General features: G+C 47.3%; 1 protein-coding gene across 5 annotated transcripts; it reads right to left on the bottom strand.

Moving 5' to 3' along the window:
• Window positions 1-51,654: 51,654 nt before the first annotated feature.
• LOC119441730 (anillin-like) lies at window positions 51,655-126,740 on the bottom strand. Of its 5 annotated transcripts, none has more exons than XM_037706332.2 (20): window positions 126,534-126,739; window positions 125,893-126,013; window positions 125,464-125,568; window positions 120,780-121,112; window positions 115,176-115,307; window positions 112,983-113,060; window positions 102,747-102,838; window positions 101,196-101,438; window positions 97,794-98,075; window positions 96,134-96,376; window positions 81,986-82,121; window positions 77,991-78,131; window positions 76,499-76,677; window positions 74,999-75,049; window positions 74,353-74,416; window positions 73,455-73,567; window positions 65,605-65,691; window positions 63,023-63,130; window positions 55,164-55,336; window positions 51,655-52,389 (listed from the first exon to the last, which is right to left on the bottom strand). In XM_037706332.2, the coding sequence occupies exons 2-20, from the start codon at window positions 125,966-125,968 to the stop codon at window positions 52,260-52,262; spliced, it is 2,766 nt and encodes a 921-aa protein (XP_037562260.1). In that variant the 5' UTR covers window positions 125,969-126,013; window positions 126,534-126,739; the 3' UTR covers window positions 51,655-52,259. The 5 variants fall into 5 exon arrangements, with proteins under 5 accessions (XP_037562260.1, XP_037562264.1, XP_037562262.1 ...); XM_037706336.2 differs by having other exon boundaries at window positions 102,753-102,838; XM_037706334.2 differs by having other exon boundaries at window positions 115,176-115,304.
• Window positions 126,741-144,179: the final 17,439 nt, after the last annotated feature.

Below are 144,179 nucleotides of genomic sequence, written 5' to 3'. Positions count from 1 at the left end.
AGTTGTTTTCGAAGCAAGAAACGAAAAATGGCCCGAAGTCCAATTAGGACACTCGTTTGTGAAATGCTTGTCCGTGGCTTGCACCGACGATCTTTTTAAGCGAAGCTTTATAGGCTCACAAGTTTCGGCGGCGGTGGTGGCAGTGGTGTCACGCTGACAAGTGGGCCGATCCTGGTGACGGTGCAGAAAAGATCCAAGCTCAATGGCACATACCCCTGTGGGCTTGGGAACCTGTAACGCGCCCTTGAACTAGCCTTGTCACACGTGAGACCCAAAGAGACAAAATCACCAGCCCTTCCCCGGTCGAGAAAATGGGGTAAGCGAAGCTTGTCGTCCGATACTAGCATGAGGACTTCCGAAGCCCTGGCGAAACGTCAGCGAAGAGCGGCGGACGCCGAGTTGCGGGAGCGCGATGTTGAGGCCAAACGTCAGCGAAGAGCCGCAGACCCTGAGTTTAGGGCAAACGAAGCGGAACGCGTGCGAAAGTGTCGTCTTGCCACAAGCATAGCTTACCCCCATTTTCTCGACAGGGGAAGCGCTCTGAATTTTTTTGCATACAGACTTTGTGCAATTATCGCTACAGGGTCTCGAATTCTGATCCTGCACCTAAAATCCATGAGCTGCATGCAAGGCTCTGTGTTGGCACAGTTGCTTTTCATAAAAACATTGCCATCACGGCTCTCGCGTATACAGACTACATCAAATATCTGACCCGACATGTTTTATCGGCATACCCGTAAGTGACACTGTAGTCTACTTACAAAAAAGGACATGCAATTTCGGCCAGTGCAGAAACTTCTTGACGTCGTCCACGCGTACTAGAAATATCGGTGCAGATCTTCTGTGCACATGTTGCCAACAGTTGGTCTTCAACGGCGTCTTCCAGTACGAGATGTGCACACCGCTTCTTTCTGACTTAATAGTTGCCTATGTTTCAGTCTGTTAGTTTATCAGGCTCTAGTGTCAATGGGCTTAAAATTACATGCAAGACATCTGTTATGACGCTTCACTTTATTCACGAGATTCTGCCAAGAAGCAACGACAGCCGCACTTATGTACGAGCATAGTTTGTTGTCTCGTGTGCTCGTTCCTCCAGCCGCGCATCATTCACGGAACGACATTCCACCGAGTGACGGCTCTGCAGTGGGCCAGGCTTAAAGTGGCGCGCATGAGGCGACATGAGGATAATCGTGACAGTGACTTGTCTTACGCCCGCTCCAATCCTTCAGAGCGCGCACAACTTAACATTATTGCAGACCCTTGCTAATAAGTGTGAACAAGCAAGTCACGGCCCTCCATTCCTATTCCTATGAAGAGAACACCGTAGCAGCGACATTGCACGATGTTTCACTATGGTGTGATATGTCGACTGATACCATCAAGACAACGAAGCTTCGCTCACGTATTCAACCTGCTTCATCATTGTGGTCAGCTTGTACGCGGTGGTTAGCACACGAGAAGGTCGGGTAGGGCTTTTCGGAGCGCATATATCCTGGTGTTCAAGCCACTGGATCGAGCCACTGACATGCAGCAGGCATTCAATATTTGTTATTATCTTCTGCAAGCTGCACGCGATGCGACTGAAGTCGTAATCCCCTTCAACTTGCTAAAGTCAAGGTGATCGAAACTTACGACATCCTGGTTTTTTAAAGCTTCATATGTGTGAACATATTCGTAGAATTATCAAGTATTGTATCCCCATATTCTATTTATATTTTACCACTCAGGGAACAACTACAGTGCGGACCCTGCTACTAAATTGCTCGCTTTCTGTCAATTTCAACCCTAGTTATGCCCTCCCTTCCGACCACCGCTCCATCTCGTCGTCCAAAAAGATAGATCTCAGGCACACATGCCTCAATTCCCTCTCCCCCTCATGCGTCGGCTCACTTCTCAGCACTCTTTCTCAATGGGGAGAAGACTCTCACATAAGTCTTCGAGCAGGGCCGGGCTAAGCTGCCATTTCGACCTGGGTTTCGTCATCCGAACCTCATGTGTACTGCGCATGTTGAACCATTTACCGTGTGATCTAAGGACGTTACTGTCGTGAATCCCACATGTGACACTCTTAATACTACTGGTGCACACCTATTACGGATGTATTCTGGGGCCGAATTCACAAAGCTTTTAGTTCGTAAGTGCTATTTGTCATTGGCCAGCGGGCTTCGCTAATGAGTTGTCCAGCATCAAGATTGGCTGAAATTTTTTCTTACGAACAATGTAGGCGTAAGAAGTTTTAGTGAATACGCGGGCCCTGGGGCCAGATTCACCAATCTTTTCTTTCGTAAGATCGATTTTCCATTGGCTGGCCGCCTTTACTAATGATATGTGTGGCGTCCAGAACCAGATTGGCTAATTTTTTTTTTTCTTACGAACAATTCTAGCGTAAGAAGGGTTTGGGAATTCGGGCCCTGGGACTAGATTCACAAAGCTTTTTCTTTCGTAAGTGCTCTTTTCCATTGGCCGGTCGCCTTAGATAATAATATGTTTTGCATATTAAGTGTTTGTGAATTCTGGCCCTGCTTCGCAATAATTTCGAGGCAGTGAAATGAGATCTTCCAGACGAGGAAATCTTCGAGGAATTGTCGTGACCTGTCCTCGGTACGACGTCCAACGCCTCTCTCCCGACAACTTCTAAGTGGTGTGTACTCAAGAAGGGTGGCAGTTTGGGCTAGTTGGTAATCCATAGTCTGTACTCAAGCCCATTTTCTGAGTAAAAAAAAATAAATGCTGGGACCATGGCCACATCCATCACTGGTGCAAAAAAAAAAAGCTATTCGGACACTAAAACAGTTCTTGAAGTGCACCGGCTGAGTGACTGTTCGTAGTCCTGTTCATCCTCGTGCGTAGACGCAGTGTTCGCTGTCTCCTTTTCTCTACTTTCCTCTCTGTATTTCCTATTTCCCAAACCCCCAGTGTACGGTATAAAAAACCGAGCGCTAGTCTTGTTGACCTCCCTTTTTTTCCTATTCTTACTTTATCGCTGTTTCTTCAGGCGCCCTCCGGGCCCCGAGACTGCTTTCAATACTAAGCTCGAGGCTGATCAGCCGGCGTTGTGACATAAAGGAGGCGTTCGGGGATAAGAAAGGGACGCACGAGGTAGGGAAAACGTCTTGTCTGCGCACAATAACACTCCTGGATTGCTCACGCCAGCTGGGCGTTCTTCTCGAATTGCCTTTTATTGTTAAACGGAGTATGAACTAAGAAGCGTGTTGACGTGCAACCTTTAATTGAAAGAAAAATATGATTGTTGCGCCACTCCAGAAGCTAGCACTCGACTTATTTGTCTATCGGCTGTGGCCAGTGTTTGTGCAGATTCGATGTTTCTTTTGATTATCTCGTATCCCTGGAATAAATTGGAAGGCTGTACTCGAGCTTGCCTCACTGAGCAAGAAGATCCGTCCCTTTTGTGGGTCAATCTCACCGCTTTTGTTACGACCCCGACTAACCGACCTGGCCATCGTCTCTAAGCGGTACCTTAAGCGTTTGTCTTTTTACGTTTCATTTTTAAATAAAGACACTACAAACCAAATTAAATCACTTTTTAATTCGTTGTTCAGATAATTGGCTTTGCGATCGTCCGCGATTGGGCCTTGCCTCCGCCTTTTCATTAGGCTGGAGCATACAGCTCCACTTTGACCACCTTCCTGCATATGTAACCAGGTCAAAAATGTGACAGAGGACACTCAGTTTTGCATCCAAGCGCAAAAGCGACTCAACGACCCTTGTGCCGAAGCTAGCAGTGTTAAACAAGACGAGAATTCAGCGGGAAAGCTACTATACGTACGATATTTTCACATGACCGGTTCAGTTCTCCACGAGTTATGGCTCCATGAAACAAATTCTGTGCCTATTAGTACAGCGTACTATTAGCATGCTGCTAACGGATGATGTTTACGGTTCGTGTGTACTCCGTAACATGGCTAAACCACCTCGCTCAGGGTGTGCTGCTCACATTTTTGAGTTTCCAGTTTCCTCACACTGCAATGGCAGGGTACACTGTGACAACAGTTACACATTTATAGAGAAAGAAGCAAGACAACGCTCTTTCCTTTTTTTTTTCTTTTTTTCATCAACGTAACTTCCCGTCCCGGCAACTGCACCGACGACAACGAGGGGGATGGAAGATCAACACGACGTAAAGAGGAAGTAAATAACGCATTTTTTTTTTCTCTCTCTCTCGAAACGCGTGCCCTCCGGAGTCCCCGCAAACGACGACAATGCAGCACCGAGACGTGTGTCTTCCTGCTTGGCGTCGCACTTCGTGCACCCGTCGGTCGCCCCGTGCTGCCGAAGGCGAAGGAAGAGGATTGCGGCGGCCGGCGACCAACCAGTCACGGCGTGTAATTGCGACGCGACGGGCAACGAGCCGAGTGTGGACCGCCGCCGTGTCGAAGAGGAGAGAGAGAGCCCGGTCGTTGCGTCATGCGTCGAGTTGCGTCGCGCGTTGCGCAGAGCAATGTCCTCCAGGCGATGGTCCCAGACCTTGGCCGTCCAACGCAGAGCGGTCTTCGTCTCCTCTGTTTTCTTTCTCTGTTGGCCCTTCCCTGGTATTTGTTTTATGGAGCGCGGTTCTCGGAGGTCCTTTCCTGTTCCTGGCTGGCTTGCCTGCTTCCTCTCCGGGGACTTTTCCACGGCGACGACGCCGTGGATGTGGGCGAATCTTGAAGACTGACCCTGGAATGACTACCCTGCGCATGCATTCTAATCCTATAACCTGCAAGTTCTATCCCCTGAAAACGTTGAAGAGTTTGATTTTCTTCCAACGACACAACGTTCTTCTGCACACCCTATATTCAGGTGCCAAAAAAATGCATTTTAAGCGGGATTTACCCTTCATATTGGAGCGATGGAACGAAAATGCTAGGCCTAACGTTATGAGACAGGAAGAGAGCGGTGTGGATCAGAGAGCAAACGGGGATAGCCGATATTCTAATGGACATTAAGAGGGAAAAAATGGAGCTGGGCAGGCCACGTAATGCGTAGGATGCATTACCGGTGGACCATTAGAGTTACAGAATGGATACCGAGAGAAAGAAAGCGCCGTCGAGGACAGCAGGAAACTAGGTGGGGTGATGAAGTTAGGATATTTGCAGGCGCAAGTTGGAATCAGCTAGCGCAAGACAGGGGTAATTGGAGATCGCAGGGAGAGGCCTTCGTCCTGCAGTAGACATAAAATATAGGCTGATGATGACCCTTCATATTCATCCAGACACTATCGAAAAGCCCATATGCACCATAGCCTATCATTCCAAAAGAACTTATGGAGGTCACATACATATAAAAACCCGTATGTTTCAGTATATCATATGAGACACATGCCCCCATATGTCCCATATGATATATATGGGGGCATACGGGGGTTATATAGGACTAACACAATGGGTTTTATATAGGACCTTTTTTTTCCTTTATCCTTTTACGTTCCTTTTTATGTTTCTTTTTTTTTTTTACGAATACTGCGATCTTTTGTCAAGGTCGTAGCAGGGCGGCTGAACATTTTGTCCCACGGAATAAGCAAACAGGCCCACACGAAATAATTATAAGGAAGGTCATAATTACAAAAAAAAGATAATTGAAAGAATAACAGGAACAAATTCAAGTTTAAGAGGCCAGGAGAAAAATCGAGAAATAGGCCTATATACTACAAAACGGCTTATCGTGACCAGCGTTTCGAAAACAATGACGCTGGCAGCAGCGCTTGATTTCGCGACCCACTCGGTCTGCCTAGTGAGGAGGAAGAAGGCCGTCTGCAATCTTCCGCCCTAATAATTAAAGCTCGAATTCAAAGGCTGTCGGGGTTCAATGTCTCTTTGTTCAGCTCCCGACAGGTTCAGTGACCCGCATCCGCATCCGGACCTGTACGGATTATACGGACGCGGTATTTGATCACCTTCTAGCTGCGCAACCTGCCCACGTTTTGCCGGAGCCCTTTGCTGCAGCGTTCTCCGCAGCCTTCAACTTCTGATTTAGACAGGCGTCAAACGTGCGCATTCCCAAGTTCGCCCAAGAAGCGACGCCCTCGGCAAAACCGTATCATAACAAGGCCGCTGAAAACGACCTTTCTGCTTTTCGTTGGAGTTATCCTCACAGGTCATTTCCCGTTCCTGGCTGAATTACTTCCTCTCCGCCATCTGGGTCCTCTGAAACCATAACGACGAAATGGGAGCAAGCTGCATGCTCTTTTCCGTGAGCGCTTCCCGTGTCGCCACCTTCCGCTTCCACATAGTGACGAACCGATGAACGGCTTAATTCACATGTCTGTGAGTGATAGTCCGACTGAACTGTCACTTCCGAGTTAGCTCTGAGGGAACGCTTACGGATCCACGGTTTTGGTGACTGAATGGCTATCTCCACTAATGGACTTAATGAATGACTGGGTAATATGCGTTTAATTGATTTCTTGCTTGCTTGCTTGATTGATTGATTGATTGATTGATTGATTGATTGATTGATTGATTGATTGATTGATTGATTGATTGACCGATCGGCCGACCGATTGATTGATTGATTGATTGATTGATTGATTGATTGATTGATTGATTGATTGATTGATTGATTGATTGATTGATTGATTGACCGACCGACCAACTACCTGACTGACTGCGCGAGCTGTAAGCCATGCTGTTCGGTGAAGAAGGAATACTGCGCTTGCGCTATGACAAGGTTGGAGTGCTCAGCTAGCATGGACCGAACGTCAGCGTCGGTAAGTGCGATGCGTTGTGAAGCAAATGCGTTGTGCGATGCAAATGAGGACATATTTCATAACAGCAAGTAGCCAACAGATTAACTTCGTTTGACGCAAGTGCATACTTTTCAAGTCGCCCTATGTTTATTTCTTCCTCAGGTGCATTATTGTTAAGCTCCCGACTATTGCACTTTTCTCTTGAATTTCGCTGCAAGAGATAGTCACCCTGTCACCTATGGAATTGCAGGCCTACGCGCGACTTCCTGACGCAGCAGCCACCTCCAGGATGCGGAACGGCAATGAAGGCAGCGCTGACACCGACAGCATCATGATTCGCTCGGTTGGCAGTGATGAATCTTCTGGCGACAGCTTCGAAGTTGTGCTGAGCCGCAGGGCGAAAAGAAGGACGCTCAGCGTACCATCCCGGTCGAGTACGTCCACTATAAGGGCGACGCGAACCATTCACCAACCTGTTTTGCCTGCCCTCGCAACAGCAACTTGAAACACCTCAACAGTCAAAGCGCTTCTATGCATCTCGAGGTACAGTTGCTAGATGAGGTAAATGACGTCAGACTAAACACGCGTAAGAATATTCTGGCAATAGAGGTTGAACATGGGGCCGCGTTACAGACCTTGCTGCTGGTCATCGACCTGGGTCACTACTGGCGTTATCTGCGACATGGACGAGGCAGATTGACCGATGCTTATTCAGCCAGCTACACATGGAGCTGTTATAACACTCGTCTTCCACGTCACTAAGTCACGTTGTGTGAAGGTTCCATTCAACTGTGACTCCCTTCCACCCCATATCAAGGTAGGCGATTTTTGCCTGTATAGTTCGTCCCTTCATAACAGTACCCCTTCAATGCAGGAAATGCATGGAGCCTGAACACTTGAGTATTGCGTGCACAAACGCGACGGCGTGCTCCCACGGCTCTGCACATCACAGCACTGAAAGCTAGAATAACGCCGCCGCTCTGAAGTGCCCCAACTCTCTCGAACCCCATCATGTGCCTTCCAAGGGATGCCCTCTCATTAAGAATGGAATGATCATATTTAAACAGATGATGCAGGGCTGCTCGGCCCACCGAGAATCTTTCGACATTGTTAGGACACGACGCCGACGACACTCCTGCCGAAAGCGTTGATCGAGGACCTCCACAGCTTCTATTATGTGCATGTCACGTCCGTCATTGCCACGCCAAGCAGTCTTGACTCCGAGGACAATGATGCCAAGGAAGCTGCTGAGAGTGCGGCTGGTGATTCTTGGCCTACAGTCCCAGGACACCGTCCATCCTCTGATTTGCAAGGCACAGTGACAGCATGGAACTGCCCATCAGCTCCCTAGAAATTACCGAAGCAAGACCAGCAGGTCGTCTTATGTTGCAATCGCTGGTTAATGGTCTTTGCATGCTTTCTTATAGTTTTTTTTTACTAAGTTACAGACACTATAAGCTTGAGGCGCCTTACAAGTACTGAACATCCTGCAACCAGTGCCTGTATGCCTTCAGTAGGCATCACGCCTCTTCGCAAACGAAGATCCTTGAACCACGGCCGTTCACTGGAGCAGAAAGTGGCGAGAATGTTCCTGCAAAACCTGCATTCCTGCATTCTTGCTATGCATTTTTTCGTGTGCGCGCAACTAGTGCTTTTTTCTATCCCCTGTCTCTCTCTCTATATATCCCCTTCCCTTTCTCTACATCTCTTTTCTCTTTCTCACCCTATATCCTCTTCCCCCAGCGCAGGGTACCAAATCAGACGTGCATCCGGTTAAGTCTCTTGCGTTTCCTCTCCTCTATCTATCTGTACCTCTATTTTTCTTGTCATTACATAAAGACGAAACCTTGATCCCCACAGCAGTACGGTGTAGACAAGCTTAAAGGACACCTCTAGTGCTCTTTCACAAACAAGCAGTCACGAACACGCACAGAGATATGGTATATCACCCTCTGTATTTTGTTATAAGGCTTCTTCAATTGGCAGGATGTTTCTTCTGGGCGCAAATATTGAGGTGTTAATTCTTACTGCAGGCTACGAGTGATCTCGGTTTGCGAAGTCAATAGCTACACCAACGTTTGCAGGAACGACAAATAGGCAGCTCTGCACAGTAGCAACAAAGGCAATGTAAAAACATAAACTGTGGAACATTTTCCTCTGATAAAGAAGAGACGGCCCACCTCTGGCTTGTGTGTAAAGTACAACAAATACTATATATGCATGGCCGGTGCAGGTGTAATGGAAACATTGATCCTACACGCGTTTAGGATACCTTCTAAATTCCGCTCAATCGTGGCCGTCTTTCCTTTGATCGAATCCGTCATCTTAGGCAGCTGTCGCTTCATAAGCTGTCGTTAATTGGCGGACGCACTTACAAATCATATACCCTGCAAGCACTGCTTAATTAGAAATCATTGCTTATCCGAGAATTGTATTGTTTTATCCCAGAATATGATCGGACCTGACGTAAACCGCGCACTTGATAAAACTACTTGAGCAGAAGGCTGCGATTGTCACAGCTCTGCTTGTGCAGAAAATTCTATGACCTTCAGACAAGAAGGTGCGCGATCTTTACAGGTAATAAAATAGCTATACCGTTCATCATATGATGCTCAAGGAGAACTTTCACAACATGTGATTTGCCAATACTCCCAAGAGAGATCAGCGTTCATGGCTACTGAGACGCAGCATTGAAGGATAACGTTATCAATGGAGCAGTCCGATGCTGGTGAGGCACTTGCGACCACCTATAAAATAGTATAGATGTGTGAACATTCGAAACTTATGAATAAAAAAGCTTATATCTATCCGATTTAATGCGTTCGTCGAATGAAATCGTCATTTTTCGCAAACTTGAACATTTTTTAAACGGTTTTTGAATACTTCACATCGTCTGCTATGCACAATCAAGCATCAAACTGAAGCGAAAATTCGGCCATAGTCAACAATAAAGCACGATAAGTTACGATAAGCACTATGAAGGCGTCTGGCGACAATAAACACCTATCGAACAAAAAAAAAAACCATAAAGTTGAGAGTAAGTCACCATCATCATTCTTTACTGACATCTTGCGCTTAAAGGATGGACTGTTTTGAGCCGCGATCCGCTGACATTGTCCGAGAAAAAGTTACCAATAGTGATGAAGAATCCCCCTTCGAGCCTTTTCTTTATTTCTTTTGTGCTGTCATATAGTCTATGCTGAACAGGAATTGTTGACAAAATTCCGACGCCATCGCCAAAACTGTATGCTCCTCTTCTGTGTTGCTGTACGCTATTTATTTATTTATTTATTTATTTATTTATTTATTTATTTATTTATTTATTTATTTATTTATTTATTTATTTATTTATTTATTTATTTATTTCAGAATGTGCGTTGGTGCTTAGTGATATGTCGCACGCGCTTTCGTCGTGTACGAAGTCCTCTCGCGCCGAGATCACGGAACGTCGTACACGAAGCACCGTAAGCTAAGCTCTTTGGACCCACGTACACACACACACACACACACACACACACACACACACACACGCGCGCGCGCGCGCGCGCACGCCCACACACTCACACAGAGAGAGAGAGACCGTTGCTATACATTCAGCAGCCGCACCTTCCTTTGCCCGCAGTGCACCAATGCCTAAGCGTCGCTAATGCCAAGATCGCTTTTGCATATAAACGTGTGAATAGAAGGCAGGAGAGAAGCATACTTATTCGACTATTTTTTGCTATTCTTTCCCTGATGAATAGAAGGCGCCTACATATGCGAATTCGATAGACAGTGTATAAAATAAGAAACAAAACGAAAAAGGCGTGTCGACGTTTCTTGTTTTACTCTTGATTTTCTTTCGCACTGGGACTTTCGAGAAAACGTTTAAGGAACTTGATTAAAATGAAAAAAAAATGCATGAAATCAAGGATACACGACTACAGCGAAAAAAAAGAAGAAGAAAAAAGAAACAAGGTTGCCGTGGGCTCAGGGATTGAGGAGGCACCGACGCGGGTTCAGCCACAGGCGGAAATATTCGCGTTTTTCACGCACGAGCGGCTGAGGCAGAAACGGTGTCGCCGTGAACGCGGCCTCCTTACGATCCCCGCTATACGAGCAAAGTTCCCTCCGAAAGCCGCCAAAGCTGGGAAACGAAGACTGGCAAACAATTAACAAAGTCTACCGTGTAGTTATTCGAACCTAACCCGCAACGTTTTCTTTTTTTTTTTTCGCAGTAGGCCCACAGTCAATTTAGGTTACAACGAACTTCTTTTTTGCAGTACAATAGTTCGGAAGTTCGTTTTACGTGGTGTCCGAAAAGTAACCCTTTTGGCATGCCAGCGACACCGACAACATCGTGGGAACCACTTAAAAGCCGAGAACAGCAGCGCGGGCAGATCAGTGGGCTCGGTGGCACCGTCGGGAGCACGATGTTAAAGTTCGTGCTCTTCTTTGCCCAGGTTAGTAAACAACTGCCCTTTGCCAATTGCGCAAAAACTAGTTGTGTAGGTCTTATAGTGCTGCGAGCCCACAGTGTCTGTAATCTTGTCGTTGCGAGCGTTTCGTGTCGTTCACTTACTATTGCAACTCAGCGGTGATGTCGAGGAAAATCCCGGTCAGGATAAGCTAGACCAAATCCTCGAAATGGTCACTGCAATTAAAGCTTCGCAGACTTCTTTAGAAGTCTGACTACGGAGTGTACAGCACATGCTATCAGAAGCGGAAACAGCACTATCTACGCTAAGGCTGTATCACGAAAAAGTCGACTAGTGCGTAACAGCAGTCAGCGCATTACGTACAGAGATTAATCAAAGACCAATTCAAAGATGACTGATTTAGAAAAGCACAGTCGCAGAAATAATATCATTATCTGTGGTTTGAAGGAAACTGCTCGTGAAGATAACACATCACTCGAACAAAGAGTTGTAAATGACGTCATCAAGGGCATTCTGGGCATCGAAATACGTTCCGTTGAGCGTGTTCACCGAATTGGCCTAAAGAAAGACAATCGAGAGCGTCAAGTTATCTTACGCTATTACGACTTTACAGAAAAGTTGTCAGTCCTGCGCAATGCTTTCAAGTTGAAAGATACTAACCTATCTATATCGGAAGATTACTCTGCGGATGTTCGTGAAAAGCGCAAAAAGTTATGGCAGCCTGCCAAAGATAACCGTGCAAACGGCGAAAAAGTAACCTTGGTATTTGACAAACTAAAGGTAAACAATGAACTGTACGTGAGGGATGACCAAGAAAAAAAGAGAATCTCGGTAAGACATGCACAGGGAGACATTGTTACACGTAGTGATGTTACACCCCCCTGATGTACAGAAAATGTTGCACCGCTCTTGTTACTCTGTTTTAATGCCCGTAGCATTGTTAATAAAGGTGATAAATTGGAAGAAATTTTACTGCTTTACTCCCTGGATGTTGTTATAATTACTGAAACTTGGCTCCACCGAAAAAATTCATGACTCGGAAATAGTGCCACTCTCGTATACATTGATGTGCACTTATCGAAACGGTAGCGGAGGCGGAGTAGCTATCGCGATAAATAATCGCCTACTTTTCCAGCGAGAAACTGGCATAGGAAACCACGAGAGTACCTGGTGTTCAGTTAAATTTAATGACTACTCACTCTTAATAAGGGCTACCTACAGATTCCCAGGAACTCCTGAGGAATATTTGTCCGAAGTGCATGATTACTTACACAGCAAAAGGAATTCTCGTACCAAGATACTAATAACACGTGATTTTGACTTACCTGATATAAACTGGCAGCAACTCACTGTTGGTACAAAAGAAAAGCACATCTGTGAGCGACTATTATATATTATGTTCAGTTTTTTCATTATCCTAGATTGTGAAGGAACCGACACGTGTGCAGGAAAGCACTTCCTAAGTGCTGGATCTGGCTCTCGTGCCTGGACCGTTATCAATGGATATCAGCATAGAAGAAGGTATCCCAAATCACAAAATGTTAGTGTTGACAGTTGGTAGATTAGACGTAAGCACCAATCGTAACAATAAAACTTCGCGCATCCCAATAAAGACTACAACCGAGCTGCAGATGAGAGCATAATATAATATTTAGATGAGGTACTAGGTGATATATCACTTCATCCCAGCGGCACTCTTAACGAACTATGGTTAAAATTCAAAGAAACAATTAGACATGGCGAAGAAAGTTTTATACCAACAATGCTCTAAAGAATTCGACGAAGGTCCCCTTGGATAACGCGCCGGATAATTTGAAGCGAAAGAGGAAGAAGAATAACCGTGAAGGTTTAGCTGAGCTCTCTAAATCTTAAGTCAGAAAGCAAACATGCAAGGAATAACTTATTTTCCAATACATTAACGAACTTCATGAAAAATTAGTCGCAAAAGTTTTGGAGGTACTTACTGAAACCAGAGGACAGGGTTAGTATATTAGAAATTGCTGGGTCAGTAGTCACAAACGAACACGTTATAGCGAATACATTCAATAATTATTTTCAATCAGTGTTCACACCGTCATCGTCTATAAGTATACCTTTGGCTGAGGCTGATATTTTCATGTCAGAAATTATTATAACAGAGTCAGGTGTGTTGAACTTACTTTTGCAAATTGATATGAAAAAGGCATCGGGTCCCGACAACCTATCCAATACATTTCTGAGACGATACGCACAACAGTTAACTCCCTTTTTGCACATTATACTTACTGAGTCACTCAGAACTTCTACGCTTCCTGCCGACTGATTATGCGTAAAAGTGACCCCCATTCATAAAGAAGGAAAGAAAACTCTTCTAGAAAAATACCGGCCCATATCACGCACTAAAAAGTTACAGTTGTAAACTGATGGAACACATCATTAGCAAAGCAATCATGACGTATTTAGAAGAAAATAATTTGTTATATCCAATGCAACACGGCTTTAGGCTGTCGACAGTAACCCAACTTTTAGAGATAACAAAAGACTTCGCTTCAGTATTTAATTCCCGATTCCAAACTGATGCCATATTTATTGATTTCTCGAAGTCATACGATCGCGTCATACATTCCAAACTAATTGAGAAGCTCAGGTCTATTGGCATAGATTCAAAATTAATAGCATGGATTAGTGCCTATTTGTCAAATCGTACCCAATTTGTCACCATTAATAACACTAAATCAGAATTGCTTGACGTGCACTCAGGTGTATCGCAGGGGTCAGTATTAGGGTCATTATTGTTTCTTGTATATGTTAATGATGTCGCTACTTGCGCTGAGGATGGCATAAAAGTGAGGCTATTTGCCGACGATCTCCGTCGTGTACACCCGTGTGCACGGTATACAGATGACCAGAAGAAACTAAACTCGTCTCTAGATGAAATCGCTAGATGGTGCAATATGTCGAGCATGAAAATTAACATCAATAAAACAAAGTACATGAGTATAAGCCATAAGAAGTCGTTGATTGCGTTTGATTATACATTGATAGGTTCTAATGTAAATCGAACAGAAGCTATAACATATAGGTATAACCATTACACGTACGCTAAAGTTGGACGCTCATATTGAACACATATGCGCGACAGCATTCAGAAGAGTCGGGTTATTGCGAAGGAAGTTGGCTGCGGCATCTGCTCTTCTCAAGCTAACAGCCTACAAAACATTAGTGCGACCTATCCTCGAGTACAGTAGTATAGTTTGGAGCCCTCATCAGCTATACCTTGCAGATAGGTTGAAAAGTATCCAAAATAAAGCACTACGGTTCATTTATTTTAAGTACACGTGCATCTCATGCGACGCACCGAGTCTCCAGACTGTGAGTTGTGCAATGTGCATGAGACTATAGGTCATGTGCTTTGTGACTGCCCCAAGTACGTGGAAGAGCGTCAAAAGTTGAACAATGACCTTACGCGTCTCGACAGCCCACGTGCACCGTTCTCGAAGGACGTTATTTTAGGCCCTTGGCCAGACGCTTAATCGAGTTTCAAGGCCATCCAGGCGTTACTGAACTTTTAAATGCGAAGCATTTCTTGGCGAACATTTGCTACTTTAACCGTATCTATCTATCTAGCCGCCTACTACTTTGTGCTCTCATGGTCATTTCGTTAACTTGATATGTACCAAAATTGACATACTATGACAAGAGTATATGACGAACATAAATGATATGTCATGACATGAATATCATGACATGCGTGTCATGTAGGCCCTGACAGTGAGTCAGCGAAAAAATATTAACACTCAATATCCACGGAAATGGGTTCAGACGTGGGTACTAAGTAAAGGAAACACTACAGGAGGCTGGTAAAAGCCATAGTCATGAGCATGACTCAGCAAAAATGACAATGACTCAGCGAAAAAATATTAACACTCAAAAACCACTGTAATGGGATCGGACGTGGGCACTAAGTGAAGGGAGCACTAAAGGACGATGGTAGAAATCATAGTCATGAGCATGATCAGCAAAAATGACAATGACTCAGCAAAAAAGTATAGCACTCAAAAAACACTGAAATGGGTTCGGACGTGGGTACTCAGGGAAGCAAACACTAAAGGATACTGGTAGAAGTTATAGTCATGAGCATGACTCAGCAAAATGACAATGACTTAGCGAAAAAAAATCACAGCATATCCACGGGGTGAATGATGATGAGTGGGCGAAGCTCCGGAGGGAATCATCGGATCTCCCGCTTAAGGGGACGCTAGCACAAACGCGTTAGAAACGTGCAGTACTCTCTAGTAAGGGGGAGCGGCCACAGCGTCTTACGCAGCCATTTACACATGCCGGAACGTGCACCGCGTTTGCCGACGCCATCACATGACTGCTGAGAGAGTATACCCCCCGTATTCATAAACGCTCCTCGACTTGAACTTGACTTGCCACCGCCTTGGGCAGCGCGTTCGAAACGCGTTGAAGGTAAGGCGGAGAGGCCACAGCGTCTTACACCAGCTTCTTACACGGGCCGTAACGCGCTAGCACAAACGCGTTAGAAACGCGCTAGGAACGCGGCCTTTCGTTAATGTTGGGTATTTATTGCCATCGTGGTGCGTGTGTCTATGTGCGCTTCGTGGCGTTGTGGGCTAACGCCGCGGGCTCGGAAGCGAGGGGTCCCTGGTTCGATTCCGCGCTACGGACACAACTACGGAATTTTTTTTCTCATTTTTCTCAGACTGGTTACACACTACTACTACGACGGGGATGGAACGGGTGCCGCTATAAGGAGCTTCGTTCCTAAAAGAATAACACTTAAAAACCACTGAAATGGGTTCGGACGTGGGTACTAAGTGAAGGAAACACTAAAGGTTGATGGCCGAAGTCATATTCATGAGCATGACTAAGGCTTTCGCCTTAGGGTCACTTAGGTGTAGCTAAAGGGACTCCTGAGGACTCATGACATGAATGTCATGGAATTCGTGTCATGTAGGTCATGAAAGAGCCGCCTACGTCTTCGTGCTCTCATAGTCGTTTCGTTAACCTGGTAGGCTATCCGCCCTCTGCTTCGAATAACATCGATTCCCGCAGGGCGCGGGATCTTCCGGCTTTTTTCAATTGTTTATCGTTCCGCCCCGTGCATTGCCTGCGCAAGTAAATCACAGGAAAAAAAATTGGAGGACGCTTAAGTTTCGCCTTTAAGAGTAGAAGTTTGCCTACATATAACCCATAATACGCCCCCTATATCCACAAATTATAAATAACATTACTCGTTTAGCTCGTCGCGGACAGTGCGGGTGCCTCGTAAAACGCGTTAAAAGATGGTGAAAACGAAGGTTCAGTAGCTATTTACAAAGCTCATAATTAAACCAGAAACTTCAGTTTGTAAGTTTCACCACCCGTTATACATACAAAGTGCCTCATTCAGCTCACCACGCAGACCGGTATAACCAACTGCGCGCCTTGTACAAAGCATGAAAATATGGAGAAAACGAGCATTGTATAATTATTTTGAAAACTCATAATTAACCTGCGCACTTGTATGCTTATAACTGACTGTGATATGCAGAATCCCAGCGCTGTTTTTGGCCAGTTTCAACTGTCGTTGTCTACCTCTCCGGGTCAACATTCGACAACATAGAGGGGACGGGCCCAGCAAACGAGGCGCTATCTACGCCATCACTTAGTGCGGCCGAACAAGCACTAGAACTATATAATAAAAACTACCATTGTAGTCCTTGCGAGCTAAATGTCACTTTCTCTAACGGCTTCAGCGCTCCCGCGTGATAACTAGAACATATAGCATTCCCTGGAAAAGCAGGGAATGTCCAAGAAGCAGACAAGTGATGCTTCGAGCAAGTGTGTAAGTTATAAGTTATATTTATAATTCACGTTAAAGCACTTGTTATGCAAGAAGTAATCAGGGTTCCGTCAACTACGGTGTCAGTTCACCGTCAGCGGTCGCCGGCACCTGAAGGCTAAGAGAAAGTCTTCGTTGTGCATTGTCATCTCATGAACTTGGCGTCGAAGCATCAGATTGGTTGGGCCATTGTGCTCGCAGTAAAAGTGAAACACCACAAGATCATAGAACGCTTGGCTCAGTGACAGACGCCACGTGTTCCAGCGCAAGTCGAGCTCGTGCCACCGGTCTAGTCTCAGCGCGATGGCGCACGACCTCAGCGCTAGGTAAGGTCTCGAGACGAAATTAAGATAGCTCGATTTTAGGCTGGAACTATTGGAGTAGCGTTCGAGCGCAATTCGACTTGCGTTGCTCCAGGCGGTTTCAAACAGCGCCGACCAGATTCGATCGGCAAGGACGAAGCCGAACAGCGCGTTTCTCAGCAAGTGCGATTTGTAATCCAGCATGGCGGCCGTGTAAAGCTTGGAATCGACGACGATTAATCCGGGAATAGGGAAGTTCAGCAAGCTCAACAAAGATAACTTCAGGAACGGATTCAGCCCTTCCGGAGGCGTGTAGCGAAAGGCGGTGATGGCGAACTCGCGAGCGTACAGGGTGTTGAGGTAAAAGTCGTCGCTGAAGCTGGGCAATTCTAAGTCAAGAGGCACGACGTGGTAGGGCAGAACGAGGTGAAGACCTTGCAGTTGTCGCTTCGCCACTGCCGCGTCCAAGGGCTCCAGTACGCGTTCCACCTCTTCGACGATCGTGCGGACGAGGCGGTCGAAAGCGTAGAAGATGGCCTGATTGTGTTCCTCCTTGGCGGAGAAGGTCAGGAGGCCATCGAGCACCCACAGAACGATTAACTCCTTGGCCGACTTCTCGCAGAACTCGTACGTACCGTGGGTCGTGTTCTCGTACTTGTGCGTGTCGGGGATGGCCAGTGACAGCGCTGCCTCGAGAATCACCAGGGCTATCGTAACCGGTTGTCGCTGCGTGTCGAGCAGCCACAGGAACCGGTGGCGCAAAACCGAGATGGGACTGTGGACAACCCGCTCGCACATCGCTTTGCCCGTACTGCTCTCAATGAGGTCTGTCCACAGCCGTGTGGACACGCCCGAGGCGACGAATCCGAGAGAGGAGGCAGGCGATTGAGCGAAACCAAATTCGCGTGGCCCGTCTTGGAGCGCTGCCGCAGCCTCGTCAAGTTCTCTCGCGGTGACGTTGATACCGAGCTCATTTCGGAGTTCAGAGAGTGCGACTGAGATGATGTGCTTAGTTCTCGGATGTTTAAGGGCCGTTAGGTAAGGCACACCTGCAGGGGCGATCAGCAGGAGCGATTCGGCAAAGTCAAATGTTTCTCGGATGAACTTCAACGCCTTACGCGCCAGAAAGAGAGGTACCTTGCCGTAGTTGCTTCGGTAGACGATGATGTTTCCGTGCAGACCGTACGCGAGGTTCAGCTTCAGAATGGTTGAGAACAGGTGGAGCGAGGACATGGAAGAGGAAGCCTTAACGACCTGATGCACTGCCCGTACGGCCGCTCGTCCGGCGTCCTTGCTCCTCCACTGCGCGGAGAGGCAGGACCTGTAGTAGGCGAACAGCAGCCTTCCCGCCTCGTTGCGGGAAAGCCCCGCCAAGGCGGGAGAGGTCCTTTGTGCGGTGCCCATGAAGGCGCCCGGAGTTTGGATCCGATCGTACCCGAAGCACACGTAACGATGGAAATCGGCGCACGGATCGAAGGTCGCGTTGCCGGCGAGCCACAGCATCTGCAGCAGGCTCTCGTGGCCTCCGCTGCGCTCGGCTTCTTCCGTGTCGTGGTCTAGAATGACTCGCTTCGCTAGCAGCAGGTACATCGCGACACCGGCTGCGACCGCAATGGCGGACTGGGTGACAAGAGCTACCGCGACTCCGACGTGCTGGAGGTCAACGACGGGCATTTCTCTGGACATCCGCTGCTGGGAGCCCACGATGCTCTTGATCCGCGAGGCGCCTCTCTGCGAGCAGCGGAGAGAAGACTGTGGTCTTGCCGCTGTCGCGTCCGATGCCATCTTGCGCCTGCAGAGACAGCGTAGAGACTTGAGATTGAGCACCCGATACTTTCTCGTTGCGCTGCGGTCAGCGAACGCTTCTTCTTCTGCGTGCTCTCCTGTCCTCGTGCGCGGCGGCTCGTGTCTCGTGGTGAATTTTCAATTGTCGACGTCGCGATGTTGATAATGGAGAATGCCCTCAAGCTTTTATTGCGATTAGCGCTCTTAGAGTACTTCACGAAGTTTTCGGGGGCTGTCTTTTTATGTGTCTGTCGCTGTCTCTATCCATTTTCCCGCCAACTTGACATCAAATCGTCAATTATGTTAATCGCATGACGTTGACACTCATCGTGAGATGGGTTCTGCCGAATTTTTTAGCGGTATCATTCTTACTGTCTCTTTTCTTTTTGTTACTCATATTGAAAATGTAATAGCTCAATGCCTTATGTTCGTTCGGTATGTTTATTAATGCCATTATCATTCTTTGGAAACTTCACGCACATTGCGGTATGTGTGATGTATGTCCGTATCTAACCTCTTTCACGCCAATTTGGGCCATTGGATATGTGCAGCTGGGCATGTACCCCCGGGTATGTGCATGCCAGAATAGACAACCTTGGCAATTATAGTTATGTGCAACTGCATGGGCGTGGCAATTCTCCAGCCTGTCCTTCAGAATGTGCATGTGCCACTGAGTGCCCGGATAGACAAGCAGAACAAGAAGCAAGAAGTGAAGAAGTCGGCCACATAAAATATAACAAGTCAGCCACAGAGAATTACAAGAAAAAAATATTCTGGTATTTTATGCGCCGTAACCGCGACATGATTATGAAGTCTCTCTTTATTTTTTGTTTTTTGTTTTTTTTTGTTCTGTGAATGTATAACTATTGCCTGCTGTCTGTATGGTGCTCAGTGTACCTCAAATTGTCTGTGGCAACATTTAGCCTGTGGATCCCCAACTTTTGCGTTAGAGATAAAGTGGGTCTGGTTAGGAAGAAGGCCGTGGTGTGCGACTACGGATTCATTTTGACCACCTCGGGTTCTTTAACGTGGGCCTAAGTCTACGTACACGGACGCTTTTGCATTTCGCCCACATCGGAATGCGGCCGACTTCGAACCTGCGACCTCGAAATCAGCAGCGCAACGCCACAGTCAGTAAACTACTGAGGCGGGTGCTACAGAAACGTGAAAAAGTCGGCATCAAAAGCAGCCGAGTGTGGAGAAAGAAATGAAATGAACAGAATGTCTAATTTTTTATTGCGATAGCAATTATATGGACACTTCCACCGGATTTCTGCCGCCGGCGTCGCCGTCGTCGTCGCCGTAGCCGTGAGGTTCCGTATAGATAAAATCTTCGCCGCGCGCCGCATGCCCGAGCGGAAGCGTGCGGGGACGCACGCTGTCACGGAGAGCGAACGCACTCAATCTTCCACGCGCAAGCAAGGAAGCGGGAAGCGAGCGCCGGAGGGAGCGGGGGGGGGGGGGGGGGGGTGGGCGCATTTCTACTCTGCCAACAACCGCGCTCGTCGCTCGCTCGCACCGTCTCTTATCTCCACACGGCTCTGACCTTTATGCGCTGTGCATTCGCCGCTCAGTTTCCGTTGAAGCGATAGACCGCACGTACCTTCGCCCGCTGCGGCGTATATGCGCTTGCTGCCAGCGTTTTGACAGTCGTTGTCTGCAGTCATTCAGTGTGATCTATTCATGTTTGTTTGTGCGCGCTCACACCACAGTTAGTATAGTCGGGCCACATTTTCCAACGCACGCTACACATGCAATGCTGCCCGGATCGGCAGTGCAGCGCTACAGGTGTGTCCCTTCGCACGCGCTGCCCACGGGCAGCGCTTCTCATCAACACCACCGTTTCACACGTGCCTTCTCGTGGTCATCGAGTCTCTCTTCATGTCGGTCTACTTACGCCGCAGCACACCTGCTTACTTAATCAGCTCATGTTTACTACAATTCATATTGCTACCAAAGCCGCTCACCTTACTTCGTATGACATTGCTGTGTTGCTATCGCATTATTGCTTCGCCCTTAGGGCGAAACTGTGACATTTTTTCTTAAGTTAGACGATTCTTGGTCAATCCACCACAGTGGGTATGAGGCACTCTCGGAGGCAAGCAAACAAGCGAGACCACAGCGTGCATTGAGCTCGGAGCGTTGAAGTACAAAGCAGTGAAGATGTCGGTAACCTAAAATTGAAGAACTCGGCTACACAGAAGCGAAGAATTTGGCAATGTGGTGGGTCACATTAACGTCCACATTTAGGGTGAGATGGGGTCATGGCGCAATTTTTTATTCATTTATTATTTTATTATTCATATATTATTATTTAAACATTTATTTGCGAAGTTCTTTTTTTTTTCATTTCTGACCCCTACTACAGCCCGGCCGTTGACCTATCTTCCATACCGTATTGTGACGCACCTCTTTCTCTTCATAATCGCTCTATTTCTTCCCCTTGCTCTTTTTCTGGTGCAGGATAGCAGGTTCGAGCAAGTCGTACAGCTCAGGCCGACCTCGCTGCTTTTATTTAATATATTCCTCTGTGCCACGTGATATTTTACATGGAACCAACCGACCAATCTGCAAACCGAACCGATGTTTGCGTAGTGGAAGCACACAGGCTCAACGCTCGTTCAATGCGCTTTTCATCTGCCGGCCTCAAGACATGTGCCACACATTCGTGAGGATTACAATCACATGAAAAAAACCAGACAATGAAGTCATAGAAAGCATAGGAGAAATTATTTGTTGTTTTTAAATGAAATGTACAAGCAATAAGGCAAAGGAAAATGAAAGTGGACGAAACGATAACTTGTCGCTGGTGGGAGTCGAACTCATACCTTACGCTTGACGTGCTTCAAAAACTAAGCTATCGTGGCGGCCATCCTCCAGTCCACTTTCTTCGGTATTTGGTCATGTGTCCTGCATGGAATTATCCCTGCATGGGAGTGTTAGCCAGCGCCACTTACGGCCATGGCAGCGTATGTGGAACTCATTTTAACTTGAAGCATCATCTTTTTTTTTTTTTTTACTTTTTCCGGAGGCGCACCGCTCACGAGGATTCTTTCTTGTGACTATGGGCGTCGCTCGCACGCAAAATCATCGAGCGGCATCATGCAAAATTACCAGAAACAGCGACTTCACGATAAAGCGTAATATGCTTGAGTTAACGAGCACGTCCTATATATCCTTCTGCGCCTATTATACAGTGTGTTTCAACGAGCACGTTCAAAATTGTTTTGTTTCGGCGAAGACGTTCCAGATACTTTCTTAACAAAACGTCGTTTTATGCATTGAAGCACAAGAGTAACTGGAGCGCCAATGCATTTCTCCGCAAAGTTCGGCAATTAATATCTCGCAACTGCTGTCATCCCGAGAATTCGTTCCAAGTGGATCCGCCTTGCGAACGCCACGGCTAGAATTTGTAAATTGTAATATAAGGTGGTTAGTTAAAAACGTAATTAGTCACTTTCTGTTAATTAGTCAACTATGCATACCAATTTTTTGTGCAAGTAATGTCCGCCTCTTTGAGTAGACCAGCTCATGAACTAGAATTGTGCTATCTGCCACAGGCAACCTTTAAAAAAGTTTCAAAGTGTTCGCTGAAACACCCGCAGGACATTAGGCAACATGTAACCAGTCAGAGAAAACGCAACCCCTACACAGCCCCCAAAGAAACCCCGCCTCCCATACGCTTTCTAGAAACAGCTCCTATAGATAGAAGGGAGGTCACAGACATGCGCCTCTAGCAGAAAAACCGTGTCATCCACCGCCGCACAGAAGGTGATCGATGCACGTGGCGAGGGTGTGTGTGTGCGTGCGTGCGTGTGTGCGTGTGTGTGTGTGTGTGTGTGTGTGTGTGTGTGTGTGTGTGTGTGTGTGTGTGTGTGTGTGTGTGTGTGTGTGTGTGTGTGTGTGTGTGTGTGTGTGTGTGTGTGTGTGTGTGTGTGTGTGTGTGTGTGTGTGTGTGTGTGTGTGTGTGTGTGTGTGTGCGCGCGCTTACGTGCGTGCGTCATTTGTGCCCGTGTTGGGTGCTCCGGCAGGCTTCTGTCATCCTTCCCTTTGTTCTTTTTCTTCGTCCTTCGAGTCTTATTCTCTGCCCGCTACGCGCCCGCCAACTCTGGATACCGGCGAGCAGCACAATGGTGTATATAGCCGGTGGACACCACCGCTCACGCTGCGCCTCGAAACGGGATCACTGGGCTAACGCGTTTCCGACGTCGCCAAGAGCAACTCTCAGAGCCAGCGTCCAGTTCCGCGCATGCGCAGCACTCGGAGAGCGATACCCCCTCACCCCCCCCCCCTTTTTTTTTTTCTTTTAGAAGACAATAAGTAACAAATAAAAATTTTTTAAAATAACTGAGGCTAAAGGACAGAAACGAGAAGACGACCTCCCGCGATCGTCGTCAACTCGGGCGCGACTCCCTCTCTGGGTCAGTGCTACACGCACCACGGGAAGGAAGTCAGTAGCCGCACCGGCTGGGCCGCACAGAGGCTGCGAGGCCATCAAAGAAGGATGCGCGCCGCTTCCTCCCGAAGACCGCCGTTATGGCTCAATGGTCGGGGGCAGCTGTACGCTGTCTCGCTAATACGGTGCAGCATAGTGAAACCTATGGGCACTTGCCGTCAGCTTTTAATCAGTCGCTGAATGTACAGGGCTGCTTCGCGCGCGTATAGACGATTTTCAATTTTTCTCGGCTCTGTAGGATGTTGCGTTGCTGGCTGTCGTAATCAGCTATCGATCTGGGGACCGCCAAAGCTGCATTGTGTAGACGGAGCGGCGACCGTCAAAGCTGCACACGGAGCGGCGATGAGTATAAGTTAGACAGTAATTCTAGTATAGGCTAGATGTAGAGGGCGATGAGACGTATTTGTCTGCTCTTGTTCGCTGCAGCTTGATATAGCTAGTATACGCATCATATATAAGCGCCGTCGTCGTTGTTGTTGTTGTTGTTGTTGTTGTTGTTGTTGTTGTTGTTGTTGTTGTTGTTGTTGTTGTTGTTGTTGTTGTTGTTGTTGTTGCTTCCACTTTTTATGCCATATGCGCCCAAGCGCCCCTTTGTTATTAACAAGCATCCGCTGATACGCGAGCGGCACTGGGGATTCTTTAAGAGTGTGCAGCTGATACAATACAGCTTCAGTGCTGCACAGTTGTTTCCGAGAGGGAGCAAAGAGTGGCGCAGGTGCGGAGTTGCTACGGCAACTCGTACGAACTTACCCACGCTACTACCTACCCGCGCGAGCGGCCAGACCGATGGTGCCAACAAAAAGAAAAGAAAGATGGAAATACAGACAAGAAAACCACAAACAGCTGTGCTCCTCACGTGCACACTTTGATAGCCCGGTTTATTCGTTCGCCGCTGGACACGAGCAAGAGCTACGTGATGCGCGAGATCGTCCGATAGCAGCGGGTTCTCGTTCTCCCTCGAGGCATCAGGCGCGCATTTTTGGACGTTTCCGTCCGCGTGAATGCGCGTACATCTAGCGCGCGCCTTCGTGAGAATCTACACGGCACGCGCTAGGACATCCTGTGTCGGTCGTGCGCGCACCCTTGAATTCCGCTGTAGGATGCGTGGACCAGTCGCTCGTTCAAAGGGGTGCGTGCTCGGAATGAGGTGGAAGAGGCCGTGTGTATGCGGCGCTTGAGGGGTGATGTGCGGGCAAAATGGTAAAGTGCGATGGTCAGGCTTTGGAGAAATTGACTAATACGAGCGCTCGAAAGCGTTTTTACAATCGCTATACGCACGGTTTCCAGTGTTGAAAACTAAACATTCTTGGGCAGCGCACAAACGAAACACCAAGAAAAGAAAGTATTTATTGAAGAAAAGATTATATACCCAGAACCTTGAAAGTCATGTGGGTTACATGTAAAAAGTCATCATGCACTCTCGAGCGATCAATGAACGAGATCTCTTCGTTAGCCAGGGAAACTGACGGCTGACTTATACAAAGAGATACAAAGACTTATATAAAGATACAGTTGCGAACAAGTTTTTTAAGAAGCACCGTAAGCTATCAACGGACGTTTCATCAGATTCTGGAAAAGGTACAAATTTAGAGAATTCAGTGTCTATCTCATGCATCAAGTATGTCGACATCGTTAGCGCGTGAGAACACCGGAATTACGTGTTGTCTTTTAGAGGGTCTTAATCCGAAGTTTAGCTTTAATGTAAGACATACCATTCTGTGATCCGAAATTCCTTCAGATATCTCGACACTCGGATTACGGCTGAGGGCGTGGTCGTTAACAAGAAAAAGATCTAATGTGTTTTGCGCACGAGTCGGCTGTGTTACAAGTTGAGTCAGCCCATGGAAAAGAACGACGTCAGTTCAAGGTTAATGAGAGTGAGTGAATAGTGAACTTCTGGTAAATGTATTTTGCAGGATGCATTTCAAAACTTCTTTCATAATTCGCGATTCGTCTCGCAATTTGTGAGAGATGCAACATTTTTTTTTTTCCGAATTGAAGCCGGCGGCAACACTATTTTTGTGTGTGTTCTAAGTAGGTTTTTAGAATAGTGATTTTTGAGACCGAATCGGATACAAATCGAATAGTGCCGGAAGTGAATCGAATCGAATACTTTTCGAATAGGTCTCGAATAATCAATAGCCATTGTCACAATTAATATAAAACGATGTTTACATCCCAGTATTCTTAAGGTTATCAAGTTTTTGTCATTGCCTCGAGCGGCCAGTCGCGCGTCAATTTTGCGTGTATTGACAGGCTTCTTTCACGCTCGGAAAAACATTTTTATGCAGCACGTAATTGAGCAACAGAAAGCTGTATCTGGAGTTTTTCATGTTGCTCTACAATTTTCTCATTGACACTTTTCAGCGAATTATATTATTTGAGAATTTGATTAACTAATAAAGACTAATTGTGTAATTAGGCGGAGTACAAAAAATAATCTGAGTATCTCCAAACGACGGCAAACAACATTACCTTGGTTCTGTCCAGCTATAGGTGGCGTTCGCATGTTTTTAAGTCTTGGTGCATGATATTGGGACACCCTGTATATACATTCAAGGGCCAATATAGCTTTCAAAACGTATACTTGTAGATCTGTACTCCTGTGCGAATATGTTATGACACTCCCTACATGTCTCATGTGTGTATCTTATTGGGGCTTTCCGGAAATGCATTCTGTATGTGTCTCATATAGCTTTCGTCTGACAATAGTGTGAAATGTAAATAGTATTCGTAAGCTGAATGCAGGTAACCCTTTGTTAATTCTGTTTGCAGATTCTTCTACATCGCAATTAGTCATGCAATGTTGCAGCAATGACTTTTATATAACCCTTTTCGAAGATGTTAAAAGAGCTGTCATGCGCCTGTAAAATCATTCTTGGTAAAAGGCCGGTCCCCGGCCGATACGTCAACATAATTTTTTTTTTTTGTCAACGTGGACTTATATATTGTTATGGAGAGACGTCAAACAGGATTTATATACAATATTTACACAGCGACAGCAAGAGGCAGCCAGAACAACAACGACAGCGGGCCGGGGCACAGCTGCTGTTGTTGTTGCCTCGTCCTCTTTCTCGTCAGCTATACAACTTCTTCTACGTCCGCAGAATCGGTGGCTCATAACATTAACCTCCGGCTCCGAAAGCACCGACTCGGTGCAGTCGAAAAATGACGGCACGGAAAAGGTTCACTGCACACAGGGTTAATCAGTGTCTGGGACATGATAGGGCTTCAGGTGGGCGACGTGCACAATGTCGGTGCGGGGTTGAGCCGATGGGGACGAAAACAATGGAGCGATTTCGTACGTTAGGTCTGTCACTTGGCGGCACACTCGGTATGGGACGATGTAAGGGAACAGTAGCTTTTCAGAAAGCCCGACACGGCGCGCTGGGGACCAGAGGAGGCCAGACCCAGGGGCAATGTGGGTAGTCATGTCATGGCTATTGTACCGAAATCGCAGGTGGATACGGGACTCGCAAAATCGAGCGCAGGCAACTTGACGTGCGTGGTCGGCACAGGCAATAGCCTCTCGAGTATATACTCGGTAGACGGGCACGTGGCAGAAGGCACTAAAGTGTCCATTTGCAACGTAGGGTTTCGGCCGAATAAGAGAAAGAAATGCGAATAACCAGCGGTCATGTCTTGACGTGTTATACGCGAATGTTACAAAGGGAAATGCAGTGTCCCAATCCTTGTGATCGGCGGACACATACATTGCCAGCATGTCGGCTATATCATTCGGTTCAGTCGCTCCGTCAAGCCATTCGTATGTGGATGGTAGGCCATGTTCAGCTGTGTTGCGTCGAGCAACACCGTAGAAGGTCACCGATCACCTTCGAAAGAAACTGTCTGCCACGGTCGGTGAGGAGTTGCCGAGGTGCCCCCGTGCTGGAGAATGACGTTATGGAGTAAGAAGTCCGCAACGTCGGTCGCGCGGCTGGTGGAAGTGCACGGGTGATCGCAAATGTCGTTGTATAGTGTATATCTCATCGTCGTATAGCAAAGGCGACCCATCTATTTCCTGAGACACGCAGCGGAAACGGGCCAAGTAAGTCCAGGCCGACGTATACTGAAACGGCTCATATGGAACGTCTAGAGGCTGCAGATGGCCAGCAGGCGGGAGTGGCGTTTTTTTTTTTTTTTTTTTTCGGCGCTGACAAAGATTACAAGAGGCCACGTAACGACGCACCGAGTGGGACATGCATGGAGAGTATAACCGACGGCGTGCGCGATCGTAGTGTGCGTGCAACGCCGACGTGTCCCGCTGTTGGCTCATCATGAAGTTGCGCCAGAACAGTCGATCGGAGGTGTGCCGGAATCCCAAGTAATAGGTCAGGACCATCAGGAAGCCAACTTCGACGATGTAAAGTGTATTCGTGTAGCACAAAGAAGCGGAGAGGGGCATCAGGAGCCTGAGAGTTTAGACGGTCAATAATCTTGCGTAGGGTCGGATCACGGCCTTGTTCGGCAGCAGTGTTGAGGATTTCAGAGATGGCAAGCACGCAAGGACTGAAGTCACTCAGTGCAGGTTCTGGTTGGTCGACGGGGTACCGAGAAAGGCAGTCGGCATCCTGAAGCAGACGGCGAGACTTGTAGACGACTTTATATGAGTATTCTTGAAGCCGTAATGCCCAGCGTCCAAGACGACCCATGGGATGCTTTAGCGAAGATAGCCAGCAGAGAGCGTAGTGGTTAGTGACGACGGTAAAAGGTCTGCCAAACAGATAAGGGCAAAATTTTGTGACCGCCCAAGCAAGAGCAAGGCGCTCTCTCTCTCTCTCTCTCTGTGTGTGTGTGTGTGTGTGTGTGTGTGTGTGTGTGTGTGTGTGTGTGTGTGTGTGTGTGTGTGTGTGTGTGTGTGTGTGTGTGTGTGTGTGTGTGTGTGTGTGTGTGTGTGTGTGTGTGTGTGTGTGTGTGTGTGTGTGTGTGTGTGTGTGTGTGTGTGCGTGCGTGCGTGCGTGCGTGCGTGCGTGCGTGCGTGCGTGCGTGCGTGCGTGCGTGCGTGCGTGCGTGCGTGCGTGCGTGCGTGCGTGCGTGCGTGCGTGCGTGCGTGCGTGCGTGCGTGCGTGCGTGCGTGCGTGCGTGCGTGCGTGCGTGCGTGCGTGCGTGCGTGCGTGCGTGCGTGCGTGCGTGCGTGCGTGCGTGCGTGCGTGCGTGCGTGCGTGCGTGCGTGCGTGCGTGCGTGCGTGCGTGCGTGCGTGCGTGCGTGCGTGCGTGCGTGTGTGTGTGTGTGTGTGTGTGTGTGTGTGTGTGTGTGTGTGTGTGTGTGTGTGTGTGTGTGTGTGTGTGTGTGTGTGTGTGTGTGTGTGTGTGTGTGTGTGTGTGTGTGTGTGTGTGTGTGTGTGTGTGTGTGTGTGTGTGTGTGTGTGTGTGTGTGTGTGTGTGTGTGTGTGTGTGTGTGTGTGTGTGTGTGTGTGTGTGTGTGTGTGTGTGTGTGTGTGTGTGTGTGTGTGTGTGTGTGTGTGTGTGTGCAATGAGGAGGTGGCTGGCATACGCAGTAACACAGTCCTGTGCACGTTTACATTGAGCGAGAAGAGTACCGGTGCCATGGCCACTGGCGTCTGCACGGACTTCCGGGGGAGCAAAATCGTGAAAGTGAGACAACACAGGTGGCGAAGCGAGCAGTGCGATGAGCTGAAGGCAGGCGCTTTGGCGGGACCCCGAGTAAAAGGAACGTTTTTCTTTAGAAGGCATGTGAGAGGCCTTGTTATCTCTGCGAAGCCTTTCACAAAGTTACGAAAGTAAGAGCAGAGGCCAAAAAAACGAGCGGACGTCTTGCGAAGAATGGGGAGTTGGAAAGTTGGTAACAGCGAGTACTTTGGCAGGGTCAGGTCGGATACCGAACGCATCAACAAGATGACCAAGTACGGTGATCTCTCGGTGTCCCAAGCGGCAATTGGAGGAGTTCAGTTGAAGCCCGGTGTTGCAAAATAGCTGCAAAATAGCCGATAGTCATTGTATATGACTGGGGAATGCAGGCGAGAAAACGACGACGTCGTCAAGGTAGCATAGGCAAGTAGCTAGGCCACTTCAGACCGTGAAGAAAGGAGTCCGTCATCTATTCGAATATTGCTGGGGCATTACACAAACCAAGGGGCATGACTTTAAGCTGGTAGATCCCATCGGGTGTAATAAAGGCAGTCTTTTCCTGTTCGCCAACGTCAATTTGCCAATAACCGGACCGAAATCTATCGAAGAAAAGTACTTTGCGCCATGGAGTGAGTCAAGTGCGCCATCTATTCACGGCAAAGGGTAGACGTCCTTTTTTTGTAATCTTGTTAAGTTTGGAGATATGCGCCATCAAACTCGCCGTAAAAATGCACTGTTTTTCCATTTACTTCTTTACCAAAATGCTGTTTTATACATTGAAGCACAAAAGTAACTGGAACGCCCATGTATTTCGCCCTACACTTTGGGAAATAATATCTCGAGACTGGTGTCATCCTGGAAATTCAATTCAAGTGGATGCGTCTTGAAAACTCACCGGCTACAATTCGTAAATTGCAATATGTGCAGAAAAGTAATTAAGTAATAAGTTCATTAATAATTTTTTTTACTTAGTTAAACATGTATTTCGATTTCTCGTGCTATTAATGTCCGCCTCTTCGAATAACCCTGCTCAAGGATAAGAATTATGCTACCTGCCAAAGGCGATTTTTAAAAATTCCGTAAAGCTTAATTTTGAACACCCGGTATATCAGTAAATTAAGGGTATTATCGGCGATGCCTTAAGAATGTGGCTGAGTTTGTCAGCTTCGGGTATTTTGTCGTCAACACGCCGACACATAGCTAATACGTCCTGAATGTACACGACGTACGGTTCAGACGATGTTTGGGTACGTCACGAAAGTTCCTTCTTGGCTGCTTGCTGGAGCCACGCTACTACCCTTAGGTAGTAGATGTCGTTAGCCAGCATCATGGTTGGGTCCCACCGATTGTTTTTGCTGGCTCATTCGTATTTGGTTAATCAGTCTTCGACGTCCATGGCGTCACTACCGGAGAAGGTGCCAGGGTCTCGGAATTAGGCCAGGACAACCGACGTTTCGGTAGCCAAGGCTGCGCCAGCGGGCCTCTCAGTAGACATGGTCGTATGGCCCACAAGATGTCTGCTGCGAAGTTCCGTGGCGTCCTTTGATTATGCCACACGCCTCCGCAAGATATGCTAATGGGAGATGTCAAAAAGATTTATGTACAATATATACACAGCGACAGCGAGAGGCACCCCAACAACGTGGCGGGCCGGGAACCGCTCGTCGTCGTCGTTGTTGTTGCCGTTGTTGATGTTGTTGTTGTTGCGCATACCTACAGTGGAGGACTGGCCATGAATCGGGTGGTTAAATTTAAGTCTGTAAAAACAGGGGAATTAACAATTTGAATGTTGGAAGTTAGAAAGTAAAGCTTTTGTGGGGAAACAGAGCAATCAGAACAAAACCATAAATAAAGTACTAATAATAGGAAAATAAATAAATCAAGGGAAGCTATTGTGGGGACGGGGGTGTTCAGTCTAGCATGGCAATCGATTAGATTCAATCAGCTAATTTTGCATTGTCAAGCAAACGTTTCTGTGGCTGAAGCCAATAATAGAGGCTCCAAAAGATAGGATCACAGGAACCGATAATTCTAGGCCAATAATGCGAAGCGGGGTTTCCAGTAATCTTTCTTATTACAGAAAAACGCCTACAAGACAAGAAATTGTATATTGTCTCCGCTTCGCCACATGATGAGCATAATGGTGAGGGGACCAGACCAGAGCTGTGAGATAGAAGCTTAACGTAGGTATACGGCAACGCAGTCTCGTTTTACTCCGCGCCACCCGAGCGCCCGCACGCACCCGCCGGGCCGCAAGGCTCCGGGAGGCCGCGTATACCACACCTCGCGCTCCCGCCCGGGCGGCTGTATCTTGAAAGCCATCTGCGGCGGGAGCAGGGTCCTTCCTCCGTGCGCTGTGATTTCGCGGCTTACATTCATGCGAGCGGCGGGACGAAGGTCAATTCGCTCGCTTCTGCGACCGCGCTTACTCACTACAGCGTTCAGACTGAGTTTCCGCGGTCATCGAGTGAGATGCGTTCATGTTTGCTTGTGCGCGCGTGACACTATGCTTGTTAATTTGGTTAGCATGCCTATGTTTACAAGTTTATAAGGCCGATAAAGCTACTATACTTACCTCGTATTGCTGTCCACTAGTTTGCTCTCGCACTCGATGCTTCGCCTTTCGGGTGAAACTGCGACTTTTTTTTTTTTTTTTTTTTCATTTCAAGTAGGGCAGGACTCTTTATTCGCGTTTTGTTTGGTCAGAGAGTTGAAAGGTTCATCGGGATCCTTTCGTCTCTTGCCCCTCTATCTCCTATAGCTGAACAACCTCTCCTAACATCCTAACGCCCCTATACCGCCCGACTCTTGGCGTAGTATAGGGTTGTCCCATTTCACGGAGGCACAACCAACCAACCAAACAATCTTGAAGCATCGGGCAAGCGTCTGGTATAGTGAGCTTAAAGAAGCAGAGCTTTGCAGGTCTCACCTATTGTCCATTATCCGCGGTGCGTCACGACTGCAATTTAACAGTGCGGAGGCGGCAGCTGTCGTGAGCGCGCGCATTGCCGCAAGCGCGCCGCCTCAACTTTTGGCCCGGTGACCGATCGAGGTGTGGCGACGACGCACGGGCACACCGAGAAGCGCCCGCAGGGATCGACCGCTGTCGCTATCGCCATGAATCGCGTAGTGTCGCGTCAGTGTTGCTCCACAAAGAAAGAGCTACAGCTCTTGCGAATTATAGTCTTTGAAGGTAAGCCTTCGAGACGCGTATCATCACAGAAGTTCCGAGCTATTCCTTTCCACGAACATTTGTACTGGGCACAATATGATCACCACTGTATGTTGTGACTTATCAGAAATAGTAAACATGCTGAGCAGACTGAGATATGTACTATATCATTGTCCTTTAAGCGTCAGCTTCACTGCTCGTTAATCTCGCGTCAACATTACTGCATTCTAGTTTGGAGCACCGCAACGAAGAGTAATCTGAACCGTTCGTATGCCGTACAAAATAAATTTATTCTCGATTTATGGAAAACTGGTCATCCCGAGGACACACATTACCATTGTTCCTTGAACATGAACTCAGACATGGATGTACAGCGAAGTGGATGTACAGTGAAGCTATTGCCGACGTTATAGACAAGTACCACCACCCCAGTTGACGTTAGACGACGTTAGACAAGCACCACAAGCGACGTTACAGAACCACGAACAGCTGATGTAATACTTCTTTCTTTTCCCTCAGCAGTTCCTGCTCACACTGCTCTTCGGCAGACCTACGTATACGTGTCCTACCCATAGCGCAGCCTCAACGACACTGAAATCCGTTGCTAGTCTACTTCTCCTTGAAAAGACCCCCGCCATCTGCCATTGGGTTGCGCCGATTGACGTCAATCCACACACTGCCAACCGCTGGTGCACTCTGTCTAGTGGCGTCAGCCCATACGCCCCCTTTTTTTTAGCTGCCGTTTGAGGTCTGTCTTAGTCGCCGCGGCCACTAGGCGACGGTAGTGTTTTAGGGGCGAAGCTCCTTAGGGTGTGGGTCTGTCCCTCCTCTGTAGTAGTAGTAGTAGTCGTAGTAGGTAGCCACGTCTACTTTTATGAGAAAAAAAATTCCGAAAGTTGTGTCCGTAGCGGAATCGAACCAGGGACCCCTCGCTTCTGAACGCGCGGCGCTAACCACTACGCCACGAAGCGCACATGGACACACGCACCACGATGGCAATAAATACCCAACATTAACGAAAGACTGCGCGTTTCTAACGCGTTTGTGCTAGCGCGTTACGGCCCGTGTAAGAAGCTGGTCTAAGACGCTGTGGCCTCTCCGCCTTACCCCCGTATTCATAAACGCTGATGGCGTCGGCAAACGCGGTGCACGTTCCGGCATGTGTAAACGGCTGCGTAAGACGCTGTGGCTTCTCCCCCTTAGAGCACTGCACGTTTCTAACGCGTTTGTGCTAGCGTCCCCTTAAGCGGGAGATGGTGCAATTATAATGAAGGGCGCTGTTATAAAATAGGAATGACGTCACATATGGCGCGTGTCATTGGTGGAAGTCAATCGTTCGATTTAGTGCGGCGAGACTGAGCGAATTACACGGAAGATTCACGGTTTACCGATGATTCCCTCCGGAGCTTCGCCCACTCATCATCATTCACCCCGTGGATATGCGGTTTTTTTTGTTTTTGGTTTTGTTTTTTTTTTTTTTGCACAGAGTTTGCCATATGTCGATTACGATCGTAGCACACGCTGTGCGACAGATGCAACGGGTAAAGCGCCCACGCATCAAGGACAGATACATTGTGTTCACACGTACGACACGCGCGCACGCACGTGTGCGGAAGTGCAGCATACATCCTCATTCTTCTAGGCCCTCCGCCAAGCGAAAGTGCCTTATCGAACTAACAGAATTTTTTACAGTAAGTTGCGTCAGAAAATTTGTAAAGCACGACTTAGGACTTAAACACAAGCTGCACACATGATAATCAATTCGGACTGTAATTCGAATATACGAGAAAACACAATTCTGGTACGCGGAAACTAAAAGACAAAGCCCTGTTCCAGCTACCGTTTGAGGTCTGTCTGAGTGGCCGCGGCCGCTAGGTGGCGGTACTATTTTTTTAATGAGCAAGATACGGCGAAAAATCCCGACCAACTAGAGGCTGACAGCTCCGTTGTAAAGATTGGGCTCCAATTCACGCTGTGAAGGTGGTTGGCCAGCGAAGCTGTGGTATCACCCGATCCGATAGACCAATGTGACATAGCCTTGAACTGGTTCCTGCAGAGCCTGAGCACGGCGACATTGTGCATATTGAGGTTGCTGTTCCTTTCGTTGATCATCGCATTCGAGCTCCTCTTCAGGCGTCCTAAATGTGCGTGGCTTGCTTTGGCCAGGAACCGCGGCGTGCTGCCTAGCCTGAGCATATTGACGTTGCTGTTCCTGTCGCCGCTCATCGTGTTCACGCTGTTCTTCGGGAGTTCTAACTGGCTGGTTTTTGTAGCGTTAGCTACACTGGCCTAGCCAAGCCCGTTTCGCGCGGCACATCAAGAGCCGTGCTGCGCATGCGCAAGGATCAGTGATGTCACACGGCTTGCGCACCGGAGCCACCGGAGCCGGCACCTCTCGCGCACTCCGCCGCCGCCGCCGCGCGCGACTCACCGCCGCCGGTCTGCGCATTCCAGAGGAGTGACGTCGTAGCCGTGGTAGACGCACTGGCGCCGGCGCGCGCTCGCTGTGCAGTCGCCGTCTGACACTGCGCTGGAGTCGCTGCGCTTCTGACTGGCGTTTGCCAGTGTGGTATAGCCATGGAGAAGGAGAGCGCAAATGCTGCTCAACAGCGCAGCCGTCTTTGTGGCAATAGAGAAGCAACGTGACGTTGAGCAAAAATAAATATACATGTGCCACATAATACGTATACCGCGTGTGTGTCATTGGAGCAGCAGTAAGCATGACAATCAAGCTAATCCTTGACAATCTAGACAACCAGGAAAGCTAAGAATAATCAGCTGAACCTTTGCTAACGCTACGTATATCCTGGCATAGCCGAGCTAAGCCACTGCAACTTTTACATATTGTTTCCAAGCAATGCTCGAGGCAACGCTGAGGACAATACAGAAGACGACGACGCTCTCTTGATGTCGCGCGGACTGGTTTTGCATCTTGTATGCCGTGTATGCCAGTGGGTGCTTCGTAAATATTCTGTAAATATAATTTAAACCTCTTTTTCCCCGTAACATTTTGGTGGAGGTGCTGGGTATCCCAGACGCACAACGGATTTACGCAGCGGGCGCTCCTTGGCTGCATCGGCCATGCCAGCTCAAGGCGAGAATGCTTCGGGCTCGTGGCCACCCGCGCCCACTCTCATCCTGGCACAACCGCGCGACCCTGGCACCTTTCCCGGAACGGATAACATCGGCGTTGAATATCGGCTTCAGCTCCACGAACGGGTAGCGCGAGCAATCCCTGAGACCAGACCGTCATGATCGCTAACCTGCTCTTCTACGTCGCGGGAACGGCACGCGTCTTAAGAGATGGATGGATGGATGGAGAAAACTTTATTTCGTCAAAAAGCATGTGCGGACGATTCCGTGTTAGATGGCCACCAACCCATGGTTGACGGCGACCTGGGAGGCCCACTCCACGACGCTGGCCTGTACGACCGGGTCTGAGCTGGCCAACACGGCCTCCTATACTTCTCGGACGATCTAGCAAGCACCGGGACGGCGCCTTCAACGCCGGGGGTTATGTTACCAAGCAATGCTCGAGACAACGCTGAGAACAATAGAGAGGACGACGACGCTCTCTATGTCGCGCGAAAGTGTAGTGACGTCACGCCTTGCTACGTATGCTACAGATGTCGCGCTTCCCGGCAACTGCAGCTTATGGAACCGTAATCTTTACCGGAAAACGCTTGCGGCGAACGCTATGTGCGAAGAACTGGTTTTGGCACGTAAAACTGCAGAAAGCAGCAGCTATGTGCGAAGGCGAGCTTTCTGGTTTTCTTTTTTTTTTTTCCACCGCACGGCCGGCGCCGCCGCTAATGCGCGGAGGCGAGCGCTAACTAGCTGGTGGTGCTGCAAGAAACTCCGCGGCACACGCGACGTGCGCCTTGCACTGTGATTGGTTCAATTTTCTGTCGACGGAGACGAAGAATCCCGGGATCCTAGTTACAGCTTCGCGGTAAAGCATAGGTAGCTAATCTTTGCACCATTTAACGTAGATAAATTGGCCGATGTACCTGCCAATTATACCTGCCGATATACCTAGCTCAAATGTTTCTGGGTAAAGCAAAATGCTTATTACCCCTTCGTACTACAGAGAAAACATCTCTATATACGCCCGCATCCGTGCACCCAACAAGGACATCTAGTTCGGCGGCATTTCTTGAGCAGCGTACACGCTTCGTACCAGCTATACTAGAGGCTTTTTTGACAAATATTAACAATGTGTTGGTTCCAGCTGAGATTTGAAGAAAATCTGACACCTAGAATTTTATGCTCATCGACGAGAAGGACGGCGAGGAAAAGCGGCGAGGCTGCGGAGAGCGGGATTGGCGGCGTTGCGGCGACGGGGAGCGGGAGAAGCGGCGAACAGGAGCAGTGGCGTCAGACGGAAGAGGCTCGTGGGAGGACGACGAGTAGTAAGTAGGGAACCAGCGGCTGGACGTCTGAAAGGAGTAGGGTACATGGAGGTCTGGCGAGATACGTAGGTCCAACGGCGACGGCAATAACGAGCAATGTGCCCGGCCTGATGGCAGGAGAAGCAGATGGGCTGATCGTCGGGCGTTCTCCATTCCGCAGGATTGCGGAAGGAGCCGGGAGAGGTGTAGGAGCGTCGAGCGGGTCCAGAGGAATAAGGCCGAGCGTCAGAACGAGTCAGTGGGCACGCTGATGGAAGGCCAAGATTAGCAAACTCCTGCCTGACGACAGCTTGAATGAGGGACACCGATGGCTGCGATGGGTCACTGGCGTGGGTTGTAAACACGGGGGGTTGAATAGGTGCGGGACAGGCGGCTTCAATCTCGCGACGAACAATGCGAGTAACGTGGTCACAGGTGGGCGGCAGGCGAACGGCATCACACGATGAAGTTGCAGCCGTATTGGGCAGCCGGGTGAATTTCTGGGTAATACGGCGGCTCTTCGCGTGTTCAAACCGCCGGCACTCTTTGACGATTGTGTCGACGATATCAACGTTGGTATAGACGAGCAGGTTAAAAGCATCGTCGGCGATACCTTTGAGCACATGATAAACCCTCTCGGACTCAGACATGTGCTCGTCAACCTGGCGGCAAAGAGCAATAACGTCCTGAATGTACGAAGTCGTATGACTCGGAGGATGTTTGTGCACGAGTTGCAAGTTCATTCCGCGCAGCAAGCTGCCGACCAGTGCTGTCACCGAAAAGGTTGCGGATCTTCTCTTTGAAAGAGTCCCAGCTGGTAATTTCCGCCTCGTGCGTCTCGAACCACACCCGCGGTGGGCCATCGAGGTAAAAAAGCACGTTGGCGAGCATAAGGGTCGGGTCCCACCTGTAGCCGGCGCTGATCCGTTCGTAAAGGTTGAGCCATTTGTCGACGTCAACCCCATCCTGGCCGGAAAATACGCCAGGATCACGAGCAGGAGGCAGAACGATGTAGGTCGGAGCGACGGAAGGGGCAGGGGGTGAAGACGATGTGCCTGCACCGACTGACATGGTCGCAAGCGTGATGAGGCGGCCGTTGCGAAGCTCCGTGATCGAAACAGGGAACTACCCCGCACCTCTACCAAAAAGATGTTACGTAAAACGGCACAAGGCGGGACTATTTACACTGTATTTACAGTATGAGAGAGACACAGTAGCCAAGATGGTGGACAGCCACCAGCACCAGAGAGAACCGTCTTCTTCGTCGTCTGCCCCAGGATGAATGTCTCTCGCGTAGCATTATCTTCATCGGCATAGAATAATGATTGTGCTGACTGGAATTTTTTTTTTTGCCCGGAATACGATCGCTTTTGCCTTCAATGGATTAATTTTTATTAAATTTTCGGTACACCACATGAAGAGTTTATTTCTTTCATTGCTTCCTTCCTTCTTTCTTTCTTGTCCCTGGCTCATATTCGCATATCCAATGCGGGTATGCGCCACACGTAATTTTATTATAGTTAATCGTGAAGTAACTGAGGATCATGCGATGTTATTGATGGCATGACCTATAAGTCATGTTAGTCATACATTCGTACCTTTTCATTCCAATTTTGGTATATACCAAGTGAACGAGACGCCATGATTGTTGCCTACTTCCGGTGTACACGGACGCTGTCTGCTGGAACCTAGCCCTTACCAGCTTCGCTGTAAAAGGAATGGAAACTGCAGCACATCCAACGAGTTGGAATCTCCATACAGCGAAGCTTTGTTTGAGTGCATAAAGAGCGGAAATACGAGTTTGTGTTTATTGAATGTCCGCACAAAGTGACAAGGAAGGCTTTATTCGGGAATTGTAGAAATGCTAATTCAATACCGCCGCCGCTAAAGTTGCTAGAGTTGCTCGAACCTTGTCTCACATGCTTGACAAATTTATTCTCCTGAATTTTGAGAATGACCACCAACACGCAACTGACTTGAAACAGAAGACCGACAGCACACGCCTTTTATGTTAAATCCTCTCATACTGAAATATTAAAAGTGTGAAACAATAACAAAACTCTGAAAATGTAATATTTTTGGCACGGCTGTGCACTACCTCCAGGATCAGCCCACGTAAGAGGCCGCGTTTCCCGGTAAACATTACGGTTACATAAGCTGCAGTTGTCGGGAAGTGTGAGAAGCAGTCAGGAATCTGAATGCTATCGCGTTGAACTCCTAAAAGCGACCTCTTAAAAGCGTCCTCCAAATTTTAGAGCGCAGGTCTTAGGCGCCCATTCCTGCGGCGAGCGTCGGCGTTGTACCTCGTAACCGAGCGCAGCGAACGCGTTGGCGAACGCGTAGCGCATAGGGCGATGAAAGACGGCGAGAGCGAAGAGAGCGCGATGAGGAAAGCGGAGGAGGAGGGTGCAGCGGAACCATGAAGCGTGAAAAGAAAAGCGTAGTGCCGCGCAAGACGGACTATGGCGACGATGGCTACGAGATGGCGCCAGAGTAGGGCGCGTCGTTAGGGTGCCTCATTGCGCTCGCTCGCCTCCGCTCCGATCGCGGGGGCACGCGCATCGAGGCACTCTACGCGTCGTCTGTTCACTAAAGCGCTGCATGAGTGCAGGTCTGTCTGCAGCAGCTGCTGTGAATCGCGCCCACGCGTCAGCCACGCGCTGCGCCTCGCGAACTCTCGAATAACCTCAATCGCGCCCCACTTCGCTCCGTTTGGAATGTGCCGCACGAGACAGATTGTCGGCGCCAGCAATATATCGCGAAATGAAAACACATATGGAGCTGCGTTGAAATTTCACATTAGGGAGTACCGTAATCGTCGGGGAATGTTTTATTTCTTACTCGTCGTGGTGGCGTTGGTGTTGCGCTGCTATGCACGAGGTCGCGGGATCTAATCCCAGCCACGGTGGCCGCATTTCTATCTGGGCAAAATGCGAAAACGCCCATGCATTGGGCGCACGTTAAAGACCACAGGTGGTTAAGGTTAATCCGGAGTCCTCCACTACGGCGTGCCCCATAATCTTATCGTAGTTTTGCATGTAAAACAACAATATTTATTTTTCTTTCCTTTTTCTTTTAACAGCTTGGCTAACATTAGCTGGGGCACCCTATATACTCGTACATTCCTCTTATCTGTGGCATAAACGTGTCGGCAACAGCGCAATCATAGGTCATACCAATATAGTTGCAGAAATCATCGAAGATGAGTGTCAAAGTATGCGAAAGTTTTTGCGGACCGCAGAAATTAAATGCACATGCTGTAACTATACTGACGTCGATAAATGTGTTTGATGGCGGCACAAGTTATGTTTGGGTAGACGGCATGACAGCGTATAACAAGGGCGCGACGACGCTAAGTTGACGACGACGGCAGCGTGAGAACGATGGCATGGCAAGAGCAACAGACTTGCGCTTCCTTCTCCGCTCGTTTACTCCACGGAGCCTAAATGAGACCGTTCGCTCCAATATCATGCAGATCCCGCACACAGCGAGAGTCGGCGTAAGCGAAGCTGTAGTGAGCCGATCTCATGATCAGATCGTGGTTTGGCACGTAAAGCCCCAAAATTTATTTCTCTGTTTTCTTTCCTTTAACAGCAAAACGAAACCGCGCGCATCTCGACAAGAGACGCGCAGCGGACTTCAGCGACGAATGCGCCTCGCAACCGTGTCGCGTTTGGACGGAGAAACGCGACAGCTATCTAAACCAGAGCACTCTAAACCAAATCTTGAGATGCCGCAAACCTCTCGCGCGATAGCACATGCGTTAGAATTCTGCCATCAGAACTGGCGGGATGGTGAATTCGCCAATATACTGGAATTCAACAGTAGCACCGCAGTAGCTGCAGGCAGCGGCGTAGCCAGGGGGGGGGGGGGGGGGGGGGGCTGATGGGGCTCATTTCTGCATTATTCCTCTATTATTCTACCAATATGGCGCTGTCGCGATCGCCGCATGGCCCAAGTGCATATCACGATTTCTGCGATCACAGTTTTGTTCTTGCCTAGATCATCTGTCTTTCTGTGCGCAAAGTTTACTATCTGTGACTGCGCAACATGTTTATTTGTCTTGTTTGACGGATTATATACAGTGACGTTTGCTTAAATACGTAGATTTATTGGAGACTTAGATATACATTTAAATATCTTGTTGCGAGGTTTTGTGTATACAAGCAGTGAACTTTGTTTCCAGCGACTCTTTTTTGCTCTTTGGCGAGTTGTATCTTCGCATTTGTATATTTCATTCTATCTTCGCATTTCTAATGTACATTTTGCAGAACTCCTACTTTTTATTTGTACTCATTGTTGCGAGTATAATCTCGGTGTCATCACAAAGCACGACCGGTAACAGCTGCTCCTGCGCAATCTATTGCAACGAGGGACAGCGTCATTGAGGTCTTTTCCTGGCCGTTGCATATGTGCAAAAATGTAAACAAGGTTCTTCAATGACAAAGATTCATCAAAATATTTCTCCTCAACTTATTAATTTCATGGCCTTTACGTTTTTCATATCAGCTGCATGCACTGCTTTGCTGGTTTCAAACTGATATAGTTCTAAAGTTCGTGTGATATCTTCTTTACTTATTAAATAGACAACAAAAAACGCGGCAGCACTTCTATCAGTTACTTCAGCCACAATTTTTGGGAAATACGAATCTATTCTTTTATGAAAAAATACATACTTTACTTGACAGTGCGTAGCGTTCAATAATTCGTTTGCAGCATCTAATATACAATGGCATTGGCAAAGCAGTTATTATTCATGTATTTGATCCCTCGACAAATTCTATGAGGAGGAGGCCGCGCTGCAACCTGTTTTAATAGGACGGGATGCGCTCTGCCTCTGCCTCCCCAAATTCATATCCAACGCTGTGCTGTACCTGTAAGTGCGAGTACTGTCGTTAATGGCTAGGTTTCGACTACTAACAGTCCAAACCTTTCTGCGACTGCACAAATAACAGTGATGCTACTGCGGACTTCTGATTTGGAGCAAATTTTGGAGCATCAGAAATTTAATTTTGGAGCACTTTGGAGCAGGCAATGTGGCATTTGGGAGCAGCTTGGAGCAGCTGATTTTTCACATCCTGAAGTATTTCAAAAAAACGAGTGTACATGCGACACACACACACACACAAATTGATATCGTGTCATATATTGCTAGTTTTCCCAAATGTCATTCCGTATATCCATAAGCAGAAATGATGGACACATTGGCGGCATGCAGTTATTATAATCACATGTCATGCTGCGCTTCAAACAAGCGACAGTAGAACCCCGCTGTTACGTTCCCGGGCGCTGCGTCTTCCCGGCTGTTAAGCTCCCATAGTACCCAATGCATTGGTAGCACCGCTGTTGCGTCGCAAATGTGGGACCGTTCCCGCATCATGTGGCCTCTGGGCTGCTGTGCCTTTGTTCTGCGTTTTTCATGTTTGTATGGCATTCTTTACTGCTGCTCTACAAAGAGCATGGTGCCTGGGTTTCAAACCAAGTGAGGTGCAGAACTATGTGGGCATAAATATACAGTATAGTTCTAGCGTTGTACCTGCAGACTGCCTCATTGATAGCAGTCTCTAGTGCAGTCAGTGAGGCATTGTTTTTTTTTTTTTTTTGGTAGAATTGTCCATGTTACTGAATGAAGGCTCTCAGCAGCCTTCTGAATCATCTTCCATTGACATGGAGGTTAGGAGAGTCTCTGATAGATAGGCAGCAATGCAGCTGCTAGGTGCTTTCCAGCCTGTACTTTTGTATGATGCCTCACTTCTGCAGCCAGGTGTCTGTGCCAGCCCAAGTGGTCTAGTGAGAAGAGCTCATGATGAGGTTCTCTTTATGAAGGGGTGGTAGATAGGTATTGTTACGAGATATCGTGGCATTACGATAATAGAGTCGGCACACGATGCGCTAAGTCGCGGGTACGAGGTGCCGACGCGCGAAATGCCTGGTCGCGGGTCCAAATAATAGACGCTCTGTAATCGCGCAGTCGGAGGGCCCGACGCGCGAAATGCCTAGCCGCGGGCTCGAGGAGTCGACGCTCGAGTTGCCGACGCGCGAAGTGCCTAGCCGCGGGTCCGACGAGTCGACACTCGAGCGATGTACCGACGCTAGCCGCGGGCTTGAGGAGGCGACGCTCGATTAGCTTAGTCGCGCCTTCCAAGGTGCCGATGCGCGAAATGCCTAGCCGCGGGCTCGAGGAGTTTACGCTCGCAGGGCCGACGCGCGAAGTGCCTAGCCGCGGGTCCGAGGAGTCGAGACTCGCTGAGCGATGTGCCGACGCGCGAAATGCGTAGCCGCGGGCTCGAGGAGTCGACGCTCGAGGTGCTTAGTCGCGCAGTCGGAGGCGCCGATGCACGAAATGTTTAGGCAAGGATCCGAGAAGCCCGCGCGATGTGCTTGATCGCCGAGTCGGTGACGCCTACGCGCGAAAGGCTTAGCTGCGTGACCGAGGATTCCGTGCCCGAAGCGAGGTCGCGAATCCGCGTCACCGATGCTCCGAATGCTTAGCCGCGGGTGAGACGTCTACAAAAAGCGGGATCGGCCACGCTGCTGCGATGTCCACGTAGCGCCCGCTCTAATACTAGTCGAGATTACGGAAACCGCCCAGAGCTCGCGAAGAGACCGCAACAAGCGGTGCAGACGACGCCATCGCGAAGCGAGCACCGGACCAATGGCGAACCGCGCTGGAGTCACGTGGCAGGCGCGGGCAATCGGTGGCTCCGGCACGACCTTCAATCATTTGCTTTTTGTGTGCTTGTTTCTGTATGGAGGAGATAGCTGAAGCGGGAAATTTGAAGACGGAGTCCCGCGGGGAACCATTGATGACGTATAATGAAATCACTAAGCATTATTATCTGTCAAGACGGGTATTCCCCCTCCCGCACCCTGCCTTATGCAGGGCGCGGGCGGTGACCCTTCGACTTTTACAAGCTCGTGCGTATCCTAACCTTGCGGTTCTTCACGCTATATACCCTGAAAGGCATCCCAGTGCGGACTGCCCTGCCTGTGGACTAACGGCAACATTTAACCATGTGTTGTGGGAGTGTGAAGCCATCGGCTCCGCCTTCAGCGAGGATAGGTGGGCTGCGCTTTTGGGCAGCCCCGAACTCAACGACCAAACCCTGGCCGTCCAGAGTGCCCGCGATCGGGCCGTCAAGCTCGGCTTGCCGGTCCCTACGTGGGACTAGCCGGGTGGCGCGGGGTGTCCCCTGCGTCTTCTCTGGACCTCAATAAAGTTATTTCACTCACTCACTCACTCACGGAGAAATGCGCTTTCCAACGAGTCCAAGATGGCGGCGCTCGGCTGCGCCGTTCCGGAGATATCGTGGCTTGAAAAACGCCGTTTTTTCGCGATTTCCGCGAAATTTTTCGGCACCTTGGCTGATACAATTTTTTTAGAGCACTTCTACTTGGTTTTCAGCGATGATATTTCGGAATCAGATAAAATAAGAGTTACAGAAATTGAAAATGTGATTTTCAAAAAATCGATTTTTAGCCATTTTTCGCGATGCGAAAGCCGCGCCCCCCCTTAATCGGGACGCACGCGCTAGTGCTGTTTAGTCTCCTGTTCGCAACTAAGGCTAGCCTTATCATCGCGTTGCACGTTTTAATTCCCCGTTGGTGCAATTGTCGGCGATAGACGCCCCCCCCCCCCCCCCCCCCCCCCCCCCCAAATCCGAGGCTGTTTGGCGCAGTTAGGCGCAATTTTCGTCGATTGTATCAGGATGGCGCAGTAAATCCCATTTGGCGCACTTTGGCGCAGTTGGCGCAAGAGTGGAATCACTGAAATAATCTTTCAGAAGACACCAGACAGTGTTTATTAGTCAGCCCACTTTATTTTTTAATGTCCACTGGCCCGTTTTCATACGCCACAGGTGGTTTTTGCACAGGCACTACTCGAGCCATTGAATGTTAAAGTCTATACGATAACTCCTGCAAAGTCTACTACTGTCTATCAAGAAATTATTTTTGATAACCGCAATTATTTTAGATAACAGCTACCCAAATAATGCAAAACATTTATCTTCACAAATTCTCAATGCCTTGCTGGATGATCATTTGGGTCATATTCAGACCAACGCTATATATAATAGCTACAGAGGCCTCACAGAACAACGAAAAGGCAGGTGTAGAAATTTTTTTCATTTGCTAGATTAGTCCTATTCGATTAGACTTCCTGATTGTACTCCTATCTACACAGTAGAATTCTTAGCAATTGTTTTAGCACTGCAAAAATTGAACCCCTCTCCCTCATCAGTAGCTACGAGTATTATAACCAACTCTATATGTTCATCGCTTACAATGCGTAGTAACTAAAAAAAATTGCAAGTGTTATATCTTTTGGCTCCGTCTCATTTGCGTTTGCTTCACTTAATTTGGGTGCCTGGGAATAAAGGTGTGCCTTTGAATGAGTGTGCAGACTCATTAGCAAAGGCTTCCCTGGGTGGTCCTTTAGTACCTGCCGTTCCCCCAACCGACTATATCACTGCTGCTAGGTTTAGAACATCAACAATAATCAATGAGAGATATAATTCTCGTATGGCTTTGCATTCTGACTACCACCATCTACTATTCACTTGGAGTCAAATTCTGCCCAACACTCAAATTAGAAATTACACTAACGAGGTTATGCATGGCTGGTTTGGCAGCACCTCCTTTGTGTATACAGTGCAGCGAACCAGAAACTATTGATCACTTTCTCCTTGCTTGCCTACGATTCTCAGTAAGAAAAAGGGTGCTTGAGGACCCTTTAAGCAAGCTTGGCCTCAGTATGAACGCCTTCGTCTTGCTTTCGTTTGGAGCTTCCACATTCCACAGAATGTTTGCACTGCAATGCAAAACTATCATTGATTCAAATCGGCTGCCTTCCTAAAACAGTCACTTACAATAATTAGAACACCGAGCAGAATTAACCTTTTGTTTCCTTTTCCTAAATTGTTTTTTGTCCATTTATTCCAAACCACCCAATTCTTTGACGATCCCCCATGGTGGGTATGTGCCATTTGTATAGAGGATCATCATCGCGGTTGCACCGTAACATAACGTTGCGGCCTGTGCGCTCTGTCAGCTGTGCTTCCCGCTGGACGTCTTCACCCCATCTATGTGCCCTCAGAACCATTCCTTCCGGGAACGTCAGTCTCGATCTTCTCGGCCCTTTTCCAACGTCGACATCTCGTAGCAAGTGGGTCGTTCACGCGATGACTATGCGACCCACCACGCGATCACGCGAGCTTTGCCCACAAGCTGTGCAACTGAGGTGGCGGATTTCCTTTTACATGACGTCATCCTCCATCACGGCACACCCCGGCAGCTACTCATCGATCGCGGCTGCACTTACTTGACCCACAGTGTTGAAGACCTACTTCGCTCCTGTTCTGCCGCGCACGAGCTTTCCACCGCCTACCACCCGCAGACAAACGGACTCACGGAGCAGCTCAATCACATGATGACAGAAATGCTGTCTATGTACATTTCTAGTCTATGTACGCTTCTAGCAACCACAGTGATTGGGACACCACGTTACCCTTCGGGACCTTCGCAGGGGTGGAAGCAGGCTCCAACGTTTTGGAGCAGGGCTGGGAGCAGGAAATTGACCGTTTTGAAGCAGCCTTGGAGCGGCAAATATGCTGTTTTGGAACAGCAAATAACTATTTTGGAGCAGCATCGGAGCAACAAATTTGTAGTTTTGTAGCAGAGAAAATGAGTTTTGGAGCTGGTCGCCATCCTAAGAACATTTAAATTAGCAAACTTTTGCTTTCAACAAGTACAAATGCTAAGAGAGACAACTTAATGTGCAAAGGTGAAATTTCTGTGGAACATTCTATGCTCTTCCTGCCAAGCAACTTAAAGAAGAAATCTGATCAAACAGCAACTGTAACGGTAATACAAGTTGTAGTAACAATTAGGATGAAAGCACTACACAATAGCAATAAAAATCTATGAGCATAAGAGGCATGAAATTCATAGCAAAAACCAGTACTTGCACTTGAGCATAAAGAAACAAGTACAAAGCAGCTCTAAAAGTAGCAGAAGTAAACCACATGGGATGTGAAGCTAGTTTGTACCTTATCAACAAATAACTGGGAAAAAAAATTCGTAGAATCTCCTCAGTGAGTTATCTGAATAATGCGTAAGCATTTTGTAGTAGCAACATAGTGTTGCGTGCTCACCCTCCACATTGCTAGTAATCCTAGCACTGCTCAGAGGCTGCAGTCATCTTGGCACCATTACGGTAAATGCGACAGCACTGCAGCAACACAAACTGCTGTGGAAGGCAACGTAACGTGAACTGATGAGTGAAGCAAACTACTGTAGGTGGCGACGCCAGGTGTGCTGATGACGTTCCGATCCGAAGCAACGGCTGCTCTGCAGTTCTGGCTTACTACTAAAGGTGTGCCTAGTGTATGCCTGATTGCACACGTCATGCAGTCAGAGACACGCTCGTGCCACTGCTCGCGCGTTTGTGATCTTCCACAGCTGGCAAACTTGAAAGTGATCATCTTAGATGCAGGGCGAACAGACGCTCGGACAGTTTTCTCATTGGATAACCATAGAAATGCTTACACATTTAAAACGGAACACTGCCACAAAACACTAGCACAGTGTCCACAGTGCTTTGCCTGTTAAACTTCATATGTCATCTATGGGTCATTCTAAAGAACAAGTCTTACTTAAAATGTATTCTCTAAACAAGACAAATATGTCTCTGAGTGAAATATAACGCACCTGATTAACCACAGAAATATTGCAAGTTGAAAATTGTAGTTTCAGGTACAAGGCACAATCAGTAGCCAATAAATTAAAACGCGAACATAAGATATGGGCAAGCACAGCTGGCTACCGAGTCCCACGATCATTGCGACACAACTGCACCCACATTTAAAACATCAACGCTCACAACACATCACCACAACAAAAAGGCGGATAGCAATACAGTCAACGTCCAATTTTTGGGACTCCCTAGAGCCCGCGAAATCATCCGAAAAATCAGGCAGTCCGAAGCAATTAATGAATGCATTATACTGCCGCCAAGGGCTCAAATAGCCACAGGCACATCCAAAAAAGCTCTGAAGGCCTGCCTGCCAGTACATTTATGAGGCATACTGGTGCTCGTACTGTGACAGGAGATGGCGGGTGCAAGTGTGTTTAATACATACTTTATCCCGTGACAATTGCCCCTTCGCACTCTTGTTATGCTTCACCTCAATACTTCGCATATGCTTCAACGCGTAACCTTGCTGCATTGAGGCGAAGCTGACTTTCGGGAACCGACATATATGCTCTACGGCATTATGCAACGCGCCGTGCTCTCCGAGCTGTGAAGCCAATCGTGAGGATTACAAAGGCGTAGTCGGTGCATTGCTGACAGCGGCGAATTATTTCAGTGAAAAACACGGCACCGAACAGCAAGAAGCTTGGTAGCTAATGTTGAAGCAGCTAGGCCCAGTGTTGCCGCGATGGTGGCTATGGCTGCCAGATCTGCGTGCAAGAGAGCCGGTTCGAGGCGGCGAGATAATCAATAGGGCGGCAGTGGTGGCTTTGATTATTGCCGTTTCGGACCTGCGGTCACGGCACAAAGTCCAGAAAATCGGATGGCGAAGGATTCTTGCATCCGAAATTTGAGACGTTCTTGTACATTGACTCTATGGGGTACGTGGTGGTGCCGCGAAGCCGTCCGAATTATCGGGCATGTCGGACATGGAGGCACCGCTTGGGAGCAGTTTCAACGCAATAATGCGTTTTGGGGCAGGATGGCACAGAAAAAGTGAATTGGTGCAGCACTTCCACCCCTGCCTTCGCCTATAATCATCGTCTGCCGATGCCAACACGAGTGGGGCAATAGACGTTTTCATCTGAAAAAACCAGAACCTCTTCTCTGGACTGTAATGTGGGAGTATAAATGCGCGCGGGGCAGCTACTGCAATGCTTTTGCACGGGGATTCACGCGCAATTAGCATAGCCCTGAGGGCATTATGGCGATGCCCAGTTCGTTCTCGTTTAAAAGGTCTATACAAAGCTTCGTTTGAAAAAGGGACCCGACATGAATGGCAATCATGCCATGACATGGACAACATGACATATATGTCGTGACAAACACCATAAATGAGATGACATGACATGCCTTTCTTTAACTGGATATATCCTGGATAAGCGTGCCACGACATGCATGTCCTAACATGAATGCCACGAATGTATATCGTGGCATGTCTGTGTCATACCATGACATGACATGCATGACAATTTCATGATATGCATGCATGCACGGCATGACATTATTACCATGACAAGAACTTATGCTGACACGGTGAACCAAGTTGTCTGCTAACTTGGGCCGATGGCTATATGCTTCTGTTAATGATGCCGTGATGGTCATTGCATCATTCCAGCATCGTAATTCCCCTCCGATTCTGGCGCTTGAGCCAAGTGGCATGCGTAAAAAGATACCAGCATCTCGGCAGCAGCACACCAGGTGGTGGTTGAATCCAGTGATTGGAAAGTAAGTTTCCCATGAGCGTTGATTTCACAGCCCTTCTCATGGTTACCAGGACACTCAAACACTGAGGCCAGCTTTCGTGGTGCACATAGTGTCCGAGTACGACAACACTGCACCTAATTCCCCTAAAGAAGCATCATTACAGCTCGGCCAAGGTGAGCAGTGCACCACATCACTCGTCCGGATGGCTATAAAAGAACACAGGCTTCTGGATGTGCTACAGTTTCACTGTCATGTCACCCATTTGTGTCCTCCAAGTGATGCCATGTGCTGCCGTCAGTGAGCATTTGGCTTCAGTGTTTCTTGACCATCTCGCACATCCATGATGATCATTCACATGAATTCGATTGTTCATAGAAACCATGCAATCGTTGCTACCACCGTCGTCGTCCTGCTGCTATAGTCACACACACACAAAACATGTTGGTCAACCTGATGACACATTGGGGAACCCCAAACAATGGTGCATAGCCAGCTGCCTGCAAAATGCTTTGCATAACTTCGATTCCCACAGTGCGTACGATCTGCAAAATTTTTTGATGGTGTCATTGAAACTATGCCCTGAGAAAGATGTGCACCATTTGGGGCTTTCCTTGCTCCCAAACAATAAGCATCATCTTGCGTGTCTCCTTTAATGCTGGGCACCTGGTACGTGCAGGTGACGAATGCCATGCAAATATCAGCGTGACATAGCATTGTCGAAAAAAATGCAGCGAGCACAGAGGGTTAAAGAAAGGAAATGCACGCAAAATAGACCAATTATTCTTTAGGGACAAAAACCCCAAAAGGTGTAAATTTTTTCCTCCATAAACATGAAAGGTATCACACACTCGTGCCGCGCCGATGCTGCTTTAGCATTTTAGCGTCCCTGCACTTGACTGCCGCACTAGTAGCAACTAAAATTGAGTCAACCTTAGACTCACTGCTGAGCAAGTTATCGAAGCCTTCATCAATTAGAGGTGCTATCTTAGCTAAGAGAACTGTTCAAATGTGTAGAATAGTCAGATCAAGGTAATGCAATAACAAATGACAAATTTCCATGTGATACCTATTCGTAAAGTTTGCGTAAAGTTCATTGTGTACATGGTTCAAATTTTCGAGCAATCCGAACAACTGCTCTGTCACATTCATTTCGACTTATGCAAATGCATGAACCATGACCACAGGATATGTTTGAGCCACCACCAACAAAGAGAATGGCCAAACCAATTCTTTCATTGCTACCGATGCACTTGCATTGTACAACTGTGGCACTTCTCATTGATGCCTTCTTTAGCTTGCCCACACTCAAGCCAGCCTGGAAGTTTTGCATACCATTTGCCCTTTCTGCCCTTCCTTGCACGTCCATTTCAGTCTGCATTCGCACTATAAGCATCAAGTAAGCACTATGGCAAGGTAATTTATCGACTAACCTTCCAATTAATGCTTTAATCAAGACTAATTGGTTGAGGTCAGATAAGCAAAATCAGGCAAGCTTTAGCATCCCTCTTCACTTGCGCTTGCTACAGCAAGGACGGGAACTATACGAGTTTCAACATTTCAACTAAAATGATGCCAGTGGCTCTTTTAGAACTGAACATGTCCATGAGCCACCCACCACGAAAAGAAAGTCATACACAATACAATTGCCTTTTTGGGGCAACAGGCATGACTTGAGCGCAGGAACTCCCCACTGCCAGAGATCACTGAAAAACTTCTTTGCCTCCGCATCTGGATCCTCACTTGCGTTCTCAGCGAGCATGATATACTTGATATATCCACACACACAAAGTATAGCTACATGGTAATAAAGGCAACTGTGGACTCAAATAGCAAGATATGTCTTTCTGCAATGTTTACGCACCTAAATCGCCAGGTATGTTGATTATTTTAGCTTATGTAATGAAATCGACAAATCCAATGAATTTATTGAATAATCAATTAAATGTTTGATTATTCCACTTAAAATCGTTAGTCAATGCCCAGCCCTACTCAGCACCAACGTGAATAAATACACGCACGATACTACAAGGCCAGCATTGCAAACATCCGGTTGTGGAACTTCCCTGACAAACGGCAATGCATTGCAGCTGGAACATTGCACGCCATAGACATATAGGAAGAGGGCCATCGCTGATGTTGCCCCTGTAAATGCTTGGAAAAGGGCATATGCAAATTATTGCAATAGCAATCATATGAATGCTGCTGCCATGCTGTTTTGAGTCAGAGTGCAAGGAGTCCAAGTGGGGAGAGAATGGGCGACCCACACATGTTGATGGCCATGCGATCTGCTGTGGGTGCAAGAGCAAGCAAGCCGAGAAGGCTGGTGGCCTTCTTGGCTCGCAGGCTGCAAACTATCAAAGATGTCCATCCTGTTTAGGGACCCTTTAAGTAGTAATTTATTTTGAATCTGCCAGAAACAAGCCAGATGTCTTTCCCTGTGTAACACGAAGGAGTGATGACATGCACGGGTGCCTAGATGAAAAACTGTCACAAAAAACTTGTTGCTTTGCAGCTTTCTTCATGGTATAGTTACACAGACCGCCAGAGGCAGTGGAATGTCACCACATAATGACAAAACACAAATGCTTGTTTTAATTGGTCCTTCAGTTTTGGCACTTGAGCAAGGAAGTATATTTTCAGCACAGTCCTATGTTTGAGCAATGATCTTGTAATTGGTTTCAGACAGGGGCTTAGTTACCATAGCCTGTCATTAGCCACACATTGTTCTGTCTAAAATTAAAGGCAAGTGTGGAATGTATCCATTCTAGCCCACTCAGAACTTAAGTCGCCTTGCCATGCATGATGCAATAATCTTAATCAACCCACAAAATGTTGTGGTAAGCTATATTGTTGCAGCTACACTAATAGTCCTCCTGCAGGCCTACAACAGAATATGACTCAGTGATAACATGATTTAAGGAAAAGTCACTCCATTATATAAAACAGACTTATTGCTACATATCTACGAAATAGCAAGAAGAATTTGGCAAACTGTACAAGCACTAAAATGTTGCTAGCGAATAGCTTGACAAGAAAGTTACTGGGATATATACAGAAGTGCTGAATACAACACACAGAATAGAAAAAAAACTAGCTCAGTTGAGACATTATTGCATATGCGCATCCTGAGTAGTACCACGAGTTGTGTAAACTGACTGCTGCAGAATATGGAAGTCACACAAACTGCTTGACATCCATAGCTTTGTATGCTTCAGGGTCCCATTTTCGAATGCAGCTCAGCACTCGGTTGAAGGCTGTACACCAAACATTCAGATCATCTTTGCTGTCTGCAGATAGCCGATGCCTGCAAGATAAACAAGATTTTTCCTCAGCAAAACAGCGCTGATCTCTGGAACATGCAAGGAACATGCAAAGCAGGTTAGCAAAAAAAAGTACTAGATAATGTCCAAGTACAGCATGCCCACTACTGTAATTCCAACAGCAGCAGTAGTGGTGCTGTTGAAGAAACATCACTCCAACCACGCTGTCACAGCAATGCCTGACAATTCCTGCTCTCCAAACCTGGCCGTTGGACCAAAAAAATTCAGTATGTCAAGACTTTTACCTCACTGGTCACTGCAATCAGCTGGGCACTAAATTTGTTCTATCTCAAGGTTGTTTTATTATCATGAGGTGGGCCAATACCACATAGCTAAGATAATCAGATTTGCATGTCACCACTGCATCACAGATCTAGTATAGTGCTCCCGTATAATTTGCACTGTTGCCATGTGCCCAATTCAAGGAATTGAAAAGATGCTTTTTTGTCCCAAACACAAAATTCTTTTCACATGCAAGTACAAAGAAGACTACAGACACCAGGCAGTGACAAATGTGGCTTTCAATGATGTCTTCGACTTCTTTTTCTGCCAATGCACATACCCACTATTACCATGCTCAGGCACTGTGGTGCGTTGAATTGCCACATCCAAAGGAGGGGCAGGTACTGTTTGTTCGATACAAGGCATGTTATAAATATGGGGTTTTACGTGCCAAAACCACGATCTGATTATGAGGCACACCGTAGTGGGGGAATCCGGAAATTTGGACCACCTGGGGTTCTTTAACGTGCACCTAAATCTAAGTACACGGGTGTTTTCGCATTTCGCCCCCATCGAAATGCGGCCGCCGTGGCCGGGATTCGATCCCGCGACCTCGTGCTCAGCAGCCCAACACCACAGCCACTGAGCAACCACGGAGGGTCATACAAGTGATGTTCACATCTAAGAAGGATTGACCATTGAGGAAGGAAACAACAAGGAGGGAGACATTAGAGGATAAAATTAAAGCCTGTTTGTTCTAAACTCTAGGCCTGTCACTGACTACTGTTCTAGCCTGACATACGCATTACAGTTACCTTATTACACCAAATTAACGAAGACTAAGCTGAGAATAGAAGTGGTGACATCTTGCAGCAGCACATTCAACCATGGCTTGTTAGAAACATTCTTGTGTTTCATAAATCTAATTGGAATAATCAAAGAACAAGAAAAACCTTTGTGATTATTATATTGTCACGTTTAATGAAGAGGCGACTTCTAAAAGAGGCCGTTAAGGTAAGTCCGAGTCGCCAAAGGGGCAGCGCAGCACCGACCAAAAACCAAGGCGCTAGCTCGTGCACAAGACTGTCCTCGTCTTCTTCTGGGAGCAAGTGGCACAAGCGCGTGGCAATATTACCAATGAAACCTATTATAGCAACACATATGCAGCACACAGTTACTCATTGCAATAAGAACTCTGCACACTTTAGCAGAACAGAATGACTCAAGATCTTGCCACCAGCCCTTCTGTGTGTCCACCTACATCTGTCATATCCCAGTACCGTACAGTAATAGTAATTGGTACATTAAGTTAAAATGCACCACTAAACAAATAAGGCTAGACTTCACTGACATAGCGCGCTGTGGTTCACAAATGCAGGAAGTCTCAATGGGCAACTCCTTTCCACGCAACTGTGTGCAGCGTGTAAACCTGCACCTGTAAACTGCCTCGCTCTCTAGCACTTCGCTCAACTTGACCAAATATGTTGTGCAGCTAATTGCAACAGTATATGCAAAGAGGCCAGCACTGCACTAAATTCAATCGTCTGCATTGCAAGAGGCCTCTCCACTCCGAGAGACACAATGGAAAAAAAATCACATCATTCTGGAACTTTTGCTTGCTAAGCGTATGAACAACACTGTAGCAGCAGCTACCTCAAAGGTATTCTATGGCCTCAACACTATGAATAATAGTATATAATACTTAACAATCGTGAAGTGGCAGCATCAAACTCAGTCACTCTACTACAATAGCTTGCATGTGAGCAACTCGATGTTAGCAAAAAAGGCAAGAAATAGCCACGACACCGCGATATTTAGACTGTCGTGTGAGCAAAAGCTGGCCAAGCTGTTCAAATTTCTTCTGCGTTCAGAAGAGTATAGAGCAACAGCATCTGCAGTACTATCGTCGCACATCCCGAGTCCTGCCGTGTGGAAATGTACTGACGTGACGATGTTCTCATAGATATCACTGAGCAGCCCAAAGGTCATGCCTCAGAGTGGGATGAGAAGATGACAAAAACAGCTTGACTGGATACTGGGTTGAGATCCCACAAGTTTGCACAAGTCGGTCAATGTATTTTTCTTCTAAGAAAAGCTTTCTCTTGGTTTCCACTTAATCAAGCCAGGCTGTACTCTGTGTTCAATTTGGCACTTGAAGCCACTTCAAAATTTTATTCTGCACAATTGTAACCTTAACACGATTTTTTCACGTTTCTTTTTTTTAGCATAACTCAGCAATCATAGTTATGTGATTAGGTCCCTTAACTGACAATTACGAGTTAGCTTGTCATGACACAGGTTGCAGTACCTTGTAATTTTGACAAAATATTACACATGTTTCGCCATCTTTTTTTCCAACAAGGGCAGTAGCGCTATAGGCATTAATGGTATACTCTTTAGAAGAAAAAAATGTCAACATAAATGCAGGTTTTAAAAAATCTGCCCTTCATACATGTTCCAAAATTTTGCATGGCATTAAAGAGAGTAACGCAATGCAGGAAGAGTATTGCCACTAGGCAGTGGGTACTACACCTACCTTGTGACTGCCACTGTGGCATGCCGGGTGGTGGTCAGGGTGTCGCGGTGTCTGTTACCGAGGGGCTCCACAACGACCAGCTCGAAGGTGTTGGCCCGGGCACACTCAGTTCGTGGCAGGCGTGACACCTCCTTGGTGATGCACTGCCGCAGGTCTATCGAGTCAATGGGGTGCTGCCAAGGGCGTTACAGTATGAGAATCAAGACACAAATGCAAATACACACAATAAAAACAATGCACAAGAGAGATTGGCACCAGTGCATTTAGGAAACCAGGTATGATGGCAACGATTCCATTATGAATCATCTGCATCTGCGTTGGCTTCTTCCAATCGGCATTATCCTAGCCCCCCTACTCACAGACGCATCGTTTTTATCTACCAATAAGAGAAGCAATGTTAATAAATGTGAAGCTCTGTCATCAACTTTAGACGCATGCTCCACCCATGTGGTTCTACTTACTGAAACCTGGTTTTCATCAAGAATTGATAGCTCTGAGCATTTTGAATGTGAAAAAAAAATTACATGATTTATCACTGTGACAAACATGGTGGCAGCGTGCTTATTGCTGTAGCCAATTATCTTGTATCGCATATGACTGCAACCAACCAAGGTTTAGAATTTATTTGTGTTTGTATTTCTTTAAACCAAAAAGAGTTTTTTTTCCACATGCTACACCACCCACGAAGTACTGCTTTTGAATTCTGTGAAAAATTGCATGACGTGCTGAATAATCTGGTTTCACTGTTCCCACACTCACCATTATTTCAGAGAGAGAAAGAAGGACAAGAAGCTGCGTTGTAATAATTACACTACACTACGCTCTGCTCGCATAAGGCAAAACTATCGACCGACGCAGCGTTACAACACGCATTATGCATGCTCGTGTGCGTGTTGTTGTGCTTTCTCTCGGGTAACATTAATCTGCCTAAAATTAACTGGTCCAGACCTACCCCAGTTGTCTCTGAAACATTACCTAATGCTTCATCTTTCACTGCTTTGTGCTCGTTTCCCAATCTACTGAAATTGGTCCTGCAGCGGCTAACATTCTTGATCTCATTTTACCAACAGACACACATGCCTGGAATAAGTGACCACAGCTTTATAAATTTCTTTATAACAAGTTGCACCACGTGTCAGCCATCAAGAACAAAAACATTGACAAATTACAAAAAGGGAGATTATGTCAACCAATAAGAAGCTTGGATTATTCTTGGACCACTGCATTCCTACATTACTTGTTTGTACAGTGGAAGAGAATATCCCTAAAAAAATTTCAGCCAAACAACAAACACTTTGGTTTAACACCAGATTAAAGATAGGCTACTGTTAAAAAAAAGTATTTTTCACTTAGCGAAGTGTACCAACAACCTAGCGTGTTGACTTGCATATTGCATAGCGTGTTGGCTTGCATACTTTTTCTGGAGAGTGCACTCCCTTCTCTTTCCACCAATCCTCCCGAGTTATCGAACGTTGTTAAAAAAACAAATAATTATGCCATTCCTCTCGTTGACTCTGCTGGACACGTGCTACGCAGTGATGAATGTTGTACTGTTCTGAATGACGTTTTCATGAGCGTGCTTATCGAGTCAGCTACCGTTGTGACGTCAACTGAAGCTGAGTACAGTCGAGTCCCGCTACAATGAAATTCACAAGACACACGAAAAATTTTGTTGTGGCAGAACTTCGTTGACGCGAAATTGGTTTGTATATACGTACGCCAAACGGCAAAGCCGCGAACGAAACCGAAACCATCGTCCGGGAAATCTTCGCGACGGCGTGGGGGTAAAGGTTGAGACGTACCAAAGCCAGACAATAAATTGTCAATTTCACGAGAGAATGCATTTCGCGCCGCTGTTACAGCATTTTTTGTACATTGCGGCCGAAGCCTAACCCAACGCGCGTGCCCGGCCGATCGCTAAACACTCATTTTGCGGCACATGCACCATCACAACGAAGCGGTTCGAATTATCACAATTTCACTGCATATTTATGACAAAGTCGCCAAGCTTGCGCTTGCCAGAAGTTTTATTTCCAGAAGTCGGTCAGCCTGGATTTCTTACGCTTCACGGCAAGCAAAGGCGTTACGCGAGTCTCACAGTCCGTTAAAAGAGCCATCGCAATTGTCGTGGGTTCTGATAACTTTTCTGATGAGGTGAACAGGATCCATTACTTTCAAAGCATTCACCGGAGTCAGTGTGTCTAGCGTATTGTCATTTTTCCCAGACGACGAGACGTTAGCATCTTGTTGACAACAGCAGCTGCGACGCGGCCGCTCGGGCGCTATCTTGAAAGCAATCTGCGACGTGCACTAAGTGAGCGCCCGCGCGAGCCTCATGTTTAAAGCGATCTGCGACGTGGGCAAAGTGCAACTAGTGCCGGTAATGTTGTGTGCGTTGTGTTTTCGACGTTTAGTTCGTGGTGACGGAGGTCAATTCGCTCTTTGCTATTGCCGTGCCTTCTCACTCCAGCGTGTTGGCACCAAGTTTCCGCGGTCATCGAGCGAGATTGTTCATGTTTACCTGTGCACGCGTGACATCGTGCTCAGTAATTTAGTTAGCGAATGTTCACAAGTTTACACGGCCAATAAAACTACCTTTAGTTCGTATAGCTGTCTACTAATCTGCTATAGATATCGATGCTTCGCAATCGCTAATCGAACTGCGAGATTTTTTCCTTCCGCTTTCTGCCTCGGCGATCATGTGCCTTCTCCTCGAGAGAGAGAAATTATTGCTTCTTCGTTGGCGTAGCCATTTGAGACCACAGAAAACGGCAACGATTGCGGTGATCCCCTGCAGTCTCGCGCAGGCGCGTGATGACCACACGTGGCTATGGATTGCAGTGGCTTAAAGCGGTACTTTCAATTTGTTTTCGTTCGCGAGAACCTCGTTCAAGCAGACATACGATCGTCACAACTTTGGAAGGGCCTTCTAATTTGACTACTCGGCAGTTCCAATTTCAATTCAGTCCCAGTTTCATTCTCGAAAAGTTCGTTGAAGCGGAAATACCGAATAAAACGCCTTCATTATGAAGGGACTTTTTTTTTTATTGCTTTCTATGGGTAGCTGATGGGGAATTGGAAAATCTTCGTTGTGGCGGAAATTTCATTGTAGCGGCATTCGTTGTAGGGGGATTCGACTGTAATCCCGATTTCTTTCCTATGGATGCAACTGCAGTCGATACTGGGAACAGCTAAATTAATTGACGAACTAAAGCTTTTGTCTTCATGTGGTGTTGATGAAATTAACGAGAAGTTTCTGAAGAACACGAAAGTTTACTCTCCAGTTTTTCCATCATACCTCTCTCTCTCCACAGTCCACTGAATGTAGCAAGCTGCCATCAGATAGGAAGGTTAAGAAGGTGGTGCCACTCTTTAAATCCGGGAACACGCATTTTCCTCTGAATTATCAACCTATTGCTTTTAGTAGTATCCCGTGCAAACTTTAAGAACATGTAATTTACTGTGATATAGTCTCACAGGGTTCGTACACAATATTTGGCTGGAAATTCAAGGACATTTCAAGGATTTCAAGGATGCAAAAAGGCAGAATTCAAGGAGTGTTAGCGTAATTTTATTTCCTCACATGACTTAGGAAAGGAGCCCTATTTTCGCATTAATTTCTCTTTCAAGAGCTGTTATCTCCGCTTCTTTTTCTTTGGCTGTTCGACGGAAACTCCGTCGCCTTTCGCCTTTCTGGTGGCTCTTCAAGGCAGATTCCCCCATCGTTAAAATGTCGACCGTCTTCTGACATAATGCGCACATTGCTCGATAAGGATCGCTTGGTTCCGGTCTCACCCAGTGACGATAGTCCGTATGTTGCAGCCACGCAGGCTGAAACTTGCACTTCCCGCCTGGCATCTTGTCAAAGTAAACACACAACGCAAACGCGAACTTCACTGAAATGGCGCGCACGAGGCCGACAAACGGCCCGACTATAGTACCTAAAAGACACATACTAGTGTGCCGAGAGCGGGTGTCGCGGTGGCACCGAGTGTGATGCCTGCCGCCGCCGGCCGCTTGGTGCGCTGCACTTCGAGACTGTGCCGGACCATGCTGAGACATGGGCGGACTTCAGGCAAGACACGACGCGAGTCTCCCCATTTGCCCGGCGATCTGCCTCTTATGTTCTTGTCCCAATCCGCATTACGTTCGGGGTCTGCGGACGCGCTGGGTAATGAGATGAGCCGTTTCTTTCCGCGTCCCTGGGAAATCGCGGTTTCGCGACCTGTTCAAAGTTTCTTTAGACAGACGAGTGCACACATAGATGCAAAAAACCCACTCACAATAAGAAAAGACTGCAACGAAAGCGGCAGCAAGGCGAGAAATGAACTAAGCATTGCAATCGACGCGTAGCAATCAACGCATCGCAAACGAACGCGAGTCGAACACCGCAGGATTTAGCATGGTGCCGACAGGCATCGCCGTCTGGTGGCCCGCGGCGGCAGGCATCACTGCTCGCGCCACCGTCCCGCGTTGGAGACTCTCGGTGGACGGCACACTAGAGTATCTCATATCATTATTCAAATGCCTTTTTTTTTTCTCCTGCCAACATGAATTTTGAAATAACAATTCCTGCGAAACACAGCTTTGGCTATTCACTCATAACATCGCAGCAGCTCTAGATTAAGGTTCTCTTCATCCTGGCATTTTTCTGGACATTCCTAAGGCATTTGACAAGGTACCGCACCAATTACTCCTACTAAATATCAGCACCTTGAATAACCCAAACATCCTCAACTGAATTGAATGCTTTTTATCTAACCACACCCAATATGTTATCTCTAATATTTACGCTTTCTCTCCCTGGTCTGTTAAATATGGTGTCCCTCCAGGTTCCGTATTACGCCCACTACTGTTCTCAATCCACATAAATGATCTTCCGGATCACATCTATTCTAGTATAAAGCTATTTGCAGACGACAGTGTTATCCATCACAAAATAACCATAACGATACACTTGTCCTTCAATCAAACCTAAACAAAGTTTCTGAATGGCGCAGTGACTAGTTAATGACCCTAACATCCGTAAATGCAAGTATGTACATAACATTCTCACGAAAGACTAATACATCAATATCTTCAGAGTACAGAATGAATGGCATCAGACTGTAGCATGTGGCTGGAAACAAATACCTCGGTGTTTACATAGCTGATGGTTTGTTATGGTGTACATTGACTACATAAGTAATGCCAGTTGCACTCAGTTATTTCAGACGCAATTTTTCCCAAGCTCCATAGCACCTGAAATGATTGCTTTATCAAACATTAATTCGTCCACAGCCTGAATATTTGAATATGTGTGTGCAGCTAGGGATTCAGCTTACCACTCACTGACTCTAAAGGATCTCTTCAGGAACTATCTGACTGTCTTATTATGTCCAGCTACTCACTGTGTCTTGCAGTGAAATCTTGCAGCCAGTGTCTTGCAGATGAAATCTGCACTTAACCTTCAAACTCGGCAGAACATTTTGCGCCTTGATTTATTCTACGAAGTGTTACACTACAGTTAAAATATCAGCAACTGATTTTGCAGTCAGCATACAGGCTCTCCCGTATCGATCACAGCAGTAAGGTAGCTGTTCCTTGTTGTCACACTGACATGTCCCAGCATTCTTTTACACAAAAAATTTGTACAGTAAAACACCAGTGATACGATCACGACTGGTATAAATTTCAGTGTGATATGAATTTGTAACATACCCTGGCTGAAATACATCGCTTAAAATACAAAGAAACATTGCCTGTTCCATACACGTTGCCGCACCACTGCGGATCATACGAGCGCGTGAGCAACAGCGGCGGCGGTTGCCGAGCCAGCGGAGCGACCAGCACGGACAAGCCAGCATGGTGGGATCTGGGCAGCATCCATAGTTGCCAAGCAAATGGCTACGTCACGCGGCTGCGCAATCTCTCATTGGTCCCCCCATCGAGTGGACCGGACCATATCACAGCCTGATGCACCGCTACAGCAACGACGACTGCGGCAACAGCCACGATGGCCAAAACGCTCCTTGCACTTGATGTGCTGAGGCATTCAATGGCGCGCGAAAACATTCGTGAGGTCACGTGCGCGCACTTTTACGCCTTCCAGAAGGGGATCGTTGACAATTTGGGCAAGACGAAAAATTCCCAGAGAAACTCCTCTGGGAGTTGTCTAAGTATGCGTAAGCATTGTGCCACTTGCTCATCTCCATGCAGCATGGTGCCATTATCAGTGTTATGAAACTTGACCTGGACAGTACAAACGACAGCGCTGTGGCAACACCAATGGGTGCAGATGGTGGCGCAAGGTGCATTGATAATGCAAGCAAAGTACTGCAGGTGGCAGTGCCAGGGGTGCGCTGATGACGTTTTGATCATAATAAGCCATTATTGCTCTTTAGCGCCTTATCCATCCGCGTCGAACCATTATGAATCGTGACCAAACGTACTCAGCCAGCGGCTGGATACGACACGGCCGCGCAGACCTTATCTTGAAAGCGGTCGGCGATGCCGACAGAGAGTGCCGACTGCTGATAGCTTGGCACGCTGTGTTCTCGCCACTTAGTGTTGAATAGAAATTTGCAGGCCTGCATCTTAAAAGCGATCTGCGACACGGGCAGAGTGCGGGGCGTGCTGAGAGCTCCGTAAGCGCTCTGTTCTTGCCACTTTATTCGTGTTGGCGCGACATGCAGCAAGAAGGTATATTCGCTCGGTGCTGTGGGCACTATCTTGAAAGCGATCGTCTTAGATTGTGGACGGACGGTTTTCTTGTTGTGTAAGCATAGAAATGTTCACACATTTAAAATGCACACAAAATGTAGAACTCTGTTGATACATTTTTCAAGGGACCGCGAAAAAAAAAAATTTAACAGCCGGTAAAACGTAACTGTGAGGAAGGCTACCAATCACCACAGCTGTGACAGGAACAGCTCTGAATGGCTGCCAGTACAGTTATTAGACGTCTCAGCGCTCGTACTGTGACCGAGGACAGTGTGCGCGCATGTATGAGACATGTACAATGTTTTGCGACAGTGGCCCCTTTCAACAATATGCTTGACTGCAATATTTTGCTTATGCTTCACCGCATAACATGACTCCATTGCAGCAAAGCTGACCAAAATAATGCTGCACTCGGTGGATCTTGCCCAGTGTGCATGGTTCCTGGTAGGTTTTAACTGATGCACACATCGCTTCGGGTGCTTCGCCAACTGCTCTGTACACATGTACAGCGCCTGGCTTGTGCAACTTTAGTCGCTTACTGCAAACTTTGGTCGCTTACTGCAACGTGTCGGTTGCTTGTTGCAACGTACAAGCTGACTGCACCGCTAAATTTACGTCACCACCACGTCCAAATGCAACGTCAAATGCAGGAACATTACAGACTGGCGACGTATCAAGGGGAACGTAATACATGGAAGTCAATGGGATTTAGGTCGGGACCACAAAGAAATGACATAGCAGCCGGGAAACCGCTGCAGCGAGCAACTTATCAATATTAGGAATTTTTTCTGCTAGAAATTAATTCATTTTTTCTTGATTTTGTGTATGTTTTGATGATACGAATATTTCCTGAGACCCCGTGAAATTTGTATCACCGAGATTTTACTGTACCGAGTAGAACCACCTTAGTCCTGCAGGAATGCGGTGCACAAAACCAGGCAGAAGGAAAAAAAAATAATGTGCTCCCATGGTTCCTTTCCAAGCAATGATTGATGCGAAGTAAACTCAGCCACTTTATTATCGTTGGAGGCTAGGTGCCACTTTTGTGCTGAACATTTCCAGCACAGGACAAGATGGCTGGACTGAACCTAAGCAAGTGCATCCCAGCCAAAGCAGCGAGTCAAGCTGCCATAAGGGCTGCAATCTGGATTGCTCACCTTGCAGTCTTCATCCTCAGGGTACCTCCAGAGCACCAGGTGGCTTCCCTTGAGCATGCACCACAGGCGTGTCCAAGCACCAAAGCCACCCACTTCCTCAAACAAGGTCTTCGGTTTAACATGCAAAGAGGACGCAGTCAAAGCAATTACAGTCAAGCCTCGTTATAACCAAGTCATGCTCAGGAAATAAATACCTTCGGTACATCCAATATTCATTATAAGTTCATCACTTGCTAATACTGAGAAGAAGCACTTTAGATTTAATGCTTTAGATCTAATATTTGATTACATAACCATGTTCATTATGTTGACGCTCAACTGTATAGACTAAGTTCTACTAAAGTTCCATAATTTAAGCAGTTTAGATCGTGCAAAATCAACAAGGGCAGCCATTGCTGAAACACAATGTTTCATAGCTTCCTGAGCAAAGGCTAGCAGGGCATGCTGCACAGACTTCCCCATAGTCTCTTGTCTGATCCACCACTCTCAAAGTTCCTGCAGTTAAGTGGCTATCACGCTCAACACGACCATCAAAGAAATTCAAGCATAATTTGTGCCTGTATGTGCTACTCCTAACCTTTTGTGCTTTGACCTTGCCCACGTGATCTTCAAGTGGCCCATGCTGGCTTTCTACCTTATTGTCCACTCCTGGACTCCAGCTCTGCACTTCTGGTCCCACTACTGCCAACTGCAAATCCTGTTCAGTCTTTGACATCTGCACTGAGCCTCTACATTATGCCTGCACACCAGCCACCCTTTCCCTTGATATTTAAAAATTAAATTATGGAGTTTTACATGCCAAAACCACGATCTGATTGTGAGGCATGCAGTAGTGGGGGACTCCGAAATAATTTGGACTATCTGGGGTTCTTTAACGTACACCTAAATGTAAGTACATGGGTGTTTTCGCATTTCGCCCCCATCTAAATGCGGCCGCCATGGCCCGGATTCGATCCCGCAACCTCGTGCTCAGCAGCCCAACACCATAGTCACTAAGCAACCACGGTGGGTCCCTTGATATGCATGTTGGTGCCAACACATCGAGGTAGGTCAGCCACTTCACTGGAGACTCCTACCAACATGCCACTGTCAGTCTTTCACAGTCGCTGACCTCCAAGCAAATTGTGCTATGGCTATTCAATGATGTTTACCTCCAATAGGAATGCAACACCAGCCCAATAAGCTTCTTTTGAACATGACATGCTTGGTTCAAAGCCGTTCCACTAGCTCACTGCTATAACAGTGTAACTAGACCTGGAGTTTGAAGCCCCAAACTTTTGCAAGCCCACAGACCACCACTTGAATGATAGTAATCTTACCAATGCTCACACCATTTACGGCACACGTACCATACATATCTGCTGACACCAGTTGAAATAATTTCGCTAGACCAGCGACCACTGCCAGACACCTGACCTTGCCAAGACAGTTTTACTACCCGAGATTATGATAAACAGCCTTGCACTTATTCTGACGACACGTTGTAGGTGAGCCGATTACTGCCAATGCACACATGTTCCTGTACCGAATGAGTTAACTATGTTGCAGGTGCCAAATATTGCTGGATAAACGTCTCTCTCAACATCACCATTCCAAGTGGTGCCTTCATGTCAAATAATCAAGCTGCACACCACAACAATTGCTTTGGCCATGTTTCGTGCATGGCTAGCGTACGGCCATGTCTAACTACCACTCCAGGGAACCATTCACACCATGGAAGGAAGGCTACAATAAATTGTGGCCATGGCGGCTACTTTTTCACGCCACCTCCACATATCGGTGACCCAAGTTTGATTGCTCCCTGTGACTGTTCCCTCCACAACACCAACAGAGCAGTGGCCATGCCTACTATCATTCCACCACAATGCCCTTGACCTTTCCTATAGTTCCCAGCCCCTGTCACCAGAGACAGCTCGAACAACCTTCACATCCTCATGCATGCCTACCGAGACTGTTCTACAGCTACAATGGTTATAAATTGGTATTATCGGGAAAAGAAAAAAAAATTTTCACCACGAAAGACGTATCACGCAGAATCGTATCAACGAGGTTCCACTGTTTTAGTATAGTTTGCTTCTTTAACATTATACCATTGTTCAACACTCACTGGAGGAAGTACCACCGGCAGCAACCTGCAGCAGCAAGATAAAATTATGGGAAAGGACATCTACTGTGATACAGACTACTATTACAAGTTATAACATTCGACCAACTGATTTGGTCGTAGCTATTGCCACGCAAATCTTCAAGTAACGGTCACTTTATCAGCAGCCACTGCAGCATTTGTAAGCTAGACCCATTGCTATGGGCAGCTGTTTCCATCATGTTTCTTCTGCTCCATTTGTCATTTACCCATTCCACCTTTCTCAGATTCTTGTTACTAAAAACTTCTGCAAAATTGCAGTCTTTTTATGCCCACATTGTTAAATTCCCACAGAGTGAGTCGATATTTTCGCAGTGGCGATAGGCTCATAAAGCTTGGCAAAACAACAGCATGAGATAAGATGCAAAAGAAAACCTTACCACAAATTTTTTAGTGCTCTAGTGCTTTAGTATATAATGACATGGTGTAAAATACGCACCAGGAAGCCCCGATGTTCCAGTCCATGATCAGCATGCAAATGCAAATCCACAAATGCCTTGCCCTCTATGAAGAAACTGCCTGGGACCTGAAAAAAAAAAAAGCACAGTTTCACAATGTAAATTAACTGCACATATTTGCACTTGGCTATACAGGTACTAACAGCATAAATCAAAACATAAATACCGAAACTACTTGAATGTGTTGTTACATTTCGAGGTTCGCTTGCAACGGTGGCTTAATTCAGACTCCAGAATGTACACTTGGGATTTAACAGGGCTTGCTGGAGGCCTAGTTGGTATATACTTGACATAATTAATCAGCTTGACAATTAATTAAAGTTTGGTTTTAGCACTCATTAATTATGTCCAGTGCACCCTGGATTACTCCGCGCTTAGAAACTGGTTACAGAGTGATGACACACCACACTTCCTTATTACACGCAACAGGCGTTCTGATCAGTTATTTACTGTTCACATTTCAATTTATGCTGATGGTACATGGGCTGTTACCATCAACCTAGGGCATCCTAACTACAGCAGACTGCCCTAACCAAAACATACTGTACATGCATGGTGAAAAGTAGTTCCATTTTGTGGCATTTGACCACTTCTTAGAACATAAAAGGGACAGACACCAGAGATAAATATTGAGACTAATATTATCTGCAATAGAAAAGCTCTTACTGTGCGTCAGGTGAATGCACTTTTGCCATAGGAAATGATGAGCCCCTGACTGACCATCCCAATAATATAGCAACAACTGATGGCGTAGTATGCCATAAAACTGCACATTGGCTATGACTGAGACTTCAGGACCGACTTAAATTTGACCACAGAGTTCTTTAAAATGCATTTAACTCTACACACTTAGGTATTTTTTGGATTCAGGTCCATTGGAATTCTACAACCGAGCCTGGGCATTGAACCCGTGACCTGGTGCTCACTAAAAAAAAAAATTCTGGAGTCTCACGTGCCACAACCATGATCTGATTATGAGGCAAACCATAGCAGGGGGGACCTTGGATTAACTTTGACCACCTATGGTTAACATTACATTGGACTATCTTCAGTGCAGTACCTGCTGTCAGCGATTCAAATGTTACTTTGTCAGTTATGTTCCCTTGAAAAAATTGCTGCATTTGATGATATTGTTACAGGGAGATGTTTATACAATATTTACACAGTGACAGCAAGTGGCAAGACCTGTCGTCTTTGTCGTCTGCTATGCAACATCTTAGTGGGTATGCGCCAGCGTTTGGAAACGAAATGTCTTCTTCGTCCGCAGGATAGGTGGCTCTTGACATTACCCTCCGGAGGCAAAAGCAGCGACTCAGTGCAGTCGAAATACAATGGCGTGGAAAAGGTACGACGTGCAGTAGAGCGATTTCGTACGTTACGTTGGTCACTTGGCGGCACACACAATATGGGCCGGTGTACGGGAACAGCAGCTTTTCAGAAAAGCCGACACGGCACGCTGGGGACCAGAGGAGGACAAGGGACCCAGGAGCAAAGTGGGTAGTCCTGTGATAGCTATTGTACAGAGATTGCTGGTGAACCTGCGACTCACTGAAGTGAGCGCAAGCAATTTGACATGCATGTTCAGCATGGGCAATGGCCTCTTGAGCGTACTTGGAAGGTGGACACATGGAAGAAGGCACCAACATGTCCATGGGCAACGTAGGATTTCGACCGAATAAGAGAAAGAAAGGCAAATAACCAGCGGTCTCATGTCTTGACGTGTTACACGCGAATGTCACAAAAGGCAATCCAGCATCCCAAGCCTGGTGGTCGGCAGACACATCGCCAGCATGTCGGTAATTATTCGGTTCAGTTCCGTCAAGCCATTTGTCTGTGGATGGTACGCCATGGTGAGCTTGTGTTGCGTTGAGCAGGACCGTAGAATGTCCTCAATCACCTTCGAAAGAAACTGTCTGCCCCGGTCGGCTAGGATTTGCAGAGGTGCCCTGTGCTGGAGAATTACGTTGTAGAGTAAGAAGTCCGCAATGTCGGTCGCGCAGCTGGCGGGAAGAGCACGGGTGATTGCGAATCACCCGTGCGAGTCGTATAGTCTGTAGCGACAGCAACCCATATGTTTTCTCAGATAGAGGAAACGGGCCAAGTAAGTTGAGGCCTATGCGCTGAGACGGCTCATATGTAATGTCGAGAGGCAGGAGTAGCGGCTTTTTCCGGCGCTGAAAAAGGTCACAAGAGGCCACGTAACGATGCACCGAGCGGGACAGTCCTGGCCAGTAGAAACTACGGCATGCGCGATCGTATGTGTGTAAAGCACCCAGGTGCCCCGCTGTGGACACATCATGAACCTGGGCAAGAACAGTTGAGCGGAGGTGTGTCAGGATTACAAGTAAGAGGTCAGGGCCATCAAAAAGCAAACTGCGACGATATAAGTGTCATCATGGAGCACAAAGAAGCGGAGAGCGGCATCAGGAGCCTGGAATTTGAGACTCGATAATCTTGCGTCGGACTGGATCACGGCGTTGTTCAGCAGCTATGTTGAAGAGTTCAGAGATGGCAAGGACACAAGGACTGTAGTTGCTCGGTGCAGGATCCGGTTGGTGGACAGGGTACCGGGAAAGACAATCGGCATCCCGATGCAAACGGCCAGACTTGTAGATGACTGTGTATGCGTATTCTTGAAGCCATAATGCCCAGCGTCCAAAGCGACCCATAGCTAAAATAGCCAGCAGAGAGCGTGATGGTCAGTGATGACCCTAAAAGGTCTGCCAAACAGATAATGGCAAAATTTTGCAACGGTCCATAGAAGGGCGAGCCACTCTCTCTCTGAAATGGAATAGTTTCGTTCAGCGGCGGAAAGGAGGCGGCTGGCATACGCATTAACACAGTCCTGACCATGTTGACATTGAGCCAGAACAGCTCTGATGCCATGGCCACTGGCGTCTATGCAGACTTCGTGGGAGCAGAATCGTCAAAGTGAGAACACAGTTGACAAAGTGAGTAGTGCGATGAGGACCCCCAGTAAAAGGAACGTTTTTCTTGAAAAGGCATGTGAGAGGTCGTGCTATCTCTGCAAAGTCTTTCACAAAGCGGCAAAAGTAAGAGCCGAGGCAAAAAAAACGAGCGGACATCCTGCGAAGAACTGGGCGTTGGAAAGTTGGTAACAGCACGTACTTTGGCAGGGTCATGTCGGATACCGGCCGCATCAACAAGATGGCCAAGCACAGTGATCTCTTGGCGGCCGAAACGGCATTTGGAGAAGTTTAGTTGAAGCCGAGCGTTGCAAAATACAGTAGAACCCCGCTGTTACATTCCCGAGTGCTGCGTTTTCCCGGCTGTTACGTCGTTTTTGGCCAGTCCCGGCACAGCTTCCATAGAACCCAAAGCATTGGAAACCCCGCTGTTACGTCGCAACTGTGGGACCGTTCCCCCATCATATGTTGCGAACTGCCACCCCTGGCCGGCCCGAGCAGTCATTTTGACTTTTCATGTCGCTTGGCTTGGTTGCTTGACGATGGCATTGGCCGCCCAAAGTGCCGGGGGCGACACTTATGACGTATTTTCGGTTTCCGCCAGCAAGAGTATGGCCCTTGAGATCCGCATTTGCTATCTAAAGATGGTGTCTATGATGCGTTGCGGCCCTAAAATTGGTTTTGGCTCATAGATGTTCCGTATAAAGTCCAAGGGCGATAACGCCGCCGCCGCGCACCGTAATGCTGTAGGTGCGAGTGAAAGCGTGCAAGGGGAGCCAACGACCGCGTCTAAATCTCGCGCACGAAAGAAAGAAAAGCAGGGAGGAAGCACGCCTTCTTCCGTTGCGCTCGAGGCACCGGCGAGGGGGCGAGGGATAGCGGGCAGCATTGTGCTTTTAACTGCGTACTGCGCGGCGGCGCGCGGTCACACGGGCCGTATCTTGAAAGCGATCTGCATGGGGAGCAGAGTCTACGCAGTGTAGGTGCGTCGGCGGCTTGTAGCTTTGTGCGTGCTGTGTGTTCTCAGCGCTCAGTTTGCGTTGAAGCGATAGACAACAGCACGAAGGTAACTTCGCTCGCTTCTGCAGCGGCGCTTAAATTCCTCACGCCAGCGTTTGACAGCGCATGTCCGCGCTCATCGAGTGTGATCTGTTCATGTTTGCCTGTGAGCGCTGACACCATGCTTGTTAATATAGTTAATAAGCGAATGCTTACAAGTTTATACGGACGATAAAACTACTACTTTTTTACTTTGTACAGCTGTCTACTATAATTTGCTATTGCAATCGATACTCTGGCTGTTGGGCGAAACCGACATTTTTTCACACGTAAGAATTAAAATAATACTGTGTGCAGTTCAACATTACTCCCATTTCTCATTTTTCCTGTTTCCTGGCTCTTATATTTTTTTTTACGGTCCCGTGAAAAACATATCAGCGAGGTTCTACTGTAGCTGCAAAATAACTGATGGTCGTTAGAGATGACTAGGAAATGTAGGCGAAAAAACGACGTGGTCAAGATAACAAGCAAGTAGACCACTTGAAACCGCAAAGGAGGGAGTCCATCTCTCAAATTTTGCGGGAACATTACACAACCCAATGGGCATGACTTTAAACTGGTAGAGCCTATCGGGTGTAATGAAGGCGGTCTTCTCACGATCCTGTTCGACAACGGCAATTTGAAAATAGCCGAACCGAAGATCTATGGAAAAAAAGTCTTCTTTCTGGGGTTTTACGTGCCAAAACCAGCTCTGATTATGAGGCACGCCGTAGTGGAGGGCTCCGGATTAATTTTGACCACCTGAGGTTCTTTAACGTGCACTACAACGCAAGCACACGGGCGTTTTTGTATTTCGCCTCCATCGAAATGCGGCCGCCGCGGCCGGGATCTATGGAAAAAAAAGTACCTTGCGCCATGAAGAGAATCGAGTGCATCGTCTATTCGCGACAAAGGGTAGACGTCCTTTTTTTGTAATCTTGTTCAGGTGCCAATAGTCGATACAGAACCGCCGGGTGTTTTCTAACAAGCACCACAGGAGATGCCCAAGGACTCGCAGATGGCTCCAATGACGCCCTTAGCATTTTCATAACTTCTGTTTGAATGACACGGCATTTGGAAGCAGACACTGGGAAAGGGCGCCTATGGATGGGTCTGGCATCCCCAGTATTGATGCAATGGGTTAAGAGTGATGTCTGGCCAAGATGTGGCGAAGAAAAATAAAAAACATTGCGGTAAGAAGCTAATAAGTGGTGGAGATCTTCGAACAGAGAAGGGGAGAGGTCAGGGGCAATCGTACTGTCAAGAGAGTTGTCAAGCATAGTACTTGTGTCAGGGCTTCCAGGCAATAACAGTGGAGCGTCCACAGTCAGGGCCAGAGGTTCGTGTACGTCTAAAGGTGATATGCTGCCCAGCATGATGCCTTTGGAAAAACATTGTGGGGCGCATTCAAAGTTAAGAATAGGTATACATGCCCGGTTCTCCACAACAGTCAACAGACTGAGGGAGCACAACATAGCGTGTCAAAAAAGCATCTGGAGAAGACGTAATCACATAGTCACCGTCACAAACAGCGGGCTCTGAGGTCAACGTGACATACGTCGCTGTAGCTGGTCGCAGACAAACAAACTCGACAACACATAAACAAGGTAGCGACTCTTTATGGAGGACAGGCACAGACGGAAGTTCCAACAGTAGAAGGCCGGATTAACAGTCAATGAGGACAGAATGGGTGCTCAGAAAGTCATGGCCAAGGATGACACCATGGGTACACTGGTGTAGAATGGCAAATAAAACTGAGGTCTGGCGGCCAGCGAAGGTCCCACGCACAGTGCACATGCCAACGACGCAAGGTGTACCGCCGCCGTCAACATGAGCAATCGACAACATGAGCGACAGGCGATGTGGCGGGCGTAAGAACCTTGCGGAGACGACCAGAAAGGCGAGCGCTCAGGACAGATAGTTGCGCCCCAGTGTCTATCAGCGCCGAGACAGGCACACTGTCCACTTCTACACCCAAACTGTTTTTTGTCAGGTAGCCAGGGTCAACAGAGGATTTCCAGGTTGGTTAGCATCACCTCTGGGAGCTGCACTGGTCAGTTTTCCAAAGATGGACGACGAGGGTATGGCGACGGCGAGCGAAGGGGCAGCGGAGATCGAGAACGCCGGTTCTAAGGGGACGGCAAGCGGTCGTAGTGTGGAGTCGGGGCAGAAACACGAGGATGCGGTGGGTCATTGCGAGCATGAAACGAAGAGGACAGACTGTCTTCCGGGCAGTAAGTGTACGTGGGACGTTGTGACGACGGCCGGCGATAGCGACAATGGCGGGAAATATGGCCGATCACACTGCAGTTGAACATGTCACGAGTGTGCCACTGGTTTGGATCACGATAACCGGGATGGGTCGATTGTGGGCGGGGAGGTCAAAAGAAATTGCTGACCGCGGGGCGACTTACAGCACAGATTGAATGAATGCCTGCGTTCCCCAGCTCTTTGCGTACAACGGCTTGGATCAACGATACTGCCGGGCGGGGCTCGTAAGAACGGGCCTGGGGAACAGATGGAGAAGCGGCCTCAATCTCACGCTGCACAAGACTCAGCAAGCTTTCGGTACCAGGCGTCGGGATGCCCTCACACGTTGAGGTAGCGGCGGTGTTAGGTAGCCGCTCAAATTGTTGTGTGACACGACGGTTCTTCAGTTCTTCAAAAGCGTCGGTACTCTTAAGTCGTCGAAGGTCAAACAGTCCTTATATACTAGTAAATTAAAGGCATCATCCGCGATGCCCTTTAAGTATGTGGCTGACTTTGTCAGCTTCACGCATTTTGTTGTCAACCTGCCAAAACAGAGTTAGCACATCCTGAATGCACATGACGTATGGTTCAGTTGGTGTTTGGGCCCAGCACGAAAGTTCCTTCTTGGTGGCTCTCTGTCGCCCCACTGGCTTCCGAAAGAGCTCCTGTAGTTTTTGCTTGCAGGTGTCCCAACTAGTCAGTTCCTCCACATGTGTTTGGAACCACACGGGCCGTTCCCTTGAGGTAGTAGATAATGTTAGCTAGCATGATGGTTGGGTCCCACCGGTTGTTCTTGCTGGCTCGCTCATATTCAGTCAACCAGTCTTCGACATCCATGGCGTCAGTACCGGAGAAGGTACCATGGTCTCGGAGTTGGGTCAGGACAACCGATGTTGTGGTAGCCGAGGCTGAGTCAGCGGGCCTCTCATTCGACATGGTCGTATGGCCCACGAGATGTCCTCTGCGAAGTTCCGTGGTGTCCTTTGGAGATAGCCTGCACACTCCACCAAAGATGTTACGGGGAGATGTCAAAAAGGGTTTATCTACAATATTTACACAGTGACAGCGAGTGGCACCACAACAACAAAGATGGCGGGCTGGAGCACAGGTCGTCCTCTTTGTCGTCTGCTATGCAACGTCTTCGTGGGTATGCGCCTCCGTTTTTAAACGAAATGAAACGTTTTCTTCATCCGCCGGATGGGTGGCTCGTAACAATATGAACAATTTATTGTTCAGCACCAAAGGGGCCAGTTTCATTGCACGAAACTTTACACAAATGACAAGCCACACACAAGTGCATGCGAAAAATTTGTCTCTACAAAAGAAAGAGGTCATTTTCTGCCAGTTCCGATAACAGAACTATACCCGAGCTGCAGCTCCCAATGCATCATGCTTAGTCATGTAGAGCAAATAAGCCAACCCCACAAAGAGCACAAATTTATGCAAATAAACTCCACAATAATAATTTCCAACATGATAGCATGGCATGTCAATTTCTCCGTCCCTAGTCTTAGTCCTTTTTGGCTATAGCCCTCAAAATGTTGCTTCTATTTTTGACTGATCAGTCATTTTTCATGCGCTGTTTTCCAGAGCAAAACAAGTGCATGTTAGCACACCTTGGACAGTGCAAAGACGCTCTGGTGACAGTTTGACGTGCTCAGGACGAAAGAACCAAGGCACTGGAAGGAAGATGTGCGCACAGCATTGGGACCACCTGGACTGGAAATTCCTGTAGGGAGGGCAACAGTTGCAGTAAGAAAAAAAAAATAGAAAGCATACTTAATGTTTGAGCAGATGTTCCAAAAGTCGTTTACAATGCCAATTCTACAGAGAACCACTTCACAAGAATTATGAGATGCAAGCATGTTTTTTTGTTGCACAACTGTTTGTTTATTGTCAAATGGCACTGTCGCAGCAGTGGGAAAACTAAGCAAAGCATACAAAACACAGAGAAAAAAAAATTACAAGTCAAACATTAGAACGAGAAAAAAAAATAAACAGAATTTTAAGTTGCCTTCAAGAAGCACAAAATTACAATTTAAAACAGAGTGACAAGCAGATGAGGTTCAGTGTTCACAGTTGTTTTACTTCCAAACAATCTCCCTCAGACACTAAGCACAATGTCAAAGGACTGGTTGGTTATCGGGCGATCAATTCTTGCACCCGAACACTTAAAGAACTGTCATCCCACACCACTTAAGACAAATGTATATAGGTGCTGAAAATTTGATTATACTGAGTTATTCCAGCACAACTCAATTCACAATGGAAGCCGTGGTTTATACAAGAGAGTCGCAAAGGCTCTTTTATATGTAAACCATGTTTTTAGAAAGGCCCCGTCCATAACATGCCAACAAAAGAATCACTTTGCTAACAATTCAGCATGCCATCTTGTGCATACAAGCAGCTACTTTTCAAAGCGAGCACTGTCGGTAGTCATTGCAATACAGAGGACACAAATGGATGAGAAAGGAGTTACACTTATTGCAAAACAAGGTGAAGCAAAATTCTTACCTGGAGTCATAAATATGCTGTCCGTCTTTTTGCCCCGGGACGAAAGCTTCATTTTAATTGTTTCCTAGAAATTCAAAGATGCACAGGAATTAGTTTAGAGTTAAGAGTGATTGTCAGACAAGCCATTTAACTATACATTCATATTTACACACAAGATACAAATGCTCTGAAATATTAACAAATTCGGCAAGTAAGTGTGCCATTCAGAACAAAGCAGGGAACCGAAACTAAAGTAAAGGGTCTTATATAATACAGCCGATTCAAACTCACCCTGAATGCAGAACCAAAAACATAAATGGACATATTTTAGAAAGTTTAACATGATCCGTTACTGCATCGTCCACACGGAAAAAAAAAAAAAATAATGGACGAGTTTTTCTCTTTCTGCGCAAAATACTGGATCAAAGGTATGTACTACTAGCTCACGTCAGTCAAGGACACAGCCAAAATCTGCTGTCAGGGACAGAGCCTGCACTTTAAATAGCAAGACCTTCTCCCACATAATGGGGCTAAAATGTGCTATCAATGACTAATATATACCATAATAATTAAATGGTCACAATCATCCAAAGCTAATACATCAACCTTGACAGTTTTAGCACCAAGAGCAAGTTGGTAGCTTTGAGGAAAGATGTTCCAAACTCACCTTTTTAATGTGATACTTCTTATCATGAGGTACGACAGGATTGACAGTTTTCTGAAAATTAAAGGATTTATTTTTTATGCTAATTCAACCTTGCTCCACTAATTCCTAATGTGTTTTAGAAAAATAGGCCATTGCAAGCATAAAAATTTGACATTTTTGGCTTAAGTACTACACCAATCAGTTCCTTTAGCTATCTGGGTATCTTGTGCTCAATAAAACACTTCAGGCTTTCTTAAAGGGGCCCTGAACCACTTTTTATCGAAGTGGAGAAAGGCATTTGAAGTGAAAATAGGCTATTTCAGAAATACTTTGGCGTAAAAAGTACTTCAATGCGTTCAGCAGAAGCAGAGTTATTGGCAATCAAACACGCCCTCCACTGTGCTCCCGCTCCTTCAATGCTTGCACTGTGAAGGCTAGAGCAGAGTGGGGCGTGGCCACAACTCTCTGCCTCCTAAATGCCACCGTGGCATGCAGTTCAAATTTCATTTTGGATGTTAATGTAGACGCCCCGACTTCCAATTTGGTGCCTACGACAGGCTAAATGTAAGCCAAACACGGTTGTCCTCAGCGAGCCGCAGTGCGCTTAGCCAGTGGACTCATGGTGGCAACCTGCGGCGGCTGCGGTATCTATGCTGCGTAGCCAACCGCAGCTACCAATAGCAGCCGTGTATGGGAATCCGCTTTATTACGAAATAAAGTGTCCAGAAGAAAGTGAGGAGCAGGCTTCTGTTTGAAAAGAGCGTTTGAGAGAAAAGTGACTTCGCGCTCTGCTTGCGAGCTCCATGCACCGCGTACGACAACAAAACTTGGCTGAGATGTTCACAGCAGCGTACGCTCCCGTGGACTATGTTATTTCACCAAGCCCGTGGGGTGATTCAAGGCCCCATTAAGGTCTGTAATGCTTAGCAAAGGCAGCATCACACATGCTATAGTATGCATTTTAACCTGAACACAATTCCTTACACCTTTTTCTAAAGGCAAAGTTTTTTTTTTGCCCAAAGTGATTTGCACAAGTCATTAACCACAAGACACTTGTACAATTTCTTTACGATAAAGGCCTGCCATACATTTAAGCATAATATGCCATATAGCAACATGCACACACAAAAAAAAAGATTTTTTGCCTTAATGCAATTGCACAAACTTGGATGTAAACCTGATTCAGAAATGTAAATAAACCCTGAAACTGTCACAAAGCTTAATGTTAAGCAAGAAATCATGAAATCATGGCTTTTGTCTTGTCAACTCATATCACACAAAACTTAGAACATTCCAGCAAGAGCCATGGATAGATATTGTAGAAAGTTTAACAAAGAATTCCTGTATCTTCTACACGAAGATGTATTGAAATTGTTATTGTACTGGAACGTGCTAGGATCTTATATACAACAAGCTTTCAAACTACAATTGCTAGCAGTTTTTCACATGAGCAATTGCGGTCCCCATTCTTGTTAGAGTTGCTATACAACAACCCCGGGAAAAGAGAAATCCTGTACATACGAGTCCATACAAGTCGATCTGCACTTGGAAGTCCTCATCGACGTTGGAATATTCAATCACATTGTCAAACTCCAGACAGCTCTGCTCACTGCTCAGCACAGTGTCACTTGAGATGAGCTGAGATGCATGCACCTTTCCACGGCACTGAACCATGCACAGGAAGTGGTAGACAAAACCGCCTGCACAACCATATCAAACACACCGATGAAACCACAGCAACGGACTTGCACACAAACAAGCCAATGTTTGGCCCCTGAAACAATGTTTGCTAGTAAACCAATTTACTCAGTACATAACCTCAGCAGCCCTACAAAAAAAAAAAAAAATCCTCAAGGAGCACAGTCAGATATTCGGTAATCTGGAATTTGGTTGATGAATGAAAGGCGAAACGATGTTGCACAATACAAATTGTCCATTACAAAAGCAATTTAATGCATGGTGAAAGAGGTTTTTCAAACACTTACTACATTTGATTACCATACTGCCTAGTTAAAGGCCAACTGCAACGAAATTTTGGACCACAACAAAAGGCCTACTTTAAGATGATGTAGATGAGTCTCTCTGCTATATTTGATGTTTTAAATACGAGCAAGGGCGTCAGAGAAAGCCTGTAACCTAATAACAATGGAATTTTCATGGCACTTGAATACTGTTATAAGTGGGTTCGATTGTATACATTTACAAAACAGTAGAATGAATCGGGATTTGTAAACCTTACGGAAAATTCGGGAGAGTTAGCAGGTATACAAGTGTGATTGACCATACTCTGCGGTATGTCACTGTTCCTCTAATGTTCATCACCGAGCACTAAATCTTCGGCTAGATGAGTGCAGCTCAGTGTAACATTGAAATCACTGCCGCAACAATCACCGTGTTGATGCAAACCAAAGTAAAAAAACAAACACTGTTTCTGTTCCGATGGTTTTGACACACAGGTTAACAGCCAGAACATATTTTGTATTCAGTGCCTCATCATTTGATGAGGCACTGAATACAAAATTGATGAATACACGATTTGATTTAGTGACGACTTAGCAACTACGAACGATTTGATTTAGTGATGATTTAGCGATTGCTCTGAAATGTACAGTGATGCATGTATAAATAAGGGAGAAACTTGGTCTGCAGGATTAGATATGGTGACCAATGACAATGCTCACCAATACTGTCCTTTCAGTGTTACCTCCTTTTTGGGGGCACAAACGTAAATCAAATTTTCAATAAGTCCGATTCAGCTACTCGATGCCAATGCCGATTCAGTGCTCGCCCACAACATGAACAATCTCTAACCACCCAACAAGAGCTGGGCAGGCTAACAAGTTTTTGTATGGCGCCCCGCTCCAAAAAACTCCCCTGAAGGAAGACCTTAGAAAACTTTGCTGGTTCAAATGTTTCCTCCCAGTTCTCTCCTCATGCACTTCATACCAACTCGCCCAGAAGAAGAGCCCAATGCCAATGAAAGGTTCCGAGAGAGAATGGTGTGCACACTAACTGGAAGACTTTAGGGAGTCCTTGTTGATGGGAAACTGAATCTTCTTGATCACCACGGACCCCCTGGGAAGCTCGCTTGCCGGGTTGTCGCCTCCTACCTTGAGCCGCTGGATTTCGTTGATGTAGGCCAGCCGCTTCTGGGCTGTATAAATAGGCACAAACAAAGGGACCAGTCACAGGACTTTGGAACAAATCTGAATCATTGACTCTGAAGTTCACTAGCTACATCGGGCCAGGTCAACTCCATTAATTTTGGCTACCCGGCATATTTAATGCACGAGCCAAAACTATTTACCAATCAGGTTTTGGTGAAGCGAGAAGTGTCTGCTTCACGTCCAAAGTTGCACTGCCCTTGGCATACATTTTGAGCTGATCGCATTAAAAGGTAATTGTTGTGTCGTTAGTTTTGGTTTCGGTATCCCGTCTGGAAACCTTGTGAACGTCTTATGAACTGTTGTCCCTATGTATATAATTGGGTGTCATAAAATAAACGAGGATCATTCGTTGGGTTATGGCTGGTTGGATTTCTTCTTCGTCAGCCCATAGACAGCGACACCACAGTAATCTAACCAATTATTTGTTACACTCTTCAGGGATTGAGGCTCTGCAGCATACTTGGCCAAGATCTATCCAATAAAGACACATAAACAACACAAATTTTTCCTTAAATGGTAAGTATTAGAGATGTGCGAATACTTCAATTCACGAATCGAATAGCTAATATTCCATTTATCAAATATTTGGCATATTTGGTGTAGAGACCATGGCAGTACCGCATGTCCCCTGCACTGCGGAGCCCCTCGTGCTCGATGCCATGCAAGTGAGCGCTTCAATTCGCTCTTTTCATCGCAAAAGTAGCGCCAAGCGCACGCAACCGATAGCCCGCCCCGACTGGCCCAATCGCGAACTTTGGCTCTTCAGCGCAGGGAACAGCTTCTGCCTAATGCGCTCTCTGACATCAGCCCGATCCGGGGATTGCACACACAACCCCCAAACGCTGCAATCCGCAGGACAGAATCGCATCGACTGAGGCCACCTCTGTCACTGCAAGGTTTGTCCAGGTCGACAGAACCGATCGAAATGATAATGCGACGTGGGCAGAGAGAACGGCAAGAAAAGCAGTGCATATTTCATAAAGTGCAAAAGAATGTGCGAAGATCAGGCCGATTACCCGCCAGAAGGCACGCAGATCGTGTTGGATATGCGGTGACAAAATTAACGCCGTTTCAACGGAACGGCCGTCAATCTAACCTGTAGACGTGATCTTGAAACTCATCACTTATGAGCCACCAGTACAAACACAGCGGCAAGCATTCTGCGACGGCTTGCAGCCCGTTAGCACATCAGCCATCAGGCCTAATTGGCACTGCTTCGTCAGGCATCAGCGACTAAAGTTACAGTTTGGTGCCAAATCGACGAGGATTTATTCACAGTAGCCATGCAACATTCGGAAAGGCGACAAGCCGCCTCGCAAACTGAGCACGAGCGTACGGGATGGCAACAAAGTTGTTCACGGACGGCCGCCATCTTTGCAATACGCCGTACAGCAGCCTTTCGTTCCTGACATTCAGACGCACATTAGTCTTTTTGTAGCTTTGAGCACCCTGTTGCAAGACTAGCTTTGGATTACATGGCTGGCGCAAAAGTGTCATGTGACTAGTGCGCTGACTGCCCGGCTAGCCACCCTAGCCCGGTTACATACATTTGTGCGGATGGCAGACGGACAAGTGTGAAGAAGTGGGGGGGGGTGTCACATGAACTTGCCGTGACCCTTCAGTTTTAAGAATCTGACAGGTGGCAAATCACAGACCTTGACAGTGAAAAGTGCCTGCTCTTTACCATCGGTGCCGACCGCGGTCGACCCGCACAGCACTGCACAACGATGGCTACGCGCAAAACAGAGCACTGATTGAGTCACGTGATGCCCGGTGCACACTTTCGTCTGTCGCTCAGCTTGGCCTTACGATAACCCACTTGCTGTAAATGTAAGAAAGCCTTTCCGTATTTTGGAGGAAAACAATTGAGAGCTTCACTGATATTCAGTACAGCATTACGTCACCAATTCTTTAGCTTCAAGGGAAAAGGCACTTAATTCTATTTAACAGGCATCCTATTAATAAAAAAAAAATATTTTCCAGACCTTCGTATACTATAACAGCTGTAATCAGAGCTGGCATGCTAATGTGAAATTCCCTTTAATAAGAGTAGACTGTTCCGTATACAGTGTAGACCGCTTATAACGCAAGTCACCGGAGTCGCAAATATCTGCACTATAAGCGGTACCGCACTTACCAAAGCAACAATTTTCAAGGCCGGCACATATGCAAAACATGTGCGCCGAGCCGCCACGCGTATGTGACAGTCGAGGAATGCGGCTAGAACATTTGCATTCAATTTAGTCGAATCTCATTAATTCGAACCAAATCGCACGGCAGCGCCTCTGACCAGCATTGCTCTGCCACCGCCATAGAGTAAAAGCTTAGGAGAGACCCCTCAATGTTGCGCGCGAACGAAACACAAAAAAAAAGAAAGAAAGAAAACGCAGCTGAAATTTCACCCTCTCTCAAATGGCAAGGTCGCCGATTTTGCGTTGCGCCGGAACATGCGTGTACGTGCCGACATCTCAGCCACGCTACCGTAGCCACGTGTAGAAAATGGCAGTGAACCCTTCTTTCTCCTTTATGCTACCTCTACTTTCTAGTCACGTGTTGACCTTGCACGTTGTGGCTACGGCGCAGAGGGAAGCAGCGGCACTGTCCCAGGCCGGCAAATGCCCGCTTCCCGATAACGGCAGAAAACGAAACTTCGGGGAGCTGGCACGGGCCGGCTCGAACGGCGGCGCAGGCCTGCACGGCGGCGGGTGCGCACGGTGACAGTCGAAAGTGAGGGAGCTACGAGGGAGGGCGAGGGGAACCACCGAAGCGGCGGAGTTGCCAAGGCGAAATCCGCTTCCCCGCCGCCCTCCCTCACATTCCACGGTCTCCGCGTGCCCCCTTCGCCGTGATGTGCGGGCGCCGCCAGCTCCCTGAAGTTTCGTTTACTGCTGTTATCATGAAGCGGGCGTTGGCAGTTTCGTGGCGCTCGCTCGCTATGCGCGCCGTGATATTTCTCGACTCGCACTCAAGATTCTGGTTTCAGCCTCACTGGCTGTTCGTTCGCACCACGTGCCCTTCTCTCACTGGCTGTTCGTTCGCACCACGTGCCCTTCTCCTCCACTTTGTCTCTCTTTCTTCCTCGAGCACTCCTTGGGGCGCCCGTTTGAGGGAAGCATTCGCCGTCTTCGCTGACTTCCGTACTGCCAGGCAGCCGCAATGTAACCGGTATTTCGGTTCCCGCAACTGCACTATAAGCGATACGTGTATGCAAGGAATGCTATGGGAAAATTAACGGGAGCCTGAAAAGACCGCACTATATCCGGTCCTGCACTATAAGCGGTTACGTTATAAGTGGTCTATACTGTATCTTCATTTCTATGTATCTAAGTAACTGACAGCTTGCTACATTTTTGTTTTGCAATGCTAGGAGACTAACGAGCATGTGCAGCACCGTGGTTTCTTACCCAAAATTTGCAGGCGTTAACACTTGTGATAAATTTCCTGCTATTTGATATTTGGCTTTTTTTTTGTTGACTCGATTCAATATTCTATTCAAAATCTATTATTCGGTATTCACACACCCCTAGTAAATATGTCTCACTAGATTGATACATTATCTCCCCAAAAGTTCTGCACAGAGTGGTGCCTTAGCAAGGTCTGAATACAGAGCATTTCATGGAAATAACCGATTGTCTGAGGAATGGATCAAGATGTATCGTCCACACATCAGCACAAGATTCCTGCACCGTGCCAGCTTTTTTGGAAATAATGTTCAGCTGTGTACTACTGCCCTCAGAGATTCTGGAGTCCAATTTAGCTTGGCATAATGTTTTCCCTTAGTGTTGGTTAAAACAGCTGATATGCAACTAGTAATATGTGAATAGCTGGTGTCCACACATACTTGCAATCAGCAGCAGTTTCTCCCCTTCAACCTGCTCAGAAGAGCCAAGGAACTCTGCCGATGCTTGGCAGAGGTTCAGTGCCTGGGTGGCCTGGCTTATGACTGTTTGCTGGGCCAGAATACAATCCTGTAAGGCCTGCAATCACATTAGAGGTAAATGATACCAGCATCAGAATAAAGCACACAGTCTTCCACACTGTTCATGTGCCTGGCAAGCAGTAAGAAAGCTGGCATGTGTCACACACAAATGTAAAGCCTGAAGAAAAAAAATTAAGCAATTATACATAAGGAAAAAAAGGTATAAAGGCGCTAAATGTACGAACCATTGACGCTGCTAGTCATACTAGCTTTCATTATTATTTCATTCGGCACAACATTAATTTGGATGTTGATAACACAACATGGTAACAGTTTAATAGCAGATGGTACTATTCGATGGGGTGCACTAAAGTTACGTATACTAGAGTTTTGAAGTCTGGCTCCAGTGCAAGGCCAGAGTTATGTGGCAAAGTTCAGCAGTGAAGCAAACAGAATAGTAGCAGCACTGCTGAGAGTACAAACACTTGAATTCCTGCTCGTCATATTCACTCATGCCACAATGGTCTTGCCATAGAGTTCACAGTATTTTAGGTGATGTGCTGTGCAAAACTAGAACTGTCTGATCATTGTATCACCTATTAGGGGCAAATATACAAATGTTTCTTCTAGAATGATTTTCTTCCGGTGTAATTAGCACAGAGATGACTATTGCAAGCACACTTGCTTGAAATTATTTTACATATAATTGCTGTGTTTGCATGTTCTATACAGTGTATACTGAAGCACGATGACAGGGAAGCATAACCAACAAAAACGCTGTTGCAATGGGTAGTTGTCCCATCTGTTGCAAGATAAAGGACACTGCTGCTGCAGAGACATTTTTCTGTGTAGCACATGCTATATGCAGCTCAATCTTGTCGCACACTGTTTCCAAGGAAAGGAGGCAAATTTAATTTGTATGATCATTAAGTGCTGTCTGGGCCTCATAATAGCTACAGTAAAGAATAAAGCACTGAAAATTCTTTTGAAACTTGTTAGCCTGGCTCAGGCAAACATGAGAATTGGCTTTCCCACACATTTAGGGATCACAAGATGGCGTACCTTTGCAGAAAACTAGGAAATATACTAAAGTGTACAAGGTACTCAAAAACTATTGTGTAGCAACATAGAATGCTGCTACCCACGATACTAGCTGCACAGGAGCTTAATTTCAGCTGTCCCTCATATTTCATATGTGCTTCAGTTACAACAGAACAGTTTTCAATTTTGAACACCAGAAGGATATGTATGTAGCCTTAGCTGCTAATATGAGAAGCTTGAACATTGTTTCCTCGCCAAATGCATTAACACCAGTCTTTTCAACAACAGGCAAGTTCCCCTACGGTCAGAGACATTATAAAAATAAAAACAAATTGATTTTCTTTCAGTGAAGAATAATAAAAACTGGCATTGCAATCATAGGTCAAGAGATTCCAGTTTGAAAGAAACATCTGACATACACTGTGTTGCTTACTACAGTAAGAATGTGGATTCCACATGCCGTGGGAATCGGTTAAAGTGAAGCTGTCATTGGCATGAACAGAAGGCTGTTCCTGCTTAGCGACCATCTGCAAGTACAGATTACAAGCGAGTTAAATACATTTTCATTGGAAACCCCGTCACTCAACATGAACGTGTTGTGGTTCATCATGCACATGCCAAGCATGACAATGAAGCACTGACCACGATGAAATGACTGTGTGACTACAATGGCATGACGACACTGGAATCGCCATGACAAAATGACGATGCAACAACCACAATGCAATAACGACAATGGCATGATGACAGAGTGAGGACAAAGGAATCACAACAATGGAATGGTGACGATGAGAAGGCAACAACAACATGACGTCAACTGCATAACGACGACAAAATGATGACAATGGGATGACAACGCTGGTATGATTACGATTGCTTGACAACGTGATGCTCAAGATGAAATGATGCCACTGATATGACAGCGACAGTGTGACAAAGGGAATGATGGAGCTGGAATGTTGATGGAATGTCATACCAACAACGGTATGACAATGCTGGAATGACGACAATAGCGTGCACATAGCATCATGACAACACTGGAATCACTACAACATAATGGTTACAATGGAACAACCATAACTGCGGCATGACGACCATGAGATGACGCTGGACTGATCATGCCGATGGCATGACTATGACGGCATGATGACAACATTGTGACGAAGGGAATGACAGAGCAGGAATGTAGAGAGTGGCATGATAACAATGGGATGACGAAGCTGTAATGTAGACCATCTCATGACGACAATGGGATGACAAAGGTGGAATGATTTTTGAGACTCAACAAAGATGTAAAGATGATGATGCAATCAGTGCTGCCACTGATGAACTGAGATTTGGAGCAATTTTTTAAGCAGCAAAATCCTTAATTTTGGAGCAGTTTCCAGCATCCAGATACAGATTCCAAAGCACTTTGGAACTAATAAATGCCAGATGCTGGACACGTCCAAAGCTATTTCAAACACTTAAAATAGACAAGCGTTATTCCAGAAAGTATTTGCTTGCTTGTAAAACAGTGTTGCTCTGCCTCTAAATACATGAGTTTCGCTTTAATTTAAATGAAGACAACAAACCTGTTCACACAGTGTGCTGTAATTAGTTTATTTCAAGTTTAGTGAAGCTGCTCAGATGTTGCCTTTTATATCGTATGATTTTTTCATTGACAGCTGACACTTTGTTATGTTTTCAGCAAGGCTCTAGCATCAGTCAGAAACACCTGGCCAGACAATGTCATCAATTCTTTTCTGAGCTAGGCCAGCCTTGATGAGCCCCTCGTAACGCTCAGTCATTGCTTCAAACGACAGCAGGTACTTTTGAACCGTCTATTTTTCCTCGTAAAGCTGAAGCCTCTGTTCGGCAACTGGTCGATTCATAACTGGCGTCGACCGATTATTTCGAGACCAGCAATTCAAACAAGCTCAATTATTCAGACTACTTTGAGACACCATCACTGGCCCATAAATTTAAAGTATGACCGAAATTTCAGACACCTTAAGGTGCGCCATTCTATATAATTCGGACTCTGCCTGCACGACTGCGTGCTAATTTGGCCGTCTGGTAGCAGCGGCCTCGGTAAGCACTCGAGTTGAGCGGAAATAGCAATATTTTGGCGTTGATACGTCACTGGCATCGCCGCAGCATGGTGGTCAGCCATGTTGCCGACACCTGCTGGAAACCGAAACTAGCGAAGCCTAGTGAATCCAGCACCGACCGCGCCCAAACCATCGTGTAAGCGAACTCCGGCAAGCCATTCGGGAGTGCATTCGGGTTGACTCCATACGTCCACCGTTTATTCATTGACGTGTTAACTAGTGACACGGTCGCGGCGACTTATGTTGTTTAACCAGCGCCGATTACACCCTCGATGTCTCCACCGACGAGGACAGTGACTGTTTAAAAAAAAAAACGCCGTCATTCGGCTATGATAGTGTGGTCGACTCCTGCGCGGTGGTTTTGTAGCCATGCATTCCATTTAAAACCCCTATATATAAAAAGTAGCGCCAACCACTTCCCTCCTCCTCTGTTCCACTGTCGCGCAATCGAGGCGCAATCTCGACAGTGGCGCCACCTACGTCAGGCCTGCCGTGGCAGACAGCTAACGCGCTACCAGAGGAAATCCGCTGAGAACTTCGATCGCGCCCTGCGGAGAAGTTTTTGAGGCGCAATTTTGCTTCGTCAGTCAGTAAATGGCCTTAATGCCGTTTTGGAATTAGTAACGCGACAATGCGAGACGGCGCAAATACCAAGTGTGCAGCAAGTGTTTGCACTCCCCAAATGGTAAACAAAAAAAGCCTTTTGCCCTCGCCTTGTCGGTTGCGGCAACTGAAGGCGCAGCAGCATGCCATCACAACGAAGTTCTTGTCCCTAACACATTTGATCCGTTTGTGTGTACAGCAGTTTCGTCGTACAGGCCCGACAATGGTGGTCGGAGCGCGCTGGAAAGAAAAAAATATACAAAAGCGTAACGCGTGCTTCCACGTGACATGGATTGGCCAATGGGGGAGTGGAGGAGGCTGGGGCGACAGGAGGCGGCGAGGAGGAAACGCCGGGGTGAGCGCATAGGCGGCAAGATCTAAGAATGGCGCTACTTTTTAGATATAGGGGCTTTAATTCCACTCGATTCTATATGCCGCCCTTATCATCTACCATTCTCTGCCGGCTGATACCATATAACGCAGGCGGAGCGCCGCTCTTATACCAATGACGAAGCGCAAGGAGCGGCAGCGGAAAAGGTATCGCTACAAAATTGCGGTCCTGTTGCCAAAGGTTGAAGATTCGGTGCACGCATTAATTGTACTTTCATCTATTTGTGGCGACAGCATAACAATGGTAGAGATACGGACTGACCAGATCGTAGGCAAGCGTACGTGCGCGCAGGACCGCGTTGACAAACTATGGCTTTATTTTTGCACGATCCCTTTCCGGGATACTTTCACTTTCGCGACATTTCACGCGACTAGCACTAGACACGTCGACGGATGATAGCGTTCCTGGCACACTACCACCTATGCCAACGCTGATACTAGCGACGTGAAATCCTGCGAAAGTGAACGTATCCCCAAAAGTGGCCAACCGGGAATAATGTCTTTTTTTAGCCACTGGCGGAATAAATCCAGTTATTTTCTGGCGAATGCGGATATTTCCGGCTCCCAATTATTTGTACTTTTAGGCGGTCTCCATCGAGCCCGAATTATCGGTCACCGTTCGATTTATGAAGCCGCTTTAGTCATGCGCGCTACGCACGTCTGCGAGTCACTGCAGCCACACATGTAATGGTAGGCGCTAATTTTTGTGCACTTCGGCGCAAAATCATGTATTTTTATCAGGATGGCATAGGAAATCTCGTATGGCGCAATCTGGCGCATTTGGCGCAGGAGTGGGAGCACTGTGCAATGACAAAAATTGACATGAGGACGACTGACTGATGACTAGAGACCGGATTTTAGGCAAATGCCTTTTTTGTTCCTTGCACTCCTATCACCCCACTTTTATATATGAGCATGAATTAGAGGTTAAGAAGGGCCTTTATAGTGTTTTTATAGTGCCTATAAATGCCCATTTTGGCGTTTGTGCCTAAATGCCTATAAATGCCTATTTTAAATATTGGCGCCTATATGAACACAATTTAGCCTCAAGTTTCGCTTTCGAGTGCAGTTAGAGATTGTTATTCATGTTACAGGGCAACATTGTTCGGAACTCTATGGGGTTCAACCTAGTCCTCTAGTTCGACCGACTCCCGGAAAAAAAATGCTAGCAGCAGTGAAATGGGACGCACCGGCCAGTATACGCCGCCGCGCTGACATGGCGCGAGCGGTTGGCAAATGCGAAACCGCGGAGGGCCGTCAGGGGAAAGGAGAGAAGAGAAAACGAAGAAAAATGTGATGTGCATTGTTTTGTTTGTAATTTACTTTGTAAGGTGTTCACCGCCATTGAGCGTGCCTTCTCGGCGTACAAGATGCCAAGTGACAAGAGGCACAATTTTTAATTTAAAAATCTGGAGATGGTGGTAGTTTGCTATTGTTTCTACAATCTTCACAGTGATTCTTAGATTACGTTCCGCGTGCTTTCCAAATAGATTTCTTCAAACATGTGCACATCAAATGGGCGCAAGTGTATTTGGCAGTGTTGGGACGTGTTGCGTGTACAATTCGGATAATGTCATTGTACATGAGAATATTGCCAGAGTTGTACCAAAGAGTCCTACTGTAAGAACACGTTAACTTCTTAATTAATCGTAGTCTATCTTGCATCTGTAATTTGTCTGTTTTTAGTGTATCTTAATTTTATTGCATAAGGCAGACATAAAGTAGCGCTTTTTTTAACCAGTAGTCCCAGCTTTCAAGTATTCTTTTTCATGCCTGTTTTACTAAATGAGATGCTCGAGTACAGTGGCCATTGAACATGAATATGAGCAGTGTGCTTGTTGAATTAAGCCAATTGATCGTCATTAGTCCAGCAGTTTTATGGGACAATTGCACGGCTATGTTCAACTTTCGGCGCATTTGTGCCATCATAATAACATTTCTTGTTTTCCTGTCACAGATACAAGTCGCGCACGTCTTCGTTTGAAATTATATGCATTTATATAAAAATTTATTGTGCCTATATTTACGACATTGGAGGCCTAAAACATTGTTTTGCCTGCCTATTTTTGTCGCCTAAAACGCGCTTTTTTACTGCCTAAAGATCCGGCCTTTACTGATGACAGTGTGACGAAGGGAGTAACCACTAAAATGCAGACGATGGCACAACAATAGGATATGAAGCTGGAATGCAAACCATAAAATGACGACAATGGGATGACGAAGGTAGAATTACGACGCATTGCGACGGTGGAATTGTGATGACAAAGACATGATGACAATGGGAGGACGACATTGGAATCACTATGACAAAATGACAAGATGGAACGACGACGACATAACTAACTCTGTGAAGATGATGCAATAACAAAAGGGGCATGATGATGGAGGATTGATGACAATATAACGCAGTGAAGTCAGAGTGAAAATGGTGGAAAGATGATGACATTACGGCATGTTTGCATTGGAGCTCAATGTCCACGCTTACGTGCAACGCCTGCCACTGCAGGCCACCTCGATTTGCACTTTTATGCAGTGTTTCTTCACAAACGTCCGGTACCAGCCAATCGAATAACAATGGCACAATGTCGACATTACTTTCAATATGACCCACACATTCGGCAAGAGCTATTCAGCAAGACAGCAGCCAGCAGCAGCAGCAAAATCGAAGTAAAAGGCAAAGAAAGCTTCTCTTTAAAAGCTTGAGTTTGATGGGACTGTGCCCAAGGAAATAGGAACAAAAGTACACAGTGAAATGAAAAAAATATTCTAGGGTATTACGTACCAAAACCGTGATCTGATTATGAGGTACACCATAGCTGACAAATGCGAATTAATTTTGACCACCTAGGGTTCTTCAACGTGTACTTAAATCAAAGTATATACAGTACTAAAACCTCATTCATTCGACCCTTGTTAATTCAGAAAATCGGATAATTCGGACTCGTCCTTTGGTCCTGGCAGGTGTATTCCTTAATTAATGGCATCAAACTCGTTAATTCGGACATTATTGGCTTCACACCAGTTCATTCGGACAACTCTTGGAGCGGGGCAAGTGGAGAGCGCCGTGAATGTACAACGCAAGTGAGCAATAGCGGCACTAGCTCACTAGTGTCATCGATAAAGACCATCTCCATCACCATAGCCATCAGCAAAAACAGTACAAGAACGACAGGAATGCCAGAACACTTCATGCCTATTTGTGCCTTTATAGCCTTTATTCTTGTATTTACCGCTGCACATGCTACTGCGTTCTCCACGTGCCTTTGAACTTCATAGTCGCCATCCATCATGATCGCATTGAAAGGGTTGCGGCAAACAGAAGTTTCATTTTGGCTCGGAGTGCACGTTGGCTGCATGCCTTTGGAAATGCGTGGTCGCCATCCATGATCACATCGATAGCGACCATGGTTTTGTCTGCAGCGGTTGCAGCAAGTAATAGTTTCATTATGATTCAGTACAATGTGCATGCAATGTCACAAACACTGCAGAAGTTGTCAAAGATGAGCACTTCTACCGTGGCCTGCACGCTGGCATGAAACCCGCCAGCTACATAGTGATGGAGGGATGCTATGTCGCCAATCAGCTCACTGGCGAAAAAATAATCGGGATGTGCGTGTGGTGGAAAGATGATGATGACATGACGGCATGTTTGCGTTGGAGCTCAATGTCAAAAAATGAAGAAGCAAAGAACACATTGAAGTGTCCAACATGTCGTATGTCCGCTTCGCGCAAAGTGCAACGTAGCAACGACCTACCTGCAACTATCATTAAACAACTTGCTGCGATTAGTAGCAGTCTGTTAACTCTAACTGGCAAAGTGGAAGACTTGTCGAACCTAAAGGAAACTGTCGGTAACATTGAAAAGTTTGTTCAACATGTGTCAGACAAGTATGATACTCTCATACAAACTTCTGACAGACATGAGGGGCAGATTGAGAACCTTAGCAAGAGAGTTGAAGTCTTAGAGACACACCATGACAAAAATGAAGTTGCAAGGCTAACTAAAGAACTAAACGAATTGCAGCAAAACAGTAGGCGTCACAACATGGAAATTCACGGTATACCTTTCACTGAAAAAGAAAATCTTCTTGGAAAAATTAACAATCTTGCTCAGAAACTCGAACTGCCCCTGCTGAATGAGTGTGATGTGGACGGTTTGCATCGCCTGCCAGCACCAATGAACAAAGTGCAGATCATTCTGATAAGGTTTTCCCGCCAATCTATGAAAGTAAATTGGCTTGCAAAGCGTGAAGTTGTGAAGAAATTTGATAAAGACATTTCCTTTTTCGATAACCTGACGGCACTGAACAGAAAGCTTTTATGGCTTGCGAAAACAAGAGCATGCGAACAAGGCTACCACTTTTCGTGGTGTTCAAATGGAAAGGTTTTTGTAAGGAAAGAACCTGGCGCAAGGGCAATAAGGATTGCGTCTGAACAAGACCTTGAGCTAATTGCTTAAGTTGGTTTCTTTCTTTTATTGTTGCTGTTTTTTTTTAACCCTTACAATGTATTATACTAACGACTCCCTTAACACGTTCATAAATGGAAACAGCTATTGTAAATCTCTTTCCTTGTATCATTTAAATGCACGAAGCCTCAGAAATAAGATTGATGAAATTGAGGCTGATCTCGAGCTCATCAAATGTCGCTTTGACATAATTAGATTTACAGAAACATGGTACACATCGACTAGCGATGTTACACAGTTAACAGGTTATGACAACGTCTCTGTATTTAGGAAAGAAAAACGTGGTGGCGGCGTATCTTTGTATATAAAACAAGATATTGACTATGGGGTTCTTCCGGAATTCACCATAGTTTGTGATGATTTTGAAACAGTTGGTGTGACGAATCATAACACGATTATACTTCTCACATATTGACCCCCTCACGGATTAGTTAACGCTTTTCTCGCTTACGTTGAGTCCTTTCTTGAATATGCTACCTTCACTAAACGGCAGGTTATTATATTTGGTGACATGAATATTGATTTATTAATAAAAAATGCTAGCCAGGTGCACCTGCTCGAGTTGATGTTATCATATGGGTGTGAAAATATTGTAGAGAAGCCGACACGAATCAGTCAACACTCCGAAATGCTCACAGACTTATGCTTTACCAATTTACCTTCAAATAAAATAACATCCGGTGTAATTTTGACAAGCTTAAGTGATCACCTTCCTTTTTTTGCATTCTTTTTCCTTGGTGAAAAAAAAAGAATAGAACTAAATTCCTTCGACGATTGATCAATGAAAATAACATTGCGCAGTTCCATTCACTGATGGCTGACGTAGTCTGGGATGATATATATAGTGAAAGTAACCCGTCTAAGGCATATGACAATTTTTTAGAGAAAGTGCTTCACCACTTTAACAGTGCTTTTCCACTCGTGTCTATAAAAAAGCACAGGAGGATAAGAAAAGAGTGGATTACTCCAGTATTATACAGACGTATAAACAGGAAAAATTGGCAGTTTGCTCGTTTCATAAAAACGAAAGATCTGGTTCATTTCACGGAGTTTAAAAAATTCCGTAACAATTTAACTTCAGATCTTAAGAAAGCAAAATCGGCTTACTATGACAATAAATTTTCCACAGTCATGAACAGTCCTAAATTATTGTGGCAAACAGCTAACAGCATCATAAAAGGTGGCAAAGCACGCATTCTGACGGATTTTTACATCGACGGTAAAAGATTTTCAGGTGTACCACTTGCAAACAAGTTTAACGAACATTTTCTTAATGCAGGCTCGCCAAATTACTCACGAATGACCCAAGCGTTAACACCTGTCAATTCATATGTTACTTCCACTAATAGTAATTCACTGTTTCTTATACCTACATCGGAGGAAGAAGTTGTAAGTGTTGTAAAGGCAATGAAGGATGGGTGCTCACCAGGAAATGACGATATTAGTGCGCGTCCTATCAAGGCCATACTTCCATTTCTCGTAGGTCCTCTAGTACATATTTGCAATCGCATATTATAAACCGGTGTATTCCCTGATAAAATGAAAGTTGCACGCGTAACCTTAATATTCAAAGGAGGAGGAATAAATGATCTGAATAATTACAGACCTATTTCTGTTTTGCCGCTCTTTTCTAAAATACCCGAACGCATAATATGCGGTTAAACAAATTTTTAAATGCTCAAAATATAATATGCAAACAACAATATGGATTTCAGGCTGGAAAATCAACAGAGACAGCGCTGCTATTCATAAAGGACCGTATTTTAGAAAACTTTGAACAGAAACTGTACACACTAGGCATTTTTCTTGACTTTCGAAAAGCCTTCGATTCTATTAAACATGAAATTCTGATGAAAAAATTGGGAAAATATGGTATCAGAGGAATAGCACATGAGCTGGTAGACAGTTATCTGACAGGAAGAAAACAATACACTAGTATGAATCAATTTCTGTCAGACATAGGAATAATTAGGTACAGTGTGCCACAAGGATCTATTCTTGGGCCCTTGTTATTTATTTTATATATCAATGATCTCGTTAACATTCCCCGGACACCTGATATTATCCTCTACGCCAGGGGTTCTCAAGCATGTTCGTTCCAGGGAACCCTGCTAAGCTCCATGAAGCGCCAAGGAACCCCCCCCCCCCCCATTTAACCGAATTAAAATGTCCTAATTAACCGAATGTCGAATTACCCAAGGTGTCAAGAAAACAATAAATGAATGCTTACTACGTCAACAGGCTTTTATTTACTGAATGAATTAGCAAATCTTGTTTCTATTTTGCACAAGAGCAGTGCGGCACCCGCCGCGGTGGCTCAGTTAGCAAAGGCGTTTCGTGGCTGAGCACGAGGTCACGGGATCGAATCCCGGCCGCGGCGGCCGCATTTCGATGGAGGCGAAATGCAAAAACTTTTGCCCGTGTACGTGCTTGCGTTGTAGTGCATGTTAAAGAACCACAGGTGGTCAAAATTAATCCGGAGCCCTCCACTACGGCGTACCTCACAGTCAGAACTGGTTTTGGCACGTAAAACCCTAGAAAGAAGAAGAGCAGTGCGGAAGCTGAAGTTCTCGTCATCTCTTCTGAGTGTTTTATTTATTTCAATAATCAATCAATCAGTTACAGAGTACAGTGTACTGTACATTGATCATACATGTCAGATAGGGAGCAGGGTTAGCAAAAAGGCAATTTAATGCCTTTTTGCTAATCTCATGACTTATTTGAGCTAGCAGCGGCGAAGGCCTCGCGACATCCTTCGCAGCGCGGCCGCGGCGCGCGTCTTCATCTGAGACACGCTTTTCACTACCGCGCGCACATCCCGTTTATTTTTTCGCTAGTGAGCTGGTCGCCAACAAATTGCCCGCCCATCGCGATGTAGCCGGTGCTCTTCATCTTCGACAGCTTTGCACTGAGTCAAAGCGAAACTACTGCTTACCGCAACCGCTGCGGTTGCCTTACGGTTCAGCTGCCTTACGGTTCAGAAGGCAGGCGGCCGACGCACTCACCAAGTCAAAACGAAACTACCGTTTGCTGCAACAAGTGCGCACGAAACCGCGGTCGCTATCGACGCGATCACACGCAGCCGACGCGCGCACCGTCAAAACGAAACTACTATTTCCCGCAACCGCTGCTGCGGACAAAACTGTGCTGGTTATCGACGCGATCATAGATCGCGATTACGCACTTATGAAGGCACGCGGCTAGCCGCCAACGCGGTGTTACGCGCGGCGATTAACGCAAGAATAAAGGCTTTGAGGACACAATTAGGCACGAAGAGTTCCGGCGTTGCTGTCAGTCACGTATAGCATACGATTGCCGCTGAAGACCATACCAATGAGGACTGCATCGCTTGGTTTTTGGACGCTAACGGCGTTTTAGCTCTCTGGCGCGCACTTGTGGTGCTCCGCGCATCAGTTTTTTTTTTATTCCTCCGAAGTATAACATCAGTGCGCACGCTATCGGCACCTACCCTATCTACAAACGGGAGAAATGCGCACGGTGGTAAGTTAGAGCCTCCGAGATTCAAGTGCGAAAGCTTAGGCGCGCTGCCCATGGCTGCCCGTTTTCGGAGATTGGGTGGCTACAAGCTGCTTGCGGATTTATTGCGCAGTTCGCGCGTTGCCGTTTCGCACTCTTTTTGACACTCGGGCATAGGTAATTGAGGTTCTGTGGATCAAGCGCACCTCGTGTTCACCGTTTTCGACACTTGGCGAGCGCGGGACCACGGAAAAATTTATCAGTGGCTCGCGGAACCCCGAGCAGGGGCCTGCGGAACCCCCGGGTTCCGCGGAACCCACTTTGAGAACCCATGCTCTACGCGGATGACACTAATGTCTTTTCTGGTCCAAATCTAGCCTCACTTGAACAACATGCAAATCAGTGGCTGAGTCAGCTACAGATCTGGTTAAATAGCAACGAACTTGACTTAAATATAAAGAAAACACCAATATATTATTTTCCGCCCCAAAAACAAGCCCTTGAATCATCATGTCCAACTACAAATCTATAATACCAATCTATTGCCAACAAATTCTTGCCGCTTCCTGGGCGTGTGTTTCAAGTATGACTTAACATGGACGGATCACGTGGATCAGGTTCGTCTGAAAGCATCTAGATCTATTGGTTTGTTGCAACGAGTAAAATATCTTTTACCTCTGCGTTTGAGAAAGCAGACTTATTTTTCCGTCGTTCACTCCTATTTTATGTACTGTCAGCTAGTTTGGGGCACATGCAACAAATCTGATTCAGACCGCCTTTTCTTGCTTCAGTTTAGGGCGTTGAAGGCGGTATTCCGTTCCGCACCTATTGCCAAAGAATCCCTGTACGACGCAGTTGAGGTACTGCCGTACTATCAACTTTACGATTTCTCATTGGCTGTACTTATTTTTCATAACATTAAGCATGATTTTACATCCTTCTCCACTAAGTACTTAAACAGGAACCTCACCCATAACTTGCGCACTGTATCTATGGTTTGGTCGAAGTCACGCACAAATTATGGTACTCAGATAATAGACAGCCAAATAATTAAACTCTGCAACACATATCCTTTAATGATAAACTGCATACAAGATTGCAAAACCCTTCTCAATTTAAGAAAAGAATGAAATTGATGCTTTGTTCTCCTGCCTCTTTTGTTTAGAATTGTACCTTTCTTTTGTCTTGAGCAAGTGCAATTTGAATGATTTTCTACACCATTCTTTCTGTGAATTAGAATGATATAATCAATGTAGAATGATAAATCATAGGATAATTTGCCATATGTAAAACAGTATGCATTGTTGAATTTTCACTGATTGCCTTGATTTCTCAATGTAGTGCAGTATTCTGTCATGCCGATCTCCTGTCACGATGTGTGATCCCGAGGTGAAGGCCCTGTCAGGAGGCATTGTTGCCTCCTTTTGCCACGCCTCGTGGACATACTGTACGATCTATGTATGTCCAAATAAACTGAATTGAATTGAATTGAATTAAAAAGCATGTCTCAGATGAAGACGCAGGTCTTGCACCGCTGCAAGCACTAATCTGTCACAATATGATGGAATTGCAGCTTCCACACTGTGTCTATGCTAAACATAAACAGTATTTGTTTATTCATTCAGTAAGTAAATGTGTACTGAATTAATAAGCATTTGTTCATAATTCTTTTCTAAACCTTTGATAATTCGGCATTCGGTAAGTTCGGCCATTTCTTGTGGGTCCTGTGAAATCCAAATTAAAGAGCTTTCACTGTAAATGTTTTTACATTTCGCCCCCATCGAAATGTGCTCGCTACACACGGCATTGAACCGAACCCCCAACCTCAGCAGCACAGCACCACAGCCACTGGGCTACTACGGCGAGTTACACAGTAAACTCTCACGATACCATCAGACTAAGTAGGATACATAAAGGTTCTGAGAAGCTTCTTATAAACTGCCACTGGAAGATGCTGAAAGTTTGTGAAATAAGTTTTTAAAAAAGAACAAAACTTGCCTTTAGTCTGTCATCCAGGGACAGCAACTGCTCCTCCTCTCCCGACACAATGTCTTTCGAAGTCTTTGATGGTGTGAGAAAAGAGGGGCCCTGAGGTGTGGCATCACGCTGCTGTTTGCGGAAGGAGCTGATTGTGCGTGGAAGCTCGGCTGTGCGCTGGCCTGTGGAGGCCTTTGGACTAGCAGGTTTCGGTGTTGACATCAGATGACTTGGGGGCTGCTGGCACTCAGCTACGTGTGAATTCTTAAAAAGAAAGCAACAAAGCCATTTAGGCTCGTAGGCATGTAAAATGGACCACAGTGATAAGCTCTCTGCATAGAGCCAGGGATCTCACTTATTAATCATGGATGTATCAATGAAGGCTACCTGAAACAACACATGGCTGACATTTGTCATTAATATAAATACACCTTTATGAACCCCAGAGAGCTGAAGTCGAAGTCGAAACGCCAATTCATCTTCAGCTATTGTGCACTTTCAACAACATTCACAGCAACAAACTGTGCACTGATGTAAGCAATATCACCCAGTCCATTGCAATGCTTTGCAATTACCACTGCCATGGCCAGTCAGAAGAAACCCTAAGGTAGGCATATGTATTTGACAAAGAAAACCAAATACAAGACTATGTAAAGTTGGTAAACATGAAGCTTAATTTGACATGAACATGTCAGAACTGGTAAATGACACAAGAAACACTTGAGGCTCTGGAGTGATGAAATTCCCTTAATGTATCACAGTCACAAACTTGGCATGCAGTATTACTATATTAGCATTCATGATGCTTTTAGCACTACGTGCACAAGATCAGTGCCTCGACTGCACTGTCATCTTGCATTTCCATGTGCTGCCTTTATTTTTTTCGTGCATAAGATGCATGCGGAAACTTCAAAAAAGTAAAGAAAATGAAGTTCAAGGCATTCATTCATTCAAGGCTGAGTAGCCGAGCAGTCACATGCAAGCTAAGTTCCTTCAAGGGATGTGCAGCTAGCATTATGCGTGCAAAGGTGTCATACCTTAATTGCATGCTCCTCTATGCAACACAAACAATTTTTTTTCAGCAGGTAAAGTTATCACGAAAGTTGACGCATGGCTGCCATCTCACCTCTCGTCATTCAGCTGCAGCAGTGACAGGTCAAGATGACATGTTTGCGTCTTCGCACAACTCGCTCACAAAGGGTGAATTCTTAGACTGCACCACAAGTTTACGAAGCTGAACTGGATTTCGTGATCACACTCATTGCAACATACTAAATCAGAGAAACCTGTTTTTAACTTCAGTGATGTCAATCATGTTCTAAATGCCTGGTCTCATAGAAAAATAATTCCAAAGGTGCTTTAGTGCAGGTACCTGCAAACAACCTGAAAGGAGTTTTGATGACAATTTACGAACAGCAAGGTTGTGGAAATATAAACCTAAGGTAACCCATCAGGTCTGCAAACACCATCGGCTGATTGGCCCCATTTTTAGACCTTCAAACCTTGACAGGAGATGGGCCACTGCCAGCTGCCAGCCTCAATGACCAAATGAGCTGATCACTTGTTTACTGTTACATAACTAGGCACTGTTCGAGAAAGGGCTCGCATGAGTGAGTCATTGTGACAGGTAAGTGACAAATTCCTGCAAGCAGCAAAGCAATGCCAGAATATCCTCACTCACTCGAGGTGGAGTCGAAGGTGGCTGCAGCTGCACAGGCTGCACCAAGCTGTAACTTGTCTCGCTGCACTCGCTGTCCATGGCATCATTCAAGATGTCGTCGATTTCATCAAACACTGCCGCTTCCTCGGCGGTCATCAGACCGTCTCTGCTTTCACTGCAGCGCTGGGCTTCACTAACGTCCTCAATTGTGTCGCATTCGGTGTCTGGTGCGCTTGGCAAAGCTTCTGCACCACATTGTGAAGGGTGTGAAGCACCAGTCTTCTCGCCATGTGTCTCATCAAGCTGGAAGTTCAGGGCACCCATAATTATGGGTAATTTTATTTTCAACTCTCCTCAACTAACGTCCCCATGTGGAACCAATTGCACAGCTCACCAATGACAGAGGAAGCTAGCATATAATGGCAGGCAACCCATTTAAACTTGTGACTACTGTTACCACAGTTAAGTCTACATTTTTATCACTCGCAACACCTTGAGCTAGAAGAGTCTTGGAGCCAGTGAGTTGGTCTATCACGGATTAAATATCAGGTGCAAACAAAGACAAAAAATAACACAGTGAAAACAGGACCAGAACTCTTTCTTCTGTCAGTTTGTGATTGCAGAACCTTGGGTGTGCCATTACACCCCGTGAGAAGCAAGACAGTGCAGCACCACTTGCAAGTGTCCATACAAACCTCCGAAAGGAGTGAGCACAAGAGTGACGCGCATGACGTAGGATGTAGGCAATTGGCAATAGCAGCCAAGGTAAATCAGATGTCAGAGCCTCTTATACCATTTATTACATTGACTTTGTATTTGTTTGATTTAAGGGCAACATCCACTTGGACAGAGTACCCTGAAAAATGAGTTGTGTTCAGTGCTGCTATTAGCCGACAAAGAAGAGAAAGGAGCCTAGATAAAGCTGGGTTCACAGATTAGACGTGATCTTCAATGCATAGGTGACAGCGCAAATGCATTGAAATGCTGCGCATGTTCATTCGTGGCCACCGAACTAACAGCGTAAAATAAGCGTTTTTTGCACACATCTCAACTCAATGAGCAACTTGGACTGGATGGATTATGAGTGCCACCAGACCAAGGCGTTTCGCCATCAACATTTATGTACTTTTTGCCAAAACTCCAACAGTGATTTGGCTTTCAGCCACATCGCGATGCACTTCGCATGTACCGAAGGAGTACCGCAGGAGCGGGTGACGTATGATCAAGTGATACGCCATCCGCCTGCTCAAATGCTCTGTTGAACGCTCCGTTGTATGAATACACCTCAACAGGAGAGAGACAACGCAGTCTGAAGTGAGACCATGGATTTCTGAAGGAATGTGCATGGACTGCAGAGGATATTGCCAAGCAAAAATGGGGCATGCTAAAGCAGAACACTCTCATTGCTCCAGACACAGCACTGAGCGGCTGGAAAGCTGGACCACAGCACCAATAATATGCTCGGTAAGCTAATTAAAAGTCTGCTGTGTTAGGGGCCCAATATGCACCTGCACTGTATTGCAGAAGAGGTGATCGCGATGATTCAAGTTTGCGAAGCAGAGCAATCAAAGAAGTGGCATTTGCATGATAACCCAAAAATGCTACAGTGAGAACAATAAGTCAATGGAAATGCGAGGTGCCAATGTCTTGAACAGTTTGCTTAATCTGCTGGGAGCTTCAGCTGTTGCCAGTGACGCTGCACACAAAAGTGAAATGAACTGTGTACTTCTTTCGTACATGTCAATTAAAAAGGCTGTAATTGCCCTTTACACAGTACCCACAACAGCATGAAACCAGGAATTGCACATTATATTATTGTAGAATTGTCATATGGTGACATTCTACAACTTCCAGCCCAGGAAGTCACTGCAGCATGATTTAGAACACCATCGCTGCTACATGGCAAACATTTTAGGAAATTCTAAAGTAACAGCTGTTAAGACTACTACCAGAGAAAACTTGTCCAGTCCTTTCCTGTTTGGATCACCACTTTGGTGCCACATGTGGCAGCGTCACATGCTTCATTCATGCTTGTGGAGCAGGAATCTACGGACAATTTTCAAATGATTGCCACAAGTAGGTGAGAAAATGAAGCGAGGTAAAATATTGCAGTAACTGGGTACACCTTGTGTAGTAACAACTCTAAATACCTAATCTGTAGCAGAATCCTAACTACTATAATTATAAAAGATTCAATGAACCTTGGAAGAGGTGGGTACCACAGAAGCCAGAGGAGAGCCTTTTCAGTTTCCAGTGGTTGTCATCCAAATTTCTGCAAACTTGAGTAACTTACGACAACTTGAGCACGAACTAGAGATCGCATAAGTAAATTCTTGCACATGTTTAGGGTGCTCACTCTCAGCTGATGCTGTTCTTGATGCGTGCTTACTAAGTTTGCAGAGATCTGTCGCTCAGGTTTTCGACACAAAAATGCTGATTCAATATGATGCTTTACGCTCAACCACCACTCCTGTACAGAAATGGTTTATAGCAGTACCAAATTATTCCCAGCCCCTAGTTTTTCTGCATCTGTGTCAGCATCATGCACAAACAGAGTAAGTGCACATGCATACCCATTAACACTAAATGCATAACTACAGTACTAATAATAATGTTGCTCACTGGTACCAATACCATTAGCTAAGCAAGTGACCATAGAAAATCATACATGAAATGACATGCACATGTTCTTTTGAATGATCTACTCAATCAAAACGCAAGCAAGTGCATGAAATGTAGAAAGAAATAACCCGGTCCCATACATTCTAACGCATGCTGGTGTGCAATACAAAGTAGTGAAATGTTCAGCATTTATCTTACTATTTCTCATGAACTTGTGAAAAAAAAAGGATTGCTGTGCTTCACATGCATGCAATGGCTAGCACAACTGAGAAGGCCAACAAGTGTGGAAGTTCTGTCAAGTTTACAGTGGTTCAATACGGTGGCATTCACAGCAGATGAATAGCTACAGAAAATAAAAAATAGTTTGCGCTTTCACACCTTGCCCATTCTCTATTTTCTGTAGCCATTTGTGCACTTTGTATGCCATCGCAATGGCAAGGGCAGTTCTTTCAAGGTGAAAGCATTCTCATGAACAGCAATTAAGTCCGCCTGCTTGGCATGGTTTTTTAATTTACCAGAGGCACCATACCCTCTTTTTATAACTACTATCCTTCCTCATTACCTCTCAGTAAACTCTACAACAGTGCTTGTTTACAATACACGAGTGCTCCCTTCAACAGCATTATATCTGGCACCAATGCAACAACAGATATACCAAGCAAAGCGGTGCTTACACTAATCGCCAGCTGGTGCATATTGCTAGGCTGTTCCGATACACAACACAAGGCTGATGTACTAGCGAGCTTTGTCAACACATTTCAAAGCCCAACACAAAAGGACAAGAAATGAGATGGAACTTACTGCCAGGGTTGGAGACAATGTTTCAGTTTCCAATGGGGTGGCTGATAAAGGCAAAGTTTCATTTTCTAATGGCGTCACTGTATTAGCCTTTGCAGGTTTCCCAATATTTTCAACGACTTGTGACTTGCCATCATTTGCAGTAGTAGCAGCCTGAGCAGCTTGATCAATCTCAGAAGGGACCACCATGTTTTGCAAGGTGCCTTCATCAGGACCCTGCTCATGCATTTCAGCAACCTCATTTGCCTGAAACGTGTAGACAAACAACCTCAGTGCAGGAAAAGTATCAGCTTCCAGTTTCACTATTTTTTGTAAACAGTACTGCAGTGGGCCCATTTTGGCAACACCAAATGTACAAAGCTTGGCAGCAGCACGGAGCATGGAAGTTGGTCAAAACATCACCACGAAATGGTAAATCACAGCCGCAAAAGGGGGATTAATCCTACGAACACTGAAACATCTGACCACTAACTCGGTACAACATACCAAACCAAACCAAACAGGAGAGGCTCCCATAGACTTCAACTAATTCAAAGAAGTACATGTGCATTTCAGCTGTCAAGCATGTGCTAACTGAAATAAAAAGTCAGATTTACTGCTAAAGTTGTATGTGCGCCTGTTGAATGGGCTAGGACTACGCATGAATTATTGCAAATGTTGGCGCAAGTTTATTTCGCTGTAAACTGCCCTGTTAATACCCTTCACACAGACAGCAATAAAGTGACAATCGTGGCAGCAATTATCTGTCGTTGAGTGAAGCAATGTTAAGGCACCGCTCAGATTATAAGAACATTCTTGATTCAATCTTAACTAATCGTGCTTTTTTTATGTGCTCTGCTCCCTATTCACAATGTCCAAATTTCTCCACACGCATTCCTGCTTTTATAATACGCTACCCCTTGAAGCGTAAAGGAGAGGCAGCAATTAAGGACAGCACTCCTACATTGAGCCTAGTTTGCATCTTTCTGGAAGACAACTAATCTGGTTCAACATTTCGAAGCCACACAGTAGGCTAAATTAAATTATGGGGTTTTACGTGCCAAAACCAGTTCCGATTATGAGGCACGCCGTAGTGGGGGACTCCGTAAATTTGGACCACCTGGGGTTCTTTAACATGCACCTAAATCTAAGCACACGGGTGTTTTCGTATTTCGCCCCCATCGAAATGCAGCCGCCGTGGCCGGGATTCGATCCCGCGACCTCGTGCTCAGCAGCCCAACACCATAGCCACTGAGCAACCACGGCGGGTAGACAGTAGGCTATGAAAGATGTCGTAGTGGGGAACTTCAGACTGATATTGGCCCCCAAAAAAGAGGGGAGGGGGGGTGTATTTAGAATTGTTTTAACTTGCATCTAAATACAAGTTCTTGTGCATTTTTGCATTCTTCCCCCAACAGACTTGCAACTGCAGCTGGGATGCGATTCCGTGACCTCGTGCCCAGCACAACATAGCTGGTGAGTCACTGCAGCATTCTCTTTCTAGCAGATATCAAAGCACAAAGATGCAAATAGCTATCTGCAGTTTAGAAAGAATAAATAAAACAACAAGCTCACCAATACCTCGGGTGCGATGTCAGCTTCCTTGTGCGAAAGGGAAAGTGAGCCATTTTCAAAAACTGAATCATCTGCATCCTCACAGTCACCACCTACAACACCAGGAAGCACACAAGACAGAGCTAGTGAAAAAAGCACAATGCCACTCTTAGATAACTGCCAAGCATTCAAATAAAAAAAAAGCCTCATTAATTCAAATTCGCCGCCAGCAAGTGTTGCGGAATAATAAAAAGCAGAGTAGCTAGGTAAATGAAAAAAGTTGTCGCAGTTTCACCTGAAAGGCGAAGCATCAATTGCGATAGCAAATTTGTAGAGAGCTATACGGAGTAATGATAGTAGCTTTATCAGCTGTATAAACTTGGGCATGCAGCAGCACCGGCAACACGCAGAACTGCTGTCGACGCCGTCGGCGTTTTGCCCGCGTTCGCACAAAATGCGTGCGGCGTTGGTGAGTGTTGTCAGAGCCTCTGATATAAATAGGCACTTGGTGCCGCAGCTAAACGTCGCCTCCCTTCCCTCCCCCTCCCCCCATGGCCTTTCGTGCGTCAGAAGAAGGCGCGTTTGCTCTACAGATATGGTGATTGTAAAGGAGGAAAGAGACGCCTACTTCTGCAGCCCTTAAGGGAGCACGGCACAGAACGCCCGTTTGTTCTCCGCCATGCGTTCACTTCCCGTGAAAGCGCGCGTCCCTCGCGCCCTTTCACTCACACATACAGTGTTCGGCGGCGCGCGGCGACGATTTCATCTCCATTGACGTCATACGGAACCTCACGGCGACGGCGAGGGCGCCGACGACGCCGACGGCAGAAATCTGCTTTGGAGTGTCCATATAATTGCTATCTCAATAATACAGTCGAACTCGGGTATATCGAACTAGCCAAAAAACATTCATTAGTTCGATATATGGCATAATTCGATATAGGCCCGCTATAGATTTGATGACGCAAAGACACATACCAATAAGTACTTTATTAATATGGTGGCTTACTTGCGTGCCCTACTTTGGAACAAAATAGTCCAGGATTTTCTTCTGTTTCAACGACTTCGCGACTTGCGACAGCACGCACGCCTCCACGTTGTCCAACGAGTCGGAGCAGCTGAGGCCGCAAGCTTATATATTCACGCAATAGCGCCGGACCAACGCAAGTGCACTAATCACTTCGGAGGATGTAGGCAACGGGCCATCATCAATTTCCATATTGCTGTCGCTTTGGCTCGTGGTCGGCACGATGTCTGCAACGTAGTCCTCATCTTGTAGCTGGCCCATGATGGCGACATCATGCACAGACCACGCTGAATGAGGACTCGAGGAAAAGAGGCAGCAGCAGGCACACAAGCATAAAGAAAGAAAAAATGGCGCTCACTTGTACCGCTTCCGCGCCTCGGAGAAAGCACGACGACCTCTGATTGGCTGTAAGCGCTGCGAGCAGGCCAGGATCATTTTTTGCAGGGGGTGTTCGCCCGTGCACAGCCGGGTCTAAACCACTTTTTCTAGAGTGGCGCCGGCAGTTTTCCCCGCCACCGCGAGGGAAAGCCAACTGGCTGGGGCACTTTTGAGGCATATGGAGTTTGATATATCGGTTGTCGTTGCTATTTTCGTTCGATGTAACAGTAACTTTTGCTATATATTCTCAATGTAAATTTACCGTGCTTAGAAATTGTTCGATATACGGGATAATTTGATATAAACGGGTTCGATATAGTCGGGCTCGACTGTATAGAAGCATTCCTGACACGAATATTGCTACATGCTCCTAGAAGATGATGTTGACACTTCAATATAGTGGGATGTACCCATAAGTGGCCTCTGGCTGATCCGAAGATGACGACGTGCCTTGTTTGACGTCGGCTGGCTTCCATGTTGGCCAGTGCTTGCTACCCTTTGTAAATACACCTTGCAAATAGTTTCCCTGCTCTGCTTCCATGTAACATTTATTTGGTGGAGGTACCTTATATCAGCGTAACGTGTACCCTGACGGTACTGCCCTTCTCCTAGTTATGCCATCACACCTGCGCTCCACAGTTCTTCGTGAGCTTCACGACGCCCCAACCACTGGCAACCTTGGTGTTACTCGCACACATGACCGCATGCGCCATTGCTTCTATTGGCCTGGCCCGTTCCGTGCGGCGTTATGTCGGCGCCTGGGAGCTATGTCAACGCTGAACAAAACTCAGCGCTTTCTGCTGGGTATCTTCAAACCATCTACGTCCCACTTGAGCCCTTCTTCGTGTCGATTTGGGCCTTCTCGGACCCTTTGTCTGCTTCGGGAAATAAATGGGTTGCCGTCGCTACTGATTACACGACGCGCTACGCGATGACACGAGCGCTGGCGACGAGCAGTGCTACAGACGCAGCGAACTTTCTCCTTAGTGATACAATTTTAGTACACGGTGCCCCACATCAAATGCTGACTGACCGAGGCCGTACCTACCCATCGAAAGTCATCAACAATATCCTGCGCTGCTGCTACACACAGAACAAGATCACGACGTCCTACCATCCCCAGATAAACAGGCTCACCGAGCGCTTGAATTGAACCTTAACAGATATGCTTTCCAAGTACATGTCGGCTGACCACCATGATTGGGACCTTGCACTGCCATACGTGACATTCCAATATAATTCTTTCCAGCCAACACTGCTGGATACTCTCTATTTTACGTTTTGTTCGGACGTGAACCAACTTTACCGTTGGACACATTTCTTCTTCCCCCTGCAACTTCAACTAGCAAATATGCAGGCGACGCCCTTGCCCGGGCTGATTACGTGCAGCAGATAACCCATAGTAGACTTGCTGCTTCCTAAGAAAATCAGAAGTGCCTTTACGACCAGCGACACCATGACGAACCTTTTGCTACAGGTACCCTCGTGTTACTTTGGACCCCTCCTGATATGTGGGCCTTTCTGAAAAGCTCCTTCCTCGCTACACGGGCCCATACCGTACGAGATTGTGTCCGCCAGTTCGGCTACATCTTCTGTTCCGTTGTCCAGCGACGTCGTCCAGGTTCGAGACTCAAGCATTACCACCCTTCCTCTGCTGTGGGTCCTTAGTGGCGCCAGGCCAGCACTTCTGCCACCGGGGGTCCTGCTACGTGCTCTTCAAAGATGTTGTTGACACTTCAATGTAGTTGGACATACCCATAGGGGGCCTCTGGCTGATCTGAAGACGACGACGTGCCTTGTTTGATGTCGGTTGGCGTCCATGTTGGCCAGTGCTTGCTACCCCTTGTAAATACACCTTGTAAATAGTTTCCCTAGTGTGCTTCCCCGTAAAAATATGATGCCCCCATATTTTTGCAGATTTGCATTAAGCTAATCTATTCAAACACAGCTGTACACTGTTTGACTTAAATGAAGTGCCAGAATGCCAACAAGAAAGCAAAACAGAACAAGTGGGCGAGAGGCAGCAGTATTGTACAAATTATCCCCTAATGAATAACAAAGGCATTAGGCCAAAAACTGCATTTTCTTCCATTATTAGAGGGTCCTTCAAACAGTTTGGATAAATTTTGTAAACCCCTAAGGTACAGCTACAGTAAAACATTCGCACCACAGATCAAGTGAAGCGTTTCATTGTAAGAAAGCTACGAAAGATTACAAGTTACCCTCCTCCCTAGCCATGCTTTTTTTTCCTCAACTCATTCGCCGAGCAATCGGGGCTAAGCTCCATCTTCACTAGCTGTGCATCATGATGTGGCACCGTGTCGTCTACTTCCGTTGTCTAGGAGCCACCGCGCAAAACCTCTCCACTAGCCGCTTGGCATCGATGCCAAGCTAGAGCTATCGAAGCAGCGTGTGCTGTGAGCAGTGTGTAGGAACGGAACAAAAACAAAAACGGAAAACGATAAAAAGCAATATTTTTCACCAGAATGAAAACGTAACCGAAACATTATTACGGTATAGACCACTTATAACGTAACCTCTTATAGTGCAAGACCGGATATAGTGCGGTCTTTTCAGACTCCCGTTAATTTTCCCATAGCACTCCATGTATACACTTATCGCTTATAGTGAGTTGCGAGAAACGAAATACCGCTTATAGTGCAGCTGCCTGGGAGTACGAAAGTCAGCAGAGACGGTGAACGCTCCCCTCAAACGGGCGCCCCAAAGAGTGCTCGAGGAAGAAAGAGACGAAGTGGAGCAGAAGGGCACGTGGTGCGAACGAACAGCCAGTGAGGCTGAAACCAGAATTTTGAGTGCGAGTCGTGAAATATCACGGCGCGCATAGCGAGCGTGGGCCGCGAAACTGCCAACGCCATCCAACGCTCGCTTCACGATAACGGCAATAAACGAAACTTCAGGGAGCGGGCGGCGCCGGCACATCACGGCGAAGGGCGCACGCGGAGACCGTGGAATGTGAGGGAGGAGGGCAGCAGGGAAGCGGATTTCGCCTTGGCAACTCCGCCGCTTCGGTGGCTCCCCACGCCCTCCCTCGTAGCTCTCTCACTTTCGACTGTCACCGTGCGCGCTCGCCACCGTGCAGGCGCCGCCGCTCCAGCCGGCCCAGCGCCAGCTCCCCGAAGTTTCGTTTTCTGCCGTTATCGGGAAGCAGTCGTTTGCCGGCGTGGGCAGTTTCGTTGGCCGGCCTGGGACAGCGCCGCTGCTTCCCTCTGCGCCGTAGCCGCAGCGTGCAAGGTCAATATGTTACTAGAAAGTAGAGGAAGCATAAAGGAGAAAGAAGGGTTCACTGCCATTTTCTATGCGTGGCTACGGTAGCGTGGCTGAGACGTCGGCACGTACACGCATGTTCCGGCGCAACGCAGAATCGGCGACCTTGCCATTTGAGAGAAGGTGAAATTTCCGCCGGTTTTTTTTTTTCTTTCTTTTTCTTTTTTTGTTTTGTTCACGCGCGACATTGAGGGGTCTCTCCTAAGCTTTTACTCTATGGCGGTGCCGGAGCAATGCCGGTCAGAGGCGCCGCCGCGTGATTTGGTTCGAATTAACGAAATTCAACTGTAAATTGAATGCAAACGTTCTAGCCGCATTCCTCGACTGTCGCATACGCGTGGTGTCTCGATGCACATGTTTTGCATATGTGTGGGCCTTGAAAATTGTTGCTTTGGTTATAGTGCGGTACCGCTTATAGTGCGGATATTCCCGACTCCGGCGACTTACGTTATAAGCGGTCTACACTGTATTTTGTTTCGGAGTGAAAAAGAAATATTTTTCATCAGTTTTCGGTTCAAAGGAAAGTCTGCAATCCTCAACAACCGACATCAGGTAATGTCATATTCAGCGCATATCTCAGGGTCCGCACAAGCGTGTATCTCGGGCACGAATCTAAGCGCACCGCTCGGTGCACTAGCAGATCGGTATCATAGCAAAAGCCAGAGCTAGTGCGCTCAAGAGCTTATCGATTCATTTTCTATGAGTAAACGTTTTGTTACCGAAACTTTATTGTTCGTTTATGTTCTTTTAAGTTTGTTTTATGAGAACAGCGGTCTCGCATTTCGGTGAGTACACTCAATGACATGCTGCTTCTGAGATCATGCTGAGTGCCTTGACTCAAGGCACTGAGCATGACCTCAGAATTCATAATAGCCCGAATAGCGCGAAGCACCGACGGCCTCACCGAGGACGAGACGACTAGTGCAAGCTCTGGTCATCAGCCGCATCACTATCGCCCTACTGTATCAAGCCACGCGCAATACGGTTACCGCGCCCATAGACAAATTGAGAAAAATATTCGAGAAATATATTGAGAAACAAATATTAAGAAAGTTATTCTGAAATTATTGAAAAATATAAATACTATGTTTTTATCATTGCTTTGCTTCGAAAATGTTTGCATGCGAACCAGAACCGTTTATGAACCGTTATGGATCACTTTTTTTTTTCTTGTTCCGGAGCAGAACCGGAACAGAACTCTTCACTGGAACAAAACTAAAACCGGAAAACATTTCGTTCCTTACACCCTGGTTGTGACCCTTCTGTCACAGCGCAGTGCATGTCCGGTATTCTGATAAACGCGGGTCGAGCTGAACGCTTTGACGGATGGGCGGAGGCGTAATCCAATGATCCTCAATACTACTACCGCTGTGATGAAGGAGCTTTAGCGTAAATGTAAGCAGACTAAGCAGCCTGCATGGTGCCAGCCACCTGGTGGCACAGAGCTGAACCAGCCAAACACAGAGCTAATACTGTTGTAACCATGTGTAAAACTTTTTAAACATCTAAAAAGACAACACATTCCTGATTACACTGCTGCCAAAAATTTACACCAGTGTCAAATTAGAATACACTTGGTTACTTCTATATCATCTGTGTTTTTTTGGTTGAGCTCTGTGCCACCAGGTAGTTGGCAACCTGCAAGCCGCTCACGTTTGTGCCTCCACCCATCTGGCAAAGCGCCCAGTCCACCTGCATTTACCGAAATACCGGACACGCTTAAACTCTCTATTGTGGTAGTAATTCTCCAGATGGAGTGAAGTGACTGCCGCAAATTCGTAGATCCTGGCGAAGATCCTCGCACCGATCAGATACCAACAGCCTGATGCACTGTAGCCACTCCACTCGCATGTTGCCTTGCAGAGGGGCACGGTGTCGCAGCTGGACATGTCGCAAATCACTAGATTTGCAGCCCACAGTGTAACAAGGGTGATCCATAGTGCTCACGAAAAGAAAGCTAGAGACCAACACTGACCACACAGCTCGCGTCAACACAGAGCATGTTGTAACACAAGCAGACGACACTTGCTGTGTGCCTGAAGTACTTGAGTGTAGTGATACACTGTCGTGTATTCTCTAGTTTATTTTTCTTTTATAAAGACAAGTTAGCCAACATTCCAACTACTATGAATGACATTTGTTCACCATAAAGTTGCAAAAATTACCAATGACGCAACATGGGTAGCTAATCAGATAGCTCGTCCAAATGACGTCAATTATGCTAAGTACATATGTCAATCCGCCTTTTTCATTTTCTTGTGCTGCCCTCTGCCGCATGCTGCCGGAAACGTTTTGGAAGGGTGCCGGGGCTTTTGCCAGTTTTGTGAACCTGTGCCCTTGCTGAGTGCGCATCGGTTGTGCATTTCGTGGATCCGAATAATTACTAATGGCTTATGCGGGGCAGCATGTCGTTCCTGGAAGCCACGTAGCACTCACCAACTATATATATAGGGTGAGCAGGTGTTATAGCGCTGTTTTGTTTATAGTGTGGCCTATAAAGATACACTGAGTTCCCTCTGCCGGCGCGGCTGCTTTGGACTTCTTTGTCGCTGACTCCTGCACTTGCACCTCGTTTTTTTTTTATTCTTTTTGCACATTCTTTAGACATTTTGCATAAATAAGTTTTCGAGCACGCAGCCTTCCACGTCGGATTTAGCAAAGCATTGCACTTGTTTACATCAACATCTATAGCCACAGATCGTTGTTAGCGTCAAAATTGGGGAAAAGGTGCATCGCTGATATGAAAAAAAAAAAATGTCAAAACATCGAATAATTACACACATTCCTGCTCACATGAGCCGCGTTATTCCCCCATGAGACGAGTCAGTATGAGCGCATGAGCTACTCAACAGCGACTGTGATCCAGTTACAAATATCGGGCTGATAATTTATTACTGATTCTCGCTTTTCTTTAACATCATCATACTTAGTTTTCGCGTGTCATAAAGCATTATTAGAGAAAATTGTGCTCACATAAGCGCTCATTTAATGGCCGTGTTGCTCTACCGCAAAAACGCAGATGCCATCGCTGACACTGTTGCTATATAACTGAGCCGAAGCAGTTTTTTATGCTGCTGTGCCGAATGTACCATCTCTTGTTTCGCGTTTGACGCAGAGATAAACAGTACATCTCGGGAATTAAGAAATGTGTCAGCATGACAACACGTACAAACCTACCCATCTACGTTGCGAATATGAGCGACAGCATACGGGAATGGTGACGTACAGATGTTGGCACAGCCGTTGGGCACAGCGCTGTGTCGCCGCTTGCAGCTTATTGTGTACGCGCCATGCGAAGCGAAGAGTAGTTTATTTCAAATCGCTAAGGCCAGAACTGAACTATAAAAGCAGTTTCCTTCGTCCTAACTTGCTTACTTTTCAGTACAGGTCCGCCGGTATAGCGGGTGCAAGAACTCGACGGCGCCAGGCCTAACCTTCGCTCAACAGGATCAACATTGGCTCAAACTTCATGTGCACGGCTTGAAAGGGTCGAAGCTTGCGCATTTCAACCTTTCAACTTCGTAGGCATGTTTTAGGTCACTTTGAGCACGATTATTTATATACACCAACGAAGGCGTTGCGGCTATCGTGTTATTGGTTCGACGGCCTATCGCGCAGGGTTCGGACGAACGATGGACGCACAGTGATTTTATCGGTGCCGTCGACAAGAAAGCCCGTCGAAGTACCAAAGCCAGTCTTACGCTACGCACGCTTTTAGTACCGCACCGACGTCGAACTACCAGCGGAGTTTCAACGCTGTACACTTCACGAGTTGGCAGTAGCGTGCGTCCTAGTGCTTTTTTTTTCGGGGCGCACAGCCGCACGCGCGACCCTTCCAGAACGTTTCGTGACTAATCCACCAGGGCCGGGCGCATGCGCCGTCGGGCCATGAAAAAGGCGGATTGTAAGGGGGCAGCTCAAACTCGGAGGAGCAGTGCCGCTGCAGTCAGTGGTAATGCACGTTTTTAAAAACTTATAACAAATTAAATGCTTTATGTGGAGCGCTTAAATGTGTCACACATAATGATCAGAAGGACCTACCATAACAACTCAGTACCTTTGTACAACATCATCAAAATCGTTTAAGGGTCCCTTTAATTAACATTTCACACAGTGTAATTGTCTTAGAGATTCATTTTCCACTGCTACGGGAGCTTGCAGTAGTCAAGCATATACAGTAAAATTCAATGATACGAATATCCCAGTTAGCGCCACAATTCGTATCACCCAATAACATAAAAAAAAATTGGGGAAATTAGGAGATGCAGCCATAAAATGGACGATTTGATCAGAATTTGTAACTCCCGAGTAATTTTTCTTTTACCCAATCCTAGGACATTCCTTTATCTCATGCTGAAATATTTGAAAGGAATACGCAGCAGAATTTAAGATTGAACATTCTTAGTGTGTTGTCCTTGAAATCAGGAAGAAAATCGGGTTTTGGGAGAAGCTATCACACGAGCGCAGCTTTCCGTTGACACCACGCCATCATATCGATATTGCCGTAAACACGAAATCAGAGAGCCAATGCACTGTATTTCGCCATGCAGAAATACACCACTGCCAAAAAAAGTGAGCACGAAAAGGGAAAACTAGCGTCATAATTCCTTACTGCAGTCACATGGCACGCAGGGAGCACTCCTGTTGTCTTATGTGAATTTGAATCACTGATGTGAATTTGAATCACTGGGGTGCTTGTTCTGCACATTTGGCAGCAGCAAGCTGCACACTTCACGTGTCCCGTAAGCTGACATTTCAAGATCTGCCTGGTTATTTCTATTTCTTTTTTTTTTCAGTGATACATCCTAGCTGCTGCCCGATGGTGATAAGGACATGACTTGACTAGATAAGGGAATCTGTTTACTCTTCTTTGCGGCAGCGAAGCGACTTCGTATCGTGGGATGTGATGGGTGCAAAGGTAGAAAAGTTGTGGATCGCCATCGGGCGCCGAAGACGACAAAAGGTGTGGAATACAGAGAGCTACCCATAGAAGCGAATGCCGCCGATCTTGCTGACCAGGCAAGGTTGGGTCATGTGCGACTGCCAGCTCCTGATAAAGCTGCAAGGCATTTGAAAACAGGCGACAAGTCGCAAGATAGTGTACAAATCAAAAAAACAATTTTTTTAGACGGGGGAGGCACGGGGATGGAGTCTGTTGAGTCAAGGAGGAGGGACAAAGAAGGGCATCCCGGCAAGAAGAATGTGTTCGGCACATCAGTGTGGCAACTTTGCCGGCCTGACAATAGCCAGTCATCTGGTGCTACTGGCGCGCCGGGGATCACGCAGTGGCTCGATTTTTCGTACCATCCGCTGTGGCACAAAAAGTGGTTCAAAACATTTGAAATTTAGCACGTTGTAAGCTAATAGATTTGGGACGGGACTTTTGCAAAATTCGTATCGTACTGAAATTCGTACCAGGTTGGATCGTATCACCAAGATTCTGCTGCATATATTCTAGTTACTGAATGGCTGTCTTATACCTTGCTGCAACATATCACTGGGCCAGGAACTGGTCCATGTTAAGGCTCGAAATTCATTAACGCAGCCTCAACAAGGATCTAACTTACCAGATGGGAGTCCCACTGAAGCATCAGGAAGTGTTTCAGCATTGTCAGTATTCGCAGCCCCGCCACTTTCTTTTGTGTCTGCAGGAAAGCACAACAAACCATGATGATAAAGGCGCTCTCAATTAAAGCGCGACACCAAATTCATCAAGCTTTCAGTATGTGTGCACGACGACATGCTGATGCCTATATGCATGCCACTGATGGCAATGCTCTACAAGTAAAGCATGCCTATAAGACAAAGTGCTGAAGCTGCATTTCTCTTTCTGCAACTTTCCCTTTTGAGCTGAATCCTTTATTATGTTCCCCAAAACAGCATGCAAAAGCCTTCTAATTTGGTGCACAATAAAGAGAAAGACAAAAAGTTATCATCATAAACAAAATACATATAACAAAATAGACACAACATGCACAAAGTACATATAACTTGGAAAAATAATTCAATAGTATTTTTTTAAATATGCAGATATTATTTATGAAAATGTCAGCATTGTCACTGTTATACACACTGTTAATTAAACATTGCAGATGAATTATGCGACTCAGGTTACTAATTTTATTTCCTCCACACAAATGTTTCCACCTAGCCTTTCCGGGAAACAAAAACAAATAGATTGAAGCAAAAATGTACATTCAGTAATGCGCGCCTCTGCAAAAATACGAAGTCACGAACTTTTCATCGCCAATTCAATGTTTTCAGGTTGTACCTATCAAGAACTCCAATGTAACTGTAATAATATGAACGACCTATGAAACTATCAAAAAGTATACTAATAACTCTGCATTGCACTTATTACATTTTTTTCCCTGAAGAACACCACCAATGCTATTCCATACTATTGAACAATATTCAAAATTTACAAACAACCAAAGATTGAAACAACTGAATAAAACAATGAGGATCACTAAAACCACCCATGAGTTATTCGGGATACAAAACCAAGAACACTAAAAGAAGTACTTACAATGTGGTTAACATTTTCAACAAAATTTTAGGTTACTATCAAAATGAAAACACCTAAATCCTTAGTTACATCTTTTTTGTGCAACAGTGTGCCATTCAAAGTGTATGCAAAATGGTAAGGGCAGTTTTTCTAGTAAAAGACATTAAAAACTGCATTTATAGGCATTGTCCAGGCATTGCAAGCATATTAAACGGCACAGAGGCTGGACTGTGCAGCACGTGCATTGCTTACCATGCTCAACCAATTCAGCATAATCACATCGTGCCTAAGGTTTCAAACGCTCCTCTCAAAGCTACACAAAGCCCTTATAACCCACATAATAAGGGTCACTGCTCATACTGGTCACTAAGCTAGAAAAGACTGAGCTGATGTCAGTAGGCAGAAATTGCGCAGGTACAAAGCTTTCTACCCAGAGAAAAACAAAAATGCACAATTTTTTTTACTTTTCCTGCAACACACAAGCAAGAAGGCAGATAATGAGTAATTTTCAAATGTACAACAAGATGGTACATAATTTACAGCCTGCCAATATCAAAATTTCTGCGTTCTAGTTTTGACTCGCATGCCAGTAGAATTATCTTAAAATGCAAGAGCAGAAGCGTTGAAAGGTCTAAATATCATTGCTTTTATCGTCATTGCTTTTATCCTGACATTTTCCTCACTAAATGGCAGTAACCATTCCTAGAGTGTTGGTGTGTCACTTTACCAGAGTGACACACGAAATGTCTCCACAATTAAAACAAATACAGCATATCTTAAAAATACACTGAAATTGCAGCATTCTGTTCATCAAACGATTATAGTCAAAGTGACAATGAAAACGATGTTCTGAATGACACCAAGTCATAACTCCAATTTTGTGAGCAATACCATACTGCTGCTGTTGGTGTCCAGCAGTTCGCGTGGGAACTACGAAGGAACACTTGAATTGTCACAAACATCATTCAAAACAATCCTTTGTTCAGAACGTTCCAAGGATGAAGGTTGGTCATCCACTCTTGTAAAGAAGTGCTTATTCCTTGCCACACAAGCTTTGTAATTACATTTCTATGTTTTAATTCTTTTTTGCATTTTGTCATAAAAAAATCCATTACTACATTAAAAAGAAAAACACTCACAAGCAAGAACTTAATTGGCTAAGCAACACCAAATTGCAGTGGTTTTATCCAAGTTTAAGACAAAGTTGTTTGGAACATTTAAAAGAGATCCAAAGCAGGGTACAAGCCCTCACCTGTTTTCGTAGCAACAGTTTCGCTTTCAGGTTCCTTGATAATAGCAAGACCTGGCAATTCAGGCTTCTTGGGGGTGCCAGGTCTAGCAAATGATTTCCCTCTGTTCTCAGGTGGTGGCGGAGTCACCACTGCTAATCGAGGTAATGAAAAATAGCACACTTGATATACACAGCCAGGAGGGGACACTTGAAAATTGCTGCCACATATTCAACAGCCAAATGATAGCAACAAGCATTTAGCAGTCAGCAGCTTGGAGCCCATTCCAAAATGTTTTGCTTGGCCCAACTACAATATAATTTAACAAGCTGCCTCCAAAGATGGAAGACTTAACATGACACGGAATGTGTCATGTTACCTCTGAGGAGCCAAGCAAGGCACAATTGTAGCTTCGGACTTAGTATTATTGCACCTAAACAGAAGGCCTATAAGCTACACACCACCCGTGACCCATAAATTCTGCCCCACCCTTATAATGTAAAGGACAGATACAGAGTTCAATGAATAAAAAAAATTACCATATGCCTTATAAATTTGCTGTTTGAAGATTTGTCTCTTGGTTGAATGAAAGTTTTATTGGGCAAAGCATGGCTTAAATTGGCATTGAATGGTTTGGGACATTCTGAACACACAAGGAAAGCACGGGAAGCCCACATTATGCACTTTATTACTGCCACTTTTTCTCATTAATCGACTACAGAGATCAGCTGCATTTTTCATGGCACTCATGTCCTTCATGTGCTAGCGGTCAATCGTCGCAGCTTGGTGGCTAAATAAATTTTAAAGGGGCCCTGAACCACTTTTTTGTCAAAGTGGAGAAATGAATTTGAAGTGAAAATAGGCTATTTCAGAAACACTTTCCCACAAAAAGTGTTTCAATGCGTTCAGCAGAAACGGAGATATTGGCAATCAAACACGGCCTCCGCTGTGCTCCCGTTCCTCCTTCATCGCCTTGCACTGCAAGGCTACGGCGGAGTGGGGCGTGGCCACAATGCTCCGCCTTCTAAATGTCACCATGACGCGCAGTTCAAATTTCATTTTGGATGTTAACGTAGACGCCATGACTTCGATTTTGTTGCCCACAACGCGCTCAATGTAAGCAAAACGGTGTTGTCCTTAACAAGCAGCTGTGCGCTTAGCCAGTAGAATTGTGGCGGCACCCCGCGACGGCCACATTATTTATGCTACGTAGCCAATCACAGGTACCAATAGCAGCCGCGCATGGGAATCTCGCTATATGACGAAATGAAACATCCAGAAAAAGTGAGGAACATGGCTTCGGTTGAAAAGAGTGTTTGAGAGAAAGGCGACTTCACGCTCCGCTAGCGTGCTCCACGCAACGCGTGTGACGGCAAAACTCGGCCGAGATGTTCACAGAAGCGTATGCTACCCGAGGACTATGGCATTTCACCATACCCCGAGGGGTGGTTCAGGGCTCCTTTAAGCTAATATGACTTCTTGGTGACCTGCTTCTAGCACCAAAAGTTGATGGAAAATGTAGACAAACACCAATTGTTGCAACTTTTTCAGGACTGGCATAAGTTAGACAACCTGTAAATAGCAGACGCTCAAAACATATGCTTTCGACCCTGGTGAAGCAAAGCAAGTTGTATAGCAAACGATCACATCATCTAGTATACCTTCTATCATCAAAGAGGCATTGCTGCATCTTTTACAGTTGTATGAGAGTTCCTTTTCTTTTTTTAGTTCCATGCATCATATACCGGGTGCACGAGGTATTTGAGAACACAATGGCAGAGAATATCTCCAGCAAAAACGTATTTTCACCAAACTTTGGAAAATACTTTTATGGTTTATTTATAGAATTACTCAATGAATCCGCCATCCGCAGCAATAACCACCTCGATTCGGCTTCGGAAACTGTTGCATGCACGGATCAAGTGGTCCATAGAGATGTTGGCCATTGAGCTGATTAAGTAAGCAGGTGTGCTGCGGCGTAAGTAGACCGACATGAAGAGAGACTCGATGACCACAAGAAGGCGCGTGTGAAACGGTGGTGTTGATGAGAAGCGCTTCCCGTGGGCAGCGCGTGCGAAGGGACACACCTGTAGCGCTGCACTGCCGATCCGGGCAGCATTGCATGTGTAGCGTGCGTTGGAAAATGTGGCCCGACGATTACTAACTGAATGAACAAGCGTGGTGTGAGCGCTCACAAACAAACACGAATAGATCACACTGAATGACTGCAGACAACGACTGTCAAAACGCTGGCAGCAAGCATACGCCGCAGCGGGCGAGCGGGCGAAGGTACGTGCGGTCTATCACTTCAACGGAAACTGAGCGGCGAATGCACGGCGCATAAAGGTCAGAGCCGTGTGGAGATAAGAGACAGTGCGGACGAGCGACGAGCGCGGTTGTTGGCAGAGTAGAAGTGCGCCCCCCCCCCCCCCCTCACTCCCTCCGGCGCTGACTTCCTGCTTCCTTGCTTGCGCGTGGGAGATTGAGTGCGTTCACTCTCCGTGATAGCGCGCGTCCCCGCACGCTTCCGCTCGGGCATACGGCGCGCGGCGCAGATTTTATCTATAGGGAACCTGACGGCGACGCCGACGGCAGAAATCCGGTTGAAGTGCCCATATAATTGCTATCGCAATAAAAGTGCCGGCTTGACATCACCCCCTCGTTTGACGACGGCTAACACCATCACAGAGGACGGAAATTTTATGTGCATCACTGTAGGCACCTCATCCGCGCTTGCATATCCTCAGCCACCAGTCGTTACGGCAGTTAACTTTTTGGTCTTGGTCAACATTCTTTTCATCTGAAAAAAAAAAAAAAAAAACAGCATTCCCGGCTCCTCAGGTCTCTTCAGCTTGCTTAGCAAGCGCTTGGACCAGAGCAGACGATTCTCCCAAGTTTTATCGGATATGAATTGCCCTCTCCTCATGACTCTGCAATGATACCTCAAGTCCTCGTGCACTGCGAGCCTGACAGTCGACTCTGCGACTTGGAGCTATTTTGCGATGGCCCGCATTGACTTCCCTGGGTCGTCACTCACGACGACTTGCAGCCGCCGGAGAAAATTGGGGGTTCTGACGACGTCTGACCGCTCATTGCGCTTTTTCCTTTTCGCCACTGATGCCACGTTACCGCCACAACACATCAGTTCTGTCCGCACCTGGTAAACAAAAGACTTCACAACGTTCAGAAAGGTGGCAATTTCCAAGTCGCTGAGGTGTGCGGCCAGGGTGATGAGGACTGCATGGCGTTTAACTTCCTGCGTCAACCTGTACACTTCCATCTTTGAACAAACCGCGCAGTATGAATGATAAGAGGTCAACCAACAAGAAGCCACGCAGCTAGATAGATATCATGAGCTTGCTGGTGTCTAGTGGCAATAAGGAATAGACTTATAGTGTTCTCAAATACATTGCGCACCCGGTAAACTTTTCATTTCATGACAGAAGTATTAATGGGAAGTGAGAAGATGACACTAGTGACAGCAGGTATTTTAACTTGAAGCTAAGAAGCATGTGACAAGATTTCTCAAGTTTCGCTCAAAGTACACAGCAGGAAAAAGCAACAGCTTGCTTCTGTGCATCATCGTCTACTGTCTGCCAAATTATGTGCACAATATGCAGTAGAGCCTCTCATAATCTGTGTAGTTGCCAAGAGCCCCACATACTGCCAGATGAAGACAGCTACAGGTGGCCTCTGGTGAGTGCAGTGAAACACGTGTGCAGTATGCCATGCCCTCTACTGAATTGAGTGTAGTCGGTCACATACATGAACGTAGCGAGAGACCTGAGCATAGAATGAACCAGAGCAAAACACCTGTATGACTGTGCCATCTACTTGGAACAGCTTAGGAAATGCAGATGTCACTTATGCAGTGGACCCTAGTTCCAATCCTGGAGGAGAAATGCAATTCTTTTCAATCCATGGTAAATTCCGTCTATGTTCCCATTCATGAATTTGAATGAATAAATAACGGTTCTGCTAATACTGTGGACACCCCATAACATATCTTAGAAAAAAAGAAAAAAAAAAGGATAATCAGACAGGCACTGCATGTTTGTTAAGCAACCACATAGACAGGCATTTGCCTGTTCCCTTTCATTGGCCATCAGCTAGTGCCACATTGTGTAAGGGTAACACTGTGGCAAAAAATGTGGCAAGTACTGCTGCCCTTGATCACTTTGCAAAATGTTAAATGCCTATTAAAAAATTTTTTTTATTTAATGTGTTTTCAGGCCCGTTAAAAAAAAATCAGTTTTCTGCCCTGCTTTTAGAAACCATTTGCTGTCATTGGCATAAGCGATGCACTGTGCATTCTGTGGCCTGCCACACCTGCTGGAAGTATTTATAGTGCTCCCCACTGCAACGCAGACACCAGGGAGACGGTCATGCGTAACATGCTGCCAAGCCACATGTTGGCCAGTTCCAGCTCCCTATCAAAGGGGCAAGGAGTTGTTCAAATGGCAGCGCTGATCTTAGAGGATTTGCTACACTTAACTTTTCTTAGTTATTTATCATGCGACGGTACATGCGATGGATCTTCCCAGTGCATGGCAGGTAATGTGCTTGTCTGTGTATCCTGTTGCTCTCCAAACTCCATTTTGTGCTTCAACTATCTTTGTTATAGAATATCAAACTAGCTCAATCTAATCAAACTAGCCTTGCAATGAAAAGAGTGTTTCCGTGGTGCTCCAGGACGCAGCTTGCAGATCAACAAAGTAACGTTGGTCAGAGCCCTCTAACAGAAACCCAAATGTTTGCTTGCTCACTGCTTCATGCTGTGTTTATTCCTGTTGCATCACCAACTTCTTGGGGAAATCTTTTTCTGATGCCAATTTTGTGCAACCTGTAGAATGAACTGCATGGATTCAGAAGGATCAGCCTTACGTGCTCAGCAAAGTCTCACCGGTGTTAGCAGCTACAGTAAGGCTGGTGCACAGAATTTTAGCCTGGCACTCCTGCCGTAATATTCAACAAGTGTTCTTATAGCAAATACCAACTGCTCCAACAATGTTTACATGTTCCAACAATGACCTATTGCAAGAGTTTATATTGCCCCTTTTTAGACGAAAGTTTGTGGTTGTAATTTATGTCAGGGTACACAACAATCGGTATTATGTAAGACAACTGCATAGATTTTTTCACTATCATGTCACACCATGCCAGCTTGTTACTGTACCTCAGCTGGAAACACCCAAGCCACTTAAGAGACTCCACTCTACATTACCAAACATGCAGCAGAAACATTTCACACTGTTTTACTCTAAAGCAGGGCAAGAAAATTGCACCAGTTCGTAGACATAGCACAAAATTGGACCACACAGTACACATTATAGTACAAAGTGAACTGACGGGTGAACTATAAAGGAGACAGGACAAGCACTGTTCAGTATAGCAGTATCACTACACATTGATGCAAAACAGCAGCACCTATATCCACTTCCAATAATTCAGGTAAGTCGAACTGAATCTAGCTTTCTACTAAGCAAATGTACATCAACATTTGCACACTGGAGTGAAAGATAATGTGATGAAACCACAATAAGCAAGGATAAGCAAAGCGCAAACAGCAGTGCACCCCGAAAACAGCTTGCCAGTAATTAAGCCATCCCATGCATGCACCAACTGACCTGCACTCAGCTCCTCTGCCGAGTGGGCAGAAAACTTGGCAGCAGCATTCAGACGAGGACTATCACTTCTTGTAGAGTTAGAACGTCCCACGTTCAATGTGGAGAAGGACTGCTTGAGAGGGGGTCTCGAAATCGGTCTCTTGAGAGGAAGGGTGCCCCGGCCACTATCGCCGCCAGACTTGGAGATTGCACTCTCGAATAGGGCAGCCCTTGCCGCCACTGACATTGTTACAACCGATGGGTCGGCGCCAGTGCCATTGTGTGTGTGTCCTCTCGTTTCCCCCAGGGCAGCCGCCTTAGTGAGCTCCACTTTTGGGTGTTTGCCTTGTGGAACTATAGAGGTAACACACAAAAAAAAATACATTATAGGCACAGCAAATACAAACTTGCACAATACTGCGTCAAAGCCTACGTGGCCGGTGAACTTAAAAATGAAGAATTCAAATTTAAGTTAGTCGGCATAGATCCACATTGGTGTCTTAGGCACCAAGCAGAACATGCACGTCTCTCGTCTTGTGTCCTGCATGCTCACCAATCTGTGAGCTTTAAAATCCGTCAAATATTGCTCATCGAAAAGGGGGGAAGAGGGGATAGCACAAATCATTTTAAAAGCTTGCCCTGAGCACATGCTTTTCAGGGAAACATAAGCTCTTTATTACAGATGATTCAGCTTTTAACGCAGCACACAAGTAACCACAGGCTTGGCACAGCAAATAGTGACAAGCAACACATTGTTTTCAGGTCACAGTTACTTTTTCTGCAAATGCTTCAGGAACTTGTCTGTACAAACTTGCTCGAAGCAAGTACATTCTTTTACCATGCATCAGAAAACTTCTTCAGGGACCCATGAAGAAAACATTCTCGTGAACAGAATTTGTTCTTCATAAAACTTGATGGAACATTCGTAAAATCCTAAAACAAGTCAAGTACACAAAGTTCCCGAAAAACTTGGGAGAGGTAGGTATGGTTCTGCTTGGCACCTAAGACACCACGATGAGCTTGAAACTGGTGTTTGCACAGACACGCATTTAAGCCTATGACAGTGTGAAACAACCGAAAACTTGTGTCAGGCCTGATTTTACAAAATAATAATCAATAGAGAAATGAAGTCCAAATGCCTTGAAAAGTGGATCTTTCATCCTATAACTCACTTTTGCTTTCCACAATGATTAATTTCCACTTGGTGCGGGGTGGTGATAAGAAGGGGGGGGGGGGGGGGGGGTTTGGTGACTAGAAGGGGTAGGTGGGGGTCGAGTGGGTCTGCCTGTCTATTTGTCAATGCTCCCATGATGCACATGCAAAGCCTCATTTGGGCAACCGGAATAGATTACTTGTAGTTGGCTTGTACAAGCACACTAATGACTGCTATAAAAACAATGGCAACTTGCTCCAACACAATGCCCAACTCTTCATGCCACATGTACAAACTATGGCCACTGAATACTGATGTTTACAGTATCAGCTACTATCAGGGTTCGTACACAATATTTGGCTGGAAATTCAAGGACATTTCAAGGATTTCAAGGATGCAAAAAGGCAGAATTCAAGGAGTGTTAGCGTAATTTTATTTCCTCACATGACTTAGGAAAGGAGCCCTATTTTCGCATTAATTTCTCTTTCAAGAGCTGTTATCTCCGCTTCTTTTTCTTTGGCTGTTCGACGGAAACTTCGTCGCCTTTCGCCTTTCTGGTGGGTCTTCAAGGCAGATTCCCCCATCGTTGCAATGTCGACCGTCTTCTGACATAATGCGCACATTGCTCGATAAGGATCGCTTGGTTCCGGTCTCACCCAGTGACGATAGTCCGTATGTTGCAGCCACGCAGGCTGAAACTTGCACTTCCCGCCTGGCATCTTGTCAAAGTAAACACACAACGCAAACGCGAACTTCACTGAAATGGCGCGCACGAGGCCGACAAACGGCCCGACTATAGTACCTAAAAGACACATACTAGTGTGCCGAGAGCGGGTGTCGCGGTAGCACCGAGTGTGATGCCTGCCGCCGCCGGCTGCTTGGTGCGCTGCACTTCGAGACTGCCGGACCATGCTGAGACATGGGCGGACTTCAGGCAAGACACGACGCGAGTCTCCCCATTTGCCCGGCGATCTGCCTCTTATGTTCTTGTCCCAATCCGCAATACGTTCGGGGTCTGCGGACGCGCTGGGTAATGAGATGAGCCGTTTCTTTCCGCGTCTCTGGCAAAATCGCGAGCGACCTGTTCAAAGTTTCTTTAGGCAGACGAGTGCACACATAGATGCAAAAAACCCACTCACAATAAGAAAAGACTGCAACGAAAGCGGCAGCAAGGCGAGAAATGAACTAAGCATTGCAATCGACGCGTAGCAATCAACGCATCGCAAACAAACGCGAGTCGAACACCGCAGGATTTAGCATGGTGCCGACAGGCATCGCCGTCTGGTGGCCCGCGGCGGCAGGCATCACAGCCCGCGCCACCGTCCCGCGTTGGAGACTCTCGGTGGACGGCACACTAGAGTATATTCTAGGCACTATACGCAAGCCGAGCGAGCGATATGTCTCGCATTTGATTGGATTTCCAATGCATATTAGTTGCCAGACGACGTAGGGGCTGCGAGATTTAAAACCGAAACTTCCTGATGTTGCCCTTTAGTCAACACAGCTTGTTTTCATGGGCATTCGTAAGCGAAAGGGCCTTAAATATCAGCATGACTTGCGGATGTACATCGTTATTTTCCTCTAGCGGAACAAATCCCACGGGATTTTCAAGGATTACAAGGAGCCCACGGGTATTCAAGTAGTTTCAAGGGCCCTTGAACTTATACTGTCAATATCAAGGACATTCAAGGATTTCAAGGGGCTGTGCGAACCCTGTACTATACTACTACTATACCAACCACAAACACAGAGCCATTGTCTTCGATTGCTAAAGCTTGTTTCTTTTCCCTTTACATTTTGGCATTGGAATCGTATGGAATAAAATCAAGCAGAATTTCTGGGGCCATAAGTTGTTTCGGGTCATTCCACACCAAACGCGCCAGACATGGAGCTCAACCATCTCAGACTTTTCCGAAAAATCATGACTGATCTCACTTATAGTGACAAGTGCTTCTGTAGCATATTTCCAGCCAAAAAAAAAAATGTTCAGTTTCTGGCTATCATTTTGTTTTTGCAGATGCAGCAAAAATGTCACTTCAGAGAGGATTAATTTTTTAGTCATTTTTTTTTCATTGCTCTCAAAGTTCCTGGGCTGACTGATAAGGCATTTTTAGTAAAGATTACATTTGCTGTACGAGTTTTGTTTAATTTTTTGCATTTACAATGACAAGAAAAAAAAAGAAAAATCAACAAAAGTTTGGAATTTTTCAAAAACTTTCCTGTTGCCCATCAATTTCTAGACATTTTTTTCCGTTTGGCAGAATGCAATCAAGCGGCCACAAAATAGTGCGTGGCTCGAAAACAAAGGGAAGTCCATTCGGAGCCATTCAGAAATAAGGCTACTCTCTCTCTAGCAATTGGGCAAGTAGAAACTTGACTGAGTGTGCAACACACAGATTCTTGCAGTGTGTGGCAGGCCTGCATTATTGTCCATGCATGACACACAATACACTTCAGGTAAGTATTTCTGTTAGGGGAGAATTCTAGGAGAAAAGACTACAAAATAAAGCTGCATCCTTATTAGCAGGGATGTCCACACCAATGTGTTCCACTTGGTCATAGCACTTCGGCGAGTTTCACCTAATTAAGACATTCACAATGATCAAGAGCATAGTAACTTAGTTTATATTGTTTTGGAAATCTGAAAATATTTCTATTGTGAACAAGGTGATCACTCGCCAATTCGAATGTGTTGCATGCACACCATTTAAACTTTTCACAAATGGCACGAAGAATCAACAAACAGTTAGGCCAACACTTTAGGCACCCATTACATATGCTATGCTTTGCCTTTTGAAATATACACTCAAGGCATGCATAAATTGGTGTTGGTACACACTTCATTTTCCCCACAAAAGTGAATACAAACAGGCTTTGCCCATTTTGTACTTAACAAAGTACATTAACACATTAGATGCACATTTGACGACCACACATTCCTCATTGCATAGCGTACAAAACTAATCTTTGATAAGACCACAACATTTTCACATAAAATGCTGACATATGGCCTTCGGTTCTGTACACAACAGTTGTTAAAAATTAAATTATGGGGTTTTACGTGCCAAAACCACGATCTGATTATGAGGCACGCCATAGTGGGGGACTCCAGAAATTTAGACCACCTGCTGTTCTTTAACGTGCACCTAAATCTAAGTACACAGGTGTTTTCGCATTTCGCCCCCATGTACACAACAGCTGTTTCTTGGTCCTGAGTATCTAGACTACAAGGTAATCGAGTTCTACTTGTGTCACATGGCGCATTTTTGATCACAATCAAGCCTGATTCGGATGGAATCAGCTATTGGTTCCTTTGCGCAAGCTGCACAAGGAAGCCAATCACAGTCGAGAATTTCGATCCAGACCGGTTTTGATTGCATAATGGGTATAATTTCGCATAATTTCATAATGGGTATTACGTTATCAAATGCTCACCTGGTGAGCATAACAGAAAATTGCCAATCAACGAAATAGTCAGTTCCATGTTCAGTTCGTACAGTGCACGTTACAAACATGTATTGCAAATTGTAAACGCGGTAGCACGATACTCACTCTGCTCAAACGAAGGCATGGGCGCGTCGTTCTCTTTATCCTTATCAGTTTCCAGGCTCTTTCCCAGGTCTTCTGCACAAATCTTCTTGAAGATAGTACTGCTGTCTAAAGTAAACAGAAAAAGAATGCAGTCTCTTGACCAAAGCTACAGTTATAAGCAGCCCATAAGTGCCAGTTATACCAATTTGACAATATGCAAGCAATTAAAGATTTCTGAAGGGATGACCTTCGGCAAATACCAGGTCAAAAAGGATCGCGACTGATCCTGCAGGCTACGTTAAAGTCACAGGTAATAGCATTAAGCGTCCAAGGACAACGAGTACAAGTAATTCGCGAGAATGCTGCCAAACCAATAACACTATAGCACATCGCACTGAGTGCGATGTGTATGGGGCAGGAACGGAATCAAAACAAAAACAGTGCTCTCACCGGAACTAGCGGAAGCTTCTGATGTGGCCACGTCCTGTATCTTGCGTTTTGCAGACCGTGGTGACGACGGAGGCATCTTGCTAGGCGTCTTCTGGCGCGCCTTCACACGAGTGAAGAGGCTCTGCAAGGGCCGCTGCAGTTGGTTTCATCAACGCACAACAAGTAGCTCGCAAACACAGAACACCCATGCCTCGCAAAGAGAACGCACGATTAGCACGAGAAAACTAACGCGCCCGCTGAAACCGCAACGAGGAACTCGCGCGAGTGAGTCAGCTTCGCAGGAAGGCGTCGATGGGCTTCGAATGTCACCGTAAGAATACAAAGCGGCAACGGAAACAGAAGCCCAAGACCACCGCCCCTCGTCTTCTCCGAACGACTGAGCGGCCGCGAAACGCGATGGGCGTCATCCGACTAGCTCACTGCACATCATCAAGTTTCAAGATGACAGCCGCGTAAACAAGCGACGCTGCGCCGGCGGCGGCGGCGTGCAACCGGTTGTCGCAACAAGAAACCGAATTCACGTGCACAGTGATGTAGTTCCGTATACGTAAAGTAAGTAGTAAAACGTGCGACAAGGACCACGAGAATATACAAACTCCTGCACAACTCTGAAAAATGACACGGGCGACCCAGAAACTTACCTGCGCCGCTGCTTCTAGTTCCTCAATCTTGGCGGCTGTGCGGTCTCCTCACACGAAAAAAGTATGGTTGAAGAAAACTCCCACGCGTGGCCGAAATTTGAAACGCCGACAAGCACACAGAATCAGATAAGGGCGAGTACAGGCCGTTTGAACGGTTCAAACATCCCGGCCGTCGCGGTCACGAGCGTTTGTCCGGCGCTTATCGGAGCAAATCCTTTCAAAACAACTGTCGCCTCCGCCGTTGCTTTGGGGCGCTAGTGATGTGTTAAAGCAGCGGCTGGTTAAAGTTAGAAACGCCGTGTTCACCAATGAAGGCAAATGTGTTTCAATGTTTTATATTTCTGTAAGGCGACAGAAAAGGGCTTCGCTCTACAGTTCAAAGCAACGGGGCTGATTTTTCAAAGCATTAGTGAGTAGCGTGCGTCTAAATTAGAGTGTACTAGAATACGGTTGAGTGGGACGAGCGGCTGAGGCGGCGCATGCTTTGCAGATGCTTTGCAGTGAGGCGCCCGATGTGGAAAAATACCATAACGGCGCTGCGGTCGAAGTGAATTGGGTTGCATCATGGTCGCGCCGTTAGAAACTGCTGGCGATACAGCTAGGCAGGGTCATTCGTACTACTTCGCGCGCTGCTGTTTGCGTTCATACCGCTCAAATGGTGTTCATAATTGCATATGACATGTATTTATGCATCACGAATAAATTCCTTGCTTTCTCTTCTTTATTTTATTTTTTAATGCCGCTCGGTGATGCGCGTCTATTGCGGCCGCAGTGTCGGCTTTCATTTACTATGTTATTGTACGGTTCCCTTTGGAGAACAAGTATTTTTCTCGTTCTTCAAGCAGCATGTATCTCTCGAGTGTATTGTTGCGCATATAGTTTTCCATCAGTAGGTCTTGCGAAACGCAGACGGAGAAACATATGTAACCTTCCTGCTTGCCGCTTCAAACAAGTATACAGCATATCTGCCCCATCCAGCGCCTTGTACTCAGATTTTACGGGAAGCATTGTTATAGATAAAAAAAGAGTAAATTACAGCGCAACATTCCATTCAAATTTCCGCCTTCCTCGCGTAACAGAATGGGGAGTAATTGGTACGGGGTAATTTAATTATTGCGGTCGGACCTCGGGCGCCGAAAACAGTTTTAGTTAGTCATTCTGTGTGCTAATATTTGGTCGTAAGCCGTACGTGGAATTTTTTTTTTCAGTCAATACTTAAAAAAAAAAGAAGAAGAAGAAGGAAAGAAATAGAGCTGGCGCGGTAGCCTAATTAGTGGCTATATAGTGGATACGGCGTTGGGCTGCTAAACTGGAGCTCGCGGCTTCAATCCAGGTCGCGGAATTCGACGGGAGCGAAATGGATAAACACTCGTGTACTTCTATTTAGGTGCGCGTTAAAGAAGCCCAGGTGGTGAAAACTAAACCTCATAATCATATCGTGGTTTTGTCACGTAAAACCCAAGAATTTGTTTAAATTAAAAAAAAAAAAAAGAGGAAAGCATGTGGCTGCATTCTTCGGCTTTTTTCTAGGGGTGTAAACAAAAAAAGTTGTCGCAGTTTCACCCGAAAGGCGAAGCATCAATTGCGATAGCAACTTAGTAGAGAGCTATACGAAGTAAGGATAGTAGTTTTATTCGCTGTACAAACTTGGACATGCAGCAGCACCGGCAACACACAGCACTGTTGTCGACGCCGTCGGCGTTTTGCCCGCGTTCGCACAAAAGGCGTGCGGCGTTGGTGACTGTTGCCGGAGCCTCTGATATAAATAGGCACTTGGTGCCGCAGCTAAACGTCGCCTCCCTTCCCTGCCCCCCACGGCCTTTCGTGCGTCAGAAGAAGGCGCGTTTGCTCTACATATATGGTGATTGTAAAGGAGGAAAGAGACGCCTACTTCTGCAGCCCTTAAGGGAGCACGGCACAGAACGCGCGTTTGTTCTCCGCCGTGCGTTCACTCCCCGTGAAAGCGCGCGTCCCTCGCGCCCTTTCACTCGCACATACAGCGTTCGGCGGCGCGCGGCGACGATTTCATCTCCATTGACGTCATACGGAACCTCACGGCGACGGCGACAGCGACGGCAACGGCGACGGCGACGCCGACGGCAGAAATCTGCTTTGGAGTGTCCATATAATTGCTATCGCAATAATAAATTATTCTCGAGTCCTATTTCCGAGAAAAGCATGGCATGCTTACCTTATATTTCATACATAAATGTAATGCCGCTCCCAAATGTATGACCGCTCAACTCGGCAGCTTGTATATTATAAACGGCTGCTTTCAGTTATCCGGTGCACTTTCATAACGACCATATCATGAAACAATTAAAGAAACGGCATGTCTCACATATACGTAGAGATATGTGCAGATCTGTTGCGTTCGTTGAAGAAGATAAGTGTGGTACCACATGGGACACCCAGTTTTAATCGGTTGCAAACACCAACGTTGGCAAACACGGTGAGACTGTCAAAAATGTTTTCCTAGCCTGAATCAAGTTAGTAGATTTACAGGCCACCCCAAAACGGGCGTTTAATATATTGAATGGCAGCTAGGAACTTGTTAAGCAGGACTCATTAACACCCGTGCGTTAATTCTCTCAGGAACTGCGTCTCTGCGCAACAGCCACGACTCTCCGGCAGCACAATCATTCGGAATAACAGCCCTCACTTGCATCGGTAACTCACCTTTGAGACTTCAGTGGTGCTGTTATGCGTTACATTCGAACGGAAACGACTATTCGGCGTCGTACAGTATATTGTTGCAGTATATTGTACAGTTGTAGTGCAGAGGAATGCCGGGCGCTGCAGCCACATCGCCAGTCATCCGGGAAGCGCGAGCTCGAGTTTGCCTGACCTGCTATGGTTGAGACACGCTGCGAACGCTGCCTGCTGCTCTCTTGTCCTGTGTTCGCATTAGATTCTGGTGGAGGTGTTGCGGTTTCCCCCAACCTGGAATTACGCACCCGAACTCTGCCGTCCGTCATGCCTGACGACCCCAGCCCGGCATCCCCACCGGTTACTCCAGCCATCGTATGTGCCGGTGCCCAGTGTGAGCGGGATCCTGACATCTTCAGCGGCACCGTTGAGAAATACGTTGAAGATTGGCTGGAATCGTATGAACGCGCCAGCAACACTAACAAATGGGATGACACCCTCAAGCTCAACAACGCGATTTTCTATCTATCGGGCGTCGCCAAGCTGTGGTTTAGAAACCACGAAGCCGATCTCCGCACGTGTGCTCGCTTCAAAACCAGCATCGCAGACGTTTTCGGCCGCCCTGGCGTGCGCAAGCTTCGCGCTGAACAACGCCTACGCAGCCGATCCCAGCAAACTGGTGAAACGTTCACCAGCTACATAGAGGACATCGTCGACCTCTGCCGGCGTGTCAACCCGACGATGGCGGAGGTGGACAAGGTACGTCACATCATGAAGGGCATTTCCAACGATGCCTTTCATATGCTGCTGTCAAAAAGCCCTGACTCTGTTTCTCAGGTCATTAAGCTTTGCCAGAGTTTCGACGAGCTCTGCAGGCAGCGTCTTCTCACATGGCGCCCACCTGTGTCCGATGAAAGCCTCGCGAGCGTGGCCGCGGCTCCTGATCGACATGGACTCCCTGCTTTGCCTGATAAAAGAGTTCGTCCATGCCGAGGTCATTCGTCAGCTTTCGCTGCTGTCTTCCGCCACGTCACCACCCTCGCCTTAGCTGGCCAATTACCTTCGCCAGGTCATCCAAGAGCAAGTTTGCGCAGCTCTCCCTTCTGCCCGGGAGACTCCACCGGTGCCGACTCCCGTTGCTTTCCCCGAGGTGACTAGCTGCACTTCTCAGCTATGCCGAGGCTCTCGCACGGTCGCTACCTCAGACCTTTGCGACATTCCCTTCTGCCGTGCCACTGCGTCCAGCTCCTCACTTCGTTCAGCCGCGGTACCCACAAAGCAGTGGACAATGGCGCACTCCTGACAACCGCCCAATATGTTATGCGTGTGGTCTACCTGGCCACATTGCACGATTTTGCCGTCGCCGCCCAACATCCTACCGCCGTAGCTTCGACACCGAACCATACGTTTCACCATACCCGTCGTCCTCCGCACCTCAGAACCCTGGCCAGATGTCTTCTTACTCGGATGCATGGTTTTAGAAGGGCGCAACAAGGAAGACGACAGACGAAAGAACACACGTACACAAGCTGACGACCCCAGCCCGGCATCCTCACCGGTTACTCCAGCCATCGTATGTGCCGGTGCCCAGTGCACGTGCGCGCTTGTGTACGTGTGTTCTTTCGTCTGTCGTCTTCCTTGTTGCGCCCTTCTAAAACCATGCATCCGTACCAACTCGCCCAATTGTCAGTGCTATTCTTACTCGGACCACCACCCTCTTGCTGACCGCCGTTCGCCGTCGCCCCGACGTCGCTTGCTTTCGCCGATGCGTCGTCGTCCTTCTACGCCGGACCGGGAAAACTAATCGCCGCAGTTCCAGAGGCGAGAACTGCGTCACCCACGAACAGACCAAGGCCTCTCCCTTCTCCGACTATATATATAATGTTATTGATGTAAATGTGGATGGCGCCGCTGCACTCACCCTCGTTGACACAGGTGCCGCAGACAGACAGACAGACAAGAAACTTTATTTTGTCCCAAGGGACTATGTCGTAGTCGCGGGCCGCACCTGCACCGGGGGCGGAAGACCGTGATCTTCGGCCCTTTCGCAGGCCCTTTGGACAGCCCGAAGCTGGATTGAAAAGTCGTCGCTCTTGACGGCTTCTTCCCAGTCTTCTTGCCTGTTAAAAGGCGAGTGGTGCAATGCTGAACATTGCCACAGCATGTGATTAAAGGTGGACCTTTCCTCGCCGCAGTCGGGGCAGCGGGGATCCACACCCGGAGCGTAGTGGCTCAGCCTAGATCGAGACGGAAATGAGCCCGTCTGCAGCATTCTCAACACCGAGGCCTGGGGTCTGCCGAGCTTCGGGTGAGGAGCCGGGAACTGCCTGCGTCCCAGCTGGTAGTGACCCGTGATGTCGTGAAAAGTAAGCAGCGGGTCCGTGGTCCGGTCGATCCCCTGCGAAGCCGGGCCCCTCAGACCGGCGCGGTTGACGAGACCTCGCGCCTGGTCGTGGGCCAGCTCATTGGGGTTGATCGAGCCGGGAGAGACGTTCCGGCCCATGTGAGCCGGGAACCAAGTGATGACGTGACATACCGTGCCTGGCTTGCGGGTCCTAAGCACCGCCGCAGCCTCGGCCGAGACCGAGCCGGCGAGAAAGGCCATCGCCGCCGACCTGGAGTCTGTGAAGATCTGGGTGCGCCCGGGATCGCACAGAGCCAGCGCCACTGCGACTTGCTCTGCGACGGACGCCGTCGAGTGTTGGATGGACGCTGCGTTCAGGAGTTTGCCCTGGGGGTCAACCACCGTGGCCGCGTAGGAGTTTGATCTGGGATACTGCGCCGCGTCGACAAAGGACGCGAGCTCTGGGTTCTGCAGGGCAGTCTTGATGAGTGCTCGGGCCCTGGCTGCGCGCCTGGCCTCGTTGTGTTGTGGGTGAACGTTCCTCGGGAATGTGGAGACTCTAAAGGCGTCTCTTTCTTCCTGTTGGAGGGGGACGGCGCACGACTCCGCGGCCATGGCGGTGAGGCCCGCCATCTCGAGTATTCGGCGGCCGGACTTGCTGGCAGACAGGCGAACGATCTGAGCCGTTTTCTGTGCTTCTACGATTTCGCTCAGGGTGTTGTGGACCCCGAGCTGCATCAACTTATCCGTGCTGGTCGTCACAGGGATACCGAGTACTCGTTTAATGCTCTTCCTGATGAGTGCGTCAATCTTGTTTTCCTCAGACCGCGACCAGTTTAGTGCGGAAGCCACGTAGTTGATATGGCTCATGAGGAAGGCGTGGTAGATCCTTAGGAGGTTGGCTTCGCTGATGCCACCCCTCCGGCTCGTCACTCGTGAGACGAGTCTGAGCATGTTTTCCGTCTTCGCCCTCAGGCGCGCGATTGTTTGCATGTTGCTGCCCTTTGCGTTGATGACCAGTCCGAGCACCCTGAGATAATCAACCCTCGGGATGCGCTGACCCGTCTTCGTTCTGAGATCGATCGGTACTTGATCCAGCGGCATGTCGAACTTGCGGCCCTTTCTGTCGGGCCGGTACAGCAAGAGCTCCGACTTGGTCGGCGAGAGGACCAGTCCCGTGCCCTCGAGGAATTTTTCCGTGACGTCCAGGGCCTCTTGCAGAGCCTGCTCCACCGCTGCGTCCGACCCGCCCCCGCACCAGATGGTGATGTCGTCCGCGTAGAGAGCATGATTGAGATTGACGCCCCCGATTCGGTTGAGTCGGACCGATAGGTCTCTCATGGCGATGTTGAAGAGTAGTGGGGATAGCACCGCACCCTGAGGCGTGCCGCGGGCTCCCAGCGCGTATCCGTCCGACTTGATCTCGCCCAACTTGATCGTGGCCTTACGATCCCTGAGGAAAGAGCTGACGTACGCGTGAAAGCGTTCGCCGAGGTTCAAACTCGACACAGAGTCGAGGACGTGCTTGTGTTTGACGGTGTCGAAAGCCTTCGCGAGGTCCAGCGCCAAGATGCCTCGGACGTCTCTCGTGACCACGTCGACTATCTGCCTCTTGATCAGTAGCATGACCTATTGAGTGGACAGCGAGGGTCTGAAACCGACCATGTTCGGCGGGAGGAGCTGTCGTTCCTCGACATACCTCGATATTCTGTTGTGGATGACATGCTCCGCCACCTTGCCCACGTAGGACGTGAGCGAAATGGGTCGCAGACTGTCTATGGCCGGTGTCTTGCCTGGCTTCGGAATTAGGATCACTGTGGCTTCCTTCCAGGCATCCGGTACGGTGCCGGCCGCCCAGGCCTCGTTGATTTCATTGGTGAGCAGTTCGATCGAGTCGTCATCCAGATTTCGGAGGAGTCTGTTCGAAATTCCATCCGGCCCGGGAGCCGATCTTCCGTTGAGGCCTTGAAGGACCTCTCTGACTTCCGAGACAGAGAAGGGGGCGTCGAGGTCCTCGTCTGCTTTGCCGCCGTAGGCCGGGTAATCTTCCGGCCCGGACTGCCCGATGGGGAGGTAGCGACGCGCGACTTCGTCCATCACTTCGTTCGTAGATGCGCCTTCGCTACTGAGCTTGTGAACCAGCCTGTCGATGGCCAGAGTGTGGTTTCTCTTGGACTGTGTGTCGTCCAGTAACTGCTTGAGGAGGTTCCACTTGCCTCCCGCGCGCATCTGTCCGTCGACCGACGCGCAGATTTCGTTCCATTGCTGCTGGCCGAGCTCCTTGCAGTGCGATTCGATCTCGCGGTTGAGGGCCGCGATCCTCTTCCGGAGGTTTCGATTCAGCTTCTGCGTCTTCCATCTGGCCGTGAGGGAATTCTTGGCTTCAACCAGGTGCGCCAATCGAGCGTCCATGCGGTCGAGCTTTAGGTCCGTTTCGACGGTCTTGGTGACTGCAGCCACGTCCTTCTTGAGCTTCGCTACGAGGTCCGCGAAGGTCTCGTATTCTTCGTTGTCGTCCTTCCTTCTCTTGCGGAAGGCGTCCCAGTCCACTATTTTGAAGGCCCTCTGCGGGGCCGCGCAGACTGGTAGGGAGATTTCCACGATGTAGTGGTCACTGCCTAGGTTCTCTTGTAAGTTATGCCACTCCGCTCTCGGCGCGTTCTTGACGAAGGCCAGGTCCGGGGTGGTGTCTCTCGATATCGAGTTTCCCATGCGCGTGGGGTAATGGGGGTCGGTGATCAGTTCTAGGGAGCTGTCTGTTACTGCCTGCATGAGTCTGCAGCCTTTGGGAATGCTTCTCACGTAGCCCCAGGCTTCGTGCGGCGCGTTGAAATCACCGGCCATAACGAGCGGCGTCTCTCTCGCCTTGGACGACGCCTTGGTCGTTAGGCTGTAGAAGGTCTGCCGGTTGTCCCTAGGAGAGCAGTACACATTCATAACGTAGACGCTGTTCTTGAGCCAGCTGTTGGGTATTATCTCGACGAGGGACGCTTCCAGCTTGGTGTTGCCAAGGCGCAGATCGTGCTCCTGGAAGGCACACTTCTTTGCAATGAGTGTCGCGATTCCATGCCCGTTCTCCGCTAACGAGGAGACGGCTCGGTACCCCGGGAGGGTAATTGTTTCCATTCCCGTTTCTTGTAGCAAAATGACGTGGGGTCTCTCTTGCGGCTCCCGGGTCTTGATGAACTGCACCAGTTGAGGCCTGCGCCTCCGGAAACTGGCGCAGTTCCACTGCCACACGATGAGCTTACTGTCCGGTCGCGCCATGGTTGGGCTTGTTGGACCGGAGGTGGGCTGGCATGCCATCTTGCTCGTCAGCCCGCGACTGCTGGTTGTTTTATAGCATTTCACTGGACATCGCCTCCGGCCTGGCGGCGTCGCCGTAGTGTACGTCACAGCGCTTGGCAAGCTCGTTCTCGAGCAGTTGTACTCTGAATAGAAGGGTCTGGTTGCTCTGTACCAGCTCGGTAAAGGATTTCTGCATGCGGTCCAAGGACCTCTGCATGGCAGCCTCCGCCGTGCTCACGTCCTCAACCGTACCCTGGGAGGAGGTGGCTCTGCGCTTGGCCGCCCTTGCTGTGGCTCCTTCTTCCGCAGAAGGTTGCCTTGCCGCGGCCGCTTGGGCAGCGCTGGCGTTTCGGAATGCCTCGAAGTCGGCCTTCGTTCTCTGGATTTCCTCCTTGAGACTGGCGTTTTCATTCATCAACTGCGCGATCCTGGGATCGTGCGCCCGCTCGCTCGCCTGTGCGGCGGCATGTTTCGTCTGGCCCGTCGGCTTCGTCTGTTTCACTTTGTCGGCCCAGGTGGAACCTCCTGTGATGCGCGCCTTAGACTTGGAGCGGCCCCTAGACTGAGAGCGCCCTCCTTGCACGGAGCGCTCCCGCGAGCGGGAGCGCCCTCTGGAGCGGGAGCGCCCCCTCGAAGAACTCCTCTTCCTTAGCGCTGACGTCAGTGCCTGGCTCTCCTCGTATGCCGCGTTGGCGCCCTTCTTGGCGGAGGCAGTTTTCTTCCGCCGGCGTCTTCGGCGTCTCTGCCTAACGACATACGGCGTTTGGAAGCGATGCTCGCACTTACGGTCAGCCGTTGGGTGAGGGCCCCCGCATATGCCGCATCTCGCCTCACTCTGGCGGTCTTCGGTTGGGGACGCTGCTCCGCATCCCCTGCACTTCTTCTCACTTGGGGTCGGACATACATCGGCCCTGTGGCCCAGTTCCCCACAACCGTAGCACACATCCACTTGCCTTTTGTATAGAGCGCAGGGCAGCATGCCCGCGCCGCACATGACAAAGTTCGGCACCCTCAGTCCGTCGAATAGGACGATAACCGTGGTGGTGGTCTTGATGCGACGCACCTCCAATGCGGTGGGGTTCCGGTGGTTTACAATCATTAAGTGGAGCTGAGCGTCGTTGAACTCGGCGTCGACTCCCCTCACAACACCCTTGCACGTATTGTCCGAGGCGGCCATGTACGCGGCCACCTCAAAGACCCCTTCGCGCAGGCGGATCTGTTGAACTATCGCGTAAGCACGCGCATTCCTTTCTTCTGGTGTTGAGACAACGTAGATGTTTTGCACGTTGTTAGGGCAGACGATGTCTTCGCCTACCTCGTCGGGGGAAAGCGCCGCCGCCATAGCCAGCGCTTGTGCCACCCTAATAGTGCTGATCTTTTTCACGTCGAGGCCACCCCGTGGCCTAACGATGACTCGAATATGGTCCCGAGGCAGGTTCGGGAGCCTTGAGGCGGCGGCCAGCTTCTTCAGCGCGTTCCGCGGGGCTGCCGTGCGGCGGCCGCCCCTGCCGCCTCCCTGCTTTACCGGGCTCGGCGTCGACTTGGGAGCCTCTTGACTTGCCTTCTTATTCTTGCCCGTTGCCGTGGTCCAGCCGGGGCACCTTGCTTCTTCGGGGGTGATTTCTACCCCCTCCACCATCTCGACTTCAGGCATGATGCCCCACCACCACCGAGTTAGGCCGAGGCCTAGCCCGTTCTCGTCACCGGTGTTAGCCCGTTAGGGTTAGCTCCGCACGGCGTCGCGAAAAGTTCGAAGTCGTATAATAGTTCCAAAAAAGCACCTACCGAAATAAATCGAGTATCGGCTTGATCACCGCAACAAACTGCGTTGAATGGTGCACATGCAATAATCAAGGGTTTTCGCGGACTTTACCACCGAAAACATTTGAGGAAACGGGAGCCGATGTTTGCGCGTCCGCACTTCCCGGCGGACTAGTCCGCCTCCCAGGTGCCGCAGTTTCAGTTATTAGTGCCAAACTTTGCCGTTTGTTCAGGAAAGTTCGACGCCACTGTCAAATGTACCCTTCGTACTGCCAGCGCAGACCGCATCATGCCTGCAGCTGCGTGTACTGCTCGTGTTGTGATCAACGGCCTCCTCTACATCGTCGGGTGCTGTGTGCTCGTTCCCACGATCTTATTTTGGGCTGGGACTTCCTTTCCGCTAATAAGGCCGTCATCGACTGTTCTCGTGCTGAAGTGGAATTTCAAACGCTGTGCGACGCCCCGCTCCTTGACGCTCATGAACCTGATCGAAGATAAAGTTTTTGTTGCCGAATACGTTACAATTTCACCGCACTCTTTCGCCCTTGCCACAGTGTCATGCAACATTGTTGCTGATGCCAGCGCACTTTTTACGCCATCCGCCATTTTCGCTCGTCGCAAATGTTCCCCGCTGCCTTTCGCTGTTTTGAACGTTCGTGCCGGCGTCAGTAGACTGTTCGTCTCCAACCGATTGTCCTGTCCTCTCACTTTGCTTCGTGGGGAGTGCGTTGGCCGCGTCCAGTGTGTCGACCCTGCTGCCATCATTGACATTCCAACTGGTTCCATCAATCAATCAATCAATCAATCAAGTTGTTTATTTCATATTTGCATTACATGGTTCATAGTGTATATACAGAAGGAGGCCCAAAAGTCGAAACTGCAATTAGGGCCTCCTCATCGACACACATGAGGCATGAGGTCACCGGAGTGACCTGTAACCCCGCGCAGGAGCCGACTTCGCCCGATGTTCTACATAGCTCCATCGCCGACACGTTGACTGTTTCCCAACGCGCCCAGCTTCTACGCCTTCTCGACAAGTTCCGTTCGTCTTTCAACTGCCAGCATGTTCCCTTGGGCCGCACGTCAACTGTTTGTCATCGCACCGACACGGGTACCAGTGCACCACTGCGACAAAGACCATACCGTGTATCCGCGACAGAGCGCCGTGTCATCGACGACCAAGAAGCTGACATGCTGAAGTGTGGCGTCATTCAGCCTTCGGATAGCCCCTGGGCATCTCCCGTTGTTCTTGTTAAGAATAAGGACGGATCGATTCGATTCTGTGTCGATTGCCGTCGTCTTAACAAAATAACTCGTAAAGATGTTTACCCTCTTCCGAGAATTGACGACGCCCTTGACTGTCTCCAAGGCGCGGAGTTCTTCTCTTCTATCGACTTACGAAGCGGCTATTGGCAAGTCCCCATGGCACCCGAAGACCAACCTAAAACGGCCTTTGTAACACCAGATGGCCTATATGAATTTCCTGTCATGCCTTTCGGTCTTTGCAACGCCCCAGCAACATTTGAGCGTATGATGGACAACCTTTTGCGTGGTCTCAACTGGTAAACGTGTCTGTGCCACTTAGATGATGGGGTTATTTTTTCGCCTGATTTTCCCACCCATCTCTGTAGGCTGGAGGAAGTGTTAGTGCCTAACTGCCGACGGTCTTCAGCTCAACCTGAAGAAATGCCACTTTGGCGCAAATCAGCTCACCATCCTTGGCCATGTCGTCTCTAAACAGGGTATTCTTCCTGACGCCGCCAAGCTCCGTGCAGTTGCTGATTTTCCGAAATCTTCCTCCGTAAGAGAACTTCGCAGCTTCGTTGGCCTCTGTTCTTACTTTCGCCGCTTCATTCGGAATTTTGCGTCCATCAGCGCTCCCTTGAATCAGCTTTTACGGAGCGACTTGAACAATTATGCCTGGTCCCCTGCTTGTGATGATGCCTTCCAAGAGTTGCGTCGTCTATTAACATGGCCGCCTATACTGCGTCACTTCGACCCGACTGCTCCGACTGCAGTACACACCGACGCCAGCGGTGTTGGGCTCGGTGCTGTGCTCGCACAGCGCAAATCTGGATTCGACGAGTATACGTCGTTGCATACGCAAGCCGCCCCCTCACCAAAGCAGAGACGAATTATTCCGTTACGGAGAAGGAATGTTTGGCCATAATTTGGGCACTTGGTAAATTTCGGCCCTACCTCTATGGCCGCCCCTTTGATGTAATTACAGACCACCATGTACTTTGTTGGCTGTCCCCGTTGAAGGACCCCTCAGGTCGATTAACTCGCTGGGCTTTGCGGTTGCAAGATTTCGACGTGCGTGTTGTCTACAGGTCTGGCCACCGCCACACCGACGCCGACGCGCTTTCCCGTTAGCCCGTGTCAACCGAAAGCGATGCCTGCCTCTCTGCCGTTGAACAAGTACTTTCGTTCCCAGCAGGCTGCGACATGGCTTCGGAGCAACAAAAGGATGCCTGGATTAGTGCTCTTATCCGCTTCCTTTCAAACCCGTCGACTGTTCCTCCACCTTCTCGAGCTTTGCGCCGTCAAGCTTCTCACTTCGAAATGCGGGATGGACTTCTCTATCGCCGGAATTACGTCTCTGACGTCCGCAAGTGGTTGCTCGTCATACCTCGACATCTTCGTGGTGAAATATGTTCTGCCTTCCACCCTGACCCGCAGTGTGCACATGCGGGTGTCTTCAAGGCGTACACCCGGCTTCGCTCCAGGTTTTATTGGCGTGACATGTACACCTTTGTGTGTAAGTACATTCGGTCGTGCCCTCAGTGCCAGCGCCGCAAGGTTCCTGCTCAGCATGTCTCTGGTCCACTCCAGCCAATCCCGTGTCCTGCCAGGCCCTTCGATCGCATTGGGATTAACCTGTATGGACCCCTTCTGAGCACGGCTTCCGGAAACCGCTGGATAGTCGTCGCCATCGACTACTTGACGCGATATGCAGAAACAGCCGCTCTGCCTGCTGCCACAGCCTGTGATATAGCATCCTTCCTAATGAAAAACTTTATTCTCCGTCACGGTGCACCTCGCGAACTTTTGAGCGATAGAGGACATGTGTTCCTCTCCGAAGTTGGAAACTCTCTCCTTGCTGAATGTCGCATCGTTCATCGCACCACCACCGCCTACCATCCTCAAACTACGAGTAATGGTCTGACGGAAAGACCTAACCGCACCCTTGGCTCTCCTATTTGGCGAGTCAAGGGTGCGTCGCCTCTGATCACACTGATTGGGACCTCATTTTGCCATTCATCACGTTCGCCTACAACACTGCACCACAGGCGACCACAAACTTTTCCCCATTCTTCCTTTTGTATGGCCGCGAACCTTCGACTACCCTCGACACCATTCTTCCGTACAGACCCGATTCATCCGAATGTACGCCCATCTCTGAAATTGCCGAGGAATGCCGTCAACTCACCCGTTCCTTTACAGCCGTCGACCAATGGCAACAAAAATCTCGACGTGACGATGATCACCCGCATTGTCACTTTCTTCCGAACTCCCTTGTGTGGCTTGCCGTTCCTGCTGGCCTCTCACCCAAGCTTGTATCCAAATATCAAGGACCCTATACCATGTTGTAGCGCAGACATTACCTGTGAACTATATTGTCGAGCCTGTCACGCCACCTACGGACCAACGCTGTCGTGGTCGTGAAACCGTCCTCGTAAAACGCCTGAAGCCGTATTACGACCCAATGATTCTATGTTCCCCATGAGTCGCCTGGATGGCTCCTTTTCCGGTGGGGGGCGATTGTAGTGCAGAGGAATGCCAGGCGCTGCAGCCACATCGCAAGTCATCCGGGAAGCGCGAGCTCGAGTTTGCCTGAGCTGCTCTGGTTGAGACACGCTGCGAACGCTGCCTGCTGCTCTCCTGTCCTGTGTTCGCATTAGACAGTATATTATCGTACAGTATATTGTCAGGCAAAATCTTTTCTGTCTTGAAGTTTCCTCGTACCGCCGATAGGTATCCGCTGCCGGCACCGGTCCGATTGACGCGCGTTGTTGCTACTTTATCTGTTTGATCGCGCCTCGCGAGTGTCCCCACCTAAAGAGTATATATCTTACACCGTGGTTAGAACGCAGGCGAGAGCTTGCGCGGACAAGGAATGTCCGCATGCCCTAGCTCTCCCCCACAAGTTCTCCCTTCTCGCCGGTGACCTACTTTCGCGCGTCACTCAATCATTTCGGATTTTTCGCGATGCGCCGCTTGCTATACCAACGGGAGATTAAACCAATAAAAAGTTTTCTGTGTTGAAGTTCCGTCGTACTGCCGATAGGTATCCGCTGCCGTCACCGGGCCGATCGACGCGCGCATTTGCTTCTTTTATCTGGTCGATCGCGTCTCGTTAGTGTCCTCACCTAAACAGTATATATCTTACACCGTGCTTTTGGGGGTACTTTTGAGGTACGCTGGCCGCACAGCGCGCTGTGACGCAGTTAGCGATAAGCAGCTCGGCCGTGGTGACATAGTTTGGCGTGTAATGAACCTTAGAGGGACAAGTTCGGGACGTTTTTCGTGGCCCCGCAACAACATATACCTTCTTTCGGTACTCACGCCCAGTAGCGCACCCAGAATCTCTGCCAGGAAGGGGGGGGTTGACAGTTTGCCAATACCATCTAAACAGCACTAATTTCGATTATTTCACGGGAAATTGTCAAAAAATGCGCTCTTTGCGAGCGTGCAGTCGCTTGCGCGTCTTACATCTTAGTTGCAGCACTCAAATGCGTAAGGAAAGAAAGGGCGTTAAACAAAAGGGGGGTTAAGTCGGCCTCAGGGGGGGGGGGGGGGTTACAACCCCCGAATCCCCCCCCCCGTCGGTGCGCCACTGCTCACGCCTGTCGAAAACGCGAAGTGCGATTGCCAAGAGTAATAACATTGGAGTGTGTTGCTGGCGCCGGCTGAACGCGCAAAAGATAACTCCGAGGAACATATCAGAAACTGTAATCCGAAAATTTCGTCTTCTGAAGGACTGAAGACAGGCTTTACACCTACGTATTTGGCGAGTGCGAGTGGAAGGCATTCTGCGAACGTTAGCCTGGTCCGGCTGAGAGCCTCTGTTGGCGTCCGTCTCTGTGTATGTATAGCCACGGCCGCTGTGTATGTATAGCCAACGCCTCGATGTAGCGTACCGTCGCGTCGCCCGAGGCCAAGCTTTGGAAACGCGAAGTCACCCGTGTATTTGTGCTGTTAAATTGCAGGATTAATGCCCGGAAATTGGGGAATGCTTGAAAATCAGATGTTTTCATATTTTATGGTATTGTTTGGGATGAGTCGGGTATTTTTACGCCATGAACGTAAAAACAAATTGCTTTTGTTTTTAAACCGCCTTCGCACGTTTCGCCTCTACACGCAGTATTCCTATCTAAATACCAAAATGACACATGCTTGTAACATGCTGTTACATGCTTGTAAATGTAACATGCTTGTAATTTACTTTTTTTTCAGCAGATGCTGTCCGGTGGAGCTTCATACGGGAACTACTGCTTACCTGGGGTCACAACGTTGGATGAACGCACAAAAAGCGCGGAACGAGCTTTTATATAGAGCAACATAAATATTTCCTCATTTCACAAGAGGTCTTGCGTCTACATTGTGAAACTGCACGTGGCACAGATTCGATGGGACTTGACAAGATAGTTCGCAATCATTTTTACCTAATAATAAACCGATTCCGCACAAAGACCATGCGCGGTGGAGCAGAAAAAAAAAGGCCGCAGCCGGCGTGCTAGCTAGCGTTCAAAATGCGCGCGCCCAAAACCGAAAACGGAAGTGATTGATGCCGACCGCTTGGCGCGCTGCAGTCAATTCGGCCTCTGGGCTCTATGGGAGTGTCCGCTCTCTATGGCCGGCGTCTCAGGATCTGTCCCTTCCAGATGAGTGGTGTCGGCGCTCCTGTCTTATCTTACACCGTGCCAGTGGCATACGTACCCAAGTTGGCGTCAAATAGGTTCATTGAAGAGCGCACATACTCAGTGTCTACGGACGCCTATTCCTAGTCGTCACAGACCACCATTCCCTGTGCTGACTTGTGAACCGTCGCGACCCTTGTGGTAGCCTTGCGCGCTGGGCTTTGAGGTTGCAGGAATATAACTTCACTGTATCCTACAAGAGTGGCCGGAAACATGCTGCATGATGCAGGCTGTCTTACCCGTATGCCGCTTACCACGACGGACTGTGACGCAGACGATTTTCATCATCTCGTTGCCTCTGTGGCACCCGCTTTTCCCGATATCGATGCGTTCAAAGCAGAACAACGGACATACACCAAATTGGAGCCACTCTTCACTTCAGCCCATTCTACTGCAACAAACAGCTACTGTGTACGTGACGGGCTCCTGTACAAAAGGAACTACTCGAGCACGGGTGCACGCTTCCTTCTAGTGGTGCCGGAGCGTCTCCGGCCTGCAATCCTTCAGGCTATGCACGATGACCCAACCTCCGGTCACTTCGGCACTGTGCGCACCCTTTATCGCATTCAAGAACGCTTTTACTGGCCCCGGATGCGACATTCGGTTGAGTTGTATGTCGCCAGCTGCATACAGTGCCAACGTCGGAAACGTCCAGCCACTGCCCCATCTGGTCTCCTTCAACCTGTGCCGCCTCCCAGCTTGCCCTTTCAGCAAGTTGGCATTGATCTGTTCGGCCCTTTTCCTCAGTCATCCTAGGGGAACCTCTGGATAATTGTCTGCGCCGAATATTTCACGCGCTGCTGCGAGACGGCGGCTATACCATCAGCCACTGCCACTGAAGTGTCGCTCTTCTTACTTCACGTTATTGTTCTGCGACATGGACCGCCTTGTGTTGTTATGAGCGACCGGGGACGTCAATTCACAGCGGATATCGTGGAAGAGCTTCTACGTTTTTGTGACTCACACCTCAGGCACTCGACGCCTTATCATCCGCAAACTAACGGCCTCACTGAGCGCACTGATCGAACGATCACGAATATGCTTTCCATATATGTTGCGTCCGACCATAATAATTGGGATGAAGTTCTACCATTTATCACTTACGCATACAACACCACTCAGCATGAGACAACCGGTTACAGCCCCTTCTTCCTTCTATATGCTCGCCCGCCCCGGTATACGCTCGACACTGTCCTCCCTTTTTACCACCTACGACAATCCTGCGGTCGCGGATACGCTATGCCTCGCTGAAGAGGCTCGGCGACTTGCGCGTCTGCGGATTTCGGCATCGCAAGAAAACTCCAAAGCACGCTACGACGCACGACATCGGTTTGTTACATATCAACCTGGTGATCTCGTTTGGCTTTGGACTCCCACAAGGAAGCGCGGTTTGCGCCAAAAGCTGCTGGCAAACTACGATGGACCGTATGTTGTCATCGACAAGATAAGCGAAGTGAACTACACTCTCACGCGCCTCACAAATACTGGTCGACGCTCTGCTAGGACACAAGTCGCGCATGTCGCCAGGTTTAAATCATGCACGCCACGACAAGCCAGTTGACTCGCCCAGCGGGCTTTGTCTGCGAGGAGAGGTATGTTGCGTCCAAGCGCGTAAAAGGGACGTGCGGATCAAAAGGAGACAGGAAGAGGAAAACGACGACTGTGCAGCGGCCATTCCTG

The sequence above is a fragment of the Dermacentor silvarum genome, chromosome 2 (genome assembly GCF_013339745.2).
Source record: "Dermacentor silvarum isolate Dsil-2018 chromosome 2, BIME_Dsil_1.4, whole genome shotgun sequence".
Classification (NCBI taxonomy): Eukaryota; Metazoa; Arthropoda; class Arachnida; order Ixodida; family Ixodidae; genus Dermacentor; species Dermacentor silvarum.
This window is presented reverse-complemented; position numbering and strand designations above follow the sequence as displayed.

Excerpts from the sequence above, each read along its gene's own strand:
- LOC119441730 (XM_037706332.2), bottom strand. The coding sequence starts at position 125,968 with ATGCCTCCGTCGTCACCACGGTCTGCAAAACGCAAGATACAGGACGTG. Across the intron at positions 113,061-115,175 it reads AACTGTTGCTACGAAAACAG|ACACAAAAGAAAGTGGCGGG; the intron begins GTGAGGGCTTGT and ends GCTTTCCTGCAG. Across the intron at positions 98,076-101,195 it reads CATTGTCTCCAACCCTGGCA|CTTGATGAGACACATGGCGA; the intron begins GTAAGTTCCATC and ends CTGAACTTCCAG.